A 101,279-nucleotide genomic window follows, 5' to 3' on the forward strand; every position below is an offset into this window, starting at 1 on the left:
CACACACACACACACACACACACACACACACACACATGCACACACACACCCTGCCAAACCCCATCTGTACCTTCAAAGCAGAAATAAAAAACACTCTTGATTTCTTGCTATGAGGAGACTTAGGGGTGAAGAAGACACAGGTAAATAGAGGGAGGCAGGATTCCCACAGAGGGAAAAGTGGGAAGAGGAAGGAAAGCTCACATATGGAAAAGGACACTAGTGGTAGGGAAAGAAATTTTATTTTTCAAGCTTTTAAGAGAATAATACAAACAACAGAGAGTTTTAAAAAACCCTAAAAACTGGTTTAAAAAAGTATTCGACAGTGTCCCTTGAATACCCATGGATGATGCAGCCATTGTGCAATGACAACAAGAAACTCTGCAGCTGGCCACCCAGTGGCCTTCCCTGGCAGGATCCCAGGAACCAGTGTGTAGGCTCAAGGGACAGTGCTCCCTGCCAGGGTCCCTGGACCAGCCTTGGTGCTTGGGAAGGACCAGGGAGCACTAGCACTGAGGGCTTAGACAAACTGCCCTCGGGGAGGGTCCCCAGTAGCAAGGAATACTTAGACTGGTCTTCCTCCACTCCACTGGCTGGGATACATCCAGCCAACTCTCTCCCACTCGCTGTAGCAGCTTTTAGCATGTGCCCAGCAGAGTGGGCCATGGGTGGGCGGGCAGCAGAGGAAGTCACTTCTGGATTGACAGGTTTGAAGGCTGAAGCCACAGCAGCAGGACTGTGCTTGAGATGCCCATGGGAAATCTGTACTTTTCTCTAGGTGTGTGTGTGTGTGTGTGTGTGTGTGTGTGTGTGTGTGTGTGTGTCCTGTAAACATCTTTGAGCCAAATCACCATAAAATAAAGTAACAAGGGCACAAAACGACATCCGACTCCAAACTTAAACCCTCGTTGAGCCCATCTGAAATTGGGAGTTCCACTTTGGAAGGTGTGGAAAAGAGGAAAATCCCCCTCCCTCTGGCCGCTCGTACCAACACCTCCCTCCCTACACGGTCCACCCAGAGTCACTAAAGCCATCTGAGTTAGAAATCCTGCCCATCCCAGTGAGCTCAGGGGCTGCAAAAGCTGAATATCATCCCTGCCAGTCCTCACCTGTACCTCTTCCTCCCCCCACAGCCAGTGGGTCAGGCCCAGAGAGGGACCAAAACAAACACAAGGGTAAAGCAGGGCAGGCCGCACGTGCTTTTCCTTCTGTGCCTTGCATTGCTTCTCCCTCCACACGTGCACAGTGGGCACCACCCCCAGCCTGGCTGCAGCATCCACTTCCCCTGGTATTTGAACACGGGTACATGTGGCCGGTGTTGTCGTTGTGTTTTGTTGGGTTCAGTCTCTATTGCACTTCGTTGTTGAGTTTGTGTTGGTTTTCCTTGTTCTTGTTGGAGAATGGTATTGACTGATCGGAAACCACAAAACCACACCAGCATCACTCACTGCAGTTCTAAACCTGACCCCAGACCCCGCATGGCCCCCCACCCTCTGCCTGCCCTCTGCTCTGGCGCCTGGGGAGCCACCTGGCCCCCCACACCTGCTCCCCAGACCAACATCCCTTCGGGCCCAGCCCCTTCCCAGCCCACCCTCCGCTGTTGTGCATGGTCACGGCCGCCCTTCCAGGAGCTCTTTCACACTGTTGTGACCCTCATGACGAGCTCTCGGCTACCACCCTGGGGGTTCCGCTGTTCATGAGGTCTTAGGTGACTCAAGATGTGCAGGATGGTGTAAGCACAGTGGTGATCAGAGGGAGGGCCTGAGGGCTGGCTGGCTGCCCGGGCAGGGCCTTCCTCGGGGGCAGGGGTGTCCACAGCCTCCTCTTCTGAGGAGAGGCCATTGGCCTGGGTGGACGAGGAGGTCCGAGGGTTTGTCCTTCCTCCTGACTTTTGATCCTCCAGGTCTTTTGTCTTGTCATAGTTCAGCACTTTCCACTGCTGGTTGACAGCCTGCCACCGTTTAAAGATGCGGTACACGGAGGGTCCCTCGTGGATGATGAGACCTGAAGCCGCAGGGAGAAGAAAGAAAGCCAGGTAAGGAAAGCAAGTCACAGTCTCCCATTATTTATAAATGAAGATAGGTGGGGGGCAAGCTGGATATGCATAGTTTGATTTGTTCTGTTCAAACCTGCCTTTCGGCTCTGAGCCACATGGTTCCCATCCCTACATTCCTGGGCTCAATGAGTCTTTAGTGAGTGCAGACCACACCAAGGCCACAGAATAGCTGAGCACTTCCATGTGATACCTCTGCCTACTTCTACTCTACCCACCCACATTGTGACTTCACAAAATCCAAATTTGCTGTCTTTGAGGTATAATATAAATATGGGGTGGGGCAAAAGTAAGGTTACAGTTTGATAAAAAACAAACAAACAAAAAACACCCTACCTAATAAAAGAGAAACATGCAAATTGACTGCACCTTCGCTACACCCAGAAGCCCCACCCACCACTCAATCAGGGTGAGTATGCAAATTAACCCAAATCAAGATGGTGGTTAATTTGCATATCCAGGCCAGAGCAAAGACTGAAGATAGTGTAGAAAGAAGACAAGCGTTGCAGAAGGGAGCAAAGCTGGGGAAAAACAAGCAAGTGGGGTAGGGAGAAGGGAGGGAAGCAGGTGGGGCAGCAACCACAGCCGGAAGCCCTATTGCAGGAATCTTCCTGCAACAGGCCTCTAATAATACAATAATTAATAAATAATAATACAAAATTAAACTCTGTTTTGAGTACTCACAATTGTAAACTTACTTTTTCCCTACTCTGCATTTTTTCCTCCCTCTACTATGTACCCATGGCACCCCATACTTAGCTAATGTTGAATGAATCATATACTTTTAAAGACACCATGAAAAAAAAACAACCCATGGTCACACCATACCTGCTGAATGATGTCTAAAATTCCACTAACAATCAGGCAAATAAATATTAATTGTGTACCTACTATGTGCCAAGTACTAGAGATACTGCAGTGAGCGAGACAGAAGGAATCCTGATCTCAGAGCTTACATTCATTCTAGTGGAGAAACACATAACAGTTATGTAAACAAGACAGTAGGACTATTTCAGATACTGAGAAAATGCTATGAGGAATGTAAAATAGGGTTAAATAGGCACTGGCTGCAGGTCTTGTTTAGCAGGAAAGTGGTGGGAGATGATATTTGAATTGAGACCATGCAAAGGCCTGAAAGGAGAGCATTCGGTGGTAGGAACTGCAAGTGCAAAGGCTGGGGGCTGGAAATGAATGCACAGGGTCAGAAAAGAGGTCAGTGTGGCCAGGATGCGGTGAATGAGTGGGGAAGTCCAGGGAAATAAGTGCAGAGGCCAATTAATGATAGGGCCTTGTAGGCCATGACAAGGAACTTGAATTTTAACCTGATATAATGGATAACCATTGAAGGGTTTAGTAGGAGGGATAATGTGATCTGATTTGCCCTCCAGAAAGTTCATTCTGGCTCCTATGAAGCAATAAACTAAGGAGGACAAGAGTAGGAGCAGAACACAAGAGAAAATGATGGTGGCCTAGACCAGGGTGATAGCAGTGGAGACAGTGAGAACCATTGGAATCAGGATGTATGCTGGGAGTAGAGCTGACAGGTGTGGTGTGGATCAAGAGAAAAATCTGAACAACTGGAAGGTTTTGGCCTCAGCTGTTAGGAATGGTGCCATTTATCAAGAGGTGACAAGCACAAGGGTAGGGGATGTGGATTTGAGTGGTGGTGGCAGTGGCTGTATTAGTTTCTTACGACTGTTGTAACAAATGACCACACATTTAGTGGCTAAAATTAACCCAAATATATTCTGCTATAGGTCTGGAGATCAGAAGACTAAAATCAGTCTTGCTAGGCTGATCTGAAGGTGTCAACAAGGCTGGTTCTTTCTGGTGGCTTTGAGTGCAGAATCCATGTCCATGCCTTCTTCAGCATCTAGAAGTCATCTTGCTTCCTCTTTGCATCAGTCCACCTCTTTGTTCCACTGTCACATCTTCTACTATTCCTTTGTTTTCAAGCCTCCCTCTGCCTTCCTCTCATAAGAACACTGATTCCTATATTGGGCCCACCTGAGTCATCAGGATAATTGCCCCATGTCAAGATTCTTAAATTAAACACATCTGCAGAATCCCTTTTATCATAATAAGGCAACATTAATAGGTCCTGGGGATTATTACGGGTATGTCTTTGGGGGCCATTATATAGCCACAGTGATGGTTATACTAGTATTTTATTCATGGTACATTTAAAATATCTGATGGAAATCTCACTGGAAGGAACAGCATGACAGTTGAACATATAAGTCTGAAGCTTAGGGAGCGGTCTGGACTGGAGATAGCAGTCATCGGTGCAGAGGTAGAAGGTGAAGCCTTAGGAATGGCCCAGATCTCCAGGGGAGATTTGGTAAACAGGTGGAGAGAGCCAATGACAGAGGCTCTCTGTGGCTTCTGATGTATAGAGGTTTGGTGGCAATTTGGTGGAGGTGAAATCAGCAAAGGAGGCTCTGAATGAGCAATAAGTGTAGAAGCAAGACCAGCAAGTAGAGACCCAGATGTCTAGAGAAATATATATTTAAGGAAAGAGAGTGTGATAACTCTTGAAAATGCTATTGAGAGGTCAGTGAAATGAGGAGTGACCAGTGGCTTGGTGGGCACCTTGAAGGTAAGATGATAGAAGTGAAAATGCATCTTTTTCCTCCGTGAAGTCATCAGTTAAGGGGAAAGGAATAAGGAAGAAAGTGCTGACCATTTGTGGAGAAAATAGAAAGTGAGAAATAGTTACCTTGGAAAGTGGGAGAGTGAGTTTACAAGGGAGATGTGGCAGAGTTATCTGATGGTGTTGGGTGCCCATTTGAAATTTGTGGCCATAAGTTTGAAATGAGTCTAGTCATTGGTTATTTTTTCCTACACCTTCAACTGCTTGCTAGGAGCATTTGTGGAATAAGAAGAAAACTGGATGTAATCAGTGTTGACTATTTCTCCAGGAAAGTAAGGCAGGTGAGGAGGCGAAAATTCTGGATGTTTGCAATGGAGTAGTTATTACCCTGGATAGGAGAGAAGCAAAGACACAAAAAGAATAAAGAATAATGAAAAAGAAAAGCTTTAGGGTCAATGACAAGAGGTCTCCATGAAGTTGGAGAATTGCCTTTACAGTCTCTTGAAATCACCTGTGTTCCTTGCCTCTTCCATGCATCAGCCAAGGAATCAGTAAACCACAAAGATGGGGATTGGCGGGCGGGGGTCGGGGGGGTGTCATCATCAGAGAGTGAGATGTTTAAATCCAGACTTTGGGAGTGGTGTGGTTCTTGGTGAGGATAAGGTCTAGACCATTTGAGTGGGGCTGAGGTGAGTGAGAGGAAAATTATTTTGAAGTAATGAGGAGTTGGAGTTGGACATATTTTCTGCATCAGCCATCTCAGTGCTATCAGATCAAATGTCCTCTTTTTATAACAAATATATTTTAATATCCCCCTTTTTATCCTGAAATGAGGTTCATGAGATAAAGGAAGGGAGCAAACAAATGGGAAATCGTTTATAACAAGACTATATAAATTTCAATATAAATGCTGATTTTCTACATTTGAAAACCTCTGGGCACAACTACATTTGAAAACCTCATATGTTTTCAAAATTCCCACTAGGGGATGGTACCACCTCTGCTGAGAACCGCTGATCTATAAAGATTCTGAAGTCAAGACTGGTGGGAGGGAGTGTATGAGTCAGGTCCATCAAGGAATGTGAGTAGGCAGTCAGCAGCCAACAACATCAAGAAGGGGATCCCACCTCCAGACCCCAGAGAATACTGCATGATAGGAAAAGCAGCCACCACTTGAGACAGGCATGCAAGAAATAATGTCTTCAGGAGACAGGTATGTTGCAATAAGGGAAGATGAAAGTTATACTCAGAGAAGGGCTGCCAATGATGGACCCTGAGGTCCAGAGGGCACAATAGAAGGGCTGGGAAGATGGGACCCGTTAAGGGGGGAGCAAAACAGGAAAGGGATGATGGTCCATATTGTGAGGGTGGTCTTGGAGTTTGGGACCTGTGATGGTGAGTGAGGGATGATGATGATTAGGGATGAGGTGCAATGGAAATTACAGCAATTGTAAATCTAGAGGTGGCTGCTCTGGCCCCTGCGGTTAAGCACTGACGCACAAGAGCAAACAGTACTGAGTCACTCCAGCCTCCTGATGTGAAGCAAAGAGACTGGAGGAGAACACCTCAAAGCCTCTCCAACCTCCAACACACTGTGATCTTAGGAGGCAAGCCTGCTACCCACTGTCACTCTTGTCTCCAGGTTCCAATGACTCCTGCTTTTGCACTTTGTATAACAAGTCTTCAAGGGTTCACTGAAGGGAAAGACAGTCTCTGTAGCCCAGTAGATCCTACTGTGTTGAGTATGTACACCTTTGAGGATCTCATGGAAGCTAAGGACCATCTTCCTGGAAAAAGAAAAACCAAACACACAAACTGTCCTTCTAGTTTTAGGGAGTTCATAAATCTTCGGCGGACCACTGTGGACCCCTCGATCAGCCTGCCTGATTCTGGACTGGAGGCTTGCTCTTTACCCAGAGCCTTGCTCTCACTCTCTCCCAATGTGCCAACTCCCATCACTTCTTTCAACCTTTTGAATACATGCCTTTGCACCCTTCATTTGTTCATTTACTCCACAAGCCTTGTTTGAACACTGTTATGCTCTTTCCCTTCGATCATAAGCCCCTGAGGACAGGAGGTACAGTTGAGGCTTGGGCAGCTAACAGTTTCAGGAGACTAAAAAGCCTCGATGATGATGGAGGACACAGGGGCCTCTGGGAGAGAGAAGCAGGATCTTTTGAAGCCCTAAACTAACTCTTTCCAGTAAGAGCCACTACAGTTGATTCCTAATTAGCTTCCTGATCAGACAGTTTTCCCTGATTTAATAGGGTGGCTTAAATTTTTGGTCTGAATGCTGCCTTCTAATTATCTAACTGTCTAGTGTTCAGGAAGTAATTAAACCATTTTAATGGATAGGGGAGGAGGTGCACCTGTTTTGTAGATAATGCTTGTTTGGCAAAAGTTGGAAGAGCACTCCCTAACACTCCCTCTGCGCTCCCTGCTCTACAAACTACTTATTGGTTCCAGGGATAGCAGATTTTTTTAAGATGGGGGAAGATGAGAGAGAGAGAGAGAGAGAGAGAGAGAGAGAGAGAGAGAGAGAGAGAGAGAGAGAGGAGAGAGAGAGAGAGAGAGAGAGAGAGAGAGAGAGAGAGAGAGAGAGAGAGAGAGACTGGAATTAGAATAGAAAGAAAGAAGGTGATTGGTGAAGGGAGAAGGAGCAGGAAAAAAATGGAAAATTAGAGAGTATGGTAATATTCAAAACCCAGTAAATTTTGGTTGTGTCCTTTTTGTGGGTTTTCTATTTAATTTAATGGTTACCTGGTAACCACCTACAATGTACCCTTGGGCTATATTTGTGGGATATCCAGTTCCAGAAGAAGCATTTCTGCCTTTGTCTTTCTAACATCTCTCTGCCTTTCTGGCCTCTTCTTCCTCACAAAACTGTAGGCTCCATAGGTTGTCAGGACCTTTCATTTGTCATCATAGCTCCCCCTGACCTCCAGCTTCAATGGTCCTTTGCCCAGCGAGGCCCATGAGGGGAAGGTGGCCATTGTGAGTGGATGGCTCCCATGCCCCTAGTTCACCCCAGCAGTGACAGGAAGTTCTTCTGGATGTGGCATCCCCATCCTCCCTTGCTGAACCTTGGCCATTGGCTCTTGTGTCCACAGCAGTGAGATTGGTAATTGAGTACCTATTATGTGCTTCTATGAGCACTTGGTTCCCATCATGCATGGAGTTGAGGCCAATGCTAACAGAGAAGTCTGTAGATAAGCCTATGGTTCTCTCTCTAATGCTAGAATCCTCCTCCCTACCCCTATCTCCTGCTGGTGTCCTCATAAGATAGCATAAAAGTTGCAGATAACTCTCCAGCAGTGCTTCTCAAACTTTGGAATACACAAGAATCAACCGGGGAGCTTGTAAAATACAGACCCTCAGGCCCAGCCCCAGAGAGTCTGACTCAGTAGGTGCGGGGTGAGGCCTAAGAATTTGCATTTCCAAGCAGCTCCCGGGCATTGCCAGTGCTGCCTATGTGTGGACAGCACTGCCTGTGACACGGTTCTTATCCTGGCCCACTACCTCATGGAAGGTTCAACTTTTTAAACAAAAAAAGATAACTATAAGAAACCTAAAAAATACTTCCAGATGTGACAGACATGAAAATGCCAGACTACTGGAGAAACAGATTATTCCTCTCCTAGACCCAAAGACCTTTGGGATCCACAATTTAAAGTCAACTTACCAATGGGCATGCACTGGACATTCAGAGCACTGTCACTTTACTGGCCTGTGACTTTAGGAATTACTTTTCTTCCGAGTAAATTGGGGCTGGTGCCTTTTCCTTATAGGGCTGTTATGAGATTAAACATGGTAATGAATCCTTCATACTGATGCCTGGCACAGTGTGGGACACCCATTTAACACTCAATGCTACGTGATGTTGGTTGTTGTGGGGCCAGGGGAGATCACAGGATAGAAGGTGCCCACTCATATCTCTTCCTCCTTCATTGCCAGCCCCATCCCCAAACAGAAGCACGTGTCCTTCCATCTCCTAACTGTCCTTCCTGAGCCTCCGTGTGAGTCATTGTTTATCGATGAGTAACATGCTGGAACTGAAAGCAGCTCTAGAGACCAACCGGCTCCACTTCATATACCTTGGTTGCAGGCTCCTCCCAGGCCCTGGCCCTGGCCAGGGCTCTTGCAGGAGGCAACCAATCGATGTGTTTCTCAAAGTAGAGATGAGCCTTCACACCTGCATCTCCTCTCCCACTGACTCCATAGAAGTAGAGACAAGCTGTCACACCTGCATCTTCTCTCCCACAGCTGAGAGCCTTGAGTAGTCACCTAGAGGGATGCTCCCCTCCCCCTGCAGAGTTACAGGCAATTATGAGGCAAGACACCTCGGAGGCCCCATCGTTGTCAAACACTCACCTTCCAGATGCTACCCCTCAAGGGGCTAGCCCTGTCAAGACCTCCACCAAAGAACTTACCAGGCAAGTGTGGGAAAGAAATCAATATATCCAGCTATCTGAGGTGGGTTCAGAAGCTGCTGCCAGGATAGGCGTCATTGCAATGCCACTTGCCCAATATTCAGCAGAGACACAGCTTTGCGCTTCTCACAAGTAGCCAGGCTGCACTTCTCGGGGCCTCCCTGAGGAACTGGTGAGATGTGGGTGCAGGGGCCCCATTTGGGCAGGCTCATCTTGACTTGAATGCTTTGAGTCTTAGTTTGATGAATGCTTTGAGTCCTCTGACTCTTTCAACAAAGACTCAAAGGAGAGAGGATGTTGAAAACACTCAGTGAGGGCGAATGCAAAGCCACCTTCTGTTTCCATCTCTCAGTGCCCGGAGGGATTGTCCCTTGGAAGTAGCTTCTGAAAGAATTCTCTTCTGAGCAGGGCCCTGCTGGGCCAGCTGACCTTGGTCAAGCTGTACAGAACTTTTCTCAATGCATCAGCACGAAAACATTCTAGGCACTCATACCAGGTCACCGCAGAGGCCTGTGAGAAGAACTGTTGGAAAATCATTGGGTGCTGAGGCTCTTTGATGTGACATAAGCTTAACTCAGTAGGACTGAGTAGGAAAGAGAAGTATCCTGGAGCCCCAAATTGAGATGCCCATCCCTGGAAGTGTGTGTGAATTATGCCCTATGATACTGTGGATTTTTTTCTGTGGGGTTTCTTTATGAGGAGCAGAGCTCTCACCATCTGGACACATACAGACAGAATTGCATTTCTCCGCCATTCTGGATGGTTATCATGAAGGTGTTGGTGATGATGGTGATTGATGGTGATGACAGTCAATATTTATTGAATGCTTACTGTGTCTGTCACTCTAAAATAGCTTTGCAAATACAGTATGCTTTTCATAGAAACCCTGTGAACTTGGTAATATAATCTCTACTTTACAGAAGAGGAAAGTGAGCTCAGAGAGGATAGATGTCTTGTCCTAAGACACACAGCTTATATAAAGTAGGACATAAACCTAGGTTTATCTGAAGCAGAATAGTGCCGTGTGTCTGGACTGCTTCATTCTCTGTGCTCAAGGTCAAGTACTCCCTCCAGAGAGAGTGCTTCTATGGAAAGATAATTTTTTTTGAAATTATATATGTGTATGTATATATAATTTCTATTTGAAATCATAATAAGATGTGCTTTAATATATGTGTCACATTGTTATAACAGAGTGGTTAAGAATGTGGGATTTGTAATCATATGAAACTGAGTTTTAGTTGTATGACCTTGGATGATTTACCTCTTAAGAAAATGGGCATTATGCCCTAGCCTCCACTCAGTGGATAGAGCATCGGCCTGTGGAACAAAGGGTCCCAGGTTTGATTCTGGTCAAGGGCACATACCTTGGTTGCAGGCTCCTCCCCAGCCCTGGCCCTGGCCAGGACTCTTGCAGGAGGCAACCAATCAATGTGTTTCTCTTATTGATATTTCTCTCTGTCTTTCCCTCTCTCTCCCACTTTCTCTAAAAATCAATGGAAAAATATCCTCGGGTGAGAATTTAAAAAAAGAAGAAGAAAGAAAGAAATGGGCATTATAATAGTAACTACATCACAGGATTGTAGGGAACAAACAAGATGATGCATATAAAGCACTCTTCACAGTGCTTGGTATATAATCAGCAATAAATACTAGTTATTCTTTTATTATCAGTATTATTAAATAAGTATCACATAACTTCATTTTAAAAGAATTATCATAAAGTTACAAAAGTAGTTTATTTATACAAACATGGCCAAGGTGAAGCAATGCGTATTGAGAGGAAAAGTATGTGAGTGTCCCTTATCTGTGTTCTCTCTTATTTTCCATTAGCTGGAGTCAAAAGCCCTGTGAGACTGTGGAGCCACAAAATGGAAGGGGCCTGGGTCCCTGAACTGCTTTGTAGAGGATAACCTCCCACTGATCAGGAACTTCTATTGCATCAAACCACTGAAATTTGGTGGCTTATTTTTTAAGCAGGAGATACCCTAATTAAAATCACTCCAATACTAGGTTAGAGGCCACATGAGAAAAGGAGATTAGGGCATGTTTTCATGTGGTCTCCAAAATGTATTAGCTGAGCACCCACCGTATTTATCAGACTGGGCTATTTCTAGTCACAAACCCCTGGCAGCAAAGAGACATGCCACTCTGAGTCTGTTCCAAAGACTGTGCTGCAGGCACTGAAGACAGCTCTCCAGAGGTGTTCCTAAAATATTTCGAGCTCGTCAGCACAACTGGATTAAGTGAATTACCTCCCAAGGGGTCTCCTTTGAGAGGGACAGTGCTTACTTGGTGTGTTTGCTTCTAAATCAGTCATCTTCGTCCTCCAAGCATCCCAAAGCTCAGCTATGAGGAGAGGTGGTCACGCATGGGAAGCCGTGAGGGGTGAGGGAGGGCATGCGTGAGATATGAGTTAATAGTAAACTCAGAAAATTGGACAAGTCACATGAAGATAATGAAACATAGACTGAGCCTCACTTGCTGGTCTATATGGTTGATGCCTATGGGTTGTTTGTCCTCCAAGCCATTAGCGAGACTCCCCCCAGACACAGCTGTCAACCTCTGAGAATTATGATATCTTCTCACAATGGACCTAACTTCAAAATCCTAGGATGTCAGACCCAGAAGGACCTTGGAGGTTATCAGATTCAACCTTCTTATTTTACAGATGAGTTGACTGAGTTGTAGAAAAAGGAAGTAACTAGGTCATAGAGGTAAGTAGTGGCCAATTTGTTTTCAGACCTAGATCTTTTCTTTCCTAGTCTCTTCTATTGCATCAGGCTGCCTCCTGCATATTTTCAAAATTTTCTAACCAGGGAATTAAAAGGTTTTACAGGCAAATCATTTCTAGCCCAAAGGAGGGAAGAAAGGAAGGAGTCTTTGTGGCCTACATGTATTTTAAGTTAATATTAATTAAAATTAAATTTGAAAATTTTTAAAATAATTCTGCTGCCACCACCCTCTGCCCATTTGCTACAAATGAGGATTTGAATTCCTATATTTTAGAGGGCAGGTACCAGGTATCTCTAAATCAAAGGAAAAAGCCTGAATAGACAGCACACAGAGAAAATTTTTAACAAAAATTTTTAAAATAATTTTGTTAACAACCATATTCTGCTGTCTTAAAGATTTGGAACAAGCTCAGAAATGTTGCTCTCCTTCCTTCTCCTTGACCCTGGCCCACCCACAAGTAAGAAAGAAACATGGTAAGGATGAGGTCCTTGTGTTTGCAAAGTTGACACTTTGATGGCCAATCTCCTGGGTCTCTGAAGTGAAAAAAAAAAAAAAGTGTTTGGTGCCAGAGACCTTAATTAATTTGCTCTTGTTAAATTCTAATAACTTGACCCACTGGAGCAGAGAACGCCCCATTTGTTTTCTGGGAGGCTCTATCAGCTTCCCTGCTGGGGCAGACAGTGTCATTAGAGATGACGGAAGAGAGGCCGGTGGAGTGAGGACATTCAGTGTAATCAGACCTTCTCATTGAGGGGACACGCATGAGGGGACCCAAGACCTTCCCAAAGAAGCACTGCTCCACATCACAGCAGACTCTCAATTATGTGAGGACACAGGGTCAGGTTTTCTAGGCAGTGACTGCATTCAGCAAACCTTTATTGAGTGCCTATGAGTGGAACCTACTCTGATCAGGCGCCTTCTAGTCTGGCCACTGACAACTCAGGGGTGCCTTCTCCTTACATACACTATCTTCTCCAGTCCTCTCAGCAACTCTGAAGATGGTGGTATTATTCTATTGCACAGGAAAGGAAAGGGAAACAGAGACTTCTGTGGGGACCCTGGAAACTATGCCACGGTAGGTCCTACGCCCACTATTGTGAATCTTATTTCCTTCCTGAGCTATTATTTGGGGCCAAGAGACTAGATCTCAACAAGGAAATGGATGTCCTGCAAGGACTCACTGCAGAGGTAAGCCAGACCTGCCTTGTGGAGGCCATAGTTCCCGTCCTACTTTCCTCTAAATGAATCTGGTGCCAGGTGTGCTCACTGGTACTTCTGTGGGTCTGAATATCTAGTGGAGCCTAGAAATTAAGAACCTCTGGTAGATGTTGCAGGGCTTCACCTGCTTCTTGCTTCCAGAGAGCCCCTCTAAAGCTGATACTCTGTAACCACTTATGCAGTGCTGAGTGTTTTTCCTCAACTGGCCAGCACACTGCAGAGCTGGAGAAGTGACACGTACTTGAACTTTATCCTCAAAACCACTATCACTACTGATCATCATCACCATCATCAAAATCACCGTCGTCACAGCCACTGTAAGAATTATGCATTTCAACTACTGCCTGTCACCTCCCTCTTTCTTCTGCAGGTCACATATTACTTCCTTTTTTTATTTTGCCTCCCAGCATTTTCTCCCGTGGACAGCCACTCCTAGAAAAACACTGAACGGCCCTGCCAGCTTGGCTCAGTGGTTGAGGGTCAACCTATGAACCAGGCGGTCAGGGTTTGATTCCTGGTCAGGGGACCTGCCCTGGTTGTGGGCTCAATCCCCAGTAGGGGGCGTGCAGTAGGCAGCTGACCAATGATTCTCTCTCATCATTGATGTTTCTATCCCTCTTTTCCTCTCCCTTCCTCTCTGAAATTAATAAAAATATGTATTTTTTTTTTTTAAAAAAAGCTAAACACAATGGAGAGTCCAACTCAGTCTAAGACAAATCCTTCAGTCTCAAAGTTTTACTGTCTGAAAAAATGGGAAAGCCGAAACCGGTTTGGCTCAGTGGATAGAGTGTCCACCTGTGGACTGAAAGGTCCCAGGTTCATTTCTGGTCAAGGGCATGTACCTCGTTTGTGGGCACATCCCCAGTAGGGAGTGTGCAAGAGGCAGCTGATCAATATCTCTCTCTCATCGATGTTTCTAACTCTCTGTCCCTCTCTCTTCCTCTCTGTGGAAAATCAATAAAATATATTTAAAAAATAATAAAAAAAAAAATTTAAAAAGGGAAAAATAATCCTTGCCCTGCGGGACATGCTCTGACACTGTTAGCTCCAGTATAGTCAACAAAATGATAGAATAGCCTCTGATCAGGAGAGACCAGAGCACCAGGTAGACCAGAGTAGGGGTGTTGAGTGGCTCAGAGCCACAGGGAGCAGGGCAGGCCTGTTATTGAGGGCTCTTCCTGTAAGTGGACACAGGTGTATCAAAGTGGCAGGTGGCACCTGCAGGTATCCCATAAGTGACCCCTGTGACTCCTCTACCTGATGTGAGAGGGCTAATAGAAGGAACTTGGGTTCCACTCCCAGATGAGCAACCTTGAGCAGGTCACTTCCCTTCTCCTGGCCCAGCTCTCTCAACTGCCAAACAAGGGAGTCGTGCTGGTCGATTGTACAATCTCCTCTCTGTCCAATTATCTCAATCGTCAGACCTATGGAGCCCTGAGTGGTAAGAGATATTTATGCTCCCCTCTCTCACCCACACTCCCGCTGGGCAAGGAGAAGTATATTTCCCTGCCCCACTACCTCTTTGATGGAAGGCTTGTTGGTGACTTGCATTGGCCAACGTCTGTGGGCAAAAGGAGCAATGTACCAGCACTGAGCAGAAGCTTTGAGAAGCATCGCATGTGTCAACCAGTCCTCCTGTGCTCCTGCACTTGGCTAGGAGCATACACTCCTGTAGTCCCTGCTCCATTAGCCTGGGCCCAGCAGGAAGAGACGGCTCAGAGCAGGCCCAAAGCCAATGCACAGTCAGAAGCTAAGCCCAGCCAAGTCCAGCAGAGCCACAGCCATCTTGTAGTCCCATGAATGGAAAACGAATGCTTGCAGTTGTAAGGCTCTGCAATTTTGGAGTTGTTTGTTACTGCAGCCCAAGCTGACTAATACACCACGTGACAGGAAAGAATGTCTCATAGAAGCTCATATCAACAACAGATCAAAATCCTGCCTGAAGGAGAATGAAGGGCAGCTGGAGGGGCCTCTACAGGAAGGCCCCTCCATGCCAGAGCCCCACACCTCCATATGGAGACACAACTGGTTTTTGGCATCGACAAGGCCAGGCCTCAGCAGGAGTAGGAAGGGAGTTTTGTGCAAGAGGGAACTAAATTAGAATGCCTCGAATCATATTCCTCCCATTAATGTTCCTCTTTCTTCCACTGCCCTCCAAACCCGGGCAGTCTGCTTATTTCAATGCCTACATGTCATAATAAACAGTCTCTTGAACTAGGGGTTGATGTGTTGGTTTCACTAGCACAGAGAGGCAGCAAGATGCTTAGACAAGTTTACAAGTTCTGGCATCATTAGTCGCTGTCGCTGGCTATTGTCATTAGTATGCAAGTGTCCAACCTCTCTGGTTCTAATATTAAAGGATTCCAGAGAAACTCACATTAATATAATCCCATCCAAATTCTAGTTAATAGATGTTTTTCTGCCAAACAAAGCCTTGTAGCATTTTTATATAATTCATAAGCGAATGCCCAGGGAAGACAGCTGTGGCACTCTGATGCTGTGAGCGCTATGGCCTAGGGGAAATCTGAGAGTTCCGGGTCATGATGTGCAGGCTTCCCATCACTCAGAAAACCAGGACCACTCCCCACTCCTCAGTCACTTGGACGAAGACTTCAGAGTTGACAGCCTATGTCATTTGTTGGGGGGAAAGACGCAGCCCTCCACCAACCAACCTAACAGGAGGTTGGAGAGGGGAACATGGATTTGGGAATGGGATAAGAAGGAACTCAAGTGGTGGCTTTCCAACTTTTTTCTAAAATACTGATGCCTTTTAAACAGAATCATACCTGAAATGGAAACATGTAAATAGATAAAAGAGCAGAAGCTCAGGGTGACACAGGGGTGAAGAGTCAGAGCCTGTCAGGGCAGCACTCCATGCCCCTCATGAAGGCGGCTCCTGAAGCTGGGTGTGGAAGCCCAGGGCTACACACAGTGTGAAAATAATTAGATTAGAGAAATCTTGGGCATTGGAATCGGCTTATGGAAAGCTGGGGAAAGAAGGCAGGCATCTTCAATACCGATTCTGGGCATTTTGCTGTGAAGAGAATGAAACTAAATGTGCAGGCAGCCCTCGTCTGGTTTGGCAGCCAGGGGTACACAACAGAGAAGAGGCTTTCTTCAGCCAGCCAGAGGCAGATAGGCTGACCAACAGACTTTTCACAAATCTTCATAGTGGCAAGCCTCCTTATCTATCTTCAACCAGGTAAGACAGATATGCTTGGAAATATTTAGATCTTCCTTCTCTTCCCTGCTTCCCACTCACCTCCCAAATTTAAGCCACAAGCCCCTCCTGAGCTCACAGGTTTCAAGGCTGCCACCTTCTCTGCTTTGACCTCCCAGAGGATGTGGTCTTGAGGGGTTTGTCTAACTCACCATCATTTGGCTTCCCACTTCCCATGGAGAGAGGCCCCAACTCACCGATGCACACCACATCCATGAACCCATACATCCCATAGCAGATCTGGAAGAGGAGGTCTTGGCGCTGCCATTTTGCCGAGGGACTGAAGGTTGACCAGATGAGCCAAGAGATACTGGCGATGAGGAAGAGGGAACCCAGGATGGCGGCTGCAATCTGCACCTTCTCAATGACTGTCAGAGAGATGGCCTGCCACTGTGGGGAGGGAAATGAATGGTCAGTAGGTTAGCTGTTGCTCAGATACCCTCATCCCATTCCCATCCCTCTTCCTTTTGTCACCCCCAAACTCTCACCACTGGTTTAGGATTTAAACCAGGGCTTTCCACTAGTGATACAATGGATATTCTTGCAAGGTTTTTTTAGTTTTACGTTGTACCTTTGTGGTGGAAGAAACCTATATCACACCAAATAATTAAAAGTCATTGTAGGTAGGGGTGGGGTTCTGGGCAGACATGGCTGCAAAGGAAGGTTGATTATGACACAGACAGAAAAATGGGGAGGCAGGAGTAAAAATGCAGAGCTGATGTGGGTGGCGTTCAGGGCCCAGAATATTCTTTTCAAAGCAACACTGTTTCCTTTCACACTATTAGTTGCTGAGAGGACACAGACCTTTTTAACTTTTCTACAACACCTGGCATGCCATTTAATATGCATGCTGGAGATTACCAATTCAACAGACTAGGAGAGAGCCCAGGATGTGGAGGAGAGATAAGAAAAACAGTATAATCTACTGACTATATATGAACACTAAAGTTTCATTTTTTTAAACAGAAAAAGCATTATACTAATAGCAATATTGACACATGGGTTGAAGGCTAAGGTATGGGTGAGTTTCAGCTCTGAGATTCTGCTATTTTATGACAATCTAGGTAGCAGAGGCCTGAATGAGCCTGGAGTTGGATTTTAGTTTGGGATTTATTCAGGCTGTCACTCAGCAAACTTGTGCTGAGTATTCTCTATGTGCCAGCTACTCTTCTAGGAACCAGAGACAACGTGGTAAGCAAGAACACACAAGATGTCAGCTCTCATGGAGCTTACATTCTAGAAAGCATAGACAACCAAATCATTTCTTATAAATGTAATTTATCAGGAATAAGAATGGGAGGTCCATGGCACTGTGGAAGTCTATAAATGGGGATTTGACCTCCTGGGAGAAGTGCTGCTTGAATTGAGTAGGAGTTAACTAGAGAAAGAGAGGGGAGGGGGCCCTGAGAGTATGAACATCTGGAAGAAGATCAGGGTAAGTGGAGCAAAGGGAGTGGAGAGGTGGTGGGGTGAGATACTGGAAATACAAGAGGGGAAGACCATGTGGAATCTTGAAGGAAATGCACAGATGTTTGACTTTGTCCTAAGAGTAAATGGGATGCTTTTGAACAGTTTTAAGCAGGGAAGTTGGACAATTTTACAAGGATCGGGCTTAGGAAGGGGGAAGGAAAGACAATCTCCTGATCATAGGAAGTTGCATAACACCTTGCAGAGAAGACCCCCTAGGGCATTTCGGCCTGGACGGGAGGGAAGGCAGGGTACCCTCCACCTGCCAATAGCGGGCGCTCACTCTGCGTTCAATGGCCGGGATGGGGGCACTGACTCTGGGTCCGGCCTGGACTGACCAATGGCCCCCAAGGAAGTATAACCATTAGAAAACATGTCACTTGCTAATCTGGATATAGGACATCCACTTTTACATTTAATTATCCCATTACACGTCATTGGGCCTTTAAATTTTCCACTGCTTCCTCCCGCCTAGGGTTACACATAGCAAGGGAATTTTCCAGAAGTCTGTAACCTGAACCTACAGACATTGCTCATACACAACAAATGCTTTTTCCAGGGCCTGTCCCACTGTCTGTGAAGAGGGTTCTTGTCTGGGCTTTTTTGTTTCTATCATCAGGTCATCAATAACCTCCACCTTCTCCTGCTCCAGATTTAAAAAAAATCCCAAAACCAAAGGCACGAAAAAGTTCTCTTGATTCCTAAAGCTCTTTCTGACCAGCCCCCAAGCCACCTGTGGAAACTAAGCAGAGCCCCAACTAAAGTCTGAAGCATGAAGAAGGAGTGGGATCAGTGCCATCGTCACGGCTGCCCTCCTGTATGTTCCACGTGAGGCTCCCCGAGAGGTGTAGGAGCAGAAGTGCAAGGAGAAAACAGAGAACGAGTGACTAAGGTCTCAAAGAGGCTGGGGGGTGTGGGGATGGGGGGTGGGGGGTGTTCAATAGGCTCCAGGCTCTGCCGCCACCAGACCCAGAGCGAAATTATGAATGCAAGATTCTCAAGCGCCACCTGTTTTGCAACACAGGGGATGCACATGGGGCACTGAGTCTGGGCAGGTGACCCAGTTCCAGCAGAGCTCTGCCCCGACTTGGCAGAGAGGGACCTAGGAGAAGCCAATATGTCATAAAGACTCTCAAGTTGCCCTTTTGAAAAAGTGGAAATAATCAGTCTTACTTCCTAGAAGGTTATGAAGGTTAAATGAGATCACTTTCTGTGCTTCTTCATATGTTTCAGCAAAAATATAGTTATGCACATTGAGGTAAGGGCTGCCTAAAGGTAAACGTACTCAGCAAACTCAGTACTGTGCACTATAGGGGAGAGGTTAAGGGCCAGACTCAGAAGTTAGACCCCCTGGATACAACCCTGCTCCACCAGGGTGTCCCTGGGCAGATTGCTGACCCCTCTGTGCCTCCCCAGTCTCATCTGTAAATTGGGAATAATAACGGCACCCACTGCATTGGGTTGTTTTCAGTATTAAATGAGATACTATACACGAATACTTAGAACAGTGGCTGGCCCCCAGCGAGCACCAACTGGAATGAATATAACTGCAGCTCAGGTGTAGCAGAAAGGGTAAGAAATAGCCACGAAGTCTGGAGACCACAGGGCCACCCCGACACCCTGACCTTTCTCGGTGGCTCTTCTGCTAGGACCAGAGCTTGCAGAGGGTCACTGAGGTAACACAGTGTCATGGCTGCCGTTTCTCACCACTGATGGGGCCTGGGAGAAACCTCCCCACACTGAGCAGAGGTAGCCCCGGGCTCCCATCCATTGCTCTGTTCACTGGCGGTGGGGCCTGCCCACTCTGTCTCGTACCGTGGGGGGTCGGCCTGGGCTGTGGGAGCAGGAGTTGTCCCTCTGAGGCTCAGCAGGCAGCTGTCTCACACTTGGCTGGGCCCACGGAGCCCAGGACACACAACGGGGACAATGTGGGCAACAACCACAGCTGCTAGTCCCTCTGAGCTGCCTGGAAAGGTGAAGCGACACCCCTGCCCTTCCAAAAGCAGCGGAATTACAGCAGTCACTGAGCAGTAAATAGGAAGCTCAGTTTTGTAGATTCTGCCATTTGTTTGCTGTACTTATGAGATTAAAATACCCCCCTCCCCAAAGTTATCCCTAGATTTTATTTTATTTTATTTTATTTTTGTCTTATGCATCAAAGGCCAATGCCTGTTGGTGAGCCCAGGGCCACTCATGGAGAGACTGGCAGGTGTGGACCCTGACCCTTCTTCAAGGCTTGAGTCAGCGAGAAGGAAGGGGAGAGTTAAAGCACCGGGGTGTGGAGCCAGCCGTCTCACGACACCGCTATTTTAAGACACTGCAAGATTGGAAACGAATGACTGAAGATGGAACCAGCACCGGGGAGGCACCTCTTGTTCTGACCCCTTGTGCCACCATCAGGATGGCTGAGGTACCTGGGGGTTTTAATGTCTCCTTCCAGAAAAAAATGCCCCCCTCGCTGGTCTACACACACACACACACACACACACACACACACACACGGACACACACACACACGGACACTCACTCCTGGCAGTGCCCCATGTAAGCTGCACAGTGCCTAAAATAAAGCGCCCTGGACACTGCAGCTCCATGTTCCCAGCTGCCCCTGCCCGCTGCATGCAGAGACTCCACCACCATCACCACCAAACCAGCGCCCTCCTGGACTCAGAGTCACTCTCCCCTCCCCCGCAGGAGGACAGGGAAGCCACTGTGCAGACGCTCATGTTCCCACCCTCACTGGCCTGCTGGCTCACTGATGACGTGGCAGCTTAGCTGGCTGACCCTGTGCATGTGGCGGTATTTTCAGAAGCCAAGCATCTCCACATGCGCGGGCCTCGGAGGGAGAGCTGCTGGAGTTGGAGGATTTCTGAGGTGGTGCAGGGCCTGCCGGCTCCTCTGGGATGATGGATGTGTCCAGGCAGGGTGGGGGGGGGGGGTGGAGGAATCCTCCGTTCTTATAGGTCTAGCCCTGTCTAAATCTGCTTGGTAGACCTCACCCCCAGCCCTGCCCCTCCCTGCCCTTGCCCTTCACAGAAGCCTCTCCCCTTTTTTTCCTTCCTTATTTTTTTTTAAATATATTTTTATCGATTTCAGAGAGGAAGGGAGAGAGAAAGAGAAACATCAATGATGAGAGAGAATCATTGGTCAGCTGCCTTCTGCACACCCCCTACTGGGGATCGAGCCCGCAACCTGGCATGTGCCCTTGACCAGAATTGAACCTGGGACCCTTCGGTCTGCAGGCCGATACTCTATCCGTTGAGCCAACCACCTGGGGCTCTTCCTTCCTTATTTCCAGTTCTTCACTTTCCCTCTGCCTCCTGTCTCTTCTCCATTCTTCTCTGGTCCCTGTCACACAAGTATGATTCATGGATCAGCAGCATCCATACCACACCTTCAACCAATAGCTCATCAGAAATGCAGAATCTCAGGCCCCAGCCCAGAGTCCTGAATCATGGCTGCATTTTGTCAAGATTCCAGGGGAACTGCATGTACATTGAAGGGCGGGGAGTGCCATTGAATCTCCTTTCTCCTTCTTTCCTCTTTTCTTGCCCTTGGCTTTCTCTCAGTCTTTCTCCTCACCCCACCTACTCTGTCTTTTTCTCATTCTGCTCTCTTCTGTCCTCTTGTCTTCCTTCCTTTCTTCTTCTTCCTCCCTTCCTTCTTTTTTCCTTGTCCTGTCCTTTCCTTTCTACTTTCATCCATCCATCCGTCTGTCCATCATCTTTCCATCCATCTGTCCACCACTCTCTTATTCTCTTTTTCATTGGACACTGCCCTTCTTTCCTTCTATATCTATTTTTCTCTCTTTGCCTCATTCCTTTCTCCTCTTCTTGCTGAGGCTTAAAAAAATATGCAAAAGTTCTTCATTTCCTCCTGCCCAAATGCCATATGTGATCTTGCCCACCTGGCCCACCTCATTTCTTTTCTCCAGACTGCCCTGGCTCTAAGGTGAAGGCAGGAGGTGTGGGAAGCCCGGGTCCCTGCACCACAGTTCCCCGCGGCCAGAGGGGAGCCCAGCATTACCTGCAGAGGATTCTTTGTGCTTATGGCAATGACATGGTACTTGTAGTAGCACAGCTCGCAGCTCCAGCAGCCCCTCTCGCTGATCCACTTGATGAGGCAAGGCTGGTGGGTACACTTGACGGAGCCATCGCAGCGGCACGGGCTCAGTAGCTCCCCCTGCAGGACGAGAGGCACAGGGTGGTGAGGCCCAGAACTTGGCTGGCAGGCAGCAGGGTAGCCCAGCCCAGACCACACCTCGGAAACCAAGCCACAGGCTTTGTTGGAAGGCACCAGACTCCACCCAGGAGACCTGGGCTCCATCCTCCCCACCGTGGGAGCCAGGCACCTTCAATGGAGGATTAGCCTCTGTGCTGCCCGAGTCCTAGTGCTGCTGTGAAAAGGAGTGAGTTGATTTCTATGGAAGCCTTCTACCACCCAAAGGGGGTCATACCCTGTGACCCCTCACAGGGACAGTATATGATTCACCTTTGTGTCCCCCAGCACCCAGTTCAGTGCCTGACACAGACACTATCCAGCTTTGGCAGGGGCGTGCACGCATGTCTGTCTGATGGACAAGAGGCTTTGTTCCTCTAGGACCGTGGTCGGCAAACTGTGGCCCTCGAGCCACATGTGGCTCTTTGGCCCTTTGAGTGAATAGACTTGCCCAGGCTTTGGCCCTTTGGTGAAATGTCCATGTTGAGCCCTAAACATACCACAGCCTGGGCAAGTCTATTTTGAAGAATGGTGGCGTTAGAAGAAGTTTAAGTTTAAAAAATTTGGCTCTCCAAAGAAATGTCAATCGTTGTACTGTTGATATTTGGCTCTGTGGACTAGTGAGTGCCGATCACTGGCTCCAGTGGGCAGCAGTGGCACCTGGAAAAGGGGTAGAAGTCCTTGGTTTGGAGTCGCTGCCGTGTGTCTCTGGGAAGGAGATGGGAGGGGGTAGGGTGGGGAAGGAGGTAGGGTGGGGAAGGAGATGGTAGAGGTGCTGGTGAGAGACAAAAGCCCTCATTATTCATGGCAGCATTTCCTAGGCTCATTTACTCTAACAGGACAAACTGGTTTGATTAATCGCTTGTTAAGCAGCCACGTCAAATGCGGATCAGGTAAGAGACGTTACTCCCGGCCCCCGAAAATGGTGCCAGCTGGCTGCCCAAGCAGCAGCCACGAAGCAAGAGAGCTGGGCTGCCCCTGAGAACAAGGTCTGGGCCCTCTGTGGTGGCTCTGGATGTGGGACTGCAGGGCTCACTGGACTCCCCCCCACCCCCCACAACCCAGCCTCAACATACTCATGTGAGAAGCGGGGGCATGACCTTCTCAGTGCCACAGGTGGGGCCAAGAGGTCAATGGTGTGCTGCTTCCCTGAAGCTCCCGACCCCGCTCTCCCTTAGGACTGTGCGACCCAAAAGGCAGCACAGGGACTTCTCAGCACCACACCCAGAGGAAAGCAAGGACACCAACACTGTCAGAGGAGGTCAACTTTGATGGGGGAAGCAATCCAGAATTTTACCAAATAAATAAATAAATCTGCAAAGAAGCTATTTTAACCTTGGCATGTATGCAAGTTTTATTTCGTATATTTTTATGCATATTGGGAGGAAAGACGTATTTTTTTGTGTGTTTAGGGCTCAACATGGACATTTCACCATCTGCGGCTGGCCATGCCTGTGTTTCCCAAGAACAGAAGTGGAAATGAGCCAGCAGCCCGGCGGATTCAGGTGAGACTTGATGTTCTTTGCAGGAAACGCTGTTAGAAGCTAAATGGTGGAACATGGAAACTGAGGTTGTGAGCCCGGCCGGTGTGGCTCAGTGGTTGAGCATCAACCTATTAACTAGGAGATCATGGTTCTATTCCCGGTCGGGGCACATGCCTGGGTTGTGGGCTCCATCCCCAGTGTGGGGTGTGCAGGAGGCAGTGGATCAGGGATTCTCTCTCATCATTGCTGCTCCTAGCTCTCCCTTCTTCTCCCTTCCTCTTTGAAATAAATAAAAATATTTTTAAAAAGAAAGAAAGAAACTGAGGTAGTGAACATCCCTCGATGTAAGAGGGACCTCTATCAAAGAGAACGGGAAGTGACCAACCCAAGGTCACCTAACCAGCCGTGGCACGGCCAGGATGTGAAGCCAGGTCTCTGACATCATCAGACTCTGCGTTTCCCTCCACACTCCTCTGTGTGCCATCCCTCCCACACTGGCACCCTTTGGTCTCTTCTCTGGTTTCTCATCACCGGACCCACCCCTTCCTGGCCCACCTGAGGGCCCACCACCAGGGTACAGACTTGTTTCCTCTCCCAATTCATCACCCACAGTTTGGCACTTAATTATTCTCCAATTGTTTCCTCTGGGATTGGGGCTGCTCCTGCAAACCCCATAGAACTAGGCACACTGACTGGACAGGCACCAGGCTGTGAGAGAGGACCAGCCCCTGAGGCTACAGCCTTTGGGCTGGGGGGATTATGATCTTGTCCTCTGAGCTCAGCAAACTCCACAGATCAAAGGGCCTTAGTAAATGGGAAGGGCACCACACACTCCCCTGATGATCTGCTTGGACTCTGGGGCTCAGGGACTGTCCTGGGAATGACTAGGGTGAGAAAAGTCAGTTCTTCTCTAACCTCAGGCCCCACTGGACTCCATGCAGGATGGGAGTGGGAGGGCATAGTGTTGGGAGATAGGAGATAGACTTCTTAGGTTTGAGTGCCTCTTTGCCACTTACTGGCTGTACAAACTCGGGCAAATTTCTTAACCTTTCTGAGGCAGCATTTCCTCATCTTCCCATTGTGGGCAGCTCTTACCTTCTCAAGGGTAGCTGTAAGGACTGAGTGAGATCAAGCACACAGAATGCTGGGCACAGAGCCTGGCACAAGTAAGACCTTTGTGAGAATATTGCAGTTCTAACTTCCGTTTCCCTAAGGACTTTAATTTCATATATATATATTTTTTAATTATTATTATTATTTTATTTTTTTTACTACAGTTCCACTCGATTCTCCTACTATCAAATAGGAAAGGAAGGGAGTCATTTTTAAGTAAAGAGTTGACTGAGCCCCAGAGAGAAGTTGAGGTTAAGGACCTAAGAGTCTGCCTCTCTGAGGTGGGCAGGGGTCAGAACATGGGCCTCCTGACTTCTGGCCAGGACCGTCCTTTGTGTTATCAAGAGGTCACTGAGAGTGGTGGGGCCCCCATCCCTGGGGGTGCTAAAGAGAACAGCGTGAGCCCTTGGATGGGTTAGTGGGGTTATGCTAGAGGCCGGAGGCAGGACAAGGTGATCCACTGCCCTTGGCCATGGCTGAGCTAGAGGTAGGGAGAGAACAGGATGGATTATCCTTGCTGCCAATGACACAGCAAGCAGCAGGCACAGGGCCCCAGTCAGTTCTCCATTCACAAGTTGCTTTCTGTTTATTTCGGGCTTGCCTCATTTTTCCCCTTCTCAGTCTGAAAGGACTTGCTTCTGGAGTCCTTGGGTTACCTGGTTGCCATGGCAGTGGCAGGTAAGCCAGACTTCCCCTTCTGCCCACGCAGGCACCAGGCATCTCCGCCACTGAGCAGAAGGAAATAAATCTTGTCCAGCGAAGCAGAGGCAGCCCTAGCCCTGCCTCAGTGTGCAGCTCCGGGAGGGCAAAACAAAGGAGACGATTGCCCCGGCTGGTGTGGCTCAGTTGGTTGGGCATTATCCTATGCACCAAAAGGTTGCCAGTTTGATTCTCGGGTAGGGCACATGCCCAGGTTGCCAGCTTGATCCTCAGTAGGGGGCTTACAGGAGGCAGCCGATCAATATGTTGTGTGTTTTCTCTCTCTCTCTCTCTCTCTCTCTCTCTCTCTCTCTCTCTCTCTCTCTTCCTTTCTTTCTCTAATAATCAATAAAAATATTTTAAAAACACACACAAAGGAAATTATAGAAATACCTGCCTTTGGGTGTAGTTTGGAGTTCTCTTCCTTTGCTGAGATTAGTGTGATGGATGAGAACTTGAGCTCTAATCCCAGATAGACTCAGGTGTATCCAGGCCCATACAATCTGTGTGTCCCTGAGAAAGTTGCTTAACCTTTCATTCAGTTATTCTTTTAACCATTAAATATTGATCTGGCATGTTCTAAGTTCTGTTCTAGGTGACAGCAATACAGCACTGAATGGACTTGTCTGTCTGAGAGAGACAGACAATAAAAAGAGGTAAATAAATTATAAATTCTGATGATGCTATCATATGCTATGGAGGAAAATAAGCAGGGAAAGTGGAAATGGGATGCTTAGGAAGGTGGCGGGTTGACGTTCTAAATATGGCAGCTCTGGAAAGCTTCATCAAATGGAGGCGTCTGAGTGAAGACCTGAAGAAGGTAAGGAAGCAAGCCATGAGGACTGAGCACTCGAGGCCAAGGACACATCAGTGCAAAGGCCCTGAGGCAGAAGCATGCGTGGCATGTCCCAGAGGAGCCAAAGTGGCTGGTGTTTCTGTGGTAGAGTGAATGAGGGGGAGAGGAGTAGGAGGTACGGTCAGAGATGTAATGGGGATCAAAAATGGCACTAATCAGCTGAGGCTGTGGGTGATTCACTGTGAATGAAATGGGAAATTAGGAGAGTATTTTCAGCAGAGGACACGACTTGATCTGACTGTGCTTGATGGGATCACTCTGGCTGCAGTGCTGAAAATAGACTTGAAGGAAGAAAGGGCAAAAATCAATAAAATATATTTTAAAAAAAAAAAATTAAAGCCGAGACCGGTTTGGCTCAATGGATAGAGCGTCGGCTTGGGGACTGAAAAGTCCCAGGTTCGATTCCGGTAAAGGGCATGTACCTTGGTTGCAGGCATATCCCCAGTAGGGGGTGTGCAAGAGGCAGCTGGTCAATGACTCTCTCTCTCATCGATGTTTCTAGCTCTCTCTCTCTCTCTCTCTCCCTTCCTCTCTGTATAAAATCAATAAAATATATTAAAAAAAAAAAAGAAAGAAAGAAAGAAAAAAGAAAGGGCGGAGCAGGGCACAGAGACTATTGCAGCAATCAGACGAGCAGTGGTGGCATTTTGGACCAGCATGGGAGCAGTGGCAGAGCAGAGAGATGGTCAGTTTTTAATACATCTCTAAGATACAGATATTGGGATTTGCTGATGATTAGATATGGTGAATGAGAGGAGAAAAGCCAAAAATGGTGCTAATTTTTAGCTGAGCCATGAGGAGATAGTTGCCTTCCATTGAGATGGGAAAGACTGAGTGAGGGAAGGGCAGGCTTCGGAGGGTGGATTGGGAGTTCAGCTGTGGACATGCCAACTTTGAGATGCTTATTAAACGTCTAAGTGGAGTCATTAAATAGGGATTGCAATATACATTAGTCTGGAGTTTAGGAGAGAGGTCTAGACTAAGATACAAATTTGAGAGGCCTTGGTATACAGATGGTGTTTAAAGCCATGAGCTTGGGTGTAATCACCAATGGAGAGTAGGTGGGAAAGAAGAGTAGTATTAGGACTGTTCCCTAGAAGATGCCAAGATGTCAGAGCTTAAGAGATGGGACCAACCAGCACAAAAGACTGAGAGGGAAGGCCAGAGAGGTGAGAAGAGAACACAATGTTCCAAAAGCCAAAGAAGAGGAAGCGTTTCAGAAAAAAAGGGAATGATCCGCTCTGTCACATGGGGCCAGTGATGGGTCAAGTTGGATGAGAACTGAGAATTAACCATAAAATTGGCAAGTTTCCTTCCATTTCTTCTATTTTTTCGGGGGGGGGGGCGGGATATGAAGAACACTCATGAGCTGGAAGTGCATGTGGGGGAGGAGTTACTGGATATCTGAGAGTTGGAATGAACAGCCATCCAGGGGAATTGGAGTGATTAGAGTAGAGAAATCAAGAATGATTGCTGGAGCACTGAGAGTCCTTTCTATTAACATGAAGGGGCTCATCTGTGAAGTTGGAGAATATATTTAAGTAAGAGAATATATTTAGCACCATGCCTAGCACATAGTGAGCTCTCTGTAAATGCTGATTAATATGTAAGGGTTTGTAATATGGAATATAGCAGATCTTCCTGTCTCTAGGCCCATCTTCTCACCGACTTCAAATATCAATCAATATCTTTCTTTCCCTCCTTCCTCCTTTCTATGAGATTCTTATCAATAATCCTAATGTTATAAACATTTCACAGTTTTCATAATTACTATCATGAACATTCTTCCATCTAATAATTAAACAAAGCTAATAATTAATTCTCCAGTTTTTATATAGAGAAGAATAAGGAGGGATGCCAAAGGAAGTAGGGACTTCCCAATGTCCATCCTATGTGGTCTCAGGACTTAGAGGATGGATAGTTGACTTGCTAGGAAAAGGAAAGGACTCCGTGTGTCACTCCTTAGACTTCACATATTTGAAAGACCAGTTAACAGTAAGGACTATCAATAACCCTTCTTCCAAACTTTGAGGGCACAGCCAAACTGGTCCATGATACTGACCAACTATCTGTGTCACTTGTAACCTGGTTTAATGGGGGAGGTTTGGGGAGGGAGGAATCAGAAAGGGATCAGAGATGGGGCAGTAGGTTGAGGGAAACCTAGTAGGTTCCAAGTGTCTTTTTCTGGCAGGAGACCAGATAATGATTTCTTGAGTCCACAGACCTGTAAGAGTTCAGTGTAGACTGGTATCAGAATCAAGAAAAATGACCGATCATGAAGTCCCATTCACCAGCAAAGGTTGTGGTACAAAGATGAATAGGAGAGGGTGTGACTCCTGCCTCCCTGAAGAATGATAAAGCAAGTTTCCCATTACCTATGGGAGGTAGGCTGATCCGAAAAATGACCTTCAAAGATCCTGTAGCCCTAGGATCCATTATTATACTCAGATAGGCCATTCTCATTCTCTGCATCTTGTATCAGGTAGTGTATGGGCAGCACTTTGCTTGCTGCCTGGAGCTCTTTCAGGCGAACCTTTTAGCTCTGCTACTCAACCACAGCATTTACCATGCTCCCTTCCCAGCCAGGCCAGGCCCAAGCTTCTTACTTGCTCTCTCCATGGCACTAAGGCCAAACCTTGGCTTCAGGAGACCAGCAGGGCATCAACTGACAGAAGGAAATAAGAAATGTTGTGAGACAACTTTATTTAAAAGGAAAGAACTCAATTACTATGTAGAAAAAAAGAGATTTAATGCCTTAATGAGCTGTAGTAATCTATACTAAATCCAATTAACCACATAATTATTTTTAGTTTTACTCTCTTACCAGCAGCTTACTTCACACACACACACACACACACACACACACACACGCACACACACACACACATCTATAATCAGCCTCCATCTTCATGGAAAAATTTCCAGCCTCCCTGCTCATCAGATTAAAAAAAAAAAAAAAAAAAAAAAAAAAGACAAGAAAACACACACACACACACACACACACACACACACGGAGATCCAAACCGACCCTTTCAAACTATGTTTTCTCATTTTCATGATAATTATTATTTTTTAGCATTGCTTTTCTCCCTGTAATGTAACTGGTGTAAGACAAATGTACCTATTCCCTCTAACTGCCTCCAAATGTGCTCAACTGGTACTAGAAAGAACTTCACCTCACAATAATTGAATTTAAATAACATTCAATTCCATAAAGTCAGACATGATCTGCATAATAAACAAACCAAGCTATCCAAGAACTGGTAGAAAGCAAGGTCCTATTTTCCTTGTAGATTCATAATCGTATCTGTATTACTGGTGGCCTAAATACATAGTCCATTTGTCTATCTCTATAACGTTTCATTACCATCACCATCGTTACCAAAAGGCTCAAATTAAAGGCTGCTCTGCCCTCAGACCTGTGGCTGACTCAATCAAAAACATAATTTCGATAAACCTTGACTGGCCAGAACTGGGCTATTTGTATATACCAGCCAGCTGGGTTTGCTTCCAAAGTTCCAGGCTGAAATTTCAGAGATCCAGGTCACTGTGTCCTCTTTCTTTCCCACAAGTCAGGCCAGGCCAAGGGCCCATGTCAGTGGCAAGTGAAGGGGCAAATACTCAGTTGTCCCCTGGGGTCGGCCCTCCACTGTCCCTATGCACTGGCAGAGCGATGCCCAGCTTCAGTTGTGCAAAATCGTCATGTTATTTGAAGGGGCTTTGGTGAAATTCTACCAAAATTACTTTTCAGTCACTGTAATTAATATATCATTCAGTGTGTTTAGGGGATACAGCAGATGTTACAAGTGTAAACGAGCTGTGATGACATGTTACACTTCTCGAACATTCCAAATCAGAGCCCTAGACACTTGGAATCTCATGTATGGCTGACTTACAGAGTGACAAAACAGGGTCTCTCCTGGGTGTCAGTTCCAGCTCTGCCATCCTCTGGCTGGTGACCTTGGGTTTAAGCTATCTATGCCTGATTCCTTGCATCTCAGAACTTACATCAGAATCCAGGGAAACTTGTAAAGAATTAAATTTCCCAGGCTCTACCCCAGGGATTCAGATTCCATGTAGACTCATGCTTCTTCTCTGGAAGCAAGGTTAGCTAAGACTCATTTTGTGACGCTCTGGACCAGATACTCCTTAGCAACCTGCTGTCTCTGACATCGCTTTAAGACTCTTGTGTATACAAAGATAAAAATAAATGCCAGTAGCTATCACTTATTGAGCACGTACTATGTGCCAAGCCCATATGCAAGCTTTGACTGCCGGATCCAAATGCTAGTTCTTCTACTTACTCGGTGAGGGACAGTGTGTAAGTTACCACTCAATATCTGTGACCAGGGCTCTCTGCAGCAAGCTGCCTGGGAGCCTGGATATTGAGTACAAGTGACGATGGTGGGATGGAGTCCAGGAGCCTACAGGTACTTCTCTCTGCCCTGTTATTTCAGGGGGAGGAAAGAACTACCATCCGCAGGCTGCCTCCCTGTCTCTTAGGAAGCACCTCGCCAAGCCTTCCTCCTCCACATGGACCTGTTTCTGTCTCTGGTGATGGGGTAGATGAAAAGGTATTAAGCTTTGAGCATTTACTGCCACTACGTCTCTTTCCCCTGCCCCCTTTCATGTAAGGCTGTGAACTTGGGTGTTCATGGCTCCAGGTGAGGGCTTTGCGATGCCCTTGGACATGCAGGAATGGAGGGACATGATAACAGGGCAGGGAGGCTATCATGATCTTTGTCATGAAGAGCCTGTAAGGAAAGGGAAGTAAAGGAGGAAAAAAGTCTTAGTCCATGATTTCCTTTGCCTGCTTTGTAAAGAGAATGCAGTAAACACCAAAATGGTTTTTAATTCTTTCTCAGTGTGGGACTTGCATTTCTTCTTTATGATGAGCTTTGCTCCAACTACACTTCATTTAGACTGAAAATCCTGAAGCCCAGAGAGGGCAGTGGGCTTTCCTAGGTGGTGCAGGGGGTCAACGCTGAAATAGAAATGACAGTCCCCTCCGGGTTCAGAACCTCAGTCTGCCCCACATCCCTGCGAGATGGATGCCTCTCAGGGGGAGACCCAACCGGAGCCAGAGCCGGAGACAGAGCCGGCTGGCGCCTCCGCCAGTTCTTTTCACACCTCTTGGGAAGTATGCTGCTCCTGAAGGCTGGGCTCCAGCTCCCTGTCAGGAGAAGCATGCGAGCAGAATCCGAATTGCTCTGGCGCATGAGGAGACTCCCGTCAGCTGACTCCAAGCCTCTGCTAAGCCCTCCAAGCGGTTGTAGCTTCTGTCATCTTGGCAATTTTACTCTTTCTTTGAAAAAGTTCTGTATTCCTCACTTCTGGTGCTGGGAACGAGGATCTTCAAAGGCCCTCCTCGCTCTTCCCAGCGTCTGTACAGGGATGATGCGGGGGAGGGGACCCCAGGGCCTCCCATGCTTACCAGTGCCTTCCAGTTCTCCTTCACAGATCCCTATATGAAAACCAGTGTGGGATAAGGCTAAGCTCATAGAACAGCCCGAGCCTCTGGACTTAAGGATTGGGGACAGGGGAGTATTTATGGACCAGCAGTGTTTCTCTCCAAAAGATGGAGACTGTAGGCCACAGTTAGAAGCCATTCAGCAGCCTCGGGTGACGCTCAGCCCCGCTGATGAGAACTCGTGGTGGGAACTCATGCCTGGGAACATGCTTTCTTAGACACATTCAGAGTCTCAGCTTTTACCATGGTGTTTTGGTCTGCATTTTCTGTAATTAATGGCTAGCATGTAAAATATGGCTTCCTTTTATTTGCCTTTAACCTCTTTACATGACAAGGCAGTTATGTAAGCAATCAAGATGCTTTTCAACTGCTTCCTGGGACTTGGCAACCCAAGCCCATGTTCCCTCTCCACTCGCACTTCATGATTGTTTAAAAATTTATTCATCTTCCCCTCAGCAGTCATCTATCCACACTGAAAGCCCTATTTTTAGATTCCATTCTCATGTCATGCATCATTTCAATCATTTATTTCTAGACATTCACCAATCTCCTAGGTTTTTAAGGCAAGTTGTCCTGTTATGTCCGAGATAGCCAAGGACCCACATGTCCAGAGGCTGGGGCAGAAAAGGCCATATCTTAAAAATACATAGAGATTTATTATAAATAAATATTTCCTCATAACTGTAGCCCCCCAACACACACATCATTTCCCCCAATCAGAAACATACAACATATTTTCTTAAATGGATTTTTATTGATTTTTTACAGAGAGGAAGGGAGAGGGATAGAGAATTAGAAACATCGATGAGAGAGAAACATTGATCAGCAGCCTCTGGCACACCCCCACTGGGAATTGAGCCTGCAACCAAGGTAGATGCCTTCCACCTGAATCGAACCTAGAACCTTTCAGTGCATGGCCCTACGCTCTATCCATTGAACCAAACTGGTCAGGGCACAACCTATTTTTAACTTGCATTTTTCCATTCACACTATGTCTTGAAAAATTTCTCATGTCCAAAATTATATCCTTAAAATACAGTCCAAGAATGGAATTACTAATTCAAAGGGGATGGACATTTTTAAGGCTGTTGATACATGTTGCTGAATTGATCTTCAGAAGGATGACACCAGTTTCCATCCATATCATTATAGTAAGTCAGCATCTGCTGCTGCTATCCCATATTCAAGGCCTTGTCCTTTCTTCATATTCTCAAGTTCAACTCTTAGTAGTACCACAGCTGGGACCCTGAGGAGGGAGGCTCAGCAAATACAGGCAGTCTGTTCCTTTCTGCCTTTCTTCCCACTGTAGGGGAGGAGCAGGAGGTGGCTGTAGGATTGGGGCAGTCGGGAATTTATAGTAATGTAACCCAGGTATTCTTGGAAGAGAGGTTCAGCTGTGAAAGAGAATCAGGAGGCACCTAGCCAGCTGGAGGCTGCAGAATCTGGGTGCTGTATGGGCTTTTTCTTCTCCAGGGAACTGATGAGTGATAGTGATAATTGGGAACGTTCTCGTCAAGAGTCTCAGTGTAGTCGTCTCTGAGATGGCCAACTACGTGGCTAAGACACTCAAGGCGAAGCGACCCACATTAAACCCATATTAACTGACCTGGATAATTGCCCACAACTGCTCTTTAAGATACTTGAATATGAGAATACCAACTCCTCCCAGTGATACCCTTGTGTGACTGGGCAGCTTTGTTGTGGAAACATATCATAATCTAACCTGTGTTTTCCTGCTACATTTTCAACCTTTATCTTTCCATGACAAATGGACAATGCACACAGGCTTGAAGATCAAACTTCTGTCTCTGCCATTTACTAGCATCAGTTAGTTCTAGCTGCTAACTAACCTGCTCCTGAATATGTACCCCAAAATCAGTGGCTTAAAATAACAACCATTTATTCTGTTTCCTAAGTCTGCAAGTTGACTGAATAGTTCTGCTGATCAGGGTTAGCTGATCCCCGCTGGGTTCGCTCAGGCATCTGTGAGTTGACTAGAGGCTGGCTGGTCTAGGATGGGATGGTCGGTCCACTTCTGCTCACACCTCTCCTATCAGCCAGTAGGACTACACAGGCTAGTTCACATCATGGTGGAAGCATTCCCACCAGCAAGAGAGAGCACACCCCAATCCCAATTACTTTTCAAGTCTCTGCTTACGTAGTTTGCTACTCTCCCATTGGTGAAAGCAATTGCTGCAGACTACTCAAAGTCAGCATGAGTGGGCCTTTCCAAGAGGAAATGACTGGGAAGCATAAAGATCTAGGGCCATTAAAACAATAAATCTTTCACATTGGCTCTGTGACCTGGGACACTTTCTCTAACCTCTCTGAGCCTTAGTTCCAACCTCTGTACAAATATAGAGTTCTTGTAGAATTCCTTGCTATAATATATGTAAAATGTCTGGCACATAGAAAACATTCCATATGTGCTCATTTCCTTCTCTTCTTCTTTTCCATTATTTGGGATTTTCTCTTTTTTCTTAAATATATTATTCCTGTGCATTATCTCCCACATTCAAAGCTTCAACATAATAACACTAAGCATTATGCTCTGTGGTTTTGGTCAAATCCCCAACTTCTAGCCTGTGTCCAATAGAGCAGGTCCTCGATTCATTCTAATAACATGGAATTTGAATACTAAGGCAATCCAGGCATTCCTCCTCCCTTTATTCCTGGGGCTGTCCAGTTGAGAGGTGATCTCCTGCCTCTCTGATCCAGTCCCACTCCCAAGAGGAAATAGAAAGGGTTAACCCGCCTGCATTAACTGATGACTTAATAGAGACAACAGGATGAGGAATCTCCACTTCCTAATTTAAAGGTGCCTTGTGGGTAGAGTAAGTATCCCGGCCTCTCCTTAGCTAATCAGGCTCCAGAAGAGACATTAATTGCAGCCAGTAACATCCTGCTGGTGAGACCCAGGGCTGCCAGCTCCCTTGCTGGGGATGAAATAGAATTTTAATTGGCTGTGAAACATTGTGGCAGGAGGTTCACAAAAGAGTTGGTCCTCTCCCCTGGAGCAGGTGAGAGAAGCTTTAAGGGAAAGGCCCTGAGGAGGCACAGAGCAGTCAAAACCCTCCACATTTAGGGGCCATCCCAGGTGCAGACCCAGAGGTCCAGGTTCAGGCTGGACTCCAGCCAAGGTCAAGACGCTCTTGCATAGTGCACTTGGAATGGTCAGCCCAGGAGCGCTGAGCATGGGACCCTTTTCTTGGTGCTTCCTCTGACTTTCATGAGAAAACACTATATAGTTTCTATAACTTGTACAGCCAAGACAATCAGCATTCCTTTCCTCAGAGAGGTTCCTAACTATAAGTTTACCCTCCAATGTGTGTATATGCATGTGTGTGTGTGTGTGTGTGTGTGTGTCCATTTGTCCATTTGTGTGGTTTGAAACAATGGCACAGTATTTCTGCTCTGCTGTTTCCGAGCAATGTTAATATCTTTACTGTCAAATAAATTAATGTGATAATGTTTGGGGAAAATATGTTCTTAAGGCAACGTGTGTGCTTTCTGCCATGGCATTTCCTAGAATATGCATATAATATGTGATCACATGTGTAGGTCCATGCATAAACAAATAATGATGCATGTTTGCGAAGACTGTTGGGTAAGTTGTTTAGCCTCCTTGTTCTGTAGTTTCCTCATCATTAAAACGAAGGCAGTAATAATAGGGCTGTTGGAAAACATAATGAGATGTACACAGCTTAGAATAATGAAGACACTCAATACATGTGCTTTTGTGAGTATGTCTAGTGAAGGAGGCTGACTATGGTGCCCTGTCAGCCTAGTGATATAGTAAACCTATTGGCAGAAAACAGAGCAGAGAAACAAAAAAAAAGTACAAGCAAAATTTATGTTTTCAGAACACTATTTTGTGGATTATGACGATAAAAATTCAGAATTTTCAATACTTTAAAACTTCATTAATACTTTATAATGTTGCTAGAGGCCCCGTGCACAAAATTCATGCACAGGGAAGGGGGCTGTCCCTCAGCCCAGCTTGCACCCTCTCCAATCTGGGACCCCTCGAGGGATGTCCTACTGCCCAGATCCCACTGGGCCTAAATAGGCAGTCGGACATCCCTCTCACATTCCAGGACTGCTGGCTCCCAACTGCTCACCTGCCTGCCTTCCTGATTTCCCCTAACCATTTCTGCCTGCCAGTCTGATCACCCTAACCATTCCCATGCCAACCTGATTGATGTCTAACTGCTCCCCTGCCAGCCTGTTTGCCCCTAATTTTCCTCCTCTGCTGGCCTGGTCACCCCTAACTGCCCTCCCCTGCAGGCTTGATCGCCTCCAACTGCCCTCCCTTGCAGGCCTGGTCCCTCTCAACTTCCCTCCCTTGCAGGCCTGGTCCCTCCCAACTACCCTCCCCTGCTGGCCATCTTGTGGTGGCCATCTTGTGTCTACATGGGGGCAGGATCTTTGACCACATAGAGGCAGCTATCTTGATCTTGTGTGTTGGAGTGGTGGTCAATCTAGGTAAAAACCCTTTTTATTAGCTAGGATAGAAGCCTGGTGCATGGCTGGGGACCAGCTGGTTTGCCCTGAAGGGTGTCCTGGATCATGGTGGGGTTCCCTTGTGGTGTGGGGCAGCCTGGGCAAGGGACCTGTGGTGGTTTGCAAGCCAGCCACACCCCCTGGCGACCCAAGTGAAGGCCCTGGTATCTGGAATTTATTTACCTTCTACAATTGAAACTTTGTAGCCTGGAGCTGAGCCAAGCCTCCTGCTCCATTCCTGGCTGCTGCCATTTCTGTTTGGATTTGTTTACCTTCTATAATTGAAATTTTGTATTCTTGAGTGGAGGCCTGGGCCCACCAGAGTGTGTGGAATACCCAAGCCTCCCTTCTGGTAGCCATCTTGGATGGGTTTACTTGCATACTCACTCTGGCTGCTGGCCGTGGCTGGTGGGTGTAGCGGAGTGATGGTTAATTTGCACATTACTCTTTTATTAGGTAGGGTTAATACTTTAAAACTTAAAGTGATCAATTATCACTTATAATTGCTAGTTTTGTTTCTATTGTATTTTTTATGGAAAGCTTACCAAAATTTTAGTTAAGGAAAGGGAGAGGCATTGAAGGAGACTATTGAAAATAGAATTTTGTAATTTATAAAGATATGAAGACTAGCTTCTAAAACCAAAACAACTCAATTCCACTCCTACGCTCACCACACCTTCCCTATTCTTATTTCCTATCTCCTTCTCACTGGGGAATAAGACTTCTTTTTGGTATAAACTAAGAATATAGGAATGAAAATAGAATAAAAGGAGTGGCCAGTAGAGATTGTTTTGATCTCACCATTTGGAGCCCAAGGGCATTTTGATCCCGTGTTTATAATTGCAAAGTTTTAATGGGCATTATATAGGCTTTGATAAACTCTCCTTGAGAATGTGTTTTCCACAGAGAATTCCATTAAGCTAATTTAATCTTTGATCAATCTTTTTTAATATAGAGCAATTAAACACAATTTTTTAATATTTCTCATCTAACATTATTGAAACTTTTCATTGGGCCAAATCATTTTATAAGTGAAATATGTGTATAAGTAAAATGTGCATTAAAATTCACTAATTATAGCTTCTGTGATTAAAAATTTTATTTTGTGGCCTTTATAATCCTTCCAAGTTTAATTTTTTTGGGGATAAAAGTCTGCAGATCTGAATTTTGTCAAGAAGCTGTGAGTCTTCTGTCAGATTTTAATAAATAATATGTTTTACTGGGGGCAGTTTTTAGCCACTATCCGTTTTCTGGTATTGAATGTTTCTAAACATTATCAGAGTCAAGATGCCCTGGCCCGTAAGAGCAAGGGTAGTTATTAACTGCCCAGTACATGTGGGTGTCAAATAAACAGGATCTCATTTAAGCCCTCAACAGTGCTGGGAGGTGAGTATCATTATCCTCATTTTATAGATAAGTGAATTGAGTGTTAAAAGCTTTATTTTTCTTTGTGCTGTATCACAATGTCTTTCTCTTCATTCATAATTATAGTGTCCACTGGCTGCACACACAACTCATAACATCTTTCACCTTGCTCTTAACAATTTCCAATTCTCTCTCTCTCTCTCTCTCTCTCTCTCTCTCTCTCTCTCTCTCTCTTGCACGCGCGCGCGCGCGCACACACACACACACACACTCACACAGCACCTCTTTGTGCTTCTGATAAAGCTGCCTGAATGTGAGCCTCTCTCCAGAGCAGCCTACTTTCTCCTTTCTCTCCAGTGAATCCCAGAGCCATCTCAGTGGACCACCTGGGAGGAGATCTTAGTGGCAGCACCTTGGGTGGGGCCTCGTTAGGTTCACATCCATGTGTGCCTCCCAAGTTCCAGTGGAAACCTGAATAAAGTGACTCGGTTTTTTTTTTGTTTGTTTGTTTGTTTTTTGTTGTTTTTTTTTTGTGTGTGTGTGTTTGCATGTATGTGAGTGAGCAAACAGGTCCCATCTCTTGCAGGCTGCTCCCTGGAAGGCCAGACCTCTCAGCCCAGCCACTCACAATGATTCACAGGGGGCACAACCTCCAGGTGCGGGGATACATCTGCATGTTGTTTTATTCAGTCAGGAAAAGCACATCTATTCAGTGAAAGGCATCCAGACAGTTTTCTTTTATATATATATATATATATATATATATATATATATATATATATATATATAGCAAATTACAAGGGGGATGGGAAGGAAAGGAAATGGAGGAAGAGAGAGGGAGAGGGGCTTCTATTTTTAAACCCTTGCCAGGCATTAGTTCTGTGGGAGTTCCTGTGAGAAAGGAAGAAGGGAGGAGAAGATGGGAGTGAGTAAAGTGGCTGATGGAGAGGCAGACCTAGAATAGTGGTTTTCAAACATATTTTTTTAAGTAGCCGGAACCTTTCTTCAAATGTATCCTATGAAGAATGCCAATATTTAAAACAAAAGGGGCGCTGGGTTCACTGGCAGAAAGGTGGGGGAATCCCAGAGCCCCACCCACTTGGCCTTTCTCTAGGCAGTGAGAGCCCTACTAAAACCAGGCTTGAACCACAAATCAAACACATTGCAGGAAGAGGATCACATCTCTGTGTATTCATTCACTCATTCATTCATTCATGAGCTTGTTGATGATACCATGTGCCAAGTGCCATGAAGGTACTAGGGGATGTTGTGGCAGATAAAACAGACCCTTGTCCCTGCGTATGGTCCAATAGGGTAGACAAACATTCATGAAATAATAATGCAAACAAATGTAAAACTGCCACTTTGTCAGGTGCTGTGAAAAACGGGATACAGTCACCTGACAGGAGGCCACCCTCTGAGAGCCATCTGTGGGCTGAGGGCTGAACGACAAGCACTAACAAGATGGAGAACAGAGAAAGGACATTCTGGGGACCTGTGGCAAGAGGGAGTGGCAAGGGTTCTTGTTATTGATTCCTGCCTAGAAACCCATTCAATACAAATGGCTCAAAACATCCACCACTTTCACTGTCCTCACAATTTTGTGGGTCAGAAATGGACAGTGCTTGGCTGGGCCCTCTGCCCCATGTGGCATGGACTAGACCACTTGACAGTGTTTGATGGGCAGATTGGCTAGTTTGGAGGGTCCAAATGGCTTCCCTCACACGTCTGGGGCATTGGTGAGGATGACTGGAATCTTATAAACAACAAACATTGATTTCTCACAAGGGAAATCAAAGTTAGCTGGGCCATACAAGATCAGGGTGCCCATGGATGCAGTGTCTGGGGAGGGCCTGCTCCCTGGTGCATGAGTGGCCATCTCTCTGTGTCCTCACACAGTGGGAGGAAAGGAGAGGAATAGAGAGTTAGAAACATCGATAAAAGAAAAACACTGATCAGCTGCCTCTTGCACACTCCCCACTGGGGATGTGCCTGCAACCAAGGTACATGCCCTTGACTGGAATTGAACCTGAGACCTTTCAGTCCACAAGCCAATGCTCCACACAGTGGGAGGGTCAAGGGAGCTCTCAGAAAGTTCTTTTGTAAGGGCACTGATCCCATTCATGAGAGCTCCATTCCCATGACCTAATTGTGTACCAAAGGCCGGACCTCCTAATACTGTCACAAGGGGGCTAGAATTTTAACATATGAAGTTGGGGGTGGGGAGAAACACATAGTTCAGTCTGCAGCAGTAGCTGTGTGGTGTTCTGTACAAGTCATGGACCCTCTCAGCTCCTCAGTGTTCTCACATGCAAAGTGAATAGTGCCTTCCTCGCTGGGCCATGGTCAGTTAATGCCCAGAAAGTCCTTGGCACCTAGCAGGTCACAAGTAAGCATTGCTAATGTTATTAATACCCTGGCTTACACAATAACAGAAGGATGAGATGAGATGACTGGGGCAGTGAGTCAAGGATACCATGTGGGCCAAAACCGGTTTGGCTCAGTGGATGGAGCATTGGCTTGCGGACTGAAAGGTCTCAGGTTCAATTCCAGTCAAGGGCATGTACCTTGGTTGCAGGCACATCCCCAGTGGGGAGTGTGCAAGAGGCAGCTGATCAGTGTTTTTCTCTTATCGATGTTTCTAACTCTCTATTCCTCTCCTTTCCTCTCTGTAAAAAAAAATCAATAAAATATATTTAAAAAAAGAAAAAAGGATACCATGTGGCATACACAGTATTTCCAGAAGTCCTAAAATATGGGCCAATCCATGACCTTCAGGATGAGAGTGTAGGCTTTGGTTTGAATTCTACTCTTCCATGGCAGGGGGACTTTGAACAAATGACCTACGAGAGGGTTTTGTTGTCTTCTTAGTAGAGTTGATTATGAAGATTGAAAGAGAAGTAGGTGACCTGGTTGGCACAGAGAAGGGTTCTTGTCCATTTTCTGTCCTACAACATGGCCCGGCTCTGATGTAAGCAATACCTGTGTGTGTTATCTCAGGTGGTCCTACTTGTTGAGAGTGAGTTTGGTGGTTTGCAGACAAGGTGGGGCTACAGGAACCTTCAGCCTCCAGCTCAGGATGTGAAACATGCAGGTGCATGTGACCTGCTGGGAGGTCCCAGCGGGGGCTGCTCTGTCCAAGACACCACTGGTGCTTCATCATGTGACCTGTCAGCCTGTCTCTGAGTACAAGTCGTTGAGGTGGTTTCCAGGAAAGGATGTTTACAAGCAATTAATGATGATTGATAATGAGCTGAGGAAAGCATCATTGGGGTCTATAGATGTTACTGCTGCTTGCAGAAATGGGCCAGGAGTGAGAAGGAGATGATAAATCATGGGACGCATGGCTCTGTGAGCAGATGTCAACAGGGAAAGTTAAGCAGCCCCAGGAGGCCCTGCCATCACGGCATCTGGGACCTGTCTTCAGTGTTTTAATGGGCTCCTCAGCACCTGGGGACATTGCAGGGGTGACCCAAGACCCTTGGCTCTCCATCTCCATCCAAACTTCATTCAGAGTGGCTCTATTTGAATCTGCTTTATATATTTGAGTCCGATAAATTTTGTTTGAAAATTAAGTTCTGCTGATAAAAATAAAAATAAAAATAAAAAGGTTTGAGCTTAGCCGGTTTTGCTGAGTGGATGGGGTGCCGGCTTGCAGATGGAAGGGTCCTAGGTTAAATTCTGGTCAGGGGCACATGCCCTGGTTTCCAGCTCAATCCTCAGTAGGAAGTATGCAGGAGAAGCAAATAGATGATTTTCTCTCTCATCATTGATGTTTCTATCTCTTTGTCTCTCTCCTTTCCTCTCTGAAATCAATAAAAATATAAAAATAAAAAAAGTTTGAAAACTATCACATTAGTTCAACTTAGGAATTAAGATTTTTGTTTTATACTAACTTTATTTTAACCCCCATTTGGGGTTTTTCTGTTACACAAGAGGGTAATTTAAAAGTATGCGAATGAAGAAAATAATAATGATTCTTCCCTATATTTTCCCATATTCCACTTTGCACTGTGTCATGGGTCACACTATTCATTTGATTCTCACAATTACCCAGTCAGAGCAGAGCTTGTTCCTCATTTGTAGATGAGGAGAATTGAGTTCAGGGCTCTGCAAGTTCCCCAGGGAAATGAAAACCTGTTTGGGAAGAGGATTTGTCAGGCTCTGGATGGCGATGTCAGCGATGCTGCTGATTGTAGAGCAAACAACCTTTAGGTGCTTGTGTTTGTTAGTACCTGTGCTAAGAACTTTAGACACTACGTTTCTTGTTTCTCACAGTGACCCAAGAGGTATGTAATCTTGTCAGGAAATTCAGGTTCTGCATCACTGAGTAACTTGCTAAAGGTTACACAGCTGAAAATCCAGGCCCTGAACTTGAGTCTAATCATGAGGAAGTGATCATACAAATCGCAATTGAGGGACAATCTACCAAACATCTGGGCTGGACCCTTCACCCTTCAAAAATATCAATGTCCTGAATGATAGAGATAGACAGAAAAAATCAGCTGGAAGAACAGCATAGGTACAATAGGGGATATATTAATACATACATACTCACATATGTATATGTATATGTATATGTATATGTATATGTATATGTATATGTATATATGTATATATGTATATGTATATATGTATATGTATATGATAAATATGTGTAGATATCTACCTATAGCTGTATAGATGATAGATAGATAGATACATAGATACAAAGATACATAGATACATAGATACATAGAGTACACAAGGTGCCAATATAACGAATCTGAGTAACGAGTATATGTGTGTTTATTATACTATTCCTTTAGCTTTTCTATATGTTGGGATGTTTGTAAAATTAAAACTTGAGGAAAATAGTTTTAAAGGAAAAGTCAGGCACATGGAGTTTCTGCCCTGGACTCTAAAACTTGCTGTCTATGACAGCCATGAAAACTAGTTTCCTGAGGGTGGAGGATGGCCCACGTAACCTAGGTAAGCAGACTGGACAGGAGAGCCCTACTATGTGCCTAGTCCTGGCTAACGTATGGCTTGTGAGCCAGGATTACACTTTGCTTCCAAAACCCTATGTTCAACTCTCCCACTAAGCACTGTGCTTCCCTCCTTTGTCTCTGCGAGGCCAGGAAGAGAGCTTTCAGGTTGACAGAGGAGCCCAGACTATGACGTCTGCATCCAGCCCAGACAGTTATATATCATTCATAGCTCATTAACCTGAGTTAAAAAAAGGAAAGCCACTCAACATAGCGAGCTGCTGATCATCAGGGCACTGATCCTGGTTTTGTTAGAATTATCCAACCCACTCCGGGCGCCCTGTTTCCAACTTCCACTGCTTTCAGAGAAGGGTGTAGACAATCGAAACTACCAGGGTTGTTCTTCAAGTTTACTTCTTGTGAATGGCAGAGGCCAAGCATTTGGAGAGGGAAGAGAAGAGCTGTCATAGCCAAAATGAAGCCTCAAGGCTGTAGACTTCCACTGCCTTGCCTTTTGATGCTTCCTCACACTCATCCCCCATAAGCATGAAAAATAAAGAGTTGAGTCTAATGGCAACATATCTTTACAAAGCAGCTGGCTCTGCAGATCCCATGGCACTTTACAGATGGTTTCTGGAAAACCTAGTTAATCCTCACAGTGTGTCTGTGAGGGCGTGGTTTTGATCTAAATCTACCCTGAAGATGCAGCAGAACAAGACGGGTGGAAATTATAGCAGAAGGAATGCAAGCTAGAAGAGAGGCAGAATTACCAGATGGTGTGGATGTGAAATACATTTCCATGGCAGCTGGTATTTTTTAAATATTTTTTTTAATTGGAGAGAACTCCCTATAGTGGACATAAGACACTTTCTATATGCTGCTCAACCCAGAATTCTGGAAGTATCACTTAGTCATTTCCCCCTCTCCTTGTTAGTTTCTCAGTTCCAAGCAGGAAGGCACTACAGCCATTTGAGACAAGGGCTGTGTGTCTGTGAATGGAATGGGTTGGTGCTTGGAGACCAGGGAAATGGAGCTAGATCAGTTTGTGCTCTTGGTTGTAACTGACAGAAAGCCCACTGAAACTATCAAGTGAAATAGAAAGTGTATTAAGCCAAAACACAGGGAAGCCGAAGTGACTGGAACTGGGTACAATGTGAGCCAGGACTACATTTTGCTTCCAGAGCCCTGTGCTCAACCCTCTTCTTCCAAAATATGTTTTTAAATAGGAGAGAACTCCCTATAGTGGTCATAAGACACTTTCCTTTCTATATCTTGCTTAACCCAGAAGGCCCACAGAATATATATGCAAATTGTCCCCTTGGGAGTTCAACCAGGAGACCAGGAGTTCAATCGTTCACTATGACATGTGCTGACCAACAGAGGTCCGCGCAGAACAAAGGAAGGCCCCAGCCAGCAACCAGAAGACCTCGATCAGCCCTGATTGCTAGCCAGGCCTCGAGACCCTATCTGGGCATGAATTTTATGCATTGGGCCTCTAGTTTAAAAATAAAATTTGAACTCAAACTCTGTATTCTTAGATCCAGGAATACATCCCACCCATGTCATTAATTAATTCATGGAAACATTATTAGTAATGATTTCCTAATAGTCTATAGTGTGGTTGAATCCTAACTTTTTTCATCTTCTTACTATCAAAGAACTTAGGTTTTTCTCACATTTTTATTTTAATGAACTACTAATGAACCTTTTCAGTAGAGATTTCTAGAAATAAAATTATGAGCCATTATAGGATGGACATTTGTCAGTTCCTTGCTTCTTCCTGGAAAATTCCATCCCAGAAATGCTGTGTCCATTTATTCTCCCATCCCTAGCATATGAAGCACTTGTCTTACCACATTCTGCTTAGCATTATGTTTTATAATTTCTTATATTACAACGAATTTATTAGGAGCAAATGGTATCTAATTGTGGTTTTAAAGTGAAATTCTTTTAGGTTTAATAAAACAATTTTCAAATGGAGTAACATTAGTCCCTCTTTTGTGACTTCTTCCAATTTTTAGAGGTAAATGGTATTTAATTGCTCCTTGAAGTTGCATTCCTTAGATTATTAATAAAGTTGAACATTTTTAGTTCATCACAACAGTTTTTAAATAGAGTAAAATCAACTATTTTGTGACTTCTATTACTGTATGAATAGTGTATTGCTTTCATAAATTGGAAAAATTACTGGCATCAGATCTTAAAGATAAGGAGTTATGGTCCCCATGAGCCACCATAGCTACTACACTGGTCAGTTTCGAAGGAGCAAATGGCACATGGCATAAGGCAGCACTGGGAAACATTAAAAGACACATAAGCAATGTTCTCTATCTTCCTCTTCCTGTTTCTAACTCTTCATTTTTCATCTTCGTTCAATCTGTTAGATATGGTCCCTGGATTTGGAACATCTCACAGTTGGGAAAGGTGTAGAGAAATGCTGTTTCGGGGGGTTATGTTGGGAGCATAGATTTTTCAGGGCTTCCAAAGGCTGATGTGAATATTGTATGAACCACATCAAGAATATCGGATTCCCCTGCCATTTAAATGATTTCAACCAGCCAGTAAATACCATTAATTAAGGATCCACTCTAGACTAAGCCCTGAATCAAGCATTATGGGAAGCACTTAGCGCTAAAGCAATAATGGAGATAGGGAACTCCTGGTAGAGAGAGGAGCTGATGGGGCTGGTGAGCCATCGATTCCATCCCCCTCCTGCATCCCAGGTTTCATTGCTTTGTTACAAGTGAAATGGGGAAGGGAGAACTAGTATACTTTATAGTTGTGTGTTGTAATCATAAGATACTATTTGGAAAACTTAAATTAGATCTCTAGTTCACACCTTATACCCAAACAAATTCTAGATGAATCTAGCATTCAACCTCTTTTAACAAATACCTTTTGGACATCTATGTGCCAGGCACCTGCTGGGAATGCAAAGCAGATATGGTTTCTGCCCTCCATAGAGTTTACAGCCTGGTAGCAAATACTGAATAAGTAGGCCAATAAGATGTGTAACACAATTCTTGATAACACATATGAAGGAAAACAATAAGGTGCTAAGAGAAAGAAAATGTGGGCTGGGAGAACCTTCTTTAGGTTGTATAACCAGGAAAGGCTTCTCCGGGGAGAGGATGGTTAGCTGAGAGTTGAAGAATGAGAGGGGCCAGACAGTTGCAGGAGAAAGAGTGTTCCAGGCAGAGGAGACAGTGGTCAAAAGACATGTGAATTGAGAGAGCTGCAGCAACCAGGAAGAAAATACAGATACTTATGTTTTTCAACCCTGGCCTGAAGAAGGCCTTTCTAAATGTGGTTCCCGAAAAGCTGTACCACAGAAGTTAGTCCACACCTGATGTTTTATTTCTTCATGGTCAAAACCATATAAAGTTAAAGACACATGGTAAACTAGGCAAAATTGGTAGAGCTTGTATGTATAGTTTGTATAGCTTGTAAAGTTAATATTAGAAAGGTTAATACTCCGAAAGAGAGAGGGAAAGACCAAAGGAATTCACCAAACAAGAAACAATGATCAATAAAGTAGGGAAAACAGTTCAGCTCCTCTAATCAATAAAGAAGTGCACATAAAAACAACTGTAAAAACAATTTCTCACTCATAAAACTGGCAAAAATAGAAATTATTATAATCCTCAGAGGAGGTGAAGGCAGGCAAGTATGCTAGACCCTGGTGGTAGGAATGTGCACTGTTATAACTTTTCTAGACAGAGAGTAAAAGTCTTAAAAATACTCAAACTCTTCAATTTAGCAAACCCCTTGTAGGGATTTATCATACAGAACCACATGCCCAGGAATTGAATCAGGACCTCCTGGTTCATATGTCCATGCTCAACCACTGGGTCAGGTACGCAGGGCAGGCATTATTTTTTTTTCTTCATTTTTAAGTATATTTTTACTATTGATTGTACTATCAGGCATTATTTTTTTATACTAAGAAAAAGTAAAGCTGTTTTCATATGGAGGTGGGTAAAATGTGAGTCATCACAGCCCCCTTGGGCCAGAGGGACTGGGAGATGATCCTATCTGTCTCACTTCCTCCAAGCAGGCCGATGTGGTCGGCATCGCCTGAGCCCTCAGGAGCAGGGCTAACTCCCCCATAGAGTTTACAGCCTGGTAGCAAATACTGAATAAGTAGTATTTCCTACAATATCCTCCTCCAATCCCTTTCTATCCCTGGCTTAGACACAGTCCCGCCGTCCACATAAGCCCCCTGCGCGCTGTTTTCTCTTCTCCTGAGAAGCAAAGCCCTTTGCCCGCTCTGATTCATCACCTGGTGGGAGGCCCAGTCCCTGGGGCCTCAGGCGCAGGTGTCTGGGGGCCACGGCACAACACGCTGCTTCCAGAATAAGGGCAGCCCTTCCGCAGGGGCGGCTGTGAAATGTCAGGCGGGATGAGAAAGGTCACTTGTCCTGACAGCTCTCTGTGCTGCCCGGAGAGCAGCCTCCCTGCCGGGAAGGTGCTTAACCTCGCTCCCTGTGGAGGGGAACACCGCTTCAGACAGGGAGTGCGCATGCAGAGGCTCTCAAGTATGAGCGAGTGATTGAGTGGTGTGAGCCAAGACCCACAGCAAAGCCACCGGGACTGAAGCGGGAAATGAACTCAGAGGAGCAGCCCGGGGCTTCGTCACTGAGGATCTTGTGGACCGTGGGCGGGACTTTGAATTATTTCATGGAAAGCACTTAGTACTTAACAGATATTCTCCCCCAAGCTTTAATGATCTAAAGAAAAATCATCAAAACTACTTGTTTAGAGTTTGTTGGAAACAAAGAACAAAGAACACACAAAAGTGAAAGTCTATGTTAGAGAAATGGAATTATGGAATTTCTTTTCTTTTCTTTTCTTTTTTTAAATAAACTTGGATTGCTGCAATGCTTCTAGAATAGGTTTTCCTTAAAACAAACCCTCCACCCCAGGGACAGTGTGGCGCTACTATGTCCTTAGTGCTTAAGACTTGCACCCAATGCATGTCAGACATTCACAGATGCTTGTGGGCTCACTGAGTTGAACCCTGAACATGGGTCACATTTTTTCCCCCCTGGATCCAGAGACTAAGAGGCTCTGCAGGCCCTGCCTGAATTATGTCAGTATAACCCTAGTTTCTGTACTTCACACTTGGAGTGTAAGAGGGGATGCTTGAACCAAGATATGAATGATGGCTAGGAAGTAAGGACGCAAAGAGAGGAAGGCAAGTGCTAATAGAATTAGCTAGCCATTCCCATCCCCTCTGCTCTCAACTTGCCAGAGCAGAAACCTGAGTCCTGTGAAACGGAGATGGGGCAGTTCAGGAAATGGATCCTTCAGGTCTCATTCTTCTAAGAGAATGTAGCCCTGGGAACACTGAAAGTTTTATTCATTGAGGAGAAAGAAGAGATGAAGTGACTGGTGATACAAAACTGGGATAGGAACGTTGGTATTTTATCCCCGGATAGATGTGTTCTGGCTCCCTGCTGACCCTGCTCATCAGGCAGGACTGCCCCAGTCCCATCGCTGCCTTTGCTTGGGCTCAAAAAGGGGGCCAAAGCCTTGGCACATGGCGGGAGGAGTGCAGCATGGGCTGCATTTCCACCCCAGTGACCAGCTCCCCCAATCCAAACAAGGTACTCTTGTCCAGTATAACTGTCCCAGCTGTACATAGTGGGACGGGGGCGTGAATAGACCTCTATTAACCAGTCTCTGTAGCTGAGGCAGCTGTGAAAGGTGGACTGGACTGATTTAAAGTATTGTGCACAATGATGTATATTCAGAGGGGCGTGTGCGTGTGTGTGTGTGTGTGTGTGTGTGTGTGTGTGTCCTGGTGAATAAATATAAATTACCAAAGGTGGCTAGAGAAGTCCAAGGGAAGTCACAGAAATGAGAACCAGCCTCTCTTACAATGTATTTCCCAGAATCATCTTACCAGGAGAAAGCAAGAGATGAACATGAAGCCATTAGGAGAGCAGAGAATTAAAACCAGATGATTAGCAACTGGTGGTGAGGAGCCTGGAATAATCAGGCTGGCTTGGCAGGGTGGGGTGGGGCGGGTGTTTCTAGAATCTGATCCCATCCTGGTTTAGAGCAAAGGTTTTTAATCTGGGGGTCCATGAATGAGCTTCAATGGATCGCTTAACTTCCTGAAACTGTAGTGTTATTTTTCACATATGTGCACATGAACATTTTTTCTGTGGAGAGGGTTAACCTTTAGATTTGAGCATCAGATGTTATTAAGACCAAGGAAGGCCGAGATTGGTTTGGTTCAGTGGATAGGGCATCAGCCTATGGACTGAAAGGTCCAGGTTTGATTCCGGTCAAGGGCATGTGCCTTGGTTGCGGGCACATCCCCAGTAGGGGGTGTGCAAGAGGCAGCTGATCGATGATTCTCTCTCATTGGTGTTTCTAATTCTCTATCCCTCTCTCTTCCTCTCTGTAAAGAATCAATAAAATATATTTTATATAAATAAATAAAAAAGACCAAGGAAGTTGTAGCTTTCCATGAGCGGGGCCTACTGAAACTCTGAAGTATCCTTTCAGTCCTGTACAGAATCTGACCACCCTGCCCATAAGAACCGAGTGGAAACTGAGTGGCTTGAGCTTTCTGAGTGAGGGTACTTAAAACCGAATAAGCAAAGTGTGTTCATCAACAGATGTTTAAATTGGTACTCCAGCAAGTTACATTTACATCCCTTCTGCCTGCTCAAGCTGATAATAATTAACTTCCCCCCTTCTTTGCAATCATCCAGATGATTGGAACACAGAGTGGAGTGGATGAGAATCCAGGCACTGGAGTCCTTCAAACTGGACTTCAAGGCTTGGTTCTTCCAGGTACCAGCTGGAGAAACTGGTAGGTTATGTCATCACCCTGAGTTCCAGTTTCAACACCTGGCAAAATGGGAATAACACTATTACTACTGCAGAAGGTATTGTGAGGGCAAAATAACTCAGTCCATGGGAGGTACTTAGTAGAGTATAAGTGCTTGGTACAGGTTAGATTTATAGTTTACCCCACACCTCCCTTTTTATGTTTTGTTTTTATTTGTGCTTTTGGAAATGGAGGTACATTTTTACAAGCACATGCATCTTTCTCATAAACAAAGGTGACATTCTTTTTTCTGCTATCTATGTTGTGACACTTCTTTTGTTTCCCACGTGTTGAATTAGACTGCACTATATAACTTATCTATGAAAAATCTCCACCCTTCCTCCCTCCAACATACAGATTCTAAAATAGCTCCTCCGCACCCCCAGCTCAATTTAAAACCTGGGAGGAAGTTGGTGGAGTCTTTTTGCCCTCCCCTGCATCCAGGAGAGGCTGTGCATAAATCCGTGTTATTTTTAGGTTTCCAAGGAAAGTGTTTCTACAACGGCCCTCCTCACTTGTTTCAGCACCTAGCAACACCTAACACTGGAAACCTGGGTCCCTGTGTGTCTCTGACTTTTGAGTGAGTAATAACAACTAATGTGGATAAAATGCAAGGGCCACAGACTGAGAAGACATGGACAGAGATGTGCAAACGTGGCGATGTGAGTGCACCGGGAGGTGCTGAGAATGGGAGGTGTGGCCCAGCTGAGACCTGTGTTCCTGCAGGGAATGAGTGCTGCTCAGCTCCAGCCCATCATCACACGTGGGAAGCCAGGTGTACAGTTGCCAGACCTTTGGATTTTTTGTTTTTTCTAGAGGGAAAGGCAGAAACCTGTGTTTTTATGTAAAACTGGAGGACCAGTGCCTGACATTTGTGCACTAGCAGGTGGGGGGTCCCTCAGCCTGGCCTCTCCCTCTGGCAGTCTGGGACCCCTGGGGGATGTCAGTAGAGGGATCCCTAGTGCTGCTGCAGAGGTGGGAGAGGCTCCTGCCACCACTGCTGCGCTCCCCCAGTGGGAACACACTGACCACCAGGGGGCAGCTCCTATGTGGAGCGTCTGCCCCCAGTGGTCAGTGTGCATTACAGCGACTGGTTGTTCTGCTGTTTGGTCGATTTGCATATTAGTTTTATTATATAGGGTAAGATTTTTTTTTTAAAACACTGGCTTGGTTGAAAAAAAAAACAACAAAAAACCAACAACACAAAGAAACACTTGGCAGACCAAAAAATAAAAAAATGCCCACTGCCTGCATGTAGCCCATGGGCCAATTTACTGTCTCTGCTTTAGAATTTACAGAGTGTTTTCACATTTACTATCTCATTCAACCTTGAATATACCTATAGTCCACATCCATTAAGCACCTACTAAGTGCCAAGATCTTTAAATGGATCATTGATTGAATCCTCACAACAACCCATAAACTGGGTGCTATTTTTATCTCCCATTTATAGCCAAAGAAGCTGAGGCACATAACATAAAGCAACTTTCCCAAAGGCACAGCAAGCAAGTGGGGGCAGGAAGAGGTGGACTCAGGTAGTTCGAGTCCAGGGCCTGTCCCTTACTTCTTTGCTATCCCCTGGTTGGACAGCAGAGAGGAGGGAGCCATGGGAGAAAGTTTGAAGAGAAGTGAGACAAGCACAAAGAAAGAACACCAGGGTGACTTTGAACTACTCTGTGACCTTCCCTCGTGTAGTTCCTGAGCTACATAGTACAATAGGACAGGCCTGGTCACTAAGACCTTACCAGTGGGAGAAGAAAGTGCTTGGCTCCTGACACAAGAGAAGAGGCCAGGAAATGTAAGGTGCAAGGTGACATGATCCCGCCCTCCTCAGCACCTGCCTCAGTTCCTTACCTCCACCCGCCCACTTTCCCTGGTCCTCCAACTGCCACTGGGAAACGCTCAGGACCCCCTCAGAAAATCTACCCACCCTTCCAGCTCTTGCTCCCTCGGCATTCGCTGGGAATTCAGGTTGCTCTGACTGTAATTAGCAGGCGCTAAGCAGTTTCCTCATTTCTCAGTAAATATGTGAAAACACAAAATCCATTCATTCTTTCACCCCCTCCCCCACCTTCCTCCTCTAAGACACACTTTTCTCTCTTAGCTGCTCCGCTGAGAAGTGTTTTTCCTCAGCAAGAAAGAAGGTGGCATTAACAAGAGTCTGGCAGTTTTACAATCCTTTCCAAATCCTCATCTGCCCTCCTGGTCATTCATCCATCTGCTCACTCCTTATTCCCACTACAGGGCAGGCACGGACTGGGGTGTCGGGTTTGCCTGAGGTCTCTCCAGGACAAAGCTGGCACCAGGAGAGATCCCATGGAGACCCTCCAAGGGGACCTCATTATCACCCAGGATTCTCCTGGGGTGACGGGGGACCAAGGAGACCAGGGGGAGTTGTGCATTTAATTTTCACCCTCTCTCTGGGCTGCTCCTGGGGTGATTCTTAAACAACTTATACCAGCAGCGGCTGGCTCTCCGGCTCCGCCCCAGCACCCACCTGCTCTCCTTCAGAGCAGCCTGGATGGAGAAGCCCAGTTTCCAGCCAGAGCTGCCTGCCTCCTTCCCACACCTCAGACCCCAGGCCCCAAACAAAGGAAGCCGGAAGTGGAGAGGGTGGGGCCCCTGTTCAGACCCAGCTTCCCAGCATCACAGAGCCAGATGGGTTTCACAGCCTGGGCTCTGGGAAGCAGGCTTTGATTGCTTTCACAGCCAAAGTGAGGGGTCCCTGGGTGGGCTGGGAGGACACTTTTCCATCTGTGTTGTTTGTGTTAATCTAGGGTGGCATGTGAATGTAAAACTCAAAATTATCTTGAAGGGCTGGCAGTTCAGTTTCCACCAGAACTGGCAGGTGAGGCCCCCTCACCTTCCCGGCCTGAGTCTCCACGTGAGTGAATGTAATGAGCCCCACCTGGGTCCCATCAAAGCCAGTGTTACCATCTGATCCCCACCCATCCTTCCTAAGGAGCACTTGTGGCTACCCCACACTGGTCCTAGCCACCCTGCATTCCTCCATTGCAGCACACCCAGCCTTCCCATGCTCCGGGGACCCCATGACCAAAAACATAAGTAAAATTATCCTCGGCCTTCAGGTAGAGCTCCTGGCTGTAGGAGAGAAATATAGAACCCAAATCATTTCAAGAGAGGAAACGAGGATGGGGTGTGCATAAAAGAGTATTGGGGGCACCAAATATGGGGGCTGGCAGGAACTCAGAAGCCACACTACCCCAGTCTACTCAGTGATACAAAAGCTGAGACTCAGAGAGGTGAGGCGACTTGCCCACAGCCACCCAGCAGAGCAGCCCAGGACTCCCAGTGAGGCCTCCTGGCTTCTCAAATCAGACATCTGCCCATTTCCATCCGGGATCCTCCCTTTTCTCTTCATCCCCCTCTCTCCCCTGAATCACTCAGCTTCTCAAAGCACTAATGACCTCCCTTCTGCTGTCAAATTTCCGAGATTTTTACCCTCTTCAAGCCTCAGGCCCCCCAAGTGCCTGGGGCCCACGAAGCAGTTGCCAGGACCATGCCAAGGAGGCAGGCAGGCAGAGAGAAGTGCCAGGGGAATCATTTTCATTAATTTATACCACTCGCAGCTCCTCCAATCTTCCTGCTCCCTGCTGGTCCTTCCATGTCCTGACTGAGATTGCTGTTCTATTTGTTTCTATTGTCTGGGAAATCAAATGGCTTTGATTACACCCATGGTCTCTCGGTCTCCCGTGCCTGACTACATGTTGGCTGCCCACAAGGCACAAGGCGCCATCTGTATTCCTCTGCCACTGGTTGCTGGAAGAGGCCTGCTTGCTGCTGAGGAGCTGGGGCCCAGGAATATCCCCCCACCAATGCCCCGCCCCGTGATTCGGTATGAATTGAAGGGTGCAGGGAGAGCTGGGTAAAAGGGCAGGATCAAGAGTGGGCCAGTTTCCTGTTAGAGGCAGAGAAGGCGAAGGGGAGTGGAAGGAGAGGAAACTAACATTTTTGAGAACATAAGGCAGAGTTAGTCAGTCAGTCAGTCAGTCAATAAACACCTACTCTGTGCCAGGCCCGCACCCAACACTGGGGACTCAGAGGTGAACTCAGGCACACACTCCTATACATCTGGGCATCAGTGTTTCTCAAAACATTTGATAGCTGAACCTGCACAGGCACCAGCCAGTCAGCTAGCCTGTAGCTGGGTCCCAGAGACCCCCTATTGTGTCTGGGTCTCAGTGAGTTCGGAGCGGGGGAGTCCCGAGGGAAGAGCCCCGCACAAAAGCTGCTCACAAGTCGGCACAGGAGAGCTGCGATATTACAGCCATATTGAATATCAACCATATACACAGAGCATCGCATGAGAAGGTTGGGGAGAGATTTCAGCAAACTGCCATAATTAGAGGCAACAGCTCATAGTTGTCTCTTGGGAGAAAGAGGCCCAACGATTCTGGACCTTCCAATTTTTCAACAATGTGTTCTAGAGTGTGTGTGTGTATGTGTGTGTGTGTGTGTTCATGTTTGTGTTCTTTCAATTAAAAAAAAATTATATACCCAGCCCAGGTCAAAAAATGTGTATCTTTGCCCACACAAGCCTGAGAACCCTCTAGCCTTTGGACTCCAGAAGCTCAACAGGTTAAATTACAGTTAATCCTCACAGCCACCAAGAGGGTTCATGCTATTCCCTCCAGCTGAAAGATAAAAACAAGCATGAGTTTTCTGTGGGGTGCTCACAATGGCCCTGTCTCGTACATGAGAGGGCGGCCAGTTGAACCTAGAACTGCCTATCTCCAAGAGGGAAAAAGACCCCTTTGGATGCAACTATGTTCTGATACTTTAATTGGCACCTGTCCTGTTGAGGAATGGGCTGGGCTGAGAAAGGCAGACCTGCAGAGGGACCAGCAAGGGAGGTGGAGTGGCTGCAACTGGTTTAGGATGGCTATGGAGTTGTGAGGAAGGGGTATGAATCTATGTAGAGTAGGGATGTGGTAGGTGTTCTGGGGAGATTCTAGAGTTTATTCCAGCCCGAGGAAAGAGCAAATTTGGGTCATGGACAAAGACCCTCCAAGGAGAGTTGGGGTGGACTGAGGCTCTATTTTCTAGATGCCTGCTGGAAGGTCCCTATGCCCCTTCCCTCTCTGCACCGAATCCCAGGTCCACGCTGGTGACCATGTACAACAGTTGCCCTGCCCTTGATGTCTGCTGCGCCTGGGCCTGAGCACATCTGCTTCCACAGGTCTCCCGCGGGGCCAACAGCTGGTGGGTGGGCTCCTGTGGTCCCCTTCTTTCTGCAAGACCTTAATGTGCTGACAATGGTGAGAGGAAGGGCCAGCCAGGCAGAAGGCACTGCCCCGGAGAAAGAGACAGGAACGAGTGAGTCTGGGGAAAGAATGGCAGGTTGCCCCACAGTCCAGAAGAACAGGGATTTGTGGAAAGTAAAGGCTTAAGTGGAAGGCTGTGGCCAACTTGAAGGACCCATAGGGCACTGGGGTGAGAGTTGAAATATCTCATTCATTAGGCCACATGTGTCAAACACAAGGCCCGCGGGCCAAATCCAGCCCGCCAGGCCTTGCAATGTGGCCCGCATCGCGCTGTCATCACTGCACTCCGCTGTCAGTTTATGACATTGTCAGTTTATGACTGTTCAGTAAGCCATTCGGCCCGCGATTTAGGCTGGATTTTAGATTTTGGCCCCTTCTCTGATTGAGTTCGACACCCCTACTGATTAGGCAATAAGGAGCCATAGAAGGCTTGGTAGAAGAGTGTCTAATGAATTAGGAGGCTAGAAGCTAAATTTGAGTTCCTAACCTGTGTCAGCCTCTTTAGATATCTTTCACCTAGTTTTATTTATATTCTTTTTATAAATTTCAACCAATCCTGAAAACAGCCCTGTGAGAAAAGTATCCCACTTTGCAGGTAATGCTATTGAAGGTTGGAAATGTCAAACAACATTCCTGAGGTCATTTAGCTTATAAATGACAGTAAGACAGACATTTGCAGAAGTGAAGAGGGACTCATGGCAGGCAGAAAGGGGGAGATGCTAGAATGTGAATGATTGGCCCCAATTGTCTCAAAGTAAGAGGCAAGGTCATCTGCTGAGAATGAGGTTGACACTTGAAAGTGGGAAATGTCTGGAACAGCTGCTAGGAAGCATCAATAAGCAAGGAAATAAGGTTCATTCTGAATGGTTGGAGGGCCAATCTGGATAACCTGGTCTGTGAAAGCTGTGATTGGCTGGCTTTGGAGACCCATGCTCTCTCCCCTCAGCTACTTCTAGGGTAGTGGCTCCCTTCCCTCGCCAGAGTTGCACCCTGGGCTCCATCACCCAGAGGGGTCAAGATGTGTTGTTGATTCCCTACTAGACCTAAATGGCCAAAGGATACAAACCATTATGTCCTGATTTTTTTTAAAAAAAGAATCTTGCCTCTAGGCTTTCCAAAATAAGCTCCTTCTTTTAGATTTCTGATTCCACTTCCAATAAATCTCTTGACAGCACAGCCTAGCCCATCTGGACCAATCAATCAGCCCTTATCATCACAAGGTATTTTTCTCTCCTTCCTCTCTCTGGGATTCACAACCCTGTCTGCACATTGGAATCATGTGGGGACAGTTAAAAATACTGATGCCTGGTCCCACCCTAGAGACTGGCTTAATTGGTCTGGGTTTGTGGCTGGGCAACTGTAGAATGTTTTAATAGTTTTAATATGCCAGCTCAGGATGAGAACTACTGAGACCCTTGCTACTCAGTGTGGCCTGTGGACCAGAAGTACCCATGAACCTGGGTGCCTGTAGAAATGCAGAGCCTTAGGCTCTATTCCAGATCCTGTAGTTCATCAAGGACTCCAGGTGATTCGTATGCATATAAAAGTCTGAAAGGCTCTGGGCTAGAAATCTAATGTCTTAAGCCGTCCTTCCTGCCCTGTGTAAGATCAAAGAGGAGGGTTTCAGAGATCACACCTCCTTGATTCTTTTTAAAAATATATATATATATTTTATTGATTTTTTACAGAGAGGAAGAGAGAGGGATAGAGAGTCAGAAACATTGATGAGAGAGAATCATCAATCAGCTGCCTCTTGCACACCCCCTACTGGGGATGTGCCGGCAACCAAGGTACATGCCGTTGGCCGGAATCGAACCCGGGACCCCTCAGTCTGCAGGCCGATGCTCTATCCACTGAGCCAGACCGGTTCCAGCACACCTCCTTGATTCTAAGCAGCCTGATGCAAACAGCTGATGGCTGCCTGGAGTGTAAAAACAGGCACCCATCAGCTAATCCAGAGTTTCCCAAACTTCTCTCATGATGAAGAAGTTTGGGAACATATAGGTAAAATTGTATACTTAACTAGTGCTCTAAAAAACAAGTGCTCTAGTTACAATTTTACGTATATGTTCCCAAAAATTCTAGCTTAGCACTTCTTAGTTGGGATTCAGGAATCTGTAGTTTAACAACTCCACCAGGTGATTCTCATCATGAGAGAAGTTTGGGAAACACTGAGCTAATCCATCACCAAGTGCTTACCCACTTACAGCTAGCAGACACTGAGTGTCAGAGGTGTTGTCCTGTATGTAGCATTCTACTGTGTAGCTGATTGGAGCATTCTTGTGGGTTACCAACTGTCCAAGTTTGTCTAGAACTCTCTCCATTTTAGCACTGGATGTCCCACATCTTGGAAAGTTTGTCGGCCCCTGGACAAACTGGAATGGTTGGCCAACCCATATTAACATTTAAAACTGATTTTACCCCATACCACCACCACCACCATACACATATACATACATACACACCCTCAAAGTAAGGTTTTCTGCTTCCTTAGCACTCAATACCCCCAATAAACATTGTGTTTTTTTGTGCTACAGTGTTTTTTTGTGCATATAGTTAGTGCTTAGAAGTGCTGGTTCCTTCATTCAATGAAAACCCATCAATTAACCTCCATGTGTCTGCCTCTGTGCAAGGGGCTGGGAAGCAGCAGCATCAAGTAGACACAAAGGCTTATCAAAGTAGAGAAAACAGTAGAATAAACCAGGTAGCCCTCAGCCGGTTTCAGCGTGTTCCAACACATGGCCAGTCCTGTGTCATCTATAGTAACTGGTTTATTAATATTTGTAAGCAAATTGCAGCCGTCAAATGAACAAACATTTTTTTACTTGAATTGCATTTATAGGAAGGCTGATGATTACTTTAAATCATGAGGAACCTCATTCTATGTTTTATGAAGGGGAGGGGAAGAACATTTGAAGACATAGCACATACTCTTCCAGAGCCCACTGTTGGGTGGGTGAGTTGGTTGGTTGGTTGGTTTTGTGGGTGGGGGTGTCAAATTTTGTTTTATCTGGCAAACACTTAATGGGGGTCAGAGGCTAAAAACAAGACAGCAAACATTGTAAATATGTCAGCATGGACTGCAAAGTCTAGACTTTCTGAGCTCTCTCTGGAACAAAGATGCGCAAAGGCAAGAAAAGCCAAACAGACCCCCACCCTCGAGTGCCCTTTTCTTCTATAGTAAATAGTGGCATTCCACGTGCAGACACATGCCCATTCCCTCACCCCCTTGTGTAGTACCCGCTCATTCCCACCCACCGACACGCACACCACAGGAGTGGACACCTCCGCACTCTCAGGCACACCTGCTCTCCTTCACCAGCAGCTGCCTGCTTTGGGCAGCTGTTTTCTAAACATGTTGCAGAACTCAGAGCCCCAGTCCTGGAAGCTTTTCTAAAGTAGCACATAGCTCCATGAAGGCTTAAATCTGTGGCTCCTGGAGGGATCACCATGGGATGAATCAAAATATATAACCCCACACTCCGCGTGCCAGAGAGCCGCCTTTGGGGTGTGAGGTTAAAAGTGTGAAAGAACACTGCATAATGGCCGACTCTGTTTATGCTGATGATTAACTCTGTTTATAGGCTTAAGATCCCCGAGTGGGGAAACTTTCCTGCCCACTCATGCCTTTTTACTGCTCAGGTGTTTCTCTCAGAGCACTTAGCACACACACTCAGACCTGGGAGGTGTGGGAGGCCTGTTTGCTATCCTCAGATAGAGGGGGAAGGAGATACCAGAAAGAAATGGTAAGTTCATTGAACGTTTGTATTTCAAGACCAGAAAGAGAGTTAATGGGTATCAGGAGCACGCTCCGACGTAGGTGCTGTTTTCTAAAATTCTCACGGCAGTTCTAGGAAGTAGTTCTGTGTATTCGCTCATGGTACCGATAGAAGACAGTATGATTCAGAGAACTTAATCGATTTGCCCAAGGCCACACAGCTAAGAAGTGCTAGAGCCTGGATTCTAACCAGAGTTTTTGTAACTATCAAACCCAGGCTATTTTTCCTATACTAGCAATTCCTAATTTTTCCAATGAAAATAGCTCCCATCCAAGCCATTTTTATTTTTTAACTTTTCATTTTGCAATAATTTCAGATTCATTTTTAAAAATTATAAAAGTAACACAAAGAGCTCCCACAAACCCTTCACTTCATTTCCCGGCGGTTAGCATGTGTAGCACAGTGATCAAAACCAGTGACGTCACGTTGATCTGATAGTATCAACTAACTTACACACCTAATTCAAGTGTCTCCAACTGTCCCACTGATGTGCTTTATATTCTACAATGGAGGGAATGAGAATTCTGTAAGTGACTTGCTCAATGTCACATATCTGCACAGCCACCCTGGTATTTGAAAGCAGTTCTGCTTGGATATGAAAACCCCAGGCTCTTATCCAATGTGCCAATTTTCTCCTAAAGTGTTTCTGATTCTTTGCTTCCATTGTTCCTATGCCTAGAACAGTCTTCATTTCCCATTTTCCAAATTCTTTCCCTGATCCATCTTTAAGGCCCAGTTCGAAGTCCATTCTTCCAGGGAGGCTTATCCTATCAACAGAGGAAGGAGTGGGTTTATCCCAGCCGCAGGTATGACTCCTATACTTGCTGTAGCATAAAAGAGGATAGCAGCACAGGAAGGGCCGGACATTCCTTAGTACAACCCCTTCCTCTTACAAACGAGTAAACAGTAACAAAACTGTTTACTCCTGTGGGTCAGACAGTGCGTTATCTAACTCTCCGAACAACCCTAAGGGGGAGATGCTAATACTGTTGAGAGACTTGTTGAGCTCACTCACACCTGAACTTCCTCTCTGCCCAGACACCCAAGAGGATGACACTCCCCAGCCCTCTTGCTGATATTTCAAAGCTGTGTTTCTAGGTCCCACGAATTGCAGGCGACGGTGATGTCATTCCTGAGCTGAAACACTTCATTGTTTGTACTCAGTGAGCTGTGAGGGATCAAGCTGTGCCGCATCTGTGGGCCTGCTCTGGGACTCACTCAAGAATCCCCTCCGAATATAACTCAGGAGTGGGAACTGGTGGTTGGATTAGTCAGGAAAATTAACACTAGCTGGGCAACAGACAGAGTCCCAGGTCTCAGTGACGTACCACAGGTAAAGGGTGCAACTCCGCTGTTACAGTGCCATGGGGTTAGGCTTTTCCTTCTGGTGACTATCCCATCTGAAACTTGTGGCTCTCAGGTCACTGAGGTAGGACAAAGAGGTGAAAGAGGCATCTTGTCCTGCTCCGTCCTGAGTGACATGTCACTCCTTTCCTAGTCACATGGTCCCTGTGCTCCCCTCCTCCAGTGACCACGCCCCTGTTCCTTGTAATGTCTGGGGATCTCAGGGCTGGGGGAGGAATTTCTTCTCCCCATTTAGCTACCTCCACAATGTCCTGCCTCATACACAGTGTACCTGAAGTGATCACTTACTTCAGAATTCTCAAAATGAATTAAAAATGCAGATTCTGGGGCAACCCTGAGACAGAGGCCTGGGACTATGCATCTTCCCTCTTCCTGGACACTTCTTGGTGCCCATAGATGTTTCTGAACTGTTATTATAAAGTGTTCAGCCCAGGCCAGTGTTACCCAAACTTCAGTGGTTTCTACTTCTCAACGTATTCACGGGGCATCCATACTATTATTTTCTTTAGACTCAACATTTTTCTCTAAGTATCTCATATTTTTGCTTCAATGAATTTATTTATAAAGGAAACTTGTTGCCACTACCATAAATAAATTAAAAAAAAAAAACTGGTATCATTTACCAAAGAAAAAACAGACAAGCTGTGGTACCTTTATATCATAGAATATTATTCAGAGCTAAAAAGAAATGTGCTATAGAGACATGAAAAGGCATGGGGGTTGCGGGGGGGACTGTAAATGCTTACTACTAAGTGAAAGAAACCAATCCGAAAAGGCTATAAACTGTGTAATTCCAACTACATGTCAGTCTGGAAAAGGCCAGGCTGTATTGTCAGGAGTTCCAGGTCGGAGCGGAGGGATGAATGGATGGGTTTTTAGGGAAGTGACGCTACTCTGTCTGACACTATAATGTTCGATCCATGCCAGGATGCATTTTTCTGAACCCTTAGAATACACAACACCAAGAGTGAACCCAAAGTAAACTACAGACTTTGGGTGATAATGTGTCAATGTTGGTTCATCTGCTGCAGCAAATGCATCACTCTAGTGTGGGATGTTGATGGTTGGGACGGAGGTGGGAGGACTGGGGGGCAGGTGAGTATATGGGAACTCTATACTTTCAGTTCAGTTTCGCTTTGAACCTAAAACTGCTTTAAAAAGAACGTAAAGCCTATTAATTTTTTGAAAAGAACAGACACACACAAATACAAACAAGATTAACAGATTCCAGCTAGATATTACTGTGCACCCAAGGCTCCAAGCCTAACGCCTTCTCTCTTTGTTTACAAAGGAGACTGACAAGTGTTAGAAAGATGTTAAAGACATATTACCACTCTAATGATTTTTTTAAAAATCCTGGACATAATCATAAGGCATGAGAGCAAACTGAAAAGAACAATGTTATCACTGGATGATCAATGTTATTTAACATCACGCCTGTCTGGGGTAGCCATCCCATCCCAGACTTTCCAAAACTAGTCTAGGGATGAACCTGAATGCAAACATCTTGCTGTCACGTTTTGAGCAAACGTTGTGTGTTTTTCTGCCACTTCCCCTACATGTTCCTCTGGGTGCATGGTCTGCTACTGCTCCTAGGGACTCGAGCCCAGGAAAACGTCTTTCTGCACAGTTCATACCCAGAAGAGAGTGCTGTTTAATAAAGATCTGTCAGAAATGTGGTGGTGCTGAGGATGGATAAAGACAACTATGTCGAGAATGAGGGACCCAGGCAGGCTCCGATGAGTCATGAGTACAGAGGCAACAGTCTGCTGAACAGAAACACTGGCTCTGAATGTGCATCCCTGATGTCAGGCACAAACACAGCCTGGGGCTCCCCGTGGTCGAAGAACAGCCTTACAGCGTCTGATTTTTTTAATGCTCTTATAAGAGAGGGAAGTAGGAAAGGCAGCAGTGTGATCTAGGGGCCCCACTGCAGCCTCTGAACCACACTTACAGAATGGGGTAACTACCACTCCCATTTAATGAACAGCTGCTCTGTGCCTCGAACTTTCATAAATCACGTCCATGCCTTAGGACAAGTGTTCAAGCTCAGAGTTTTATTCCTATTTTGTAAACAAGGAAATCTAAATCCAGGGAGGTTAAATAAGTTGCCCGAGATCGCCCATTGGGATTTAAATCCATGTCTTTCTGACTTCAAAGCCTCTGTACTTCCATTGCCAGGCAATAGAATGAGAAGAGCTGTGCTGCTGGCCAAGTGGTCTCCAGCCAGGGTAATGGTCACCATCATTGTTAGGACAAGAATCATCACTATTTGTCCTTATAGAATCAGAACACGAGGCTGGACAGGGTAGAGGGTGTATATAAATTAAAGTTCCTACACCTGGCACTTTCATTCATAGATGCACACACACGTACGCACACACACAAATGTACCTTCCACTATGTGTACACTAGGGACCAAATACAGCACTATTAGTCTGGAATGAACATGTGGCAGGAGGGAGAGGAAAGGATTAATGAGTACTGAGCCCTCCTGTATGTGGAGTCCTATGTTAGCTGCTACAGTGGCTTCCAGAGGCTTCTTTCGGAGAATCTGACGTTGATTTTCTTTTTTTTTTCTTCTTTTTTTTTTCTTCTTCAACCACATTCAAAGGAACCTTTCCAAAGAGAAGAAACTGATTTGATCTGTCCTCCTCAACACCTCTGAGCATGGGTCTAGGAGAAATCCTCATGGAGCCATGAGCTGGGTCCAGGACTGGGGCCCATGAGTCCCCCTTGTGGGCTTAGATCACGTGGAGTGGAACAGAGCTCATATTTGCAGATCCCCCATTTTTTTCTGAGTTTGCATCTACCTGAAACTCAAATTGTAACTTATTCAATGTTGCCTATTTTTTTCACATGGCAGACAATTCCATATGCACCCTCGTTTACTTTTCACATATGCAGAGGAAGGTATCACATGTGTACTAAACATAATTGCACATGTAGAGTCTAGCTTACATATGATACATCTCAGAAGGGGGTGGTGTTCAGCTCAGGCCCCACAGTATCCACTGGCCAGCTCCTTTACATCCGGGCTCTCTTCCAACTTGGCTTCCTTTCCAGCAAATAAGCAGCAGCTCTCTAGGCCGAAACCAGTGGATAGAGCGTCAGCCTGCGGACTGAAAGGTTCCGGATTTGATTCTAGTCAAGGGCATGTACCTTGGTTGTGGGCACATCCCCGGTGGTGGTGGGGGGGGAGGTGTGTGTGCAAGAGGCAGCTGATCGATCATTCTCTCTCATCCATGTTTCTATCTCTCTATCCCTCCCTCTTCCTCTCTGTAAAAAAATCAATAAAATATATATTTTTTTTTAAAAAAAAAAGGAGAAGAAGAAGAAGAAGAAGAAGAAGAAGAAGAAGAAGAAGAAGCAGCAGCTCTCTCATTCCCACACTTCTTCTAGTATCCTCTCCCCCTCACACTACTCTCCCTCCCTCAACTCTCAGGCCACAGCTGGGCTTCTCCAACATACCAACTGAAAAAGAGAGAAGGGACAGAAAGAGAGAGACACACAGACAGAGAATTTCTAGTATCTCTCCTTCTCCAAGGCTGATTTGAAATGCATATTTCCCTCCTGCCCTACCAGCTTTATTAAGTAACTCTGTAGGGGGCACTCAGCTAGAAGCCATCCCCAATAAATTAGCCAACCCACCACAAGGAGATGCAGGCTGGCAAGTAAAGAAGGATTACCCCTAAGGACACACTTTCAGAGGATCTACTGACAACTGAGGTGAGAATCACTCCACAACTGTCAAGACACCAGGTGTCTCTCCCACTCCAATCCCTAATTCGGTCTGTGGAAGGGAGACACTTGCACTCAATGCTTTATTTGGGTGTTTGTGTGTGCATGTAAGTTGCTATTTCCAGGGATCTGAGTCCTTCTGCATTGCCTTTCTTAAACCCAGGATCCCACTTTGATCCTTCTTCAGCTGCACCCTTCTCAAAAATGCAAAAGTGAACCATAGTGCTAAGAAAATAATGCACCATTTGTCTCTCTTCTAAAATGCTCAACTTGATCTCCATTTCCAGGATTCTCATTGCATCTTGGGACCTCCAAAGCCCTTCTCTTATTCCCCAAGAACCCCAAACACTGGCTAGAATATTCCACACTGCTCTTGCCCCTTCTGAATGCAGAGCTCCAGAGAGGCCGACCCCAGGAAGAGGAAGAGGTAGAGGAAACCTATGGATCTCTTTCAGACTCATTTCCCGATTTTCATTACAGGTGTCCTGCCACCACCACTACCATGATGGGTTTTATTTCTGTATCCACCTCAAAGTGCTCCACTGCTAGCCCAGCCTAAGGGCCTGTTTTACCTCTTTGTTGAGGTACTCATGTGTCTCACATCTCTTATGCTTCTAGCTTTCTTTCTTTTTCAACATTTTTGTTTAATTTAGAGAGAGGCAAAGAGAGGGGGAGAGATAGAAACACTAATGAGAGAGAAGCATCAACATTAATCCATTGCCTCCTGCACATCCTTCAGGCATGAGACTGAACAAAGGGACTGGGAATCGAACTGGTGACCTCTTGGTGCATGGGTCAACACTAAACTACTGAGCAACACAGCCAGCCTGCTTCTGGCTTTCTAAACTCAGTCTAAGTCTATTTCATGTCATTTGGTATCCAGCGTCCACTCTGGAGAAGAGTTCTCTGACTGACTACAGAAAAAGTAGCAAATTCTCCCACTGGCCTCTTTGCATGGGCACCCCACACACTAGCTGCCTCTAAATATACATCCCTTTCCTGTAGCCGATTTTACTGCAATTCACTTTGACTTGCTGTCTGTGTGTTCTTGATCCCTATCGGCCTCTGTGATGTCTGGGTTAGATTGTGCAGCTCCCAGAGGGCAGGGCCACATGGGCCATGTGTCTTTGCACTTTGCTCAGCAGAGCAGCAGGCATAGGTGGGCACTTAATATTTTTGATGGTGGAAGCAGAGGAGCAGCACTGTGCCTAGACCATTGTGAGTGCACAAGAAAACAAGCCACTGACACAGACCACAACCATAGCGCTCCTCCTGCCAGACTGGGCTCCAGGGCACATTTTTCCTTTTAACGAGGCAGGGGGAGCATTCTTACATTTGAGACGACAACAACAACACATTGTGACAGCACTGATGCTCAGAATGACCTTATACTTTGGGAGCTATCAGCATTATTCCAACTTTAAAAATGAGAACCCCAGGCACAGACAGGCTATACAATTTGCTCAGACCTCAAACTAGGACCATCTGGCTTCAGAGACCTCCGCTAACCCACCAGGGTTCACTGTCCCTCAAAGTGAACTAGACATGGAGAGTGAAGGATTGGTGAGTGGGCTCTTGTCTCACACTCTCATGGATCTTGACCCTGATCCAACCTGCATGGATGGCGGAGAGGAGGAGAGTGGGTACTTGGTCAGCTTTCTAGGGTGAAGCCAAGTTGTCTCTCAAAGCATTTGTTCACACCTGCTCATCGCCCTCCTCCTGTTTCTCAAACATGCTCAGCTTGTTCGCCCTGAGGCCTTTGCACCTGCTGTTCCCAGCCCCTGAAATGATTTTCCTCAGACCTATGCATCTCACCATGTAGGTGTCCGCTCAGAGGGCACCTTCTTAGGAAGGCTGTTCCTGATCACTGTATCTAACATAGCTGCCTCTTTCCCAAGCCCCGCCCCCCTTTCATTCTTGTCTGACTCATTTTCCTGTTTTACTTTCATCAAGGCAGTCAACACTATCTGAAATCACTTGATTTATCTAGTAGTTTATTTGTCAATTTCTCTATCTAGTGATAGAGACTGTCAAATTCAAAAGAGCAGAGATCTCAGCTGTTTTTTCTATTCCTGGATACTCAGTGCCTAGAACAGCATCTGGCACACTGTAAATGCTGAGTTCGTGTGCATTAAATGCATTTATGAATGACTGGTATGAAATCCTGTGTACGTGTATGACACTAGCTGGATCTTTCCGTTGTCCCTCACCACGTCTATTGGCAGGAAGAGATCACATCTTTGTGCCTGGCAGGCTTTTAGCCCTCGGAGTAGTGGCCGATGACTGGGGAGCAGTTTGGTCCCTTTGTTTGACTGCAGGGAAGAGACCAAGACATTCAGCCCTGAGATTACAGTCTGTCTGCATGCCTTTGAGGGTCACATGTGGACAATTGCTGGACAGCTTTCTTCCTGAGCAGAAAGAAACTAAGATACTGAAATCTTAGCTTCTCTCTCCACCCCCATTCTTCCTCTCCCTTCTCTAGAAACTTTCCCCTATCTCCTCCCTCTTTTGTCTCCCTTCCTTATTGAAATGCTGAGGGGGGAAATGAAGAAAAAGTGGAGAAATGCGTTCCACACATCTAAGCTACATTGCTTTTAATACTTCTATAACACATTCTCATTATAATCTCCTAGCTCCTGCACAGATAAAGCAAACCCCAAAATGTAATGATAATATGCAGGAAATACTTGATTTGATCCAGTCTTAATGCTGTCACAATATCCTATTTCTCCCACAAAATAACAGTCTCTTCCTCTCTCAGTGTTGTTAGCTTTTTTAGTCAATGCTTTCTTCATGAGAATAATAAGCAAGAAAGAAAATATTTTAATCTCTGACCCAACCCTGTAGCACACAAAGTGTTTCACAATATGCTTAATGATGTCATTCTTTTTCTTTTCTCAACAAAATACTGCTTTTTCATGATCAAAATGCATGCAATTATTAATTAATCCCTTTCAAGGCATTTTCATGCTCATTATCTCCTGGGTCTTCTCAACAAATATGATAAAAGAAGGGTGAGCAGAAAAAGGTGGCTTGAAATCACAGAAGTGGAAAAGGAACCCAGTGACATAAAGCTGTATGGACTGCACACACCCATCAAAGTAGGCTCCAAGTCATGGTGTTCTCTATGTACTAGGGTACCTCCAGCAGCCCATGTGATATGCAGCCCTGAGCCAGTCCAAATGGGAGAAGAAAGAAATAGCTTAAGAACTTAAGAAACTAAGTAATTCTTTGTTTGGGAATGGATGAGGCTCTTAATTGGGGCAAGATCCTAACCAAATGGTCCCCAAAGCAAGGCTCCCTCTTGCTCTCAGCCAAGCCACTCTGCCTTGTGTCTCTGCTGGAGACTCAACACTGGAGGTGACACAAGGGCTGGAAAAAGGGCACGGAGCAGGGACCCTGGACCTTCTCCCCTAACTGAAGTCCTCAACTCTGGGCAGTACTTTATTTGGGACTTCAGGCAATCCTCATCACAAGAAAAATGAATCCTGCCCTCAAACTCTCAGATATGTCTATTCATCCTGATATCTGCATCACCTTCCCTCACAATGCCCAGGGTGTGGCCTCAGTCATTACCTGTACATGAAGTGCTTTCTCCATTTAGAGCAGAAATAAATGAATGAAAATGTCAGCCAGGCCTGCCTCTTACAGAGCAAGCCCCCACCAAACACCAGGACTACTCGGAACACCAGCATGGCCATTTGTTTAGAGAGCACCTAGAAGTCTTCCCTCCACTTCCAGGAAATCTGCAAAGAAGTGGCTGATGTGATAGCATAACCCGGCCCAGGGCCCAAGTAAGTATTCTTTCCCCAGAATGACTGACTAGATCTGATGTTCAGATCTGGATTCTGTGGAAATAGTTGTCACAATATGACTCTGGAAGAATGTGCACTTGCTATCCAGCACTGCAGAGAGTAGACTGAAAGTGGAGCTCAAAGGGGTGGGGTAAGTACGTCTGTGAAAATCTGAATGAATGGGGTAGTGAGATCTCTCAGACTCGGAAAGACTCTGGTCTGTGAGGTACTTGCCATCCTCTACCCTGGATGGGGAGACTGGAAGGGACCATCTCAGTTGATGTGTTTCAGGCCTGAGAAGGGGAATAGATACAACAAGATTCTCTATCAGTTTCTCTATTTCCCTTAAATTCACTCTCACCCCACTTACCTACCGGCTTTCAACCTAGGAAACACAAGTCTGTCAAGAAGTGTCTTAGCAAACTGTAGTCTCCTTGGACCTAGAGTCCTTCTTCATTTCCTCTTCAGTGATTAAAACACGTTGCTGAGAAGGCAATCTAAAATAGGGGGAACAGTCTCTACATGAAGGAACAGGCACAGGCTCATTGGGTTTCAGTCTATAAGAATAGGGAGAGTGGACAAGATCTCTGCTCACTTTCATGGAGGGAAGAAGTTTGAATCTGGGACTGAAGACGAGCTGGGGAAAATGCCACTCACAATAAATCAGACAAAAGGACATTTCACAAGTGTGAGTGGACCACCGAGTTCCTTCATTTTGTTGCTCCTGGCTTCTGGATCTTCTATTTTGAGGACACTTGGGGAATTTTCACATGGAACTGAAGATACGAGCTTTGGAAGGAAAATGCAAACACTGAGATACAACCGAGCCACCAAACAGGCTCTACCAGGATCCAGACCCTCTTGGGGCAAACTTAACCAAAAGGAACATCGTTGAGAGGCTTAAAACTTACAGTCCTCACATTAGACACCACGTAATGGTTCCCCAGAGCACGCAGGCGAGTAGCAATCTGCGAGATCTGGAGACACTACAAGGAAGCAGGAAAAGGAGGAAATGGCCTTACCTGTTCCGGCCCCTGAAAGCAGATTCGGCACAGCGGGGTCCTCATGCCACTGTCCAGGCTGCTGCCCAGTGAGTAGCGGTCCTCCGCCTTCCCCTTACAGAAGTCATCTGAGGAGGCACTGCTGAGCAGCGAGGCCGGCGGCTCTGTGGCCGAGACACCCCAGTCATCTTCCACGGAAGAAGGTGGCAAAGGTGGTGGAGGTGGCAGAGGAGGGGTCTCCCTGCCCACCCCTTCTCGAGGGCCCCTCCAGCCTGCCCACCCCCCGGCGCCCAGAGCCGGAAGGGTATTGTTGGCGGTCAAACCTGGGGGCTGGGGGTCTCCGTGCATGGGCAGGGGTGCTGGAGGGGGGCGCCGAAGTAGGAAAACCTTCAGGTCATTGAAGAGCATGCGGCAGCGGCACTTGAGGAGACCCTGGTGGCGCAACATCTGGGGAGCTGGGGTGCACAGTCCAGAGCGGTACCAGGCACAGCAGTAGCAGCAGCACCACCACCAAAGCAGCCCACTCAGGGGCATCAGCATGTGCCCAGTGGAAGCCGGGAGCCCGGGAGGGGCAGCTGAAGTCTTTGCAGAAGATAGGATGGTTTTGAGGGGTCCACAGAGTATCTGTGTTATGCGGGAGTCTGCTTTTTCACTGGTTCCTCCAAGTAGCAAATAAGTTAGCCCCGGGACTGAAGACTGTGAGTCACCGATTCTGAACTTTGCCTGGAAAGCCCAACAAAAAAAGCTTCTCTTGCTTCGACCCCACCTCAACCCAAAAAAAGGCTTTGCTCAGGAAGCCTCCTTTCTGCCTTTGACCTGGGGGCACTGGTAGAGGGGGAGGGGAGATTTAAAAAAATGTTGAGGATAGTCAGTTAGGGCCTTGAGATGTAAGTCTAATTGCTAGAAAGTTCCCCAGGAGAGGATTATTGGGTTGTTCTCAAATTCATAGAAAATGGGCAACCTTTCTTCTTGTAGATATAAAAAGGTGGGGAAGATTATAAATCAGATTTGGAGTGGACTGAGCTGGGATGAGGGCACACTAGCTCCATGAAGAACTGAAGACTGCATGTGTGAGAGGGGGAAAATTGTTTCCTCAGGTAGCCAGAAATTGGTTGTGGGAGGGGGAAATCAAGAGGGGGGGGGTTGTAAGATAGGAAGGAGAGGGGGTTGGGACAAGTTTTAATTCTCCTGGGCAGGAAACTGGGGCAATTAACCCCAGAAGCACCGGTGTTGCTTTTAAGAGAGCAGTTGGGTGGGGGGAAGGGACCACAGGTGAACTTGGCCGAGGGGCTTGTGCTTTGCCTGCAGCCGGAGGGCTGCACAAACAAGGGAAAGCTAATGGGGAGAATAAAGGTGGGGAACTAAGGAACCGAGGAAGGGGAGGAGAGAAAGGGGGAAAAGAAAAGATGGTTTAACCCTTGCAAAGCGCCTTCTTCCTGGAAGAAGGGTGTGTAAGGAGGAAGGCGGGGGAGGCGAGAGGCAGTGGAGCAGAGAAAAGGGGCAGAAAAGAAGGGCGTGTAGAAAGGGACAGAAGGAAGTAGTTACATGACCTCAGCCTTCAGCCCACCCTGCGACAGTCTGTAAATCCTCGGACCCCTCCCCTGGGCTCCATCAAAGGTCCCTTCCGGCGAGGGCGAGGGGCGAGGGCCGGGGGAAGGGCAGGTCCGGGCGGCTGTGTGGCCTCGCGTTCTCCTCCTCCTCCTCGTCCTCCGCTGGACGGTGGTCGCCCTCCTCCTGGTCTGGCTCTGGGTCTGCCCGCGGCGGCCGGCGGCGAGGCTGCTGCGAAGGCGGTGACGACTGCTGGTCGGCGGCGTCTGGGTGTCTCCGGGGCGGGGGCTCCTCTGACTGCCGCTCGCGGTCCGGCGTGGCTGCGCCTCCAGGCTTCATGGTCCTCCTCCTTCCCGGGGGGCCGGCCCTGAGCCCCCGCGCCAGGGCAGCGCTGCCATGCAACCAGAGGCGAGGCCGGCGAGGGTGGGGGAGGCTGAGGAGTGGGAGAGGGAGGTAATAATAATAATAAAATAAAATGAGATGGTACTAGTGGAAGCAGCAATAATCCGGTTCTCCAATGATCGGAGAGCGTGCTCCTGGATGGGGTGGGAGCGGAGGAGGGCGGCTGCGGGGTCCTCCCCGCGGCTCTGCCCCCGCTACCTACCCCCACCGAGGGCGGCCTCTCCGGCTCCCTTCGCCCCCAGCCTCCACGCCGTCGCCACTCCCTTCTCGCCACCGCCTCTGGCTGGCTGGGCTCGCTGTTGCTACCTCTCTCGGCAGATGCGGCGAGGTAAGGCTGGGCTGCGGTGGTGCCGGTGGAAGGTGGGGAGAGGGGATCCAAGCAGGGTGGCCCAGGTGGGATGGAGTCCGCACTTGGCTCCGGCTGGGTGCTCGCGACTCCCCCAAACCGTATATAAATATATTTCTCCCCTCACAGGGGAGAGGGAGCAAATCAGATGCCCGGCTGCTGCCAGGTGTTGTCTCGCCTTCCGCCCGTTGCTCAGCACCCGCCGCCGCCTGCCTCGACCGCTGCCCCCTTGGCTCGGGTCCCAAAGGGGTGGTGCTGGAGGAAAGGTGGTGTGGGCTGCGAGTTGACGGTCTGAGGGCTGGAAACAGTGTTCGTGGAGCGAGGAAACCTCCCAGTTATCTCTGCCGCCGTCGCCTCCGCCGCTGCTGCATTCAGCACCCCAGGCGAGTGGACAGCTCCCGCCCAGCCCCCGCGTGCCCTGCAGGTGGGGGCCTGGCGCAGAGGCGGAGGGATGGAGGAGGGAAAGAGCGTGAGAGGGAAAGAGGCTAGAAAGAAAGGGAGCCCTCGGAGAGAAGAACTGAGCGAGGGAAGGGGGTGGGGAGGGACCAAAGAAAGGGAAGGAAGGAGGAGAGGGAGGGATTTAGAAAGGAAGGGAGGAGGGAGCGAAGTGGAGGTAGAAGGGGGGAAAGACAAGTGGGCTGGAGGGGAGCAATTCGGTACGAAGGTGTATTTCCCCCCAGCTGGGAAGTATCGGTGGAGAGTAGGGTTGTAGAATTTCTTCCCACTGTACACTATCACCGCCCCCACCCATCCCTCAATGCACATACACAGACTTCTGCATCTGAACCGGAGTCCATTGCTCTGCCCATATAAACATTTTAAGCGGAAAACAATCTTCAAGCTTTGGAAGAGATAAAGTTTTATGAATCTCGAGCCCATACTGGCACTTAATGGAGAACAAGCCCTTTATGGCTAGGAACTTATGAGAAGGAAATACTTCCAACAAGAAGGGGAATGCTAGCACCATTTTTGCCAGTTTCTTCTAGAATTTAAGCTCCAGTGGCAGAGGTTTATTAAAGGGGGTCCATTTCAATCCCATGTGTCTAGGTCAGTGATGGCATGTAGTAGGTGCTCAATACATATTTGTTGAATGGATTATGACCACCACCTCTATCACCAGAGTCATCATTAATTATTCCAAGCCATAGACCTCTTTCAATTGTGGAGCATAAGAATCTAAAGTAATGTTACAGCCTCATCTTAACCAATATCTCCAGCGTTTCGCTGAGCCACTGACAAAATGTAATTTTAAATGGATTTGAAATTTCTTTTCTTATTCTTTGTCTGACTCATGTCACCCTACTCCATTCTCCTCAAAAAAGTTCCTAGTGAGCAAAAAAGTAGAAAATTAGTCCCCAAATGTGATGAGCAAGAAAAAGAAAACTTAAAGTTGTCTGTACAGATGCTCAATTTTTGCAGCATTGCTTTCTTGCCTCTCCTTAAAGCCACCCCCCTCCTCTCTCTCTCTCTCTCTCTCTCTCTCTCTCTCTCTCTCTTTCTCTCTCTCTCTCTCTCTCTCTCTCTCTCTCTCTCTCTCTCTCTCTCTCTCTCACACACACACACACACACACACACACACACACCGCCTCCAGGGCCATAGACTTGCACAAGCTATCCCAATGAGTCATCCATACAGCTGTAGCAATGTCCTTAGAAATGGTGGAGCCATAGACAGAATAGCATTCAAAATCTCTGCACCAAAATATCATTGGCATGGAGTTCAGCCCTATGAATCAAGAGAAAATTGCCCCCTTTGCTGCCATCTCCTTGAATGATTCATTCTTACAAGCTTTCAGGAGCAAATACCTAAGTCCAGGTCGTGGTTAAGCCCGTGTGGCTGCTTGTCTGAATCATACTTCAGTGCCCACCAAGGCAGTGGAGACCTGGCCCAGAGTGAGGGATTTGAAGATTATACTGATGCTATTAATAAGTACAAAATAATGTGTATTTTATTGGTATCCACACATGACCACTGTGCTGTAAAAAAAAATTATTTGTTTATAAAAATCCATCTGTTCTCAAAGCAAATTATCTGGGCTCCACATCACCCTGTGCTTGCCTCTGTTGTGAAAATCTCCCTGTATAATAATGGTCTCATCATACATTAATCGCCCTTTTCAAGACTCAGAGCTCCTCGAAGGCAGGAATCAGTATTTGTATTAGAGTCATCAGCACATCATATAGCACCTACTGGTAAAGTCTCGTGGGTGACCAAGAAAATGAATACTGATTGAGTGAGTGACTGGATGAATGAATGGTCTTTTTGTTTAGTGAAGCTACCATATTTCTCAACTTCAAGTTAGACACATGTGAGAGCTCTCATACAGGATGAAATATCTGTTTTACCTAAAGTCAACTATCTGTTTTTGTGCTGGTAAAATGCTAGCTCCAAGAGTGGCATGCAAGTAAATTGGGACAGGAGATAGAAAAGCCATATGAAGTCTGTATTCAGAGTCATAGGAAGGAGCAATACCCATAAGAAGACTGTCTTTCCCTACCCTCCCACTGAAATCAGGATTTCTAGAAACAGAAAGTTGCTAAGGATGGGAAGCAACCACAGGACTGTCCTCAGAAAGGCTGAAAGGCTTGAGAGTTCTGTTTTAAATCCCCAAAAGCACTTCACTGAGTTAGAGCCTCCTTGTGCTGCTGATGAAATAGCGGTTGTGAGCCCCAAGAGTAAAAGCCACAATAAAGAAAATGTTAAATCAATGAGTCTCCATTTAAGCATTCAAAAAATATTTACTGAACACTAATCATAGGCAAGGCATTGTGCTGGGAGATGTGGGGGACACAAAAATAAATTGGAATTGCATTCTCAAAGGTCTAGCACTATAAATGTTTACATAAGCATAATAGAAGGTATAAAATAATAAATGCTAACAAAGGTATTCAAAGTTGTGGAAGTGTTTAGAATAAGGTGGTAATTAATGCTTACAATGGGGCAGCAGTTAGGAGAGAAGTGGGAAGGTTAAGATGCCAGAGCTTTAGGAAAGCTCTTTTCAATAAGTAACATCTGAACTGAGTTAAAATATGTAAAATTCAGAGGATGGAAGCATATTTGTGGGAGTGGAGATGCTGGATACATTAGCTCTTCCATTCAACTAGAGTGGAAGGTACTTGAAGGTACATAGCTGGAAGTGAATCGGAAAGGTAGCTGGAGCCAAATCACAGAAGACTCCAAACACCACTCTGGGAGATTTATTCATTGACCAGGTACTTGTATTAATGGGTTTAAAGATTTGGAGCTGAAGGTGAAGGGCAGAAATAAACTTTATCTCTGAGCAGGTTAATTAACTGGATGGGATTTTACTGCTAACAGGTGAGAAACAATCAATATTTTTCATTTTATGCCAAAAAGTTCTCAGCTCCTTAATAGATTTATTCTTTTAAATGAAGTTGTCTTCAGATATATTTCATTACATGTGGAGATGCTGGGGTCATGTGAATTAGAGCAGCAGAGGAGTGAGAGCCACCAAGGAATAGTCTGGAGGAAGAAAAGAGACACAGATTTTCTAAAAGAATAATTATGGAGGCCATTGCACTGGTTTCTCCAACCAGGGGAGCCCTAAAATGATCCCATGCTAGCAGCTATTGTTTCTTCTTTACCTAGACAGATGGGATTCAGGCTAGTAGGCATTTTACAGGGACTGGGGGGAGGGGAGGGGAGAGAGAGAGAAAGTGAGCCAGAAAGTTTAGGTAGTTCTGTACCTAAGATCCTACAGCAAAGTATGTGTCAGACAAAGGCTAGAATGTGTACATCTTCTAATCCTCGATACAGTTTGCTTTGCTCTTCATCCTATTGCAGTTGACTCCCTTCAGGCATAAAGTTCTTTAAAAAATAATTACAGAGCCCTAGCCAGCTTGACTTAGTGGACAGAGCTTTGGCCTGTGGACCGAAAAGTCATGGGTTTGATACCAGTCAAGAGCACACATCTTAGTTGCAGGCTCAATCCCTGGCCCAAGTCAGGGTGAGTGTAGGAGGCAACCAATGGATGTGTCTCTCCCCCTCCCTTCCACTCTCTCTAAAGATCAATGGAAAAATATCCTCCGGTGAGGATTAATAACAACAAAAATAATATATAATTGCAGAATTACTGTTCTCATGCAAATTATTAATAGCTACCATGCACTGAGCCACACACCTATTCATGTGTACTTAGAAACTAAAAATTCTTAAGGAGTCATCCCAAGTATACTGGATAAGGCTTTCTTGGGGAGCAACCTGGAAATCTGCATTTTTACATGTGCCTTGAGCAAGTGGTTTTTTGGTCCTCAAAACTACTTAGGTGGTAGTTATTTTTTTATAAAAAGATAACAAGCTCAGAGAAACTAAGTCTAAGGTGATATAGACGGTGAACACCAATGTTGAAATTCTAATTTAAATTCTCAACTTAAAGTCTATGCTGTTCTTAGGATGCAACATTGAATTTTAAGTACAGATACAGTACCCCATACAGTTATTATCTGTCTGACATACTGGGTCCCATGCAGAAAGATAGTTCAAAATTTAGGTTAAGGTGTGACAGGTAGCTTCTAAAAGAGCTCTCAATTATCCCCACCTCCTGGTATTCATGCCCTTGTGTAAGCCCCTCTTTTTTAATGTAGGCTGGACCTAGTGACCTGTTTCTAATAAATAGAATACAGCAAAAGTGATGGAATGTTCCTTCAGAGATCAGGTTACCATCAGCCACTGTGCCCATGCTCTCTGCACCTCAAGGTACTCTACTCTGACCTCAAATGGAGTTTGATTATCCATAGGACAATACAAGTGTATTGTGAGTGTTCACCAGGAAAAATAAGCATTTTGGTGTGTGTGATTGGTGGGCTGAGCTTAAGACCTGGGAGAGCTTCTTTCCAGCCTGTGTGCCTTGAAGATCACCATGGTGCTTATTAAAAGATTCCTGGGTAGATTCTTACCTCTAGAGATTCTGACTTATTTGTCTGGAATGAGGCTTGAGGTTGGTGTTTTCTTTTGTTTTGTCTAGTTCCTTGGGCGATTCTAAAACTGAAACTGGTGGCACTTGAGCTCCATATTGGAGAACACTGGCTCAGATTAATTTCAAAGCCAGGATCCTACCCTCCCTTTATCAGGCACCACAGAAACAGGGTTGGCCATACTCCTGTTAGGAGTTGATTCTCTTCACCAGACATGAGTGAGTAAAAAGCAAGTTCCAAACCAATATCCAAAGGAGGCAAGATCGTGACGTGGAAAAGGTGCAGAGAAGGTATTTACGTGTCACCACTGGAGTCGGGACCACTCCTGGGGACAGGAAAGCATCAGATGAAGGCTTTGCTCTCACAGAGTTCAGATCCTAGTGTGGAAAACAGGTAAGTGGGCAAACAAGTAAGTTAATTCCATATGTTGATAAGTGCTATTAAGAAACTAAACAGGGTAACGTGATAAGGAATGACCCGTTAGCACATGGGTGGACTGGCAGAACTAGGTGGTGAGAAAGGAAAAAATAAACTTTTACTGTGTTTTATTGCATTAAGAGACAGGAAATGTGGGGCTATTTATTACTGCAGCATAACACAAGAATGGAAACAGAGTCTTGGGTTATAGAGACAGCTTGGCCCCTAATCTGTATGACTTCATGGACTGGCTACAATCTGGGCCTCCGTTTCCCAGTCTATAAAATGTCTGCTTGGGATCAGGAGAGCAATGTGGTTCATTCTAACTCCTCCAGTCTATCAAATACACAGCATTCACCTGAATTTGAGCCAAAGCTGCGTATGTGGGTAGAAAATACATCTCTGGTTTCCTTCTCATTTCATGTTCTGGTCACTTGATACCCGCTCAGCACTTCCTCTTCCTCTCTAAGGCTGCTGAAGCCACCTGTGTGGCCTCCTCTCTCTGGCACAGCCTCAGTCCAGAGCCCTCTGTAGGAGTTTGCCATTTGGGATGTTCCTGGAGGGAATGGCTGGCCAGCCTGCCCCAAGTCAGCCACCACCCTGCTGCTCATCTCCGGTACCGACGACTGCGCAGGCTTCTCTGAGCTCTTTTTCTGGGAAGACAAATGGTGTTATTAAATATTCAAAAAGCCTAAAATAAAGCAGTGGACATGAAAGACAGAATCGGCTTTTCCATGGTGCTGAGAGGGCAGTTGGCTGTGAAGAGTGAGGCTGGGACAAAATGGGAGGTGGTCTCAGTCGAAGATTCCCCAAGCTCCTCTGGATGTGCTACTGATGTGTCCATCCCAGTCTGGTCCCAGAGCATAAGGGCTTTTGTCCATCACAGGGAAAAAGCTCTGCCCTCTTTGGTAACATATCCTCTTGTCCCAGCGACACATGACCAATCATAGAATTCTAGGCGCCTACAATGCATGTGTACACAATCATACATCATCCGAAATAGAAATGTAATATGTAGTTGTACCACATACTCTCCCAGTTCTCATGAGTGCTGATACTCACATCCTGCAAACTTTAGCCACGAACACACATAACCCATCTTAACAGAGAGCCCACTTAATACAACGTGGCTTTAAAAAGAGCCTGTTTGAAATGGCTACCCAATGTGCCCATGTACGATGAAAGCCAGACTGATAGAACTATTGATTTTTAGATACATACACAGCAATAATAAAACCTTGAACTTATGTAGCCTCCTTCCCTTGGGAAATTCACAAGATATGTCAGGGTTTCCCTGTGTAGAAAGCACAAAAGTTTACCCGTGCCTGAGATGTGAAGCAAAATGGATATAAACACAACAAGAGCCCCGTAGCATCATAGTTTATGCCACCTTGTACCTCATACACCCCGAGCATCTGAATTGACAACCCCCTAAAGTGTTAAGACTTGAGATCTATGAATTATAACAAGATGGCTATAACACCATCCATGGACATGCTGGATCACATGCTCTGGTAATATTACTTGGAGGCTTTTTTTTAAAAAATTGTACCTACATTTCCTGCAGTGTTTATCATTTCTACCTTTTCAGATTCATATGGTTATGGCTATAGAGAGCCATTACATGAATGTATAATTGTGTGAAAATCCATTAAGCTACCCACTTAAGATTTGTGCACTTTGCTCTGTGTAAGTAAATGCCAAATACTTCAATGTAAAAAATGCAAGAAAACACAAAGTTGCCTCTTGAAATCCAGGATGCATTCTCATTGACCAGAGTCCAGGTAGTAAAAGGTACTTAGTATGTGGGTGTGTCTCAGAGTCTGTTACAGCAGATAGGGTGGGAAACGGAGTCCTGATGGGGTGGCTCATGGTTGTGTAAACCTGGCCACTTCACTTAACCTCTCTGTGCTTGTTTCCTGCAAACGAAATAGAACCGATCTCATAGAGTGACACAAAGACTAAGGGAGAAAATTGTGGACAGCCTTTCACTGTAGTCCACTCAGTCACAGTTGGTTATTCCCATTATGATGGTGGCGACCCCCTACTCCTCCTTGGGGATCGTTTATGTGCCACAAACTCGGCCCCCCACCTGCCCCCATTGGCCACCTGCAAAAGAAAAAAGGATTAAATATAATCAGGGTCCTAACTAATGATTTTTAATGCTCTGTTTGCCCAAACATATCCACAACAGCCAGACAAATAAGTTTTGGTTTCCCAAACCCCCAGCTAGGTAGGCACTGAGTTTTCAACTCCCTTAGCAAACATCACCTCTTCCCATCACCAGTGGTCCTGCCTATCATGCTGTTATTACCTCTGCTCTCCTTTTATGACCTCGAGCCTCCACCTCTGCTCTTGGTGCTATCTCCCAGAAGATTCCCTTTATGGACACCCCTGCAGGTGTGTGCTCAGAAAAACTAGCCCAGCCATCATTCCCACTCACTCATGTGGGAAACGGCATGTGAATGGGGTGTGAGAGTGTGTTTGTGCAGAATGAACAAAGCAGAGGCTGTGTACGAAAGGCCTGGGTATGCATTCGAGGCATGTCCCTTAATGCAAGTCACCTGACCTCTCTGAGCCTTGGTGTCCTTATCTAGAAGATGGGACCCTGGGAAGGTTGTGGTGAAAATGGACTAAGTAATCATCTAGTATAGGGGTGTCGAACTCAATCAGAGAAGGGGCCAAAATCTAAAATCCAGCCTAAATCGTGGGCCGAATGGTTTACTGAACAGTCATAAACTGACAATGTCATAAACTGACAGCGGAGTGCAGTGATGACAGCACGGTGCGGGCCACATTGCAAGGCCTGGAGGGCTGGATTTGGCCCGCGGGCCTTGTGTTTAACACATGTGATCTAGCACATGCCTGGCATTAACACTGTGGAAGAGGAACTAAGGCGTTTGTTCCCAGTTCCTTGGGTAAGAGATTGTTTGCAGTTCTGTTGGGCAGGATAACTTCTTCTTAACCGAAATAAAATCCCATGCTTTCTTGAGAATTATCTTCTCTAAACGTTTTCATTGAGAGGTTGGTCCTGGCTAAGGCTGGCAAGATTTGTGCAATTCACACACATTCGAGAAATTCAAGAACATTACCTCTTACTGACAGACCATAATGACTGCAATAAACAGGAAAGATTCTGTTCTAATAAACAACTAATTAGAGTTGACAATAAATGTGTAAACATGATGTTAATTAGCAGATCCTCTCATTGCTGTTCCCAGTGTGGGGACCCATATGCACATGCTTGGGATTATGGGTAAGAGCAGGCACTGTGTTCCAACCCATAAGTATATGAATATGTGAGCAATAGAGGCCACCTACTTTGTCAATCTTTTTTTTATTAGAAAATATTATCTTCTTCAGACAAGAAAATGGGGTCACTTTAGCACTTTGGTTTCCAATGTAATCCTTTTAAACTCAGGTTTCCTAGTAACCTTGAGGGACTGTAATTTATTACACAAAGTGCCTTTAGATTTGGGGACACTGGCCTCATTACCTGGCTTTTTTCCAAACGTAGATACAGAGACATGACCTGTCGATCCTTGGGATTTGGAGTGATGGGTGACTGAAGGCTGAAAGGAGAAGAGGGTTAAGATTAATAAATAGTCTTAAACCTGTAAATGGTTTTTATTGAACCACGAAAGAGAGAAGCCACACAGAGAGACAGTGACCCAAATGAAGACCCTGCCTACTTGCAGGCAGAAGGGCTGTATGGAACTTCTCTTTCAAGGAAGAGAGGATTCCCATTCATGCTTCCCTAGAGATGGGTTGCAAAATTGTTTTCAATAAGGAACAGCTACAATTAATTCCCAAAAGCAAAAATCCTGAAGGACCTAACTATAAAGAATCCTCTTTTTTTATTTTCTTTATTTATTGATACAACGAGCAAAGGAAAGATAGGTATAATTTTTTGCTAATCTCTTTCCTAAATCTTTTATTCCTCTAGTAAGAGTCCTCATGAACATCACTTTTCTGTCTTAGGTCCCCATTATCTGATCATTTCAAGGCCATAACTCTGTCTGCGAAATATTCTTGGATAATAAGCCAGGGAGAAGCACTATTTTTCAGTGCCTAAGGATAATGACTTTTGATCCCAGATCCTCCACTATTTCAGTGAGGATAGGTTAGGTAATGAAAAGCACCATATTTCCTATTTATGTTTTCTTTTTTTTTTCGTTTTTGTTTTGTTTTGTTTATGGAGTTTTTTGTTTATTTGTTTGTTTTGTGTGTGTGTGTTTTGTTTTGTTTTGTTGTTGTTAATCCTCACCCGAGCATATTTTTCCATTGATTTTTAGGGAGAGTGTAAGGGAAAGGGAAAGAGAGAGAGAAACATTGATGTGAGACTATATTAGCCCTGACCAGAGCCCAGGCAAGGGAGAAGCCTACAACCAAGGTACAAGCCCTTGACCAGAATTGAACCCAGGACCCTTTGGTCCACAGGCCAATGCTCTGTCTGCTAAGCCAAACCATCTAGGGCCATATTTTCCATTTCTTAACACAATAAGTTTAACTGCAGGGCAACTGCCTTCATGAAGAGGCTCATCAATCTAGGCTGCTTAAATCTTATGGCACCCTCTCACCTTCTGCCCCCATTTCAATGCATGCTCATGTGACCACAGTGGCAGATGGATCAGGCATTACAGATCACATGCCAGCTCTGAAATGTGTCATCCCAGGAGTACCTTGTCACTTGAAGTCTCAGCCCATTGCCAACACTAGTCACAAGACCCTCTCCAATTACAAAGACAGATGGGAAATATAGTTTTCCATATTTCCAGGAAGTATAAGAGAATCAGAAATATTGGTGGTCACTGGTATTAACCACCATAGCCACATAGCCAGTTGCTTTATATTGGGTAAGTTACTTAACTCTCTGAGCCTCTTTTATAGTTCCCTCTTCTATTAAGTGGGAAGAACAATAGTATTGAACCCTTAAATTCCTTGTGTGGGTTAGATGAGGTAAAGTATATTATAAGGGATCAAGAAATGGTAGTCACCATTATCAAGTCTAGCATGTTAGGCATACTTTCTACTTGCTTATATTAAAGAGAAAAGAGGTTGACAGAAATTGGAAGGAGAGAGGGAGAATAACCCTTGAATATACCATTTTAACTAAAAGGTTTCCCAAGAAGTCTAAGTCTTAAAGAACAGGCTATTCTTTATGCTCATGAATATTGGATGTAATTGAGGCTCACAGTCTAACATGAGTGGATCTTGTATCTGCCACCTTCCTGCTATATCCATCAAGATTCTTGGAGAGACCAGAAAACACACTCAGAGGCTTTCTAATGAAGATACTATATACAGATATATAAGTAAGATTAAGTGAACCAGTGGGGAGTGTTGAGTCATCCAAGAAGGTAACAACAGGGAGTTAATGCCACCGTTAGACCTGAAGGAGAAAAGGGAGGAGATAGTAATCCTATATAATAAAAGCCTAATGTGCAAATTGTCCCTTCAACCAGGAGTTAGACCACTCGCTATGACTTGCACTGGCCACCAGGGGCTGTGTGGAACATGGTGGGCATCAGCGACATGGCGCTGGTATCAGGTGGCAGTGGAGGCGCTGCTGCCCCCGATGGCCCTGATGAGAGCGGGACCATGATGGGATGATGGAGCCAGTGAGTGGGTGATGCCAGGTCAAGGGGGTGTGAATGGGGCCCAATTGCCCTGCTGATCACCCTGCAGATGGTGACCAGCAGTGGTGGTAGGGGGCAGGGCTGCCACCGGCTCCCAGGCATTGAGGAAGCCAGGTGGGAGCCCGATGACTTAGGCAGAGGGAGCACATAGGAACCGGGGGTCCAGTTGCTGCCCAGGACCCAGAGGTCAGCTGGGACCTTCCCTTTCACACCAGACTCTCGTGCTTCAATCACCAGCCAGGCCTAGGGACCACATCTGTGTATGGATTTCGTGCACCAGGCTTCTAGTATGGAATAAATGAAAGTGGCACCCAACAGAAGTACTGGGCATAGTAGGATGTAGACACTGCCAGAATCATGACAAGGCAAGGAGTAATTATGAGGAATAAATATCTGAATCTCTCCTCCTTCCCTTTCATCTTCTGATGATGCCAGCTGTTAACCAATGAGAAGCCAGAGAACAAGAACTGGGAGATGCAGTCCTAAGAACTCAGCTGCAGGGCACAAAATCAGGCATGGTTGGGAACACACAGCACACCTGTCTACCACAGCTCGCTCACTCTCAGTACCTTTCTTAGCTGACACCTCCTTCCTCCCTCCCACCTTTTCTCTGTACCTTCTGATTTCGCTTTGCCAGGTTGACTGAGCATCTACTTAGGTGAAAAGTGCTGCTTGTATAGAGGTAATTAAAGTCACAGGAATGACCATGTGGAATGAGTAATTCACAGGCGCCAGACCAGAGTCTTCCTTGACAGTTCCGTTGACCTCCTACTGCTGCTGCTGCTATTTTGAGTCCAAGCACCAACACAGTTTTTTTCCTCTGCAGTCTCTTGGTGGGCATCTGCTGTTTTTGTTGCCCAGCATCAATTCCCCTCATTTTGATTATCATTCCCAATTCTCTCTGGGATATCACCCTTTCCTTCCTCACTCTCAGCTCATGTCTTTAGGTAAAGTTAACTCATCCCTGGCTCAGAGGTGAAACATGTGACTTAGGCTTAAACCATTCATTATCTCTCATTCCCTTGTACATAGAAATTGGTTCAGGGATGAATATGTGATACAGTCAGACCGATAAAATATAGTGAGATCTTACTAGGACTATTGCTATGTTCCAGGTAGAACACTGTGGAAGACATTATGGTTGACTTCCTACTAATCAGCCTAGGTGATTATCTAAGCAAGGACTTTCAACCTCAGCACTACTGACATTTTGGACCAGATAGTTCTTTGTTGTCAAGGACTATCTCACGCACTCTAGAATGCTGAGCAGCATTCCTGTCCTCTGCCCACTAGATACCAGTAGCACTGCCCATTACATTTGTGACAACCAAAAATGTCTTTAGATATTGTCAAATGGCTCCTATGGGACATCTTCCCTGGTTGAAAACCATTGGTCTAAGCTAATTATGGTAATTTTATTCCAATTGCCAGTGATTGGTGGGGCAAGTGGGGCAGTTCTGTTCCATAAAACATGAGATTCTGGAAAATATTTTTTTTTCTGAAGAAAGAGTTGGAGGAAGACATAGTTTTTCCTGCACATTGCTATGTCCAGATATGGCAATGATATGTCACTATGAGGGGAGCCTTTCGGAGAAAATAATTGATATTGAAAATGAAGGAGTAGAAAAAAATTGGGCCCTTGATGACATTGTTGAATCCAATGTGGACCTTGCCATGTCTTTGGATTTCTTCTTATGTGAGGTGAAAAGTTTCTTTATTGTTAAGCTAACTTGAGTCAGATTTTCTGTTGTTTGCAGCTCAGATTCAACATGAATGTATGTAACTCTGAGTGTATTGGGATCTTCTCTTATGATCACAAAGGGAAATCCTACCTAACATGAGAAAATACAGAGGATGCAGATCTGAGAGGAGGGGAAAGAAATGAATTTCATTGACAATGGTTCAGATATATGAGATAATACATTTTTTTTTGCTTGGCTGTTGTCCATTAGAGTTGAGTTTTATGTCCCTTACAATAAAAAGGGTTCTAACAGATACAGGTGGAATAGGAATAGAGCCTCCAACATCCGAAAGTCACCTCAGAACAGACAAAAGATAATAAAGCGCTTTGGATGACAGCTACACTCAAGTTAATCTGAATGCTTTGACTATGACTCTATCAGCAAATAAAGTAAATGAGGCACCACCAGTCTCCCCCAGCCTGCCTTTCCCAAATGCAACAAAATACTTCTGCCTAAAACATTAATGAAATTAAGGAAAGTATGGGCCTCAAATGTAAACACTTGTCACAATTTCAAATCCTGACCCTCCTGTTAAAGTTTAATATTCATTCATTAAACTCTATGCTGACTCATTATAGATTTTGCCTACATGCTCCATACAGATATTTACTCTTATTAGATGATACTGGATCTATAAAAGGAAAAAAGAGTTAAAAGGAAACTTAGATACATCTTGTCCCACTTTCTCATTTTACAAAGGAGGAAACAGGCCCAGAGAGGGGCATGATTTCCAAGGTCATGCAGTTATGAGTAGCAGAACCAGGGCCAGAAGCCACATGTCTTGACGATTCTACCCCTAGTCATTCTCCCTCACTTCACCTTCCCGGCCCTGGGTCCCATGTTATGAAACAGTCCATGCAGAAACTGGGCATTTGGCCTGACTTTCCCAGCATCTGAATCTTATATGAGTGGCACCCATGGGAACACACACTTTAAAATCTTCTTTCTGGAGCAGCTGCGCCAGCAGCCCTGGGAAGCTCTGGGACAGGCAGGAGGGACCCTCACCCTTGGCTGGGACAGATGGCCAGTCTGACAAGGCTGGACTGGCCGCCTGCTCTCCGCCAGGCTGAGTCGGAGCCAGCTGGATGCTGGAGGGCAGAATAACCGGAGACAGCAGAGTGGGAGGAGGGGCTTTCCCCGTGGCAGGAGGCACAGAATCTTTTGTGCCACCAAAAAAATGGAATCCAAATTTAAAGCTGACACACAGGTGGAGTGGGCGGGCCCCTGCGATTTGATGGGTTCTCTCAGGTTCTGGTTGCCTAAAAATATCTTCTCTACCCACCTGCCTAGGACACCCTCCCTTCTTATCAGGCCTGCAATTCCAACCGTTGTTTGAGTCATGAAGGTTTTAGATGACAAAGGATGGAGCATGTTTCCCAGCAGGTCACCGTTAAAGCAGTTTTCCTGGGAATGGAAGGAAGGCTCGTGTGTCTGCTCCTTTTAGCACAAAGAGCTAATACTGCCAGGGGCTGACAGAAGACAAGAGTGGCCTACTTTGCAATTTCGCCTCCTACAAAGGCACCAATCACTCCATTCATTCGTGCCCATATGATCTGGGCCTTGAAGAAATTAGGCAGTAGACTTTAGCAAAAATAAGGGCAAGAGGCCCACAAACAAGACATCATCGTCTGCCTTCTTTGCACTCCTATTTCATTTCTTTCTGTGTGGAAATCTGGGTCCAGGTGAGATAGGGTCTGAGGCGAAACAGCTATAACCAGTAAGGGCCACAAGAACTATTAAGGAGCTAGGAAAACCAACCCCCGATGAATGTATGACTTACAACCAGCAGAAGACCAGCTCCATTCAACATGGTGACTAATTTCCTCTTGGAGTAACCCCTAGCCTCATTGTAACACATTAGCATACTAAATGACACACCTCACACTGCCATTGTGGGAAAGGGAAATCCCCTAAAAGGACCCAACATGGCCAATGGGGCTCTTCAGAAAAGTTTCTACCCCTTTCCCGGCAAAATGCTGCAGATCCCTCCCCCTTGTTGAATGCCTTACCCCTGATTAAATGAGACTCAATGGAAAAAGTAAGCCCCTCTAGGGTGGGCTGCTCTGCCTGTGGAGTAGCCACTCTCTGTCCCACTGCTTCACTAATAAACTCTTTCACTTTGAACTCTATGTTGGCTCGTCTTTGAATTTTTTCCCACATGAAGCCAAGAACCCTCAGTGGGTCATAGACCTTCGGGTCCCCAGACCCCCAGAGAGTCTGCACCACAAGTTTTCCTTGTGCTTGCTGCAGCCAGACGTCATAGTGTTTCTAAGCTCTTCAGGACTCTCCAATTATTGTTGCCATTGTCCCATAAATTCTTTCCCATTTATTGCCAACACTTCCCCTTGGCCAACCCCAGAAAGAAATTAAAAATCCTGGCATGCTCTTGAGAAGTATCGGGATGAAATGGTGGGGTGCAGGGAGGGGCAGTGAAAGAGATTCATGACCTTGATGATTGATTCTGTCCACCCCATTCTGACAGGTGTGAGCCTTCGCTCTGTTCTGTCAGAGGCTGGGATGAGGGAGGGAGATGGACAGGAGGGTCAGAGGGAATCATTGCTGGCAGGAAGAGCCTGCCAGGCGGCAGAGTGATTAATGATCCTGGGCTTGCAGAGCACACAACAGCCAAAGGAGGGGTTGGGCCTTGCGCTAAGAATTTATAGGCTCTGGCATGAAGGGGAAGCTCTCTGAATACTTAAGATGCTTGGTGTAGGCCTTATGGGTTGGAATCAAGGTGGGCACCTCAATTGGGCCAGATAATTTATTCATTCACTAGAAAAGTGCTAGTGGACAGGACTAAAGAACTCAACTGAAGGAATGAATTCATGTCCCATCATTCTGTGATTGTCTTATCTGGGCCAGACATATCTGGTGGGGAGAAAGTGTGAGGGAGGGCTTGTCCTTAAAGCATTTGGACATTCCCATTGTCAATCATCCTGGCACAAGTTTAATTGGATGTTAGCTACAAGGATATAAGAAGAAGAATGTACATTGGAAAACAAAAAAATATTTGTTCTCTCTGGAGTAGGATATTGTCCTATTGGTGCCCCAAAGCCAAGAACAGCTCTGGGATATTTGTAGTGTGAATGCCTGCAGGGGCAGAGGGAGGGCTGCCCTTTGCTAACCTAGGTAAGCCAGCAGCCAAGCAAGTAAACAGATCTGGAGGATGCACCTGACACAGAACAAGAGGTTTTAATATTTATGAATTTTTATAATTTATTTAATTAATCTCAGACTTAGAGAAAAGTCTCCTTAAGGCTCTCTGCTTCTCCTGTTCATCAGACAGCCTGTCCTCCTGCGCTGTGCCAGCAGCCACAACCCGGAGACACTATGATGAAGGTCGGAGTGAACGGATTTGGTCGCTTTGGGCTCCTGGTCACCAGGGCTGCTTTTAACTCTGGCAAAGTGGATATTGTCGCCATCAATAACCTCTTCATTGACCTCAACTACATGGTCTACATGTTCCAGTGTGATTCTACTCAGGGCAAGTTCAAAGGCACAGTCAAGGCTGAGAATGAGAAGCTTGTCATCAATGGAAAGCCCATCTCCATCTTCCAGGACTGAGATCCCGCCAACATCAAATGGGGTGAAGCTGGTGCTGAGTATCTTGTGGAGTCCTCTGGCATCTTCACTGCCATGGAGAAGGCTGGGGCTCACTTGAAGGAGTAAGAGCACCCTGGACCACCAGTCCCAGCAAGAGGAAGAAGACCCTCTGCTGCTGGGGAGTCCTTGTCCCAGATCAATTCCCCAACATACTGAGAATCTCCTGACCACAGTTTCCATCCCAGACCCCCTGAAGAAGGGAGAGGTATAGGGAGCCCTACTTTGTCGTGCACCATCTATAAAGTTCACTGTACCCAGCCAAAATAAAAATTTCTCCTTAAGAGTCAAAGACTGTCTCTTTGATGCTGTAGCGGCTGAAGGAACCATCCCCTTCTTGAAACCAGAAAAGTAGAATGAGTGACCACCACACCGCAACTGAATCTAGTAGGAATAGTGTCAGGGTCAATGGCCAGAAAAGTGGCTCAGAGTGAAATAACCTCATGGACTTGTTCCTGGATATGGGTAAAGCAGATCTCCAGGAAGCTCTCTGACAGGGTTTGAGGGTCTCAGGGGGCTGGGGTCTCAGCTCAGGCCACTGTGATGTGACGCACTTTCTTTTATAACACCAGCCACATCCTGTGGGGCCTGGCATTGTGTTGGGCTCTATGGACACTGGAATGAATTAGACAGGATCCCTTCCCTCAGGACCTTCTTGTCCACATGACTCTACCTCAGCCCTCCCAGGACCCCAGGTAGGAAAAGGCGTCTGAATCCTGGGCTCAGAGGGACCACTGGTTTTCATGGCCATCATCCATGTTTCCAGGCCCTTGGCTCAATTTTAGGAACCACAGCTTTACAAGATCTGGAAGAGAGGCTGGAGAGTGTCTGGCTCAGTCCTCTGATGTAACAGACTTAGGGGCATCTACATGGTAAGGATCGGGGATAGGGCATCCAGACCTTTCCCTGGCGAAAGGGAACTTTTTGCAAGTGATATCAGAGCATCACCCTGAAAGAAGGCAAGTCCTGTGGTCAAGTGTGCAGGCTCAGACACAAGGATTCAAAGCCTAGTTCTGGCTCTGCGGCCATGGCCACCACTGAATCTTTGAATACCTTCCTTTTCTCCTCTGGTCATGGCAGCTACCCCAACCCCACAAGAAATCTGTTGAGGACTAAATGAGAAAAATCTGTGTCAAGGGCTTCATGCCGTATATGGTACATTAAAAACACTCTGGATTTCAATTATTTTAAAAAAAAGCTTTTTCTCAAAATGTGCAGGAATGGAATTGACTTGTCTTTTTTTTCCTGCTTCAAGTGCATGTCAACTATAAACCTTGCTACTTTTAATATCATCAGTCATTACTAATCGATGAGAATATTATTGTTGAAGCTCTTGACTCTTCCGTTTTCCTGCACCTCCAGTACTTTTTCCTGTAGCTCTCTGCTTCTGCTATAATACTTTAGGAAAGAGGGAATGTTCTGGTAATCTATTGCTACATAACACTACTCTATAATTTAATGGCTTAAAACAACTCTGGTATTCATTATGTATCATGAGTTTATGGGTCAAGATCTTGGGCTCCATTCACCTTTTGCTCCATTTAGTGTTGACAGAGGTTACTTAACGATACTCTGTTTGCATTGGTACAAATGGCTAGAATTCTGGGCTCAGCTGGAATGGTTAAATGCTTGCGCATAACCTCTGCAGCATGGCGGCTTAAGGTAGTCAGACTTTGTACATAGAGACTCAGTGCTATACCCAGCTTCCGAATTCCTAGGATATCATTTCTACCATGTTTAAGTGATTCTCCAAAGCCAGGTTCAAGAAGAAAATAATTAGACTCTATCTCTCAAATGTAAGAATAGCAAAGAATTTGCAGCCATACTTCATCTACCAGAGGTGATGAAATCAACACTTTAAATGTAATATATAAGCCATTGGGGGGAAAATAAGAACTAGACATGATTGTCTATTCCCTCAATAAATGGAAAAACTCTCTAAGCATGAAAGTATTGGAAAATACACAAAGGAAATTTTTGATAGAGTGTAAATGCCTGTATTTCCAAAGCATTGTAATTAAAATGAAGCCATAGGAAAATAGCTACAACATATTCTAGATCAATATCTCTAAGGTAGAAAACTGATACAAGTCAATAAGAAAAAAATAAGTTCTGTACTAAGCTAGGGAAAGCAAATGAATGGACAATTCCTCCAAAGAAGAAATTCATATTACTAATAAATATGTGTAAAAAATTCAATCTTAGTCCAAGAATAGAAATAAAAAATATTTTGTAATCACTTTGACATTGGCTGACCACGAATACTCTATTGGGTACTGGCAAAGATGTTGGGAGTCACGCATTCTCAACAACATCCTGAAAATCAACTTGACAATATATATCAAAAGCTTTTAAAATGCCATATTCTTTGAACCACTAATTCTGCTTCCAGGAAATTATCCTAAAGAAATAATTATTAATGTCCTCAAAGATTTAGAGACAGTATTGTACAAAATAACAAAAAAATGAAAAAAAAATCTAACAAGACATTGCTTAAATAAATTATAATATATTTGCATAATATACTAGTAACACTACATAGCCATTAAAAAAAAGATAAAATGTGCTATTGACATGAGAAAAATTTCACAATGTATTGTTAAAGGAAAATTATGCAGAATGATTCCATTTTTTGCAAGAAAAGTTATATTTATTTACATAGAAGAAAATGTTGGTACCAAACAAATATAATTGCTCCTACTACTTGCAGCCATTTATGGGCACAAATCTATTGACTATTTCACTGTGACTGTCATGGGTTGAATTGTGGTACCCCAAAAGATGTTGCAATCTTTGTGGGTTTCAGGCAGAGAAACCCACAAATGCAAAGTACCTGAAGCAGGAGTGTGCCTGGAATGTTCCAGAAAAATCAGGGTGGCCAGTGTATCTGCAACAGAATGAAAGAGAGAGAAATGGGTTCAAAGATGTAACTGGGGAGAGAAAGGCAAACCATCTAGGGCAGTGGTTTTCAACCTTTCTAATACCCTGACCCTTTAATGCAGTTCCTCATATTGTGGTGACCCCCAACCATAAAATTATTTTCATTGCTACTTCATAACTGTAATTTTTCTACTGTTAATGAATTGTAATGTAAATATATGTGTTTTCCTATGGTCTTAGGCTCTACAGCAGCGGTTCTCAGCCTGTGGGTTGTGACCCACAGGTTGAGAACTGCTAGCAGTGTCGCCTAAGACCATCGGAGATGCCCATCTGGTAAGCAGCTGAGGTTCCTGCCACCAGCCAGCCCCATCTTGAAGAAAAATTCTTTCGTAACATCCCAAGTCCAGTTCAATTCTCAGTCAGGGTACACACCCTGATTGCAGACCCAATAGAGGGCATGCAGGAGGCATCTGATCAATAATTCTCTCTCATCATTGATGTTTCTATCTCTCTTCCTCTCCCTTCCTCTCTGAAATTAATAAAAATATACTTTTTTTAAAAAGAACGTGAATGTCAATAAGCAAGCATCATTGGGGGCCTTTTGGAAGCTGGCTAATACAGTTATTCTATCTATAATAATAAAAGCATAATATGCTAATTAGTCCAGACAGTTGAATGACCTTCTGGACCTCCTTCCGGATGAAGCCGGGGCTGCAGGAGCCAAGGCTTCGAAGGCAGAGCCCCTTGCACAAATTTTGTACACCGGGCCTCTAGTTTTAAATATAATTTCCAATGTGTGTAAAGATAGACAATTTGCCAAGTTCAGCTGCATTCCCCTTGGTAGGATTTATCTGAATGTAACCACATTGAGGAACCAAATAATTCTCCAATTCTCATTTCAAGGGACCTCATCTGTGATAGCCAATCTTTAATCTTAAATCCTCCCCTGACAAGCTATTTGTCTTAACCTTATTAAGGTTCCTTAGTTTAAATAATTCAACTTGAGCTGGTTTGAACACCCAGAAATGGAAATTTGGGGAGTATGCTCCTGTGAACGCACTGAATGGCCGAACCCCACGCAGGGCAGAAAACAGGGTGCTTCTGGAGACCCCTGCACCCAGTGCGTGGCTTTTCCTGGGAGTGCTTTCATGTGGCTCAGCTCTCAGCCCAGGCTCCCATGCCAAGGTCAAGTGCCAACCTCCTGTGAAAGATCATCCAATGGACTTCAGTGGGTCAGGTGTGCCCCCCGCCACACACACACACACACACACACACACACACACACACACCGAGAACAATCCACTGGGACCGAGGGTATATGATGCACACTCCACACCTGAGGGCTCAGCTTGAGTGTTGTATGGGGGAAGTTTCCAAAGAAGAGTGAGTCTTTGTGAGCTCGGCAGCCACCCTGGGAAGTGTTTCCTATAAAGCTCATAGGCATATGTACTCAGGCGGTCACTGCGGAGATTTACTTTCTTGCATTATTGTATGCACGTTGGTCTGTATTTTCACATAAAATTATTTTCTTATATACCAAGCAAAATGAACAAAAATTATTTCATATCATCTCAAGTCCAGTTTAAAAGCTCCTGATTGTATCAGGGCTGGATTTTTGTTTTGCTTTAGTTTGGTTTGGTTTTACATTTAAATTTCATGGTTGTCATTTAATGTGTTTTACATTTAATTTGATTCACATTTTTCACTTAATTTAGTTTGATTCACATTTTAAATTTCAGTCTAGCCCAGGATCATCCCCCTAAGGGACATTTTGGGAAGGTGGGAAGTGTTTTGGGTTGTCGCAATGTTGGGTAGAAATCCCATACCTGACAAGCAGAAGCAGGGACCGAGGCAATGCTGTCCTTCCCAACCTGTGTGACAATTCTGTGCATGCCTTCCCCTGTGCTCCTCAACGTTAAAATGTTCCAGTAGACAGTATGGGGCCGGAAACTTACTTATAAGTTGAGCTTTAGAATGTGATTCGATTTTGTATGTAAACAGAAGGACGTTTTAAAATGGTTCTTAATATACAGTAAGTATACACTAAGAATGGCACTACTATGTAAATCACAGAAAGAGCATACTTTATGTTGCTCAGTGCTTTACCAGGAGTTGCTCACTGTTGTGGAAAATCATATCACTAACAGAAATGCTGCTAATGGTAACCTAGTCTCCCATATCCGCGTGTTAGTCTTCATTCATAGCTGTCACATAGGTGGTGACTGCACTTTGGGGAACTCGCATCTATGTCATTGTCTTCCAGGGTAGTCCTCGCTGTTTCCTGTTGAAACACACCCCTCCGTTCCACTTGACCTCTAAATGCTTCTCAGCCCCTCTTTTTACCATGCCCCAGGCAGACACGGAAATCTCCAGCTGCTTTTTCCTTAGGATGGCACTTGACATCCAGGTTTGGAGTGAGGATGGGCAGCGTGGGACCTGGGTTTGCTGAGCTCCCTGATGTTTGTGAGGGAGAGGAGGAGGCAGGCCCCTGTGGGTCACCACAGAAAGATAACCGCTGGCGGTTTGCAGGGAGGAACCTTTCTATTGTCTCCCTCCTGCCACTGCTGCCACCCATGGCTGCCACCCTCATCACCATCCACCTTATAACAAAGCTGCTAATTTACTGGCTTTGGATTTACTTACATTTCCCCAGGGCCTCCCCTGTGCCAGCCACTGTGCCAGGCGTCTCACTGTGAGGTAGGCAGCATTGTCCCTGTTCTGTAGGCAAGAAAACAGAGACTCCGTTTCCACCGGATGGAAACAATCGCGAGAAGTTCTCCCAGAACCTACACCTGCTTCCAGGGAGGACCGGAGGGTCTGTTCCCAGTTCAGACAAGCCCAGGTCTCCTCTCTTCCCATTCTCTTTGTCCCTTTCTTGTGCCTGTGCGGGCTCGGAGGGGAAGGCTGGGAGGAGTTCTGGCCAGATGGCGGGGTAATAAATAAATCGGATTTAATAATGTGTTGCTCTCCTCTTAATTAAAAGGCTTTTCCCTAAATGAGTTGCTGATCACACAAGCAGCACACACTGGCTGGGCATGGATTGGGGGCCGTGGGGAATCTGGACTAGATGAGGAGTTGGATGAAGAGGCCCCAGATGCGCAGGAACAGCCCACCCTCTGCACACAGGCAGCTTCAGGGGCTCTGACTTCCGGTCTGAAGTGTGTTCAATCTGATGACAGAACCTCGGGGTGCTGGTTCTTCTCGGGGCCCTGTGTTTGGCTAGAAGCTGACTTAACCATGAGGCTTTTGATTTTCTGGGATCAAGATATAAGCTCCATTTTATCTAATACATGGCTTGGAACTCAGTTACACGTTCTCTCACCTCACCCCCAAACCCCCCAACCAGCCCCATCTGGCCTTGAGAGTGGTTAGATGGCCTCTGGACCATTTGCACATGCAAATGTTGCTTACTCACTTGATGTATAGGGGCAGTGGCAGGAGCGGGCCTGGGATGCCCGCTCTTCAAGCATTGTCAAGATCTGCAATTGCAATCAAATGATGCTCTTCCATAAGCTCTATTTCTTCTGTGCAGTTCAGTCCCTGTGACTAAATCTGCTTTACAGTAATTATCATACGGAAGCATCTTTTCAAAGCCTCAGATGTAATTAGAACTTGTTATTGATCAAGTGTTAGCTGGAGATTTAGACTTGGGTTTGTTCATGAGGGATTGCTTTTTTTTTTTTTTTTAAATATTGACACCCCCTTTTAATTACGGTTGAGAGTTAGATTGAGATGCCAAACTCAATCAAAGTCCACAAAACACCCCCACCTAGGGACTCCGGCCCTCCCTTCCTCACTTAGACTTGTCAAAAGAAGCCCAAAGATCATGTTATTTGGGAAAGCAACCTGTCAATCTATAACTCTCTCTCTCTTAAACATCATTTCATTTAATTAACCACATTCTCCTCAGCATTTGTGATTCTGTCAGATCGAATCATCCTGGCAACCACCATCTCCCCTATTATTTCTGGCTGTCAAATTCCCACGACCCTTCAGAGGCCAGTTCAGACACCTCTGCCTTCAGGTCACTTAGCCTCCGTGTTCTGGGCTCCTCGTGAACCCACGGTCACGCCAGTCAGCCAGCAGCTCACCGATGCCCACAGCAATGTCTCCCTTTTGTGTTACGCTTCTGACTCACGTCTGCTTTCCTCCCCTGGACAGGAAGCTCCTTGAGACAAACGTTTTCTTTTTAATGTTTGTATTCCACCCATGGACAGCGGTACCTTGCACAGAAATAATAAAGACTTGAGTAGCAGAGGCTTCTTATTTTGTTTCATTCATCCATCATTATTTATCAGGACCACGGTGTTCATGATACTTTGAATATGAACAACAGAGTAATAACATATCTATCGATGACTTACTATGTTCCATGTGACGGGCTCAGTGCTCTGCATTGTCTCATTTAATCCTAACAGGAAGTCTCTGGGCGGGGCACAATTATCTCCATCTTAAAGAAGAGGATACCGAAATATAAAGAAATTAACTTACTTTAAGGCAAATTCCAACGGCAGAATGCAGAACAGAGGGTACAGCATGTTAGCACTTATTTAAAAAGGATGAAGGGGTAGATATCCTTTTACTTACATGTGTACCCAGAAAAATATGCAAAAAAAAGCATCGGTATTGGTTGCCTGTCGGGAAGGGCATGTGGTGGCTAAGTGACAGGGATGGTGGCAGGGGCAAATTAAGTGTTTGGAAACACCAAAGGTCATACAACTTGGTCATGGGGGTGGAGGAGGGGCTTTAAAGAAAAAATAATACAGAATTAGGCACAGAACCTTAGAAGAGGCCAATGCAAATAAGGATCCCTGATGTTGAAGCGTATTTCACTTCATATTAAACCTGCTTTTGGCCCTGACCGGTTTGGCTCAGTGGATAGAGCATCGGCCTGCAGACTCAAGGGTCCCAGGTTCGATTCTGGTCAAGGGCATGTACCTTGGTTGCGGGCACATCCCCAGTAGGGGGTGTGCAGGAGGCAGCTGGTCGATGTTTCTCTCTCATCGATGTTTCTAACTCTCTATCTCTCTCCCTTCCTGTAAAAAAGCAATAAAATATATTTTAAAAATAATAAATCTGCTTTCAGCTAGAAGAAAACATTCCGCTGTTGTGCTCTCGCATGTATATGGAGTTTGAATCATGTGAATGAATTGCCTATTCAAAAAATATATAGTTTTAAAAATTATTATATGTAAGAGCTACCTCTCCACCTGACAGCATAAGATAGAACTTTAAACTCTTTCAAAAAGCAAATAATTTTTGTTTCAGGAGAGAAGGGTGTGCCTGCAGCAAGCTGGGGGTGGGGAGGGCCGCTGAGAAGGAATTACAGAATCATCTGCTCACTAGAAGCTGGGCAGCGGAAGGTCAGCTTCACTTCCAGCATGTGGAAGACTCCAAGGCTTGAGCATGCAATGCTTGACCACGCATCACTGGCTGCACAAAGCAGGGTTAAGAAGAGAGCCCCTGCCCTTGCAAAGGCTTAGCAAGAGAAAAATAAAATAAAAACTCGAAAGACTATTGAGCTGAGTGCTAAGAGGGAGCTGACTTCCAGGAAACAAGCGCTGGAGGACCGAAGAGGCGAGTGGGCTGGATGCTAATGCTCCTTCCCAAATGGACCTGATGGCCGTGGTTTTCTGTTATTGCATCTAGGAGCGGGAGGCCCCTTCCTGGAAACTACCTAGAAAGCATCCATCCTCTTAACCACTCAATTAGGATAATCTGCCCTCTTGATGAATGGGACTGTGCCTCCTCTCTGAGTTCCTCAGAGCGTGTCTCCCTCTAACACAGAGGAAAACAGGTCTGCTGGAAGCAGGTGGCCAGCCCTGGCCCTCGGCACACCAATGTCTGAATGGCCAGCCCTCAGTAGGGCCTTGGCCCAGGGCTCTGTGGAAGGCATTGATCACAGGCCCCTCAGGTCAACAGAAACATAAAACACCCCTCAGCTCCCTCCATAGATCTTTCTCCTGTGGACAGAGCCAATTTGAATTTGCAGAGAATTCCCAGTGGACACTAAGGAGGATCGTCTGACAGTAAGAAGTGTGAAATACTGGCCTCAGGGAAGGAAGGAGTGCCTCCCTCCCCCAGACCCACAGGAACCCCACACTTTGGATGGTTATTCAGATACTGTCTCAGTGACCGTGGAGACAGGATGCAGCCCTCAGGGCCTCTTAAAACTTCCGCTGCTCTTGAAACTCCTTAACAATTGAAGGATCTTTTGTTTGTTTCTATTGAAGGGAAGGGCACATAAGAAAAAACAAAACAAAACAACAAAAAAACAAACAACAACGAACAAATGAGTGGGGAAAGGCTAGGGAAAGGAACTATAAAGTGTTTCACTTGTACTCTTTTTTTTTTTAAATAGATTTTTATTTATTTTTTATTTTTTATTTTTTTTACAGAGAGGAAGGGAGAGGGATAGAGAGTTAGAAACAATGATGAGAGAAACACCTATCAGTTGCCTGCGGCACGCCCCCTATTGGGGATCACTGCCGAAACCAATGTATTGTACATGCCCTTGATAGAACCTGGGACCCTGTAGTCCACGGGCCCGACGCTCTATCCACTTAGGGACACTTGTACTCCTTCAGAACTGCAAACCAGGAGCAATTCAATACATATAACACACTGCTAAAAGTAGTTTTAGTTCCATGATGTGCGCAGACTCCATGTGAGTAACATCTCTGGGTTCTTATTTACTGTTGCAATCCCTGGGCCTTTGCACAGTATGTGGCCTATAGTACATCCTTGAATTGTTGTTAAATGAATATATGCATAAATGGATGAACAAAGTGGGATCTGACATATTGGAGGAGTGGAGAGAAAAGAAGGAATGATAAAAAGGTAATGAAATTTAAAAGAAAGGCATAAAAAGAGACAAAGCATAAATATAGAGAACAAAGTGGTCCCAGACAGAGGGACGGGTAATGGTGACATTGGCCGGCTTTCCTGGACTATTATTTGCCCCCTAATGGCCTTCGGGGATATTGCACCAAGCCAATAACAACCCAAAGTTAAATTACACTATACCGCATCTCATCTGTAGATACAAAAATGGGGTGTCACCCCTGGGCATTTTCCCGAGGGATGGATCAGACTATGTCAAGAGTAGAATACTGAGCGAAGTCTGGTGGCTGTCCCCTGTGCTATGAGACCTGGGAGCAGCACAACAATGAGGCGTAGGAAGTAAGACATCTGCGATGGCTGAAACCGGTTTGGCTCGGTGGATAGAGTGTCAGTCTGTGGACTGAAGGGTCCCAGGTTCGATTTCGGTCAAGGGCACGTGCCTTGGTTGCGGGCACATCCCCGGTGAGGGGTGTGCAGGAGGCAGCTGGTCGATGTTTCTCTCTCATCGACATTTCTAACTCTCTATCCATCTCCCTTCCTCTCTGTGGAAAATCAATAATAAAAAAAAGACATCTGCAATGGAGTTTGGGCTCATGTTACCTGGTATATCCATGAACAAGCTACTTAGCTCCTCTCTGACTCCATTTTTCATTAATAATAATGAAATAACATAATTGTTCCAATTCATACTCCTGTAAAGAAGCTGCCTCGTATACAGGGGGGGAAAGGAGGGAGATAGCAGTTCCTAAGAAAGATCAGTTGACATCGCAACTTTCTAAGTGAACTTCGTGTCCACTGCAGTGGGGCTCTGTGTGTGTGTGAGTGTGTGTGTGTGTGTGTGTGTGTGTGTGTGTGCATGCTCCTGTGCTGGACTCAGACATTCAGGCTCCCTGAGAAGGAGGCATGGTGCTGGCGTCTCCCCTCCAAGCAGCTTTCCAGAGCATCCATCTAGCCGAGCCACCATCCATCTCTTCTTCAGCTCCTGCCACGGCTTCCCAGAGGCCTTGCTGTCGGGCCGCTTGCCTTGGTCCAGAGCCGGCTCTGCTCAGCAGCAAGAGCCATCTCCCTAAGACTCACATGAGATCCCAGCATTCCAGTGTGAGTCCACTTAGGGCTCCCCACTGCTCTCAGAACAGAAGCCAAACTCCTTTTGCTGGCCTGAAACCACCGGTCCTACTTGCCTCTCCAACCTCATCGTGTCCCCCTCCTCCTCTCACACCACACTGGCCTTCTCTCCGTTGCTCAAGCATACCCAGCTCTTCCTTGCCCGGGGCCAGTGTGCTATCCCCGCCTCTGGTTCAGAACCCTCCTCCTGGGACATCTGCATGGCTGCCTCTTCTCCCCATGCAGGTTTCAGCTTCAATGCTTCCCCTTAAGGAGGCCATTCCTGACCACTCTGAAATAGTTCCCCCTTGAGTCTTTCATTGGGGCCCTCCTTTAGGTCTTTTAAGCATTTATCAATTAGTTAGTTAGTTAGTTAGTTAGTTAGTTAGTTAGGGCTGCCTCCCACTAGACTGTCAGCTTTCTGAAGAAAAGGTAACATCTCTGGGTTCTTATTTACTGTTGCAGCCCCTGGGCCTTTGCACAGTATGTGGCCCATACTACATCCCTGAATTGTTGTTAAATGAATATATGCATGAATGGGTGAATACAGTGGGTTTGACATATTGGAGGAGCAGAAAAAGTGAAAATTTAGAGCTCTAAGGGAACAGGAGCAGGGTGTCAAGGGCGATGCTTTTGGCAAAGAATGTACAAGCCATTTTAGAGAAAACGTGCCAGATTTGAGAGGCTTGGGAAATAACCACAGCCACCAAGACCAAACAGTTTGAGAAATTAAGATGCTGTGGGGAAACCTTACACCAAATGATGGGATGCACCGTAGATATCATATTGGAGTTTCTGGCTTTAAAATACAGTTAGAGTTTGGGGCGGGGAGGAGGGTTCGGGAGGCAGATGAGAGGGAGGAAAACGGAACTATCAGACTCAAAGCTATTAAGTCCATCGGAACAGAACAACCACCCAGGAAGGTGAATTTCTTGGCTTATAAACCTCCTCATTGCTCCTCGGTGCTTTGGATATGCAAATGCCTCTGCCTGCAAAGCTTGCAGAGGAGGGGGCAGCCTCCTTATCTGCGGGAGTCTTCATCTGCTGGGGGATCTGATGGCAGTGCTCCAGGTGTAATTACCCTGAGTGATGACATGCCCTTGAGGAGGCTGTCAGATCTCCCTCCCCGAAGGCTGTCAGGGCCTCTCCCCGGGGATCAGAAATGGGGACAGGGAAGCCTCAGGTCTCCATCACTGGCGTGTGAGCTCCTGGGAGAAGGACTGAAATCTGTTGTCAGTGCCCAGACATACTATAACCACAACTGTTTGTATGTGTCATTCCTAGCAGTGTTTAGAAAGAGCCGACGTTGAGACTGAGGTGCCCTGCGTAAGCCTGGCCTCTGCCTGGTCTGTGACATGGGGCACTGGGTTTTTATAACACAATTTATTTTATTTTATTTTATTTGGTAAATGAAGGCATTTATAACCATCAAAACTTCATTAAAGAAAAGACAGTTAAACATTAAAAACAACGAGATGAATTCTCAAGTCATTTTATGTAAGTACATATAGTGATATATTTACAATTTATGTAAATTTCATCAATCATCTACGGATGAGCAGGAGCAGCTCATCTGGCCTCTATGGCCTTGTCTTCTAGCTTTAAAATTGGACATAGCACCCTGACTGGTGTGGCTCAGTGGATAGAGTGTTGGCCTGCAGACTGAAGGGTCCCAGGTTCCATTCAGGTGAGGGCCATGTACCTTGGTTGCGGGCACATCCCCAGCAGGGGGTGTGCGGGGCAGGGGGCAGCTGATCGATGTTTCTCCCTCATCGATGTTTCTGTGAGAAACATCCCTCTCTATCCCTCTCCCTTCCTCTCTGTAAAAAAATCAATAAAATATATTTTCCAAAAAAAGAAATGAAGTAAAATTCGACATAGCAGTATGTCTGTGATTCATGTATCTTTCAGTGTATATTTGTTTGCAGCTCAATTAAGTCCTGTGCCACTTGTAATAGGAATGAACCATTTTTATGGTTGTCAGATAAAATATAGAACACCCAGTTAAATTTGAATTTCAGAGCAACAAATAGTTTTTTAGGATAAGCATGTGCCATGCAGTATTTGGGAAATTTTAGCTCTCTGTCTTGTGCTTTCCAAATACTATAACCTTTTGGAGGGACAGAAACTAGATCTCTGTAATCTCTGGAATGCCTTACAATTGTGTCTGCCAGATTTTTGGATTCACAAACATTATTGGATATTTTGGAGGGAAAAACAACTTTTTATTTGGATAAATGAAGGCATTTATAAATATCACTTTACTAAAGTAAAGCCAGTGAAACGTTAAAAATATGAGATTGCCCTGCCAGTGTGCCTTAGTGATTGAGCCTCAACCCATGAACCAAGAGGACCCTGGTTCGATTCCCGGTCAGAGCACAAGCCCCGCTGTGGGCTCGATCCCCAGTAGGGGTCGTGCAGGAAGCAGCCAATCAATGTTTCTCTCTCATCACTGATGTTTCTATCTCTCTATGCTTCACCTTCCTCTCTCACTAAAATCATTAGAAAATATAATTTAAAAAAATGATGAGATGAATTCTCAAGTCATTTTACATAATTATATATATCAGTATCGTTATAAATTTTATAAATCATTTAAAAAATTTAACTTTACAAAATACTCATCCCATTGTCCTTTTGCTTGGGTGTTTCCAAGGCAAGCAGGTGACCCTTCACCTTTGAACCAGCCTGGCTCCGCCCAGCTGACTGTGTTTGGGGCCTTCAGTTGTGTGGTAGGTATTGATTTGAAAACCTTGCCCAAGTTTTTTTTTTTGTTTTGTTTTTTTACTTTTTTGCTTTAGTTGCCAGGAAGCTCCGAGTTAAATTGGAGCTCAGCTGCTCCTACTATTCTCCCCTCTCCCTGCATTCCTGGGCTCCTATACTTTCCTCCAGGCCTTTAATGAATGAATTTTCACTGTAACTTGCCTCTAGAACTTTGGAAGTATAGGAATTTTTTAAGAAAACTTGAATATGTTAAAACCTCAATAAATGATGCTATTGACAAAGCAGAGATGAATATTGAATGGTATCTGATTACTCTATGTAGATGTTTCTTTTTACTGAATTCTTACTTTAATTTCCCATTCTTGGAATTTTAAAATGTTAGAACTGGAAAGGTATGTCCATTTTCTAAGAAGTCCAATTTCAGATTTGGGGTCCAATTGAGATTCGGGAGGTAAGATCCATGAACCTATAGGAATTCTAAGACCCAAGGTTCACTCATCCATATGCCATCTTAGCATATATCACAGGGCAGTATATCATTTTTTAGATGCGATGAGTGAGTGAAGTGGCTCTCACGTGAATCGGTGGCAGGCATGGGTGACGTGCAGAGCTCCAGCTTTCTTAGCAAATTAACTGACTCTGTGGGAGACAGGAAGGGCAGGGAAAGGTGGTCATCCGTTGCTGTTCACATTATCTAGCAGGAAGTGAGTGCCTGCCAGGTGTAGAGAAATGAAAAGACCTAAGATTTACCTCAGGTAATAGCAATATCCCTCTCCCATCTGTTCTGAGATTTCACAGTTCACTAAGCACTTCTCCCACATTATCTTGCTTTGATCCTCACCACAAGGAGATTGAGCAAGATGGTAATGTTTTCTATTTTGCTTTACAGATGAGAAAA

General features: G+C 45.7%; 1 protein-coding gene across 1 annotated transcript; it reads right to left on the minus strand.

Moving 5' to 3' along the window:
• Positions 1 to 220: 220 nt before the first annotated feature.
• On the minus strand, positions 221 to 70,873 carry MARCHF4 (membrane associated ring-CH-type finger 4). Its single transcript, XM_084892510.1, has 4 exons — positions 68,223 to 70,873; positions 21,741 to 21,896; positions 16,445 to 16,637; positions 221 to 2,001 (listed from the first exon to the last, which is right to left on the minus strand). Exons 1-4 carry the CDS (start codon positions 68,739 to 68,741, stop codon positions 1,634 to 1,636), a joined length of 1,236 nt encoding a protein of 411 aa, XP_084748636.1. The 5' UTR covers positions 68,742 to 70,873; the 3' UTR covers positions 221 to 1,633.
• Positions 70,874 to 101,279: the final 30,406 nt, after the last annotated feature.

Source organism: Pipistrellus hanaki (genome assembly GCF_964339955.1).
Source record: "Pipistrellus hanaki genome assembly, chromosome: 8".
NCBI classification, from domain to species: Eukaryota; Metazoa; Chordata; class Mammalia; order Chiroptera; family Vespertilionidae; genus Pipistrellus; species Pipistrellus hanaki.

What these genes read in the sequence shown, in the direction of transcription:
- MARCHF4 (XM_084892510.1), bottom strand. Translation starts at nt 68,741, where the DNA reads ATGCTGATGCCCCTGAGTGGGCTGCTTTGGTGGTGGTGCTGCTGCTAC. An exon ending in GCACAAAGAATCCTCTGCAG is followed by an intron (nt 16,638 to 21,740) that starts GTAATGCTGGGC and finishes CCCTCCCCACAG; the next exon opens with TGGCAGGCCATCTCTCTGAC. An exon ending in CATGGATGTGGTGTGCATCG is followed by an intron (nt 2,002 to 16,444) that starts GTGAGTTGGGGC and finishes CTGCGGCTTCAG; the next exon opens with GTCTCATCATCCACGAGGGA.